The 144,179-nt window shown below is 39.8% G+C and overlaps 1 protein-coding gene and 1 long non-coding RNA gene across 4 annotated transcripts; one reads left to right on the top strand and one right to left on the bottom strand.

Moving 5' to 3' along the window:
- Positions 1 to 31,840: 31,840 nt before the first annotated feature.
- Positions 31,841 to 33,825, bottom strand: LOC126334977 (uncharacterized). The gene is made up of 3 exons (XR_007564794.1): positions 33,417 to 33,825; positions 33,173 to 33,341; positions 31,841 to 32,612 (listed from the first exon to the last, which is right to left on the bottom strand). It is a non-coding gene; the product is annotated as an uncharacterized LOC126334977 (long non-coding RNA).
- Positions 33,826 to 33,888: 63 nt separating this feature from the next.
- Positions 33,889 to 100,656, top strand: LOC126334974 (transcription factor E2F6-like). Of its 3 annotated transcripts, XM_049997765.1 has the most exons (10): positions 34,594 to 35,190; positions 36,059 to 36,208; positions 39,975 to 40,070; positions 40,259 to 40,404; positions 42,839 to 42,971; positions 46,695 to 46,908; positions 66,564 to 66,676; positions 89,687 to 89,835; positions 89,934 to 90,204; positions 99,050 to 100,656. In XM_049997765.1, the coding sequence occupies exons 3-10, from the start codon at positions 39,995 to 39,997 to the stop codon at positions 99,193 to 99,195; spliced, it is 1,248 nt and encodes a 415-aa protein (XP_049853722.1). In that variant the 5' UTR covers positions 34,594 to 35,190; positions 36,059 to 36,208; positions 39,975 to 39,994; the 3' UTR covers positions 99,196 to 100,656. The 3 variants fall into 3 exon arrangements, with proteins under 3 accessions (XP_049853720.1, XP_049853721.1, XP_049853722.1); XM_049997763.1 differs by lacking the exons at positions 34,594 to 35,190; positions 36,059 to 36,208 and adding an exon at positions 33,889 to 34,468; XM_049997764.1 differs by lacking the exon at positions 36,059 to 36,208 and having other exon boundaries at positions 34,556 to 35,190.
- The last annotated feature ends 43,523 nt before the right edge of the window (positions 100,657 to 144,179 follow it).

Here is a 144,179-nt window from a genome sequence, read left to right as displayed (position 1 = left end):
AGGTTTGCCGATGACATTGTAATTCTGTCAGAGACGGCAAAGGACTTGGAAGAGCAGTTGAACGGAATGGACAGTGTCTTGAAAGGAGGATATAAGATGAACATTAACAAAAGCAAAACGAGGATAATGGAATGTAGTCAAATTAAATCGGGTGATGCTGAGGGAATTAGATTAGGAAAACTCTTAAGCTTTTCAAATAAAACAAACTTTATTAACATTCTACACACACATATTCATGTCTACATATTTAATTTTCAACATAGTCACCCTGATGTCAAACGCAATATCTCCCAATAAGAGACCGGCTGTTTAGAATATTTGATTTTTTTTTTTGACAGAGCCACAACTAAAGGTGTTCTTTGTTTTGAAAGAGATGAAAATTGGGTGGGGGCCAAATTGGGACTTTAAAGCGTCAGGAGTAACTGAGTCCAGTTCAGACAGAAGGGATCGCACGCGAACCGCAATCGTTAGCCCTGACCTGGGCTGCTGATGTAGGAGAAGAACTACCGCAGGTGGAAAAAGGAGGCGGTAATTCGGATGATCAGGAGAACCATGAATGTGTGCAACTTAACTGGTGAGTAGTTGTGCAACGGCCTCCACCAGGACGCTGGTGACAGGATTCATTCTAAAAGCTCCCGTTGCCAGGTGAATGCCATAGTGGTGCACTGGGTCGGGTACACACAATGCTGAGGGTGCACTGAACCATAAACCAGACCCCCATAGTCAAAGCGGGATTGAACAAGGGCTTTGTACAGCTGCAGCTGAGCAGAGCGATCTGCACCCCAGTTGGTGTTGCTCAGGGCAGAGGAGGACATTGAGGTGCTGCGAGCACTTCCGCTTAAGCAGATGAGGGTGAGATAGCCAAGTCAATCAGGTGTCGAAAACCAGTCCTAAGAACCTTAAGTCTCCACTACAGTGAGTGGATCGTCATGATAAATTGTACAACGCCGACACAAGTGCATGATACACAACTTAGCAGCCAAAAACTGGAAGCTGTGGGCTAGAGCCCATGATTGAACCTTGTGGATGGCTCCCTGTAGTTGCCGCTCAGCAACACCAGTACTGGTGGAGCAGTATGAAATGCAGTCATCACCAATTGGACACTGACAGTGCGGAGTAACAGGAAATTCTGGATACAAATCAGGAGCAGGCCTGTGAGACCCCACGTGTATGTGGCAGGGATATGATGTCGGCAGATGGTGACATACGCTTTTTGTAGATTAAAAAGAGACAGCAACAAGGTGTTGGGGTCTGGAAAAGGCTGTTCGGATAGCAGACTCCAGGGACCCAAGATTATCAGTGGTAGAGCGACCTAGGCAGCAGCAGCCCCAACACGGAGCCAGCAGGCCATGTCTCCAGGACCCAACCACACCATACGTTTCAGCAACTTACAAGCAATGTTGGGCTAATGGGCCAATAGCTATCCACATCAAAGAAAGGTTTTTATTGGGTTTGAGCACTGAAACGATGGTGCTCTCCTGCCATTGCAATGGAAAGACGCAATCACACCAGATCGAGTTGAAGATGGTGATGAGATGGCGCTTTTAGTCAGACGAAGGATGTTTTATCATCTGACTATGTATCCAATTGGGCCGGAGCTGTGTTGGGGCAATGTCCAAGTGCACTGAGGAGCTCCCACTCTGTAAATGGGGCGTTATAGGGTTCACTGTGGTGTGTAGTGAATGAGAGGACTTTCCTTTCCTTTCGCCGTTTGAGGGTGCAAAAGGCTGGGGGGTAGTTCTCCGATGCAGAGGCTCGAGCATAATGCTCAGCAAAGTTCTCGCCAATCGTGTTTGCGTTGGTACATAGTATGCCATTTATGTTAACACCGGGAACACCTGTGGGGGGCCTGGTACCCAAAAGCACATTTGATCTTTGTCCAGAGTAGGAAAGGTGGTGTATGGCACCCAATGATCGAGACTTAGAAACTCTCCCAACACTGCTTTTTCTATCTTTTAATAAGCTGGTGAACACAGGAATGGAGCCATTTAAAGGCTATGATGTGCTCCAGGGAAGGGTGTCGCTGTAGAGGTCGCCGACGCTCTTTAATTGCGACTTCTGGCGACCACTAGGGGACTGTCTTTTGTCGGAAAGAGGGGGGGGGGGGGGGCACTCTACAGAGCGAGGGATCTCGTTTTCTGCCACAGAAAAGATTGTGGTAGTCACCTGCTCAACCATCACATCGATGTTACCATGTGGGGGAGAGTCAACGGTGACATCACAGGTGAAAGTTTCCCAGTCCGCCTTGTTTAAAGCCTATCTAGGCAGGTGTCTGTGGCAGTGACAGGAAGATGGGGGCAGTGACAGGAAGATGGGGAAGTGGTCACTATCACACAGGTCATCATGTGGATTGATGGGAGAAGTACTGGGCTGCAAATTGATAAATCAGTGGCCGAGTAACTACCTCGAGCCACACTGAAATGTGTGGTGGCCCCAGAATTTAAGAGGCAGCGGTCGAACTGAGACAGTAAACCCCAAAAGGGGTTATGGGCATTAAAATCTCCCAAAAGTAGAAAAGGTTTAGGGAGTTGATCAATCAGTGCAGCTCATGCATTCAGGGGTACTGCACACCATCTGGCAGAAGATAAACATTGCAGACAGTTATTTTCTGCATCGTCTGTATTCTGACAGCCACAGCTTCAAGAGGGTTTGAATGGGCACAGTGTCACTACAGACGAGTTTAGGATATAAACGCAAACACTATTATATTTTCTACGGTTCCTATAATATCCCTTATAGCTGCACAGGGCAATGCAAAAAGGTGTAAAGCTTAACAGTTGCCATAGCTCAGCCAGACGGTGGAAAAAACCGCTGCAATTGCACTGGAGGATGACGTCATCATGAGACTGGGAAGGGAGGGAACATTCAATGAGGCAGTTTACACCTCAGAGTCACCTGCTGCCACTGACTTATTGCCTGAGCAGCCTGTATTCATTGTGTGAGGGTCCGGCAAGATCTAGGTCTTCAGCAGATGCCAGAATCTTCACTCCATCCTCAGACAGAGCTTGTAGGTAGCCGTGGTGTGGGCGCCACCGCAAGTTCCTTGTTCTTATGCGTCTTATTTTTCGATTTCTCGTGCTGTTCCTTGGCTGGGAGGGCTTCACTGATTCAGTCTCAGGGGCTGAGGAGGACTGTAAAGCCCTATGACCGGCTGCTTTTGTGCTCTTCAGCCATGGCAGGTGTCATCTTTCCCACTAGGCAGAAATCTGGGAAGGGAGTGACCCAAGGGACCCCTTCCTAGTGAGAGGAGCCGAAAAAGCCTTACACTTCTCTGACTCAGAAGTGGGGACTGAAATCCCATGGTTGGGGGGCTGTTGGTCCCAAAGTAGGTGGTGCGGAAGCAACAGGGAGGGAAGGGCCCCCCACAATTAAGGGGGCAGATGTAGTCTCCCAATTCTGAGAGGCGACAAATTGGAAGAACTGATGGGGGCGACAATTGTTCTCTTAGTGGCGGCTTATGAAGAGGTCATAGCTACCAGATGCTCAAATTTACTCTTAGCCTCAGTGTAGGTCAGTTGGTCCAGGATCTTACATTCCACGATTTTTCTCTCCTTTTGTAAAATCCTGCAGTCTGGCGAGTAAGGTGAATGATGCTCTCCGGTTGACACAGATGGGAGGCGGGGCACATGGACGTCCACTATCTCGACAGGTGGAGCTGGAAGTACAGCGGGAAGACGTATGGCCGAACTTCCAGCACTTAAAGCACCGCATCATGGGGGGGGGGGGGGGGGGGGGAGATATGGTTTGATGTCACCGTAGTTGACCATCAGCTTGACCTTCTCAGGCAATGTGTCACCCTCAAAGGCCAAGATGAAGGCACTGGTAGCAACCTGGTTATCCCTCGGACCTCGATGGGCACACCGGATGAAATGAACACCTCGCCCCTGCGTGCAGCAGCTGGTCATCAGACTGCAAAAGAATTTCCCTGTAGAATATAATACCCTGCACCATATTTAAGCTCTTATGAGGCGTGATGGTTACAGAAACATCCCGAAATTTGCCACATGAATGCTTAGGAAGGGTACTGAGACGCTCACCACACTGTTGTGTTAATAACGTACACAATTATTGAAATGAAGTTGTGTGTGAGAGAAATACTCATAGCAAGCCTTCTCACAGGTAAAGCGGGATGGGAAGGATTTTGTGTAAAGTGTTCCAGGGCATGATGATAGACAATCAAAGCCCTGATGAAAGATGTGGTTCAGTTGCTCCAGTTTGTGATGGTACTGTTTTGTAATTGGTTCGTGGAGGTTGTGGGAAGTTTGGCATGTATATATGAGGGGAGGCCGCCCAACACTGTACCTGGAAGCCATGTCCTCCCACATTGACTGCACGCTCCACTAGACAGTGCTGACTCCTCCCTACACATCTGTATCTGCTATCCCTTCCCATTCCCATCCCTACTTGATGCAATACTGTTGCATTCTTGCTGAGGAAATGGAGATAGTGGTCACCAGAATGCGAGGTATGTGTGTTTTTCTTTTCCTTTCTGAAGAAGGCTTTGGCTGAAAGCTCAGTGTGTAACATTATTTTTGTTATGCCTGTCTGCAATTCTGAATTGCTCTCCTCTGGAGTTTGGTGCTCTAACGAGAGCTTCAGCTCTGTAGACAAATAACAGCATCTGCGGCATTGAAATATTGATATCTTTTGCAAATGAATATTGACTCCCACACACAATAACAGTGTACGACTCGTGACCATACTATGCTTTTAGTGTGAGTAATGCATGTAATGTAAAGCATGGGAAAGTTAGTAGTTGAATACAGTTGTAGTAGTAGTTGTGGTCTTCAGTCCAGAGACTGGTTTGATGCAGCTCTCCATGCTACTCTAGCCTGTTCCATCTCCCAGTACCTACTGCAACCTACATCATTCTGCATCTGTTTAGTGTATTCATCTCTTTGTCTCCCTCTGCGATTTTTACCCTCCACGCTGCCCTCCCATACTAAATTTGTAATCCCTTGATGCCTCAGAATATGCCCTACCAACCGATCCCTCTTCTAGTCAAGTTGTGCCACAAACTCCTCTTCTCCCAATTCTATTCCATACCTCCTCATTAGTTACATGATCTACCCATCTAATCTTCAGCATTATTCTGTAGGCATCGCCCGACTTTATTCGACTACATTCCATTATCCTCATTTTGCTTTTGTTGATGTTCATCTTATATCCTCCTTTCAAGACACTGTCTATTCCATTCAACTGCTCTTCCAAGTCCTTTGGTGTCTCAGACAGAATTACAATGTCATCGGCAAACCTCAACATTTTTATTTCTTCTCCATGGATTTTAATACCTACTCTAAATTTTTCTTTTGTTTCCTTTACTGCTTGCTCAATATACAGACTGAATAACATCGGGGAGAGGCTACAACCCTGTCACTCCCTTCCCAAACCACTGCTTCCCTTTCATGTCCCTCGACTCTTATAACTGACATATGGTTTCTGTACAAATTGTAAATAGCCTTTCGCTCCCTATATTTTACCCCTGCCACCTTCAGATTTGGAAAGAGTATTCCAGTCAACATTGTCAAAAGCGTTCTCCAAGTCTACAAGTGCTAGATACGTAGGTTTTCCTTTCCTTAATCTGTTTTCAAAGATAAGTCATAGAGTCAGTATTGCCTCATGCGTTCCAACATTTCTACGGAATCCAAACTGATCTTCCCCGAGGTTGGCTTCTACCAGTTTTTCCATTCGCCTGTAAAGAATTCGTGTTAGTTATTTTGCAGCTGTGACTTATTAAACTGATAGTTCGGTAATTTTCACATCTGTCAACACCTGCTTTCTTTGGGATTTGAATCATCATATTGGAATTATTATATCCTTCTTGAAGTCTGAGGGTATTTTGCCTGCGTCATACATCTTGCTCACTAGCTGGTAGAGTTTTGCCAGGGCTCACTCTCCCAAGGCTATCAGTAGTTCTAATGGAATGTTGTCTACTCCCGGGCCTTGTTTCACTTAGGACTTTCAGTACTCTGTCAAACTCTTCACGCAGTATCATATCTCCCATTTCAACTTCATCTACATTCTCTTCCATTTCTATAATATTGTCCTCAAGTACATCACCCTTGTATAGACCCTCTATGTACTCCTTCCACCTTTCTGCTTTCCCTTCTTTGGTTAGAACTGGGTATCCATCTGAGCTCTTGATATTCAGACAAGTGGTTCTCTTTTCTCCAAAGGTCTCTTTAATTTGCCTGTAGGCAGTATCTATCTGTCCCCTAGTGAGATAAACCTCTACATCCTTACATTGGTCCTCTAGCCATACCTGCTTAGCCATTTTGCACTTCCTCTCGCTCTCATTTTTTAGATGTTTGTATTCCTTTCTGCCTGCTTCATGTACTGCATTTTTATATTTTCTCCTTTCATCAATTAAATTCAATATCTCGCCTGTTACCCAAGGATTTCTATTAGCCCTTGTCTCTTTACCTACTTGATCCTCTGCTACCTTCACTATTTCGTCTCTCAAAGCTACCCATTCCTCTTCTACTCTATTTCTTTCCACCATTCTTGTCAATTGTTCCCTAAAGCTCTCTACAACTTATGTTTCTTTGAGTTTATCCAGGTCCCATCTCCTCAAATTCCCACATTTTTGCAGTTTCTTCAGTTTTAATCTACAGTTCATAACCAATAGATCATGTCAGAGTCCACGTCTGCCGTTGGAAATGTCTTACAAATTAAAACTTGGTTCCTGAATCTCTTCCATGTATATAACCTTTTTTTACGATTCTTGAACCAAGTGCTAGCTATGATTAAGTTGTGCTCTGTGCAAAATTCTACTAGGCGGCTTCCTCTTTCATTTCTTTGACCCAGTCCATATTCACCTACTAGGTTTCCTTCTCTCCCTTTTCCTACTACCGAATTCCTGTCACCCATGACTATTAAATTTTCGTCTAGCTTCACTATCAGAATAATTTCTTTTATCTCATCATACATTTCATCAATCTCTTCGTTATCTGCAGAGCTAGTTGGCATATAAACTTTTACTACTGTGGTAGGCGTGGGCTTCGTATCTATCTTGGCTACAATAATGCGTTCACTATGTTGTTTGTAGTAGCTTACCCGCATTCCTATTCATTATTAAACCTACTCCTGCATTACCCCTATTTGATTTTTTGTTTTAACCCTGTAGTCATCTGACCAAAAGTCTTGTTCCTCCTGCCACCGAACTTCACTAATTCCCACTATATCTAACTTTAACCTATCCATTTCCCTTTTTAAATTATTTAACCTACCTGCCCAATTAAGCGATCTGACATTCCACACTCCGATCGGGAGAACGCCAATTTTCTTTCTTCTGAAAACAACATCCTCCTTTGCAGTCCCTGCCCGGAGATCCGAATGGGGGACTATTTTACCCAAGAGGACGCCATCATCATTTAACCATACAGTAAAGCTGCATGCCCTTGGGAAAAAATTACAGTTGTAGTTTCCCCTTGCTTTCAGCTGTTCGCAGTACCAGCACGCAAGGCCATGTCAGTCAATCATCCAGACTGTTGCCCCTGCAACTACTGAAAAGGCTGCTGCTGCCCCTCTTCAGGAACCACGTGTTTGTCTCGCCTCACAACAGATACCCCTCCGTTGTGGTTGCAGTTACGGTACGGCTGTCTGTATCGCTGAGGCATGCAAGCCTCCCCACCACCGGCAAGGTCCATGGGTCATGGGGGTGGCTGAATACAGTATTATGCACAAAAATAAGCAGGTGGAATGTACTGGAAATAGTTGTCTGCACAAGCAGTGAAGGAGATGAAGGAGAAATTTGGGACGAGAATGGAAATCCAGCAAGAAAAAAATACAAGCTTCGAGGGTTGCCGATGAAACTGTAATTCTGTCCAAGCTGGCAGAAGAACTAGACAATCTGTTGAATGTAATTGATAGGTCTTGTAATGAGTTTGTAAGATGAACTTTGAGAAAACAAGTGTAATGGAATGTAGTCAAATCAGGTAATACCGATGGTATTAAAGTAGGAAATGAGAACATTGAAAGTAGTTGATTCTAATGGTATTTGGGCAGAAAAATAAGTGATGATGGTAAAAGTAGGGAGGACATAAAATGCTGACCCACTGCAAGAAGAGGTTTGCTGAATGTGAGATGTGGTAACATACAAATTTAAGTATTGGGAAATATCTTCTGTAAGTGGTGTAGATTCGAATGAAAATGAATGTGGGTTATGAACAGTATCGACAACAAATAAATAGCTTTTCAAATGGCTATAACAAACTTCTGCTGTCATGACCTAATAGGATCAATACAGCAATTGCCTATGGTGCCATCGTGAAGTGCTCACATCAATGCGATATCTCAGGGGATTTTCCAATAACATCTTGGCTAAAGGAATGATGTGGAAATTAGTCGTCTACTGGAATGTAATGTATAGTGTGCAGCACACTGTCAATGAAATTTAAGCTGTACATTTCTGCACAAACGTCTGTCACACCTAATTTGGCCCTTACCAAGCAAGTTGATGTATTAAGGCCCTGTGTTCATATTTGGTGTAAGTGGTTCAATTTACAATTTCTTAAATCACATATGGTGAGGTGATCCCTCAAAAAGGAATATTTTCCTGCTCTATTATTTCATATTCTGAGCTTGTGTTTTGTCTTAAATGGCCTTGCCATCAATAGGGTGCTAACCCCCTAATCCCCAGCTTGTCCCCAGTGTTTAAAATTTTCTATTATAAGACAAAATAAATAAGTACATACTTAACTTGAAAAGTAAGTTTTCAATTACAATTCATATTGTTAGAAACCTTTGTGCACATCTCCTTTCAGAAGAAATTTAGGTGTGTTTGACTGAACTCCACAGGGTTGTGTGTGACAAATTCAGTGCAGTTTTCAGCTAATGTAACTGTACCCACCACTGGAATCTTTCTTTGCAATTGACTCTAGGCGTAACAAATGCAATCCGGACACTGAACAAGCCGTAAGGGAAACCAATGAAAAATTTGAACAAATTACAGCTCAGAGATGAAATAAAATAAGGTTTTGATGATTACATACTTCTGTCAGAGACAGCAAAAGAGTTGGAAGGGCTGTTGAAAAAAATGGACATTGTCTTGAGAAGAGGATACAAGATGAACGTCAATAAAATAACACAACTGCAATGGGAATGTAGTTGAATTAAATTAAGCAACACCGAGGGAGTTACATTAGGAATTGAAACTCATCTAATACTTTGAGATTTGCTATGGGCCAGTAAAATAACTGATGATGGTCGAAGTAGAGAGGATGTAGAACACAAACTGGCTATACCAGTGAAAGCATTTCTAAAAGAGGACTTTGTTAAGTTTGTTAGGAAGTCTCTTCTGAAGGTATTTGTCTGGAATGCATCCTTGTACGGAAGTGAAATGTGGCTGATAGGCAATTCAGACAAGGGCATTGAAGCCTTTGAAATGGGGTGCTACAGAAGAATGCTGAAGACGAGGTGGGAAGATCGCTAACTGAATAGAATTGTGAAGAAAAAAAAATTGTGACACACCTTGATACGACAAATTAAGACATTGTGTGTCGGGGAGGGGGGGCTGCAAGATCTCTTTGCTACTATTGTATTGTTAATCCTTTGGAGAAGGGTTTTTAAATGCACCGAACCCAAATTTGTTTCTGTTCTTCCAAGGCGGGATTAGCAGTTATCGCAGGTTCTTAGGGGAGTTTATCTGGCATACAAGCAGCTTTGGGATTGACTGAAGTGTTGCCCAGTGTTCTTTAGCTGAAGGGAATTAAGAAGCCAGTCCAGTAGACTTCAAACAGTTATCACATTGTTAACATGTTAGTGTCTAAAATGCATGCCATTTTGTCATTTAACAAGTCTAATGATTGAGCACACAAAAATACCTCCAGAACATCACCACCATGCACAGAATAATTCCATTGCAAAATACTCAGGTCTTCCTACACAAGAGTGCTAGTTACTCCTTGAAACCTTCCATTACTCCCCTAATCTCATAAAGTCATTCAGTTTCATACGAACAGAAACAAGAGGACCATCATATCTTGATTGGTGGTTCTGTTAGCAGCCTATGTAACTATGCTGCAAAGGAAATCTCCAGTTGTAGCTGGTTAAGGCTGTCTGATAACTAGTTTATAAAGCAAGCTCTCAATTTTATTGGCCAGTCTTAATTTTGTTGGTTTGCCAAAGCACTGTTTGGCTTTCCCTTTAACAGTATTTTCCAGTTAACAATATCACCATTAACAAAGAACCTGGAGACATATAATACCTGTAAAATATAACGAAATGGATTCATACAATATTGCCCTATACACACTCATCTAGTCCTCTCCTGCCAGAAAGAACATCTATGCAGTTGCTGCATTGACTATTATATGTACTGAATATGTCAACATCACATTTACTACCAGAAAAAAAGAAGGCAAAAAATGGGGAATGGCAGGTACCATCAGAAAAATTTCCAGCAATCTCTGAATGACAACTGAATGACAGTTGCATATCGTCATCTTGGATCAATTTACTGTACAACTTCTTAATAAATCTATCTACAACACATCAGAAACAGACATTCACTACCACCACAATGTAAGTAAAACTCTTAAAAATGACATAGTTCACTGACAAGAAGTGATGATAAATACGTCTTAGTTACAACCTATTTGTCTTAAAGACATTTGAATTAGTTCATAGAGGCATCCACACACAATGTTAGAACAAGACAATATCTTTAAAGTGGTGTCTGTGTGGTAGGTAGCTTCCTGTTTCAAATCATCTCTGTTCAGATACGAAACTTCGTGGCAGATTAAAACTGTGTACCCGACTGAGACTCGAACTCGGGACCTTTGCCTTTCACGGGCAAGTGCTCTACCATCTGAGCTACCGAAGCACGACTCACGCCCGGTCCTCACAGCTTTACTTCTGCCAGTATCTTGTCTCCTACCTTCCAAACTTTACAGCTCTTCTGCAAACCCTGCAGAACTAGTGGCTTGGCCACAGCCTGGGGGATGTTTACAGAATGAGATTTTCACTCTGCAGCGGAGTGTGTGCTGATATGAAACTTCCTGGCAGATTAAACCTGTGTGCTCGACCGAGACTCGAACTCGGGACCTTTGCCTTTCGTGGGCAAGTGCTCTACCATCAGGTCCCGAGTTCGAGTCTCGGTCAGGCACACAGTTTTAACCTGCCAGGAAGTTTCATATCAGCGCACACTCTGCTGCAGAGTGAAAATCTCAGTCCATCTCTGTTCAGTTTACATCATGCCACTGAGGATGTTAGAACACAGCATGTATGTAGAGAGTTATTTTGAGAAGAGTGGAACATTGGAAATTGTGGTTCAGCAGGTAGTACAGCACAGATTTACTATACATATTTTGACAAGTAACATCATCCACACTAATTAACAACCAAAAAGGTAATAAAAGAAGTACCCTCATCCACAATGAACTATTTGTACAGAAAATGCCACACAGTATAAAGAAAAAGAAATGTTGACTAATTGATTAAAATTCATCTAGATGACTGTAATAACAAATATATGTTAGTACTGGCAAGCTGACTATGCCTTCTCACCGTCATTCGTTTCCTTGAAATTTAAGGTATGGGCAGGGATTGGTTAGAAATGAAAGTGACAGAATTGGGAAATTCAGGTGACATTTAGAGAAAACAGGATTTTTGGAGCAGTTCAGGAAAGATGAGCCATTTATGTTAACCAGTCTCCAGGTAGTACTTGGTGCAGTGGAAGGAATTTAAAATTGGAATCCAAGGGTAATGGGATTGAATCCCCATGTGGAAAGTTTTTATTTCACTTACACTGCAAATAAACAAAAATAATGCTCAATATATTGTATTTACTTTTATTTTCACAAGAGGCATGAAAAGAAAGGGCAAAGGAAAATTTCCAACAAAGGATTGTACATACGGCATTCACAAGGTCCTGCAGATAACTTTCCAGGAAGTAATTGTAATTATAGTGTACATGGCATCTTATTCCATTAGTTTTATTCTGTACTTGACTAGCTCTCGAAAGCTGCATATGAACAGTAGGTTTCCAACGCAAGTAAAATCGGCCCATTGACTGTTGGGGGACAACGTTAGCACTTGTTTTTCTAAACATTTGGCCATCTGGAGCTCACTGTTCTGTCACTTTCATTTCTAGTCAAACCCTGCATGTACCACAAATTGTAACAAAATTGGCGATGACATCATGTGTTGTCCCCATCTAAGTTAAATTCAACAAGGGGCTCTCGTAGTTGGTTTCCCAATAGGGCTATTTGGAAATATATCTCGCTCTCCCCTCATTTATTGAGTCTACATAGACTGTACATACAGTTTTTCTCATGGGGGTACTAAAAATTTTGCTCTATTTGAACTTTAGGCACCATGAATGCCATAAACGTGTGGAAGTGTGTCAGGGCATACCACAGCATACACTTTTGTATTACATAAAAAATTAGCAATTTAGTCTTATTAATGTGTCTTGCTCAATAAGAAAAGTCTGTTACTTTTCAAAATACTCTATGAGCACTTACAAAATTTTCCATCCTTTGAAACCACTTTGAAAATGTCTATCCACACACCTTCAGGGATGAAATTCAGACAATTAGCTGCTTTCAGGCATTGATAAATATCAACAGCGACAGTTGAAAATGTGTGCCCTGACCGGGACTGGAAACCGGAATCTCCTGCTTACATGGCACACACACTATCCGACTGAGCCACCGACGACACAGTGGATAGTGCGAGTGCAGGCACTTATCTCTGGCACGCTCCCCATTGAGACCCACACATCGAGCTTATTGTCCACACACTGCATTTGTAGTGCCACTGCCCACCATACTCATTCCTCGCAGCTGTCAATCTACTGATTCCTGAAGAAGATCATTGGCTGATAAGCCTTGTCTATATGAAGATGGTATCTTTTCTTTCGGACATGTCCCGGTCGGGGCACATATTTTCAACTGTCCTCATTGATATTTATCAACGCCTGTAAGCAGCTATTGGTCAGAATTTCATTGCAATTTCATCCTTCAAGAGCTGCACGATCACCAATAGTATCTGTTTTTTCGGACATGCCCGAAAGAACGGATACCATCTTCATACACATCTTTAGGGAAGTCACTTGAAAACAATGTTCCATGCTACAATAGCCTCTTCATCAGGTGAAAAATGTTGCCCCTATATTTTCTCCGTCATCATTGGAAACAGGAACCAGTCACATGGATCTAATCCAGTGAACAGGTTGGGTGCAGTAACACTTGCACGTTTTCCTTCTCCAAGAAGTCCACTATTAAGACAGCCGTGTGTGCTGAGGCATTGGCTTGACGCAGAAGGTGCCCAATCTTCAACTTTGGGTGCTGTGACCTCCATGTGGCGATGACTTTTGACAAACATTGTCACATACCACTTAGTATTGGCTGTACAATGTGTGTCCAAGGTCGCTGAGGTGAGATGACCCAGCCTGGTGAAGAAAGTGGTCACCATCTTCCATCCAGAACTCTTACATCTCTGAAATTTTGTGGGTGGTTCATCACCTGGGACAGCACCACATTGAAGACTGCCTCTTCATTTCAGAATTATAATGGCACATATAATAAGGTCTTTAGACTGCCGCTTGTCGAATTTTTTAGGCTTCTGTCAGTGAATGTGGCACCCAACAGGAACATCTCTTAGGCATATATTATTAAGTTGCAGCTGCAAAATTGCACTGCAGCTTATCCAATATTTAGGGCCCCTTCAATGTTTTCTTGGGTCACTGTCAATGTTGCTGTGCAACTGGGACAAGCTTTATCTTTAAGAGACTTCCACCCCTCAAAAATTCATGTAACTGATTTCCAAAAGTGGCCCTAGGATGATAAAACTCACCAAAAACATGCACCAGAGAATAGCAGCATTTTTCTGCACTTAACTTCCTTTGGCAGTCATATATCATAGCATGACAGATCCCTCTCCCTCTTGCACTGTCTGACTTAGCACTGCTAAAAACTTCTGGCACAGCTGTCACGTTACATTCCTAAATCTTTTGAATATGAACACAATGAACATTGATATGCTGTAATCACTTTTTCAGGCAGAATTAATCAAGTGATATTTGCAGATTACAAAATGAGGCAGGTAGACAGGACACCTGAACGATATCCAGAATGAGTAAATGTATTGATGCAATTTTTGCTACAGTATAGTGCCTTATGTAGTGAAGTGATTTCTAACATTCATAATAGTGGCATCACGAGCCCCTGTCCCGTCAAGAGAAAAAGTCCCATACACATCTGCCATTCTTTACCAAATGTACTGAAACTCTTAACTCTGGTATAGTTTGTGTGATTGAAATACATATGGCTGTGCTTTGCTTCGGTAATGTGATGAGGCAATTTGCTCCTGAAGCTAGTTACATTTCACAGTGTCTACAACAGTTGAAAACATTGATATGGTTTTCCTTCATGTGTCAGCACACGCGCACATGGCCGCCCCTCCCCCCCCACACACACACCGGGTCACTCGGGGTGGCGTGTATTTTAAAAAAAAAGAAACACTGGCTGAAGACACGAAATGCCAAATTACATGGGCCTGTACTGTGATATGTCCAAATCAAAGTCAATGTGCAGTACTGTGTAGAATCATTTTACAGTGTATATCAAAATAATAATAATAATAATAATAATAATAATAATACAAACCATAGCCGAGTTGTGTGTTTGCTCATAAATGTTCCAGTAGGGCAGACATTTGTGGGGCCTCTTCTCCTGATGGACAGAGTATGATTTGCAGTGCTGTTATATTGTTACTATATTGGGGGGGGGGGGGGGGGTGCAAAAACTGTATTTCACTATTTTTACACAGTTTCGATATATTTGGGGTGGACTGTCTTACCTGTGCCACCCTGTAATTGCACAATTTTACATTAAAAATGAGACTGTCATTACAAATTTCATTTTTGTCAACAAATGTGGAATGAAAAACAGAAACAAGAAATTATCTTTACACATAAAAATGGTAATAGTGTAACTCACACAATGAAAACTCTGCAGTAACTAAAATAGATACCAACTCAAATGTTAGTACTCACAAAAAAACAGTTAACACAACACTATGCGTACAATACAGCATTTAATGGCATTTGCGGATGATGGCAAATACTACTTGAACAAAATGTTGAGTTCTACTGAGTGATGACTGTGGACTTAAGGGTCAAAGTAAACATCTGATTAAAAGAGCATTACAATATATTTTTTTCTTTCCTTTTTATCTCTGCTAAGTTTAATTTGTTACCAGTAGAAGCATTACTACAGCCACAGATCAAAGCTAGCTACACTACTTGGCTCTATCCTTGTGTACATAACCATAACAGCATAACTGAAAAGAAGAAGAAGAAGATCTGGGTTGGTGGGAATAAACAAAATAATGGAACCAAGTTAACACTTCAACACACACACACACAGAGAGAGAGAGAGAGAGAGATATTTTGAAATTCTCTTTACAAAGTAAAAAGCGATTCTCTTCAGCGTTCAGTAAAACGGATCACTATCATACCGATGGAAATAGTTAATGGAGAGAATGGCTTTCTTAGAATGATCTTCCAAAGCATTCTTGCAATCATACTTTGATTTTTACACTACACAAACATTTTCCACAGAAAGGTTACATATAAGGCTCACTACAACAACAAACACTTGTTGATTCTATAAGCCTTTCTCCCTGAAATGGAGATATTATAGTAGAAATTGTTTAACAGGTAAACAACGTATCAATAATGGGATTGGAGTTACATAAGCTGATTACTATGAAACAATTGCTGTAAATGGTAGGATATCCAAGAGCAAAGCAAAACAAGATTGCTTTTCTTATAAAAAAAATCACAGCTGAACTCAAGGAGAAAATAACCCACAAAAACGAAAGTACTATTCCTTATTTGACCAAAATCTCTTTGAAGTAAAATATAAGCGTTAGCTGCTACATCACAAGTATGACTTCAAATCACACCTGAAACATACATTACAAAAGACCCTTCCCACAACAGCCATACACAAACTCTTCATAAATGTGTTGAATGACCAAGATAAGGTTCTCAATAATAGTGAATGACTGAAGTTCGCAGTATGCAATGACATCAATCAACAATTCTGCAGTGGCCTACCTTCAACAATAGGAAATCCAAGACGGAATGTAACAATGTTGAAAAGGATAATTGCTACTCACCATATATTGCAGATGCTGAGTTGCAGATATGCACAACAAAAAGACTGTCAGAAAATGAGCTTTTGGCCAACAAAGCCTTCATGGGCGATAGAACACACACGCATGCACCCGTGCACATGTCTAAGCAGCGTGCGCTCTTGATTTGTGTTTTCTATCTCCAAATAAGGCCTTGTTAGCCAAAAGCTCATTTTCTGACAGTCTTGTTATTGAGCCTAACTGCTACTAAGCATCTCTGCTATATGGTGAGTGGCAACTACCTTTTTCAATGTAGTTACAACAGTACCATCGCCACACATGTAATCTGAAACAATGTTTAATTTGAATCCCACTCTCAAAACTAGTGCTGCTTCTTTTTGGCACTGGCCCTTCAACTGTACTGGGCTAACTACCAGCTACTTTGTCTTAATTTATACTAATGCTTTTTATTTCACTCAAGTTTTCTTTCATCACTTTAATTCCATTTTAACTCACTTATTTGACCTTCGATTAATAGTATTCTGGAACGTATCTCTATTATAAGTCCACTGCCATTTCACTCACTCTCTCTACCTCATACTCCGGCCATCCTGATTTAGGTTTTCCGTGATTTCCCTAAATCCCTTCAGGCAAATGCCGGGATGGTTCCTTTTAAAGGGCATGGCCAATTTCCTTCCCCACCTTCCCTCACCCGAGCTTGTGCTTCGTCTATACTGACCTCGTTGTCGACGGGATGTTAAACACTAATCTCCTCCTTCTCTACCTCATACCTCTTCCAATTTCCAGCTCCTGTGCGCCCCTGCTCTTATTCTCTATCTTCCCCCTTCTTTTGATAAATTATTATTTCAAGAATATGATTTTTTTATTCGTTGGTGCAGTACGAACTGCACTGGATACACTTAAGTCTTCCAAGATGACCAACAGACCTGTTAAACACGGTTTTTGTTTATGCTTGGGTATGTGGCAGAGGGACCTCTCCTGGGTGCCTGGCTAACACCCTTTCATGCGACTCCCCGTTTCCGAGACGAGCGATGTTCAAATGTTATGCTTATCTCCTATACCGTCACATAAGCAATATTTCGGCAAAGCGAGCATAGCACAGTGGCTACAGTCCATGGCTACCATTATGGGTATAAATCGTGATCCTCAATTTTTTTTCTTTGGTTTTTAGTCAAGGAAATATTTCATAAAAGTACATTCTTTAATTCTGCACCAATTTAGCTCACCTGATTCCATAAGAATCATAAAATATGCAGGGGTCACCTCAACGTTGATGAAAGACAGAATAATCTTTTTGAATTGAATCAAAATATTTTTTTCCAATATTGCTTCTGAAATATCTGTTTGCTTGCAAGGCAGTAGCTTTCACTAAATGTGTATTGCATTCTACAAATTTGTGTTTCAGTTCCTTCTATGGTAGATACCACTGAGAATTCTGTTTTAGCCCAGCAAGTGATAGTAAGGTGAACATGTAATCTGTTCTGCAACAATGGAATATGCATTTGAAGAAAGTTTCTTCTAATGCTCGATACATCAATGAATCTACTATAGAGAAAATTTTGATTGACATATACTAATTTAATGATATTCTATACAATGACACTGTACAAAAGAATAAATAAATACATGGGCAGGATTTGAACCCGCACTATGCTCTCTCGGATGAAATGTGCCTAACACTACAAGTGTAAGTTGAATGGTCACAATTTCAATACTGATTTTCTCCGAACCAGGTGCTGTTGCAGGAAAAGCTGCTGGTACTCAGGACAGGTCCTTCCTCATCAAACATGTCTAATGGTCCCATTGCTTAGACTCTTGGGGAAAAACTGGTGGTAAATTGCTTTGCCTGATCTGTGTACATTTTACACACCAGCTCAATTCTTTGTTTTCTACACAACATATTATCCTCACAACACACTTCCATAAAACAAATATTTTTTTTACATCTGCGACGATTATGATGCCATAACAACATTAGTGAATGAATCTAGGAAAAGTAAGTCAACTTTTGACATTTTCATCTCCAAAAGCTGACATTCAAATCATGTAAAACTACACATCTCAGATTTTTAAGAACTGTAGTGCAATTTTTCAGCTCAAGTTATCGACATAAATACCCAAAAAATTTAAAATATTGTTTCATCTATTGATTTAACCTCATACACTATTTCTAATGTTGTGGTAAGGTCATGTTCAGTAGTGAATTTGCATGCACTGGGTTTTATCAAAATTCCATGACAGTCCAGTAGCAGAAAGCAGATTATTAATTTTCAAGGAAATATATTATTTATAGTTTCATATCTTCATTACAGTACTTGCATCATTAATGTAGTGGTCTATTTCTCCTTCTTGGATACACGGACTGAAAAATAACCATTTCGTAAAGAGAAACTTCTGAAATCCACAGCGAGACTGACTAAATTTTACCTTAAGACAAGTTATAGTTCTTGCATAACTTTTTTCCCCAATACCTTCAAGGAGGAGGTAAGTAGCAAGACTGGTCAGTAATTATCAATATCTCTCTTACTTTCTTGAATATTGTTTTGGCACTAATAATATTTCCGTATGGATATTATATGCAACATCATTATCATATGATGATGTTGCATATGCGAAGAACAGGTTTTTTAGTAGTTTACACGAGGCACTGTCAACTCTTACAGAGTTTTTGGTAATGAGGAAATTAATCACACACATAATTTCTTTGGCAGAGCATAGAGTAACTTTAATTTGCCAGAATGTCTGAGGCATTACTTTTGGCATATATCCTATTACTTTAGCTCTTCAACAGTTCATGCCAATGTTCTGATCTATTTCAAGGATCATTAATCATATTGGTTATGTGACTGATGTCATTTATAATTTGTTACTAAAGAAAACAGCCGAAGTCCTCGCATTTCTTAACTGATTTCTCAGTTTCTATTATAACTGTTGGTCATATACACTTAATTTTACCGTCTGAAGGACTGATTTCAGACACTATACACAGAGATTGCTATAAATCAAATAAGGCCATGATCCAAAGCATAATTCTCTACCTAATGTTTTGTCTTCTGCCGGAGACTTCATCAGAGGCTTTAAAGATTCAGAAAGTTGTTAGAGACTCAAATGAGTGCTGCAAGCTGAACTGTTTAATGTAGCCATGCAATGGTCAGTTTGTGACATCAACAGACTGCCACCTAAGATTGCAAAATTGTGCTGATGTGTGCTATGGAGTTACCTTTATAAAGATAACTGCTTACAGCTGTCATATATTTGAAGCAAAGCATCTCGAGCCTTCAGCTGTACATATGGAGCTATATTTCTCAACCAGCTTCACTTAATATAAGCATTAGGCCTACCACTGGAAAAGAAGTTGCACAGTGAAAAATCAAAACAACTAGGCCAATATAAATATATGTCATGATGAAATGCCTGCAAACAATAAAACTGACTTCAGTGCAATCCATATATGTAGTGGCAATGAAACTAATTGTATGAATCACAATGAAATCAGTTTTATTGTTTGTATGCACTTCACCAAGACATTTATTTATACAGGATGTTCAGAAATTCCCATTACAAACTTATAGGACCTGTAGAGTCGAGTGTATACATAATATTTTTTAATAATGTCCAGAAACATCATCCAATGATGCTACAGACCATGAGTAGGCACCAGCACCTGTCAATGTATGTATGTTACAGCATGATGATGTGACAAACTTTCAAGAATAATGGAGGTGGTTAAGTGGAATATGTACCAGTACCGTTTTTGCTAAGAATGTAGGCTAAGTAACTTTCAGATGTGGTAGTATGGACCAAAACAAGAAGAAGAAAAAAAATATTTACCTCACATTTTTTTCTTGTTTTGGTCCATACTATCACCTCTGAAAGTTGTGTACTCTATTTTTTAGCAACAAATATTACCAGTACATATATTCGGCTGTCGTATTAGAATGATTTTCGATTCATTTCACTTCTAAAGCAGGGACCATTACCTCATGGGTTCCTATTCAAAATATTATGTACTCAATCCCACAAATCCTAAAAGTTTGTAATGGCAATTTCTGAACACCTCGTATAGAACATAAGATCACACCCTATTTGATGTTAATGTTATTTTGAATTTTCACTACACAGCTTTTTGTCCAGTGATGATTGTTGTAATAAGTGAAACCTGTTGAGAAAGTTGCGCACGGACAGCTGAAGGCTCAAAATGTCATTATTTCAGAGTATGCCAAGGAGCTTGTAGTGAGGAAGAGTTGGTGCCATTTGTTTTATTTAACATAAGGGCCCACAGCTCGTCTAATTTCAGCCCTTCTTCTGCTGCTTCTGTCAAAATTTTGTGCTTTTGAATTTCTGTGGCCGCTCTGTACATCCTAGCATAGCAATTATTAGATCTCGCTAAATCTGCAGTTTCAGAGAAACAAATTTGTTGGTTCCCTGGTCCTAGTGTGTGATCTGTTATTACTGATTTATCCATATTGCCCTGGGGACAAGATAAGATGACAGCTTTCTGTGATTTAAATACTGATAAAGACATTCTAATTTTTTGCTAGATAAAAGCAATGCTACAGTGGTAATGAGGAAAGAAGACCACAGTAAAATGTGGGCTTGATTAGAACCAGGAAGATACAGAGAAGTTAGGAGAGATCCAACAACTTCTGTTCTCCGAATAACAAATAAGCTACTAAAGGCAGCTTCGATTTCTCCTACTGATAAGAAAGGTATCATCAAATCAGAAGCATGGCTACCAAGACTGTATGGTTTACCAAATGTTCACAAGCGGGGAATTTCATTGGACTGACTGTTAGTGCTATTGGTTGTCTGACATGTGGGATCGCAAAACACTTAGTAACTCTCCTACAGCCCTTTTATAGGAAAAACTGAGATACATTAACTACGTCCTGAAAGGGGTAGACTTTAGTAGAAAAAAACTCAGGAAAAGTTTTTCTTCTGTTTGTAAAAACTATCACAGATCCCATCAACAGAAAAAACAAGTACTCAGAAAATAAAGTATTTGTACAGTATTTAAACTAAGAAGAAAGGTGCATGACTATTTCAACACTACAATGGACCTACACCTGCCATCTGCCACATCCAGTGTATATAAAACCCATGCACTTGCTATGAAATGTACATAGAAACTACAAAAAGAAGCCATAACACCTGCCTCAAAAAACACAGGCAATTACCACCTGGGCAAGATGGTTAATTCGGCAGTAGCAACCATGGACTAGGACCTGGAAACCAGCATATTTGTTTCTCTTAGACTGTGGTTTTAGCAAGATCTGATAATTACTAAGCTAGAATGTACAGAGAAGCCATACAAATTCAGAAGCACAGAAACAATTTCAACACAAAGGAGGATTGAAATTAGACAAGTTGTGGACCTTAGTGCTAAATAAAACAAGCAGTACAAACTCATCTTCATCTATACTCTGCAAACCACCTTTAGGTGTTTGGCAGAGGGTGCATCCTATTGTGTTATTTGGGTTTCCTCTTGTTCCATACAAGCATGGAGTGTGGGAAGATGCCCCTACGTGTGCAGTGATTATTCTAATCTTATCTTCAAGATCACTACGTCAGTGATACATAGGGGATTATAGTATATTCCTAGAGTAATCATTTAAAGCCTGTTCTAACTTTGTTAATAGCCTTTTTCGGGATAGCTTACGTGTATCTTCAAAAGTCTTTCAGTTCAGTTCCTTCAGTATCTCTGTGACACTCTCCTTCGGATTAAACAAATCTGTTAGTCCTATTTGGTAGGGTCCCACACACTTGAGTGATTTTTAAGCACTCTCCTCTGCAGACTGATTGCACTCTCCAGTATTCTACCTATAAACCAAAGTCTAAAAACTGCTTTACCCCCCAGCTCAACCTACATGATCATTCCATTTCATATCCCTACAGTGTTACACCCAGGTGTGTGAGTTGGCCGATTCAGGACTCATTGCTATTATAGCCATAGGACACTGTTTTTTCGTTTTGTAAAGTGCAGAATTTTTCATTTAAATCAAATTGCCACTCTCTGCACCATGTTGAAATTTTATCAAGATCTGACTGAATATTTGTGCAGCTTCTTTAAGATAGCATTTCATTATAAATAACAGCATCATCTGCAAAAAGCCTGATTTTACTATTAATATTGTCTGCAAGGTCATTAATATATAACACAACAGCAGGGATCCCAAGACACTTGCCTGAGGCATACCCAAAGTTACTTCTACATCTGACAATGACTGTCCAACCAATATTATACTCTGCATCATCCCTTAAAAAAAAAGTCCTCAATCCAGACACAAACTCCACTTCCAACCTCTTATGATCATACTTCTGACAATAAGCATAGGCTTGGTACTGAGTCAAATGCTTTTCTGAAATCAAGAAATACTGCATCCACCCGATTGCCTTGATCCAAAGCTTTCAGTATGTAACATGAGAAAAGTGCAAGTTGGGTTTCACACACGTTTTTGGAATCCATGCTTATTAGCATTGTGGAGGTCATTCTGTTCAAGATACCTCATTATGTTCAAGCTTAGAATACATTATAAGATTCTGCAACAAATCAGTGTCAAGGATATTGGACAGTGTTTTGTGGATCACTTCTATTAACCTTCTTGTAGATGGGTGTGACCTGAGCCTTTTTCCAGGAACTGAGCATGGCAGTTTTCCCCAAACAATTTCACATGTAGCATCCCCACTTCAAACTCCATAGCACATTTTGACAAGGCTCCACGATCTTAGGCAACGATCTGATGATGTCACGAACCGAGCCTTGCGTGGTTACATCCAAACTGTTTGGCTTGCTGAGTTTGTCAGAGTCTCTAACAGCTCTCTAAGTCATTAAAGCCTCTGATGATACCTCTAGCAGTGGAAGATGAAACATCAGGTACAGAATTATGCCTTAGACCATGGCCTAATGCCCGTAAATAAAATATTGGAAATATTGCAAATACTGGCCATGAAAACCTGCACTGTACGATTGTACATAATGTTTTCAATCTCTTTCCTTAAGACAGCACAGTATTTCTTGTAATACGTAATCAGTTCTACTTCTTTGTTTTCCTAACAATTTAAAACAATTTCCATGGTATTTTGGTTCCAATAATAATCAGGGGCTTTTTTGTCTTATGAGTACCATATTTTACTGTTTACTTGGGAAAGCATAGCTATTTTTTTAAAAATATTTAAAGTTAATTTCTTTCCATCTGAATCTTTTAGAAAATTATATTAAAATCTCCATATATTATCATTGCTTTCTTTAGTGTACAAGGTGACAATGACTCAAATTTTTATAATAATATTTGAAAGTTTCCCATTGGGGAGCCATTTACTGTAAAGATTACAAATAACTCTTACAGTAGCAACAATTTACATGCACAGACTTCTAGTTCTTAATGTAATCACGAACTACTAGTCATTAGATTTGAATTCCCCCCCCCCCCCCCCCCCAATAGATGACAGTGCCTAAGCTTCTCTTGGCCACACCAAGCAAATTCCTGACACTGCTGGAACTGATACCTGCACAAACAACAGCAACCAATTCATTCAGCTCAGATGTGTTCCATAACAACTTAAATTACCTGGACAGTCTGCTTTTCACTCTTCAGCTCGCAGGCCCACAATCTCAAGTTGTGGATATGGAGAGCACTGATGTTTTTGCCAACTGTGTTCAAATGAGAGATTATTTATCCGGAGAAACGGGAAGTTAGGTTCAACTGCTGGTGCTGCAGACAGTCTTAATCTACCACCAAAATTCATTTATTTGAAATTCCAAATCCTACTGATTGAAGCAAGTCGGTTCTCATACAACTTTTCCTGTTTCAAGTTAACAAATGGCACTCTTTTCATCTTGAGGGAAGTACTGTATAATAGAATTATGTCTGTCAAACTATTTGGAAACTATTTACTGTGAGAATTACTGCACCAGATTGTCAAGCATATATTACTGATGACATATTAATCCCTTACGCCTACATTCCTGCAAAAACTATATACGCCTCGTGATGGGTACACACAAATTCATGGACAAGAGAAGAAATTCCATGTACATCAAGATGTTAGTTAACAGGAAGACAGATCTTATCAATTCAAGAGACCTAGCTGTCATCAAGAACTGATATGCTGTCAGGAAAGTAAAACTTATGTACAATAAAAACAGTTTGATAATACACATTCTGAGACATCAAGGGATCATCATTTTAATATGAGAGAGAGAGAGAGAGAGAGAGAGAGAGAGAGAGAGAGAGAGAGAGAGAGAGAGAGAGAGAGAGAGGGGGGGGGGGTTGTAGAGGGAGACCAAGAGAAGAATACAGTAAGCATATTTAGAGAGATGTAAGTTGCAATAGTTATTCAGAGATGAAGAGGCTCGCACAGGATAGAGTAGCATGGAGAGCCACACCAAACCAACCTTAGGACTGGAGATCACAATAATAAAGTAGTTGAAGATGAAATATCTCTTAGCATAAAACAGCTTTTATAAAGTAAATGGTGGTGTGTCCATTGTAGAAGACTACCATTTGAAGTTAATCTAAGCATCTTACTACCTAAAGTAATGCAAACACCCTTTATTCACAAAACATAAGCAGATTATCTCATATTTTCTTGTTATTCACAGACAGCATAGCACAATTATTATTATTATTATTTTGTTTTTAACTGCTGCTAATTTCTACCACCATATAAACACTTGTTCCACATCCTTGCTGGTTCCTCCTCCTGATGACACAAAGTGTAAATTACTCATTGCTATTCTCATCTGTCTCTCTTGCAGTTAATTACAAACCATTTCTATATGAGATGAGAATAGAAATGTGACATTTACACTTTGTATCATCAGGAAAAGAAACCAGCAAGAGTGTGGAAAAAGTGTTTATATGCTAGTAGAAAGTAGCAACAATTAAAAACAATGTCATTGGTTAGTCTGGTGTTGTAACTGAATACAGCTGACAGAAATACCAAATTCTGCATTAAAACTTTTACAGACGTTGATGCTACCATACCAGTGTGTGACTGACAGACTCCTAAATGAGATACACATCTCACTTAAAAACAATTAACAATATTCCAAGTGAAGCTTCATGCCCCAAATGAAATCTAGTTAAGATTTTAAATTGAATAAGCTAAGTAATTAGGTCCTTTCCCAAATCATACCCATTAGGAATCTTAGTTGAATATATCCATACATCTAGAAAGGGTGCAACTCATTGCTTTGCATAAAAAAGGCAAAAGAAAATAGGCAGAGAGTTACAGACCAACACTGCTCATCATCCTCTGTCTCTCTCTCTCTCTCTCTCTCTCTCTCTCTCTCTCTCCCTCCCTTCTTCTTCAGCCACAAATAATATTCCTGCAGGAACACACAGTTCTCTCAGGTAATCAGGACAGATTCACGAAAAACCATTCATGCGAAACGCAGCTTGCTTCATTCATGTTTTATATCTTGCAAATAGTACATCCAATCTTAGATTTCCAAAATTCATTCAAGAATGTAGCAGAGTATCTTTGTTGCAGACATGTGATTGGCTCGGCATCAGCAGGGCAATCAGATTGCTCTCTGACAGTGCTGTTGTATACATGGAAGTACCTTTGTTGGACAATCACAAGAAAATGCAGCGAAAGTTTGACAAAATTTTTCCTTGGTATAATGGATGGGAGCTCTCTTTCAAGAGGAATCAGTGCAAGATAATACCTACAACAAAGAATCTGGTTACTTGTTTAGTAGTGAACATCTCGAACACATGTTGTTGTTGCTGTTGTCGTTGTCGTCGTCAGTCCAGAGACTGATTTGATGCAGCTTTCCATGCTACTCTACTCCGTCCAAGCGTCTTCATCTTCGAATAACTACTGCAATCTCCATCCTTCTGGAACTACTTAGTGTATTCATCTCTTTGTCTCTCTCTCTCTCTCTCTCTCTCTCTCTCTCTACAATTTTTACCCTCCACCTTTCCATCCAATACAAAACTGGTGAACCCTTGATGCCTCTGAACATGTCCTATCAACCAATCCCCTCTTTTAGTCAGTTTGTGCCACAAATTCCTCTTCACCCCCATTCTATTCAGTACATTCTCATTAGTTATGTAATCTTATCTTCAGCATTCTTCTGTAGCATCACATTTTGAAAGCTTCACTGATGTAACAATTTTTTTTTTTTTTAAAAAAAAAGGTCCTTTCCAAGAACTTTTTAAACCATCGTCTTATCTTCTCTTCACGTTCCTTATGTGAAATATACGTTTACGGCTGTAAAATCGTTCTGCAGGCAAATGTAAACAGTGGTTCTCTAAATGTTCTCAGTAGTTTTTCGTTAAAAGAACGTCTTCTTCCTTCCAGTGATTCCCATTGCAGCTCATGAAGCACCTTCATAATACTGCCAAGTTGATCAAACCCGCCGGTATAAGAAATCTAAGACCACAACTTTGAACTGCTTCAATGCCTGCCATCAACCCGACATATACGATCTCCTTTACAAAGAACCACAGTTTCTTAATTTTTTTCAATAAACCACGGTTAATCATTCACCTTCCCTGCTACCAGTTTCATATCGCTTTACAGGGTTATCCCTCCATATTTAATCACCATGAATGTGTTAAGCAGCACACCGTCAATACTGTGTTCAAACATTATAGGGTTGTTCTTCCTACTGATCTGTGTTAACTTATAATTTCCTGTATTTAAAGCAAATTCGCTGTCATACTTCCCTGGGACATTTCTGACAATACCCATGTCTCTGAAGAACACTCTTTGCCCAGTACAACATACTGGGTTCTATCACTAAAGAATTCAAGCTACTCAATATCTGATACCTACTGTGGAGATCTACGAATATGGAATCTGCCTGTTGCCCTTCATTCATGGTTCACAGGGTATTGTTTGACGAAAATGGCAAGCCGAGTTTCATGAGTGCAATGCTTTCGAAATCTGTGCTGATATGCGGATAGAAGCTTTTCCTGTCTCAAGGAATTCTAGAGCAGTATTTGTAGTTCATATCTACCCATAGGGCTATACTTCTGCCTTAGTGATGTAAGGGAGCCTTCAGAAAACGTGTCAAGTCAATTCTCCCTTTCTTTCTATTCACAATCTGATCAATTCTTTCTGATTCACAATCTGATTAATTAAATTGCCATCAAATGTGTACGTAATATCTTACACTACATGACCACAGAAGCATGAGAGCCAAGTGACTGATAATGCCTCTACATTGCCCTTTTTATACCTTGCTCTTGGACAACAAAGTGAGGAATGAGGTAGTGTTGCTGGGTCAGCATTGGCCATGGGATGCAGGTTGCTAGCATCAACATATGTGCATAGGGCAGTTTATGGTAAGTGGCCTAATGTCCTATTACCATACACACGTGCCCTGAGTGAACATACGTAATGTTTCACTTTCACCAATTTAATCCTTGCAGAGAGAGAGAGAGAGAAGAGAGAGAGAGAGAGAGAGAGAGAGAGAGAGAGAGAGAGAGAGAGAGAAATTTGTTGACCACATAATGCAGCTTTCGACAGTGTAGTTCTGAGTTTTTGGCAACTTTGAGACATAATATCTCTGGCAGTATTTTCTTGGAAGAAACAAAACTACGCCATCTTGTAGAACTTCTTGTACTATCTTAAGTGAAATAATAAAGGATTTCATGAGCAAGATTCATATAGATAATCTGAAGCAAAGTCGGTCAAAAGAAAATAGCTACTTGAAGTTTAGCCTTTTTATTTCTTCGAAAGTAATAGCAGGATAAATCTGAAACTTGGCAAGTAATAACTTACCAACACAACCAATATACAATTTCAATCTCCTACCATTTTCCAATAGTTTACAAATTGAGAGCAAAGTTGACAATTTGTAAAACACCAAAAATAGTTATTTTTGGCCACTTAATACAAAATATTTTCTGTAAACATCTTTTAAACCATTTTCATTAGCTACCCCCATGTTCCAAACCATCTACAAAAAAAAAGCTAGACTTTATTTTGCAATGATCGGTGGAGGGCACAATGAAAATACGCTCATATTCCATTAGAACTCAAATCTGACAATTTTTGTTTTAGAATTGTCCTACTGGTGTTTGAGGATAGTAAAATTAGAAGTCTTATTGAATTGGAAGTGAGATACGAGTCATAAGACATCTAAAAACTACAAAAATGTATCTAAATCCTCTCCAAAGTGTCTGACTTTCATAAATACTTTTTATAAAAAAAAAGGCATAAAATCCAGCAAAAAAAGACAGTTTTATATTTATTGTTTTTCTCACAATCTGAGGTAATCTTATGTGAAAAATTTAATTTTTTTGGATTCTGCCCTATCAAACATTTTCCCTACACCCATCAGCCTATGTCTTGAACTGTGCATTAAGTAATACAAATGTTCATGATCAATACTAGAACACATTTGACACTCTACAAAATGCGTACCTTATGATTTATGTAAAATTAGTCTATTAAATAGCTATGTCTGCACTTCACTACTTTTAAACTAATATACTAATCTTAACTATTTAACTAACTTATTTCACATGGAAAATATCACAAGACACACATTTATTACGGAATATGTCGAAATTACTTTAATAATTGGCTATACTTAGTTTACTTCATTCTTATGTAGCTTTGCTAAAACTATCTGCTTTTTACTGTTGGTCTGCAGTATCGTGAGTGGGTTCTCTTGGCTGAGTATAGTCCATATGAGCTTCATATAGCCAAACAAGCTTTATAATCTGACCTTTGTTTGTAATTATACTTGTTTTGATTGTGACAATATTACGAGAAGGAAAGTTGCACTTAAAGCTTTCGGCTGATGGCCTTTGTCAACAATAGGTGCGCGTGCACGCCTCCCCCCCCCCCCCCCCCCCCACACACACACACAAAATTGCAGTCTCAGGCAACTGAGACCACACTGCGAGCAGCAGCACCCAGCACCAGCACCAGCGAATGATGGGAGTGGAGACTGGGTGGGGTAAGGTCCATCCTTACACAACCTCTGCCCTCAATCCCTTACCTCATGGCTCATACCCCTGTAATAAAACTAGATGCAAGGCCTTTCCCATATATCCCCCACTCCAGTCCTGTCACTAACATCACCTATCCCATCAAAGGCAGGGCTACCTGTGAAACCAGTCGTGGTTACAAGCTAAGTTGCAACCACTGTGCTGCATTCTATGAAGACATGACAACCAACAAGTTGTCTGTCTGCATGAATGGCCACCTACAAACTGTGGCCAAGAAACAACTGGACCAACCTGTTGCTGAAAACGCTGCCAAACATGATATCCTTAATTTCAATGACTGCTTCACAGCCTGTGCCATACGGATCCTTCCCAACAACACCAGCTTTTCTGAATGGCGCAGGTAGGAAGTTTCCCTGCAGTACATCCTGTTCCTGTAAACCTCCTGGCGTAAACCTTCGTTAGTCATTGTACTCACCTATCCAGCCCCTTCCCTGCTGTCATCCCCGCACTACACAGCCGTCATTCCACCACCACACCCAATCTTTTTATTTTTATTTATTTCTCTCCTTTCTCCTCCCCCTAACCACCCCCCTCTGCCTAACCTACAGCACTTCACTATCCACCATCCCCACCATACTATCCCTCCCCTCCCCTCCCCGCCCACCACTCCGTTGCCACTCCCATCAAGCACTGCTGCTGCTGCTGCTGCTGCTGCTCAGTGTGGTTTCAGTTGCCTGAGACTGCAGTTGTGTGTGAGTTGCGTTTGCATGAATATGTGTGGGTGGGTGGGGTGTTGATGATGGCCTTTAGCCAAAAGCTTTAAATGTGAAAGTCTTTTTGTTATGCCTATCTGTGATTCATCATCATATCCACTATATGGAGACTAGCAACTTTACTTCTCATAATACTATTACTTTCCATCCTGGATTTTCCATTGTTTGTTTCGATTGTGAATTAGTTACATTTTTGTTGTTAGACGTTTTATTCTAGTGTTATACAAAGTGACTAATTTCATCCAATTGCAATCTGAACCAACTTTGGTGTTTTACAAGTTATCCTTCTCTGACTGAGTACAAATGGACAGAGACCGGAGTAGCTATCTCCCTGTTAAACTGGGCAAGGAGGTAGAGCATCAAAGTGCTATGTAATTTTATATGCAAGAAAAGCTACTTTGACATTATTTATGGATTTTAATGGCTGTCAACAAGAGTTACTAATCCAACACACTGAATCAAAGCTGGATGATACATCCCAAGTTTGTCTGCACCACGAAACTCCGTTGCTAACTCAACATGAGAGGCTCAAAGATACATAAATAAATTAACTAAAAAATGTTGTAATCTCTTTGGCGAAAACAATCATAATGGAAAGACAGGAATTTGGATACCCGATACAGAAACAGGAGATAAGGTTTGTGCTCTAGTGCAGAAGCACCCTGTTCGTAACATCAGGTCAGTAAATTTACCATCTTGCAAGACTGCAGTAAATAAGTATCTGGAAGCAGTTTTCTTAGCCTTATTTCCAGTCTGATGAGACTTGGCACCAAATGAAGGGCTACACACTAACTTACCATTATCATCAATTGGTATTTCATCACTGAAACTGACAGTTTGCATCAAAGACAAGCCTCAGTGTGTGAAGCAGAAAACAAATTGCAAATTGGCAAACAAAACAAGCCAGTAAAAGTAAGTAATGTTTGAAACCATGCTGACTATGCACATTTGCTGACAGAACTGAAGAGCAAGATGCAGGATTTATAAAGAACAGATGCAAATTTTAACAACTTAACCTACAAGTTCAGCAGTCAATGAAACAGTAATATGTTTTGGAATGTCAGAAAGGCTGGATAAGCATGCTCAAAAACTTACGGCACAGGAAGCTGTTCCAGCACTCTTTGCATATTTTCATTCAATAATGTCATATGTAATAATGTTCTGGGGTAATTCATCTAAGAAAGAAAGTCTCCATAGCTTAAAATGTGCTCCAAGAATAATTTATGGTGCTCACCCACAATCACCTCACAGACGTGTTTAAGGAGAGGCATTGTAACTATTGCTTCACAGTATATTTATTCCCTCATGAAATTTCAATGCAGTTTAAGAGGAATATTGATGCACAGAACCACAACACTAAAAGAAAAAAAATGACATTCGTTATTCCACATGATGGTCAGCTTTAGCACAAAAAAAGGTGCAGAATGCTGCAACCCAATCTTCTGACCACTTACCCAGTGGTATAAAATATCAGACAGACAGACAAGTAAAATTTTAAAACAAACTGAATAAGTTACTCCTTGACAAATTTTTCTATTCCATAAAGGATTTCTCATAATGCGTAAAAGGTGCTGTGTAGGTACTACCAACTCGCGTCTGTATGTTTAGAAACATTGTGAGTTGTCAGCAGGGAGCTAAATTTACAGATTAATCCGTGAAGTGAATGTAAAATGACTAGTTCCAGAAAATTACAACTTTCATGCAAATGATCCATAGAACATGAAACTAACATGAAAATGGAAAAGGAACACAATTACTGTCAGAAGTCCCTAGCAGAGTGCTAAATGAGGTCACAATAAGTGGGGGGGGGGGGGGGGGGGGGGGTCCTGACTCGAGTTTATTTCCTACTTGTCAGAACTTGGGTACTTAGCAATTGTAAAATAAAATAAAAGAGGTTACATTTAATTTCAATATCAGCTATATGTGCGCATTTTCATTATGCCTCCAATTTTTTTTGCCTTTTCTTAGGGCCATATACTATACCTTTTGTCACTTAACAGAGTGAAAAATGCTGTACAAAATGGCCTAATTTTGCTTTTTCAGAAAAAAAAAAATAATAATATTGCCAGAGGTATTATATATCAAAGTTGTTGTAAACTCAAGTCACACAAAAGTTGCTTTATGATGTCAAATGACTATATTGTGCAAGTATGTAATATGTGGTCTTATGGTCTTAAATATTTAACAATGTTTGCTGGGAACATACATTTTCTCAAAGTTTCATCACAATTCTTTATCGTCACACAGGAACCACTAAATCACTAGATGGGAATGATCTCATTAGGCCTACTGTGAATACAGTCTCGTGCTCTCAATTGATGAACTGTTCCCAAGTTAACTTCGGTATACCTTTGCCTGCCTTTGGTGCGAATTTGCTGCGAACTAGTCTGTTCGGTGGTGATGGGGGATGTACAATTTAATGTGGACTGTAAACCATTATGCACCTTGGCATTTTTCTCATTAACAAATGTGGAACAAGTAGAAAGTTACAAATAAATTTAGGACTGACTGGTCCTCTGAATTTGTAATGGCACTTATCCAGCTGACAGCAGGGCAAAATAAAAATAATAGCTGATGACCACTTAGTTATTTTGAAACAGATATAGAACAGAACATTCCTAATTATCAAACACTAAAAACAGTACGGTACAATTTTCGAGCAAAGCTACTTGCCTCATGGCTCTTAGGAGTTGACAGAAACGAATGTAGTAGTTTATTCTTCATAAAGTGTAGGATAACTGGCTAAAGGTACCTGAGTAACTTATAGTTTTCTTGCATAACAGTGTTTATTTTGCATAGCTTGTTTTTTTCTGCACTGTAAAAACAGAAAACAAAAGTTTTTAATGAATTCAGTCATAATATTGTTACATGCTAAGTAGGCCTACCTAATATTAACTTTAACACAGTTGTGCCCAGCAGGTCCTACTTCACGACTCCCAACAAAATGCTGAATTAGAAATGTCAATGTATTACAAATATCTGACCATAGACAACCAGGAACAGCTTATAGACTGCTATAACATAGCAGCATAAGAGAAATATATAGTAAAAAATAAAACAACTGCACACACACAGTAGCAAAGAGACGAAGACCCCATAAAATTTACTGTATTGCTGCACCATCTACACCTGAGTACTCTGTTCAATATATGTACTACCAGTCTACAGCTGTCCATCTGCAATTTACTGCCCACATTAAAACAGGAAAACACCGAGTGATTTATATTCATTGTATGATTAATTTGCATGCCATGTATATAACATACGTTAGTTAAAAGGTTTGTACATTGGTGGTGTTGAGATATTTACCATTATATATTGCAGGGCTTGTGACAATCTCATGCAGACCTAATAAGAGCTTTGGTCTATGCTTACCTTATGAAACAAGGCATGCGGGTGCAACAGTAAATTTCGCTCTTTGCAACAACGATCACATTTCAGTAGTTTCTAAAGAAATTTGCCGAATGTATACATGTGCAATTTTTACACAGCACAATTGATCGTAGGCGCCATTCCGAGATAAAATTGACTCTTCGTTCATCATCTGCAAGTAGTAACAACGTTGAAATTGTCACGTAAGCCTCAATAATTACATACGTATGTGAAAATAACTATTTACAGCATGAACAAAACTGTTCCTTGCACCCGAATTTCAGTCAGAGCCAGAAGTGGAGTGCGTGGGCATACGTAATGGAGAAATCGATAAAAATACTGACGATAAATTACACATATTGCGCCGTTGTATATATAATAATGAAGAACTGGCGGTTGACCGTCATACACTTTAAATTCTATTTCCTCTAATGGTTCACAATCTGGCACTAAAATCCGTATTCGTAATTGTTTACTATGCACTCTCTTCCCGCTATCAATCGTTTCTCAACTTGACACCTTGGATGTAATTAATTAATGCAATAATACTAATTCTTTATCGAGCAAATAATTCTGGTATATATTAGGCGACACACAAAGCAGCTTTAAACATCAGACTAAATCATCTGCTACCACATGTAAAGTTCCGCCATGTTGCTCCCCTGCTGTCACCTGGCGAGCAACTTTTCAAAACTTTGGCCGAGCATAACGACCAATTTTTGTGTAAGATGTGCTACTGCTGAGTACTCGGTCTTTATAAATTAGAAAATATGACTTAGGATTTAACGTATATTGTCTATGCGATATTCCGAGCTCCAAACCGGTGTGATTCTGAAGTTAATACAGTGGATCGTACCTACGTTCTGGGCCCCGATTCCAGGGCCGAGACCGAATGTACGTTATTTGCGGGAAATACAAGTTCGCGCCACATTCATTGTTGCTACTGGCTGTTTGCAGCAGATGGCTGGATGTGAGGGAGGTTGTGTGGTTGAAATATGTGGAAATTTGGAGCCTGTTGATCGTATTACTTGTTAATAAGCACGTGCCGTGTATGATTTTTGAGTTGGTTTTAGTGTGGGCATTAAATCGAGTGTATTGAAGAAAGTAAATGAACGTAAATTTGTAATTATGGCACGGTGACTGCGGCTAACCAAGCCAATCACAAAACAAAAGACTACACCTTCAAATGCTCGGCATCATTGCATCCTTTTTTTGTGATCATGTAACATTTTAAAATTTTAGTGAAGAGTTGCAGTTATACTTCATGCTGTGGCTGGATGTTTTTGCTTTTCATTAATAGTAAGTATAACGAGTTGCAGTTTTTGCTAAGGCAGTGTGGGTCGTAACTGAACTCGTAAGTTTGAGTTTGGTAACACGATCGGCCTTTCTCAAGCAAAGAAGCGTCCTGTGTGTAATGCGAAAATTGAAAATGTTAACCGTTAACATTCAATAGTGTGGGTAGTTCATATAGCATGAGAAACGAAGTAACGTGAAATGTTAAGACCGGATGATGCATCGTCTAGCTTCGTGATAGATATTCGGATAACACGTTTAGTTTCATGCTATATTTTGGAATAACGATCAGCGTCGAGTGGAAAGAAAGAAATAACGATATTTGTAAGATGCTAATTACTGAACCACGTGTCGTGTTGATAGTTGCTGGGAAAAAGCAGTCGTTGTATTAGATGTTAAAATATTGACGTGAAGTAAAACGCGTGCCACAGTTTCTTGATTGGAGAGTTGTTATATACAGACGTGTGCAATTTTTGGGAATCATTTGAACTGCTATTCTTGTCTTGGAAGTCTATGCAGGCACTTCAGTGCGTCACACGTGTTCGATTTTGTTGCATATAGATTTCTGTTCCTGCAATTGTTCAGTGTACTTGTTTATGGTTATATTTTGCATTCATCTGTGATACTTGTAACTTGGAAAGTATGTGTGTTTTTACGTATACCTTAAATATCTTCGAACGTGCAGCAACAAAATTGGGTAGCATATTGTAATGGAAGCTTGTTTTTAGGTACATTAACTATGCAGAATTTGTTTATAAAACTTGATTAATTTGTTAGAAAACGAAGATGACTTCTGTCTGTCTGTGTGTGTGTGTGTGTGTGTGTGTGTGTGTGTGTGTGCACGAACTTTTTTCTGAAAATGCTTGGCATTATTGTCTGAGTTTCAAAAGATGTACTTTTGCGGACAGCCTTCTTTACAGTAACAGTAATCACATTGTTCAGAAGATGTCTTTTTGAAGTTGTAGACTGGAACACAAATTTACATACTAACCCATGTTTCTCTAAATTTCCATCAAAACATAAGTTTTGCTAAACTGTAAATTGCAATTTAAAATTTTTATTTTGCATATAATCTTTTGAAATGGCAGTGTAGTGTGGGATAATAATTCTCTAATATGAAAACTGGGGATAGTTAATTGACAGCCTCATCACACCTGCAGGAATCAAAGTTTCTGTTAAACATTGATTTGGTATTGCCTAAGTCTTTCTCAAGCAGTTATTTGTGTTTCAAGTTAAATTATTAATAGTATTATCTTACTGTAATGTAAGTTCAGGAAACAGCAAAAAAAAATTTGTGCTAGACTTTTTGTTTTATCACTTAAAATTTAGGTACCAGAGCATAAAATTTAATTTTCCATGGTACCAGAGCATCAACAATAGCTCAATTTTCACCAGAGTTACCAGTAATATTCAAGCCGGACATGAAATTCCTGTATAATTGTGTGGCAGAGAATTGAATTAAAGGGGGGGGGGGGAGACTGGTGTGTGTGTGTGTGTGTGTGTGTGTGTGTGTGTGTGTGTGTGTGTGTATTTGTTAGGGTATTTTCCGGCAGCATATTGTTAGTGGTCCTAACAAATAAATTTGATTTGTTTCAGGCAAAAAAATTGTCAGTTGTAAAAATGCCACTCTTACACAAAAATTGGAAAATCTTACCCAGAGGACTAACTGCTAACAGTTACTACTGAAGTGAATGAAAATTCCTGTGCATTGGAAATAATTATCAGGATTTCCTTCCAGCAGGCCTGGTAGGAACTTAGTGAACAATATGCATCCATTGGTTTCTGTCCTGATATAGCTTTTCCCTCTCCACTACATCCCATGTTGCTCCTCTCCTCTTGAGATCGTCCTTAACCTGGTCTGTCCATCTCTTTCTAGGCTACCCAATTGGTCTTCTTCCTGGTACCTTCATCTCCGAATACTGGTGTGCAGTTTATCAGGTGCATTCACTTCACATGACCGAACCACTTCAGTCTCAAAGCATTCATTCTCTCCTCTGTAGTCAATGTCACCTGCAGGTCTCTCCTTACATAATCATTTCTGACAGTCTCTCTTAGTTTTTTTGTAGAGCTGATATAAGGAACTTCATTTCACATGCTTGTATTTGACTCTCTTCTCTCTTATTTATGACACACACCTCTGGACTATACATCATGATTGGCAGGAGATAAATTTTATACTTGGTCTGTTTGATTCTTTTAGGGAATTCCTTGTTCCAGATTAGATTTTGTACTTGGTGGAAGAAGCTACTGCCCATTGCATCATGTTAGTCACACATCATAAAGTTCACTTATGCCAGTGCAGTGGCAAATAATAGTTATGCCATAATTTAATACGTGATATTTTAAATATTTGGTATCAGTGTGTTCTGTTGTGTTAAAAAGTCTCTGGGAAGTACCTGAATGCTCTTGCAGTCAAAACTAAGCCCTGTTCAAGAACAATATTTGATACCAGTTGTTGACTTGGATCAGTGACATGATGATAATGACTGTTGTGGCACCACCTTTTGGTTTGTATGTCCACTGTTTGGTTGTTAGCTGACAAAGCCAACAAATGTGGAAGCACAAAACTTGGTTGTCATGACAAATTGATCTCTAGCTTAGCCTGAGTTCTAGTTTAGGTTGGAGGGCGACAGGTTTGGTTGTGGGTTGGAAAAGCAAATAAGCGTGATCTGTAGCATAGTCACTTAGTTCGAAAAAATTGCCACCAATGTCACATAATAGTCACCACATTGTTTACAATGTTTGTTGCACTTTTCCTACATCGCTGGTCAAAGCTGACAAGAAGTATTGATATTCCTCATTATCCAGAGATTTACACAATTCGCTGTGGTGAACTCCAGATGGCTTTTTACATTTTAATTTGTGATTTGTTGGAGATAAAGGAAATTTTATCCATATAATTGGTGAGAAATCACACAGAGTATTACAAAATAGAAACCCAATTTATAGCAAAGGTTACATTTATGTCTGAAAATTGCTGCAGGGCATCCTACACATAGCTTACAGAAGAATCTAGATTCTAACATTGGCCAATGATGGTTGAAAAATTTTGTATATGGACCAGCTTTTTACTTGTGAAATTAAGTGATGGTTAAATACCTCTCAGGTATGTGACTTCGAAGGCTTTCCTGACACAATAATTTATAATAATCCTCTCGGGTGTGCAGCAGGGTCATAATGTCTTCGTGACACAATATTTCCGCGGTCCAACTGGCCGCCATCTTCAGGTGAGAGTGCTGGTGCACGATCTCGCCAGAACTGACGTCCCTGCACAAGCAGTGGCCCCTATATAGGCCGCAGAAGGCCTACAACGCATGCGCGGGAAGGTGCCGTTTTGCCAGTGGTGGAAACAGGCGAAATCGAGATATTGCTATCAAAAATTTAATAATTTTATTCCGACGATTGAAACACAGACCGTTGTTTTTTAATGTCTGATAATACCGGGTCCCAAGTCTTACTTAAAAGATAACCCTTGTCTCGTTAATAAGATTATGAGGTAAACGGATCTCTATGGATTCTTTTAAACACAGTTCCAATAGCGAGATGCAGATTTCTCAGGTTGGAGCAACCGTGTGTGCTGCTGGTGCTCAACACATTGGAGCCTGAATGGTTAGGATTGTCTGACCAATATAAGCCTTCCCACAGTGGCAAGGGATCTTGTACATACCAGGCATCCTCAAACCCAAGTCATCCTTAACACAGCCAAGAAGTGCTCTAATCTTGGCTGGCGGACAAAAAATACTTTTGATATATCTTTTCAGAATTCTTCCTATCTTTGAGGAAATGCTCCCAGCAAAAGGCAGAAAAGCCACCGATTTGCAGGCATTTTCTGGTGGTTCAGGTGAAGGTCCAAACTAGAAAGCACGACAGATCTGTTTATCGGTATAGCCATTCTGCTTGAACACAACCTTAATATGGTCCAGTTCTTGTGTCAATGTTTCTCCATCTGAAGTGGCATAAGCTCTTCTCGCCAACGTCCACAGGCCCCCCGTACGTTGGAATGATGGATGACAGCTAGAAGCATACAGGTAATGGTCCGTGTGCATAGGCTTTCGATAAGTGTGTCCCATCATCCTTTCTGTACACCAGAACATCCAGAAACGGAAGCTTTCCATCACTTTCCACCTCCATGGTAAACGTGATGCTAGGATGCAGGGAATTAAAATGATCTAGGAGGCGGTCAAGAGCTTCTCTCCCATGAGGCCACACCATAAACGCATCGTCAATGTACCTCCATAAACAGATTGGTTTTAAGGACGCCGTCTTCAGCGCCATATCATCAAAATCTTCCATAAAAAGATTGGCAACTATTGGGGAAAATTGGCACCCCATAGCCACTCTGTCCGTCTGTTCAAATATTTGTCATTGAATAAAAAGTACGTATTTAGCATCTGTTCATATCAAAAGTATTTTTTGTCCACCAGCCAAGATTAGAGCGCCTCTTGGCTCTGTTAAGGATGACTTGGGTTTGAGGATGCCTGGTGTCTACAAGATCCCTTGCCACTGTGACAAGGCTTATATTAGTCAGACTACCCTGACCATTCAGGACCCAATGTGTTGAGCACCAGCGGCACACACGGTTGCTCCAACCTGAGAAATCTGCAGTGGCAGAGTACTGTCTCACTGAGGGACACAGAATGCTGTATGACGAGACACAAATGGTTGCTCCTGCATCTCGCTATTGGGACTGTGTTTTAAAAGAATCCAGAGAGATTCGTTTATCTCATAATCTTATTAATGAGACAAGGGTTATCTTTTAAGTAAGACTTGGGACCCGGTGTTATCAGACATTAAAAAACAATGGTCTGTGTTTCAATCATCGGAATAAAATTTTTAAATTTTTGTTAGCGATATCTCGATTTTGCCTGTTTTCACTACTGGCAAAATGGCACCTTCTCACGCACGCGTTGTAGGAAGTCAGTTCCGGCGAGGTCGTGCACTAGCACTCTCACATGAAGATGGCGGCCAGTTGGACTGCAGAAATATTGTCACAAAGACGTTATGATTTGGCTGCACACCCAAGATGAATATTATCACCCCCTATGGTATGTATATGTACAGTGTCACTTGGCACTCTTATGTGGAGGGTGTGAGAATTCCACAATAGGTGGAATCTGTTACAGTTGCTGTGACCAGCTCACACTTGGAATGCAAAGTTATATTATACTTGTATTACGTGCATGATTATGTATGTGCTGTGCTGTTGATAAAATTTCGTGGCTTCCCGACAAAGATCATATTGCCAACAGCCGAGATAGGAATTTGGTGTACTGGTGTATAATCACAAACAGTTCCCAATTTTAATGTCTTGCTATTAATATATTTGCCAAGAGGCTGTATTGCGTTACTAAATTTTCATTCAGTGTTGTACGTTTACTTCTCCAACCTTGGTACTGTCTACTTAGAGGAACTTAAAATGATTGTTCCATGTATCATATGTTTTGTCCCCTGCCACCTTGCTTCTCAAATCCGTAGTTTCAGTTATTGATAAAAATTGTTCTGGAATTTTCAGGATAGTGTGCCACTAGCGGCATGCCTCGTGGGAGAAGGCCTGCTGCATTGACTAATAATGGGACCCGAAATATCAGCACACCAGAAGCGAAACTGGGTATGATAAGCTCTGAACAACACTCATCTCTGTAAATTATTTATTTTCGAGTGATGGTAGTGGTTTTGTGTGGGTCCTGGTGTGTGTGGGGAAAGTGGCGAGGGGTTCTACTACTTGCTGACTTTGCATGTACCAAATTAATGTGCTGTTTATTTTTGATACATTTTAACTTTGCTTCCAATACACAGGTGAGCAGCATTATGTTGATATCACAACTGCAGAAGAGGTGACAGTTGTTACACCAACTTCATATCATCTGCTTGATCATGAATATGGTCAGACGCCACAGAACCAGATAATAAGGTGCCCTGCAGTTCCACCACCAAGGAGTGAGGTGAGTTTGAGCCTGAATAGACATTAGGATGCAGGCTCGTTTAAAACATTTATCATTTTGAAGGGAGTTTGTGTACAGTAAACAGGAAGCTGATGATTTAGCTATTGTCGTGGTTCGTTCTCTCTCTCTCTCTCTCTCTCTCTCTCTCTCTCTCTCTCTCTCTCTCTCTCTCTCTCTCTCTCTGTCTGTCTGTCTGTCTGTCTGTCTGTCTGTCTGTCTGTCTGTCTGTGTGGGGGGGGGGGGGGGGGCTGGGGGGGTTGGAGAGGGCAGGCACTTCAGTTACTAAGAGATTGGTGATAAATTGCTTGGTGACAGCACTAGTTGGGTTTCGACATAATGTTTGATCTTACTAATAAGAGTTGTATAGCAGTCTTTTCCATCCTTCAAATTGTGCTGCTAGTATACCCATTTTCTGAGGTGATAACCATATTAAAGAACATGTGAACATATCGGACCCACATAATTTAAGATTTGAGTGGAGCTGTTTACAGTTTAAATTTGTTTCTAAATCAAAATGCAAACCTTTGGCTCTATTTTCCAATGCTTGTACCCCGCCACATGAAAGTTCCTGTCAATTTGATTCAGTTATTCAGTAGTAGTTGAAGGAAGTTGAGCATTATTCAGCTTGCTCAATTTGAAAAGGCTGTGGGAATCAATATTACACACAATTTTGTTGGTAAAATTGTTTGTTTCTTGTAACATATCTAAGCCAGAAGTGTTACTTATTTCGCCTCATTGGCCACAGTTTGAAAGAAAGAGAGTGTAAAAAAGGTAATTTAATTTGTGTTGTAATAACGTATGGCTACTGGCCACTTGGCCAACTATATTCGGTTTTTATTATAACCTTTCTCACCATTAATTATTAGCATGATGTAATGGAGTGTTCCATAGCAAGCATTTATGAGAGTGATACGTCTTGATTTCAGTAGTGGATACTCATCGGGAATATTCGCTTGAAATGGTACTCCAGAGCTATTTTCAGTTTTTGAAATTACAAGTAATGTCCTTACTGTAGAAAGAATCTTTAACTCTGTACTGGAGAGTTTTTATTGTGAAACTTCCTTACAACAGAAACTGACAGATGAAGAGTCACACAGAGACTGCTATAATCGTGCTTCCCAAACATTACTCATGATCCTCTTTCCCAGCTTCAATTCCACTAGTGCCTCCCCCTTACTTTCCAGCAACTCCTGTGTAATTTTCTGGGCTAGTGGTTTTGGGAGAAAGAAAATTGTGGAAAAAATAGCGAAGTTTTATGTTAAAATCTTGAATTGATGCTCTTCTCAAATTGTTCTTTCCTTTTAGGAGTGTCCCTTACTAATTCTGGGGATTTGCTCCCAATTTTGTTTCCAAAAATGATTGCTGATAACAAAATTGTGTGCTACCAAATATTGTTTTCTTTGTCTCACTGCAGTTCATGTGCTCTTTTCTTCCTGTACAAGAACATGGAAGTTTGTTTATAGCAATATATGACAATAGAAAACTAATTTAATGTTGACAAAGACGTCACCATCTGTAATTCTCTCCTCATTTGAAGAAAAACTGAAAATTTGTCTGGAGTGTAACCTTGTATGGAACTGGAACATTGATGATAAACAGTCCAGACAAGAAGAGAAGCTTTTCAAATGTGGTGTTATAGAAGAAAGCTGCTGATTATATAAGTAGATGTGGTATCTAATGCGGAGGTAGTAAATCAGCTGTGGGGAAAAAAATTACAGCATAGCTTGACGAAAAATAGGTATGTTAATAGGAATATTCCTGCAGCATGAAGGAATTGTTAGTTTGATAATGACAGGTAAATACAGCAGAGGGAGACGAAGGATTGAATGCATAAAGCAGGTTCAACTACAAGCAGGTTGTAGTAGTTAACCGAGATAGTGAATGTGAGGATAGACTAATGCATTTAGTTGCATCAAATCAATCTTCGGAATAAGGACAGCAACAATTTTGCCAAACTCAAAACAATTTTTGGTTTTCACTATTGAGAACTAGGCACTTGTCCACTGTGCACTATGGTGTGAACTCCTCTGAAAGTTCCATTTTTGGTAAGCTTCTAGCAAAAGTGTTATATTATTTCTGACGAGCCCTGTATTTTCAGGTATGTGATGAAGGCTTTCTTGTTGCACACATTATTTATTCTATGTATGTGTGTGTTACAGTTGTTAATTTCTTTCACCATAAACTGTTTCTTAATGGATTTAATATCGCAAGTCTTTTCTTTCCGCATTGCTTTTGATAAGGAACGTGTAATAACTTATACCTTGACTGAGTAGTTTGGCTCTGATGGTCCCACAGGACCTAATGTACTGTTTTTCTTTCTTTTCAAGGCTAGGGTTTTGATCCAGAAAAATGATACGTAAGTAGTTGTGAATTTTTACTTCTTTGTTATGTATTTGTTTACCTAGGTCATTATGATGGATTATCTTATTTTCAGAATGTTAAACGGCGCTTAAATCTGGAAACATCACCAGCAAGTGATGCTGGTTTCAAGACTCCTCGCTCCAAAACTCGTTTGAGGACAGCATCCAGCTCAAGTTCTTGCTCATATGGAAGTCCAATACCAAAAGGTACATAATGAAGAATATAACTTAGTAAGAGGGAAATCGAACTGGATCTTCCATTTTGCAGTGACACTAATGGTAGTGGTTGGTAGGAGCTAAGAGTCAAACTGTAAGACACATTTGGATGGGAGTTACATATGTATTTGGATGATGCTGTAATAAGTGTTATACATATTTTACGACTCCAGTGAAATTGTATTTTATACTTTTCAGAGGACTTAAAGTTGTGGGGAAAATGTAAAAGTTGGGAAATTCCTTTTTAAGCACATATGCAAGTTTTACGTTTCATTGACCTGTTGGTTGTTTGTGCTTTTGAAAATAAATAAATAGAAATATTCTGTGTTGTGGTTTTCCAGTTTCTTCTTGCTAAAATGTTTTGTCTGGTTTTCTAGTTCGTTAATTCATCGGAAAGTTAAGATGTGTAAATAAAAAGTTTAACCAAGTTGAGAGACATATCCCAAAAGAAGTGCCAAAAGTGTGTGACCATTAAGATTGTATTTATGTCTGGGCTTCCTATTAGTTCCCGAAAAATGACACTTCAGAATTTGTTACTCTCTCTTGGAAAAACTGTATACCATACACCACTTGATAACGTCTCCCTGCAAACCAAAGTGAATGCCTTTCTAAATTGTTTCATATATTTTAACAAACTAATTATCAGCAGTTCCCATGTAGTTTGTACAGTTTTCAAAAAGGTCCCACATCTGTAACAATTGAAAGTAGTTCATGTGTATTATTCAGAAGATGCTCTACCATAGCTTGTTTGTTGTTGCCAACTGTGTTTCTGTTCAGACTAATACTGAACTATTTTTGCTCAGTCCAACATTTTATTCAATTATACAGCTACAAACCTCACTATATACAGTATAGTTACTTCTACAAACAGTGTTAGGTGACAAATCGCTAAAGTGCGCATCATTTATGTTGGCGGCAGAGTTTAGGTTCGTTCTGCACATCTGACATCATAAAACAGTCAGCCAATGAACAGAGAACGACGTTGCCAGATCTCGACTGCAGAGCAGAGCACGGACGAGTGTCTTCAGTTTTAGAAACGTTCAGTCATAAATAAAATAATAGAACAAAAGCAATGTCTTGATAGCAGACTTTCTTTTATGGAAAAGCATTCTTTATACCAATTGCTTCATATTCTATTAATTAAAACAAACAAGCAATAAGACTCCTAATTCAGGCGATAGCAAGAAAAGGTGTTGTATCAATCTCACGAACCGCTTTTTCGCAATAGAGAGCAGCGGTAATTGTTTATTTCCTACTGTACTTCGAAGTGTGAGTAATTCATAATCATACCAACAGTGTTTGTCAGTATTTTGCGTGACCTGTTAGTCCCCTCATTGAGTTACATTGTAAGATGAGTTGCGTTAGCGTAACGGTTAAGGCGTTGGGTTAGTAAGTGGAAGGTGATGAGTTCAAACCTTGTGCGGTGCTTAATATTTTCTTTATTTAAAAACAATATCGAAGTGTCTTACTTCATGAATTTTGTTCGTTTGAATGCAAATTTTTGAAATTTCTAGTGCTTTCTCTTTTCATTAACCCTTTTGCTGCTGCATTCACGTGCTCCCCGCATTCCGCGCTGTGCGCGATTTTGTCATCACTGCACTGCTCGCCTGTGCAGACACATGGTGTTCCCACTGCTTTGGCACACTTACCATTCGATTTCACAAAAACTATTTGGCCCAAAAATTAGATTTTTACACATCTTCTTGACTGATACCTCCCTTCCCCCCCACCCCCACCCCCCCACCCCCCGCCCCCATGAATGACTTAATTTTGTTTCGATGTTCAACCTAGTTATTGTGCAGCATTAAATGTTGTAAACCATTGCACGAAATTTTGAAGAGTTTGCGGAGGTAAAAGTCCATAGCGTATACTTTCCGTATGGTCGATTTTAGTTGCCACAAGGTTGAGAATGAAATGTGGACAATATACCTAAATTTCATATAAAATTTACTGTATAACAGTATCTCATTTAAGTACCACGTAGGTGTAGTATGTGATATTGAGAAATATTCCACCTTTTGCGACTGTAATAATTCCTTTTAGTTGCTGTTTTAACCTTGTGCCTCGCGGTGCATTCCTAACTTAGTCTGGGTGCTAATGATCATTGTAGTTGTGTACCCTAAAACCTAATAATAATAATAATAATTTTATTTACACCGGGCGTGTTTGGCATTATTTTAAAGCACTTCAATCAATGAAAGGCAAGGCACATACACAATGGTACTCGTGTTCTCTTTCTTGTTTTTGTTCCACAGTCACAGTTTTACTAATGGCATTGAAGTATATACCTCTTCTGCAACTGTAATTAGCGACTTATTTAGACAAGACGCGTTTCTCTCTTTTTAAGCATCTTCAGTGGACAGTATTTTGTCTCCTTCGTTGCCAAGTCACCTTTCATAGTTTTGTGCTGCTGTAACACAATATTCAATGTTTGTGTCGGCTGATCAGTGTTTTAGCAAATAAATGTTGTTCGTGTGCCACACAAAAATTATATTTGTCGTAGCTCAGAGCACTTCACTGATAGACGGTATATTCAAGTCCTAATGGTTTTGAAAGTCCACAGTTTTGTTTAATGTATTTTGTCTACTTCCTTTTGATTGATTGAAGTGCTTTAAAATAAAGCCAAACGTGGCCGGTGTAAATAAAACTTTTGTTACAGTTGCAAAAGATTGAATATTTCTCAATATTACATACGACACCTATGTGGTACTTAAATTAAATGAGATATTGTTACACAGTAAATTTTATATGAAATTTAGGTATATTGTCCACATTTCATTCTCAACATTGTAGCAACTAAAATCAACCATATGTAAAGTATTTGCCTCTGCAAACTCTTCAAAATTTCGTGCAATGGTTTACTATAATGAATGCTGCATAATAATTGCGTTGAACATCGAAACAAAATTAAGTCAGTTATGGGGGGAAGGTATCAGTCAAGAAGATGTGTAAAAATCTAATTTTTAGCCCAAATAGTTTTTGTGGAATCGAATGATTAGAGTGTCAAAGCAGACGGAACACCATGTGTCAGCACAGGCAAGCAGTGCAGTGACAAAATCGCGCACAGCGCGGAATGCGGGGAGCATGTCTCTGTAGCAGCAAAAGAGTTAATGCGGCCGTGGTGGCTTTACTTCATGAACTGCATGCTCCCTCCTAAACGTAAGTTTGCGAACTATGCTACACTATGGCGCTGCTTCTCTTGGTGCGTGCGTCGTGTGCAACTGGCAACGCAGCAATCACCCACGTCTGGGCGGGCATGCGCGAACCGCCAAGATAAAAGAATTTAACTATAGTAGCACGAGTTGTTCCCACTTTTGACTTTTACAAATTCAGAAGTAGGGAGAAGAGAGTTCAAGACTATTAATTGCACAGTGTTTGTGAACACTGCTTAAAAGCTTGATTATGTCCCCAGTGTGCTTCCATATTCAGTAGAATGAATGTAGTATATAACCTGTCAGATATCTAAAACCTTCAGCTGAGCATTCAACATCTTCTGCTGCAGCAGCCTCACAGCCATAATTTGTCTTGTATTTCTGCTTCTCCACCCAGCATCATAAATTTGTTTTGTTGTTTTAAGTCTGTTTTGTATTTTATTAATACTTGAAAGTTTTTAATTTACTGTGTAGTTTGGTTCCATCATGTAAATGCTGGCATACCAAGTGCCATTGATCAGATGCTTTAAAAATGAAAGAACTGCAATCTCTACTCTTTCAGGGAAAAATGTAGAACGAACGCGGTATGATACATCCCTTGGCCTACTAACAAAAAAATTCTTAAATTTACTCCAGTCTTCACCAAATGGTGTTGTTGATCTCAATAAAGCATCAGAATCTTTGGATGTCCAGAAGAGGAGGATATATGACATCACTAATGTGCTTGAAGGCATTGGAATTCTGGAAAAGAAGTCAAAAAACAACATACAATGGAGGTTTGTTTGAACAACCTATTTCTTCTTAAGATTATTCATTATATTGAGTTGGGGACAGGTGCAACAGAAAGATGTTTTAAATGCTGAACTTTCAGCTAAAGCATTCTTCAAAAAGGAAAAAACACACACCATGCACACGGCCACTATCTCTGTCCAGGATGTAACTGCGGTGTGTGTGTGTGTGTGTGTGTGTGTGTGTGTGTGTGTGTGTGTTTGTTTGTTTGTTTTCCTTTCTGAAAAAGACATTGGCCGAAAGCTGAATATGTAAAGTCTTTTTGTTGTACGTGTCTGAATCTCGGCATGTCATCTTTATGGTGAGTAGCAGTTGGTGTTTCTCATAATATTATTCATTACAATAGTTCCATAAGTATTCCTAGAAACGTTTTAAAACTAATAAATTACTGAAGCTTGAATGCACACAATACTGGTTTATATGTTTCCTGTACACCAAAGTGTATGACTAGTGCCACCATGTTGCCACTGGCCACTGTGTAATCCTTGGGACAGTATGTTCTGGTTCATGATTTTAAAAGGCCAATTGAAAAAAAGGAAAGGGAAGGTGGATTTGTAAGTGTTAAACATAATTCCCCCCTCGAATTCATATAGTGTAGCTGTGTTCTGGACGAAATCTGTGGTAAACAGAAACATTGGCATCAGCTTTATTCAGTATATTAATTCATGAAGTAGGTTGTGTGTGTGTGTGTGTGTGTGTGTGTGTGTGTGTTTGTGTGTGTAAACTTACTAATACTGTCATTTGTTTGAGCTGTCCTTGTATGTTCTGGTGATTCACGGAAGTGATCTGTTTCTCAGGTAAATGCCTTTTCTTTACTCTAAAACTATTCTTCTGTCTTTTGATGTCCAGTGTGAAAGAAGTTAGTCTTCAGTGACGCTTAGTGTTCTCTTAAATTTGCCCCTACTCAACTACTGTTTTGTAAAATTCATTTGTAATTTTACTATTGAAGTTCTTAGAGTTTGTGTCCAATATGATGAGTGGGTACTGTCTGCAAAAGAGGGGGGGGGGGGGGAGGAGGAGGAGGAGGAGAAGAAGAAGAAAGGAAAGGAAAGGAAAACAGGTCATCTATGAAATATTTTGCAGTGCGCTCTGATTAAAACTACTTAACATTAGTCATGTGGGTGTCGGCTGCACCTAAGCGAAGATTCCCATGAGAGGACCAGAATGTGGTTTTGCCTGCAGTAGTCAGTGTCATTTAAATGAGCTGCCAACAGTGCCAGATGGTGAATTACTTATGTACACAACTATGTGAAAACATTTTGCTGTGGCACACTGGCGGCAGCAACAAGCAATCTAAATATGATTTTCCGAGCACAGATGGAAAGAACTAAGTATGGCATGTGTTGGCTTAGTAAACAATGAAACAAGCTGATAGCTGTATGGCTCAATTCAGTCCTCCTGTTCCTCCTCTTTAGCAGAAAATCACAGGACACATGATATCATCCGGCCTAGCCCCACATTGCTTTGCAAAACTGTGTATTTCTTGAAGTGTACTTTACTTCAAGAAGTAAAAAAAAAAAAGATGCAGCACCACAAAGAAATTTGGGGGGGGGGGGAGTAGGTAACTTGGAATCAACTGTGCCAAACAAATCAGTACCTCATAAATGTGCATGCAGACGATGTTTCCTGGCATGAGTGAAAATCAGACTTAAACTACCTTATGTGAAATTAGTATATTTTACAACAAACTATTTTTTGTTCTAAAAAGCAAGCAAAAGGAAATGTTTGGTGACAAAATAGGCATTTTCTTGTAGTTGCAGAGGACGATTTGAAATACTAAGTACAACATATAGCCCCACAACTGAAGTTACTGTTTCAAGATTTATTTGCAAACAATATTGTAGAAAGGAAACCTATGACTTCACTAATTGTGCTTGGTGAGGAACCTAGTGGCACAGCTCACAGGCAGCAACGATATTTATTCTTACTTGTCGAAAATGTTTGGCTTATTTCCAATATGTCAAGATTTCTGTCAGTCATGTGTGGGGCCATTAAAGCTGCCAACTGTTCTGCGGTGCTATTGACTTTCAAGGTTGGCTAGTGTTAAAGTTGGACAGTTTCTGATGATTTACCTGTAGGAAGCAGCGAACACTGTTATTTTCATTCAGTATGCTTGTATTGTCTGCGTTGTAAGAACTGTAAATTGTAGATGCAAATTACAGCCATGACTCAGTTGAGAAACATGGATCTCAGTGTTCAGTTCCAAACTGGTTCTTGCAGACAACTCAAATCTTAATTTTAAGTTAATGGTGATTCGTGAAGCACAGTCATAGACAATATTTTTATTCATTCTTCATTACTAGACGGGCATTCTGTTAGTAAAAGGGTGAATGGCCTTTCAGACCATGATGCACAAATTTTAACTGTAGAAGGTTTTTGTACCCTAACCAATGTCGTATTTAATTACAAACTACGTAGGAAAGGTAATCCAACAGCAAATAGAGAGTTTTTCAAAACTTGTCAAGGAACAAGAGTGGCAAGATGTTTATAGTGCCGATAATATAGATGATAAAACAATGCTTCCCATAACACATTTCTCATGCTCTTTGAGAGTTGCTTTCCATTAGAACATTCTAAACAGGGTACTAGCAGTAATGGACAGCCCAATTGGCTGACTAGTGGGATAAGGATATCATGTAGAACAAAGCGGGAATTATATCAAAATGTTAGTAGTAGTCACAATAAAGCTACAGTAGCCTATTACAAACAGTATTGTAAGGTGCTTAAAAATGTTATTAGCAAGGCAAAAAGTATGTGTTGTGCAAATAGAATAGCTAATTCACAGCATAAAATTAAAGCCATATGCTCAGTTGTGAAGGAAGTGTCTGGTCAGCAGCACAAGGTTGACGATGTAAAGTCAGTTTGCAATAATAATATTTTTGTTACTGATAAATCGGATATGTGTACAGTATTTAACAACCATTTTCTGTGCATTGCTAGTGACTTAAATAAAAAATTTAGTTTCTACAGGAAATCGCATAACTTTCTTGGCAAAGGCCTTTCCGAGATTGACGTCTGAAATACTCCTCTGTGACACAGATAAGGGAGAGATTGAGTCAATAATTAAATCACTGAAGACTAAGGACTCTCATGGTTATGATGGAATGCCTAGCAGAATATTGAAGTACTGTGCTGCACAGGTTAGCCCCGTATTTAGCCATATTTGTAATTTTTCCTTTAGGAATGGTCAGTTTCCTGAGCGATTAAAGTACTCAGTAGTGAATCCGCTTTATAAAAAGGGAGAAAGGGATAATGTAGATAATTTTAGACCTATTCCTATGCCATCAGTGTTCGCAAAAGTTATTGAAAAGGCAGTGTATGTAAGGTTAATTGATTTAACTAAGGCATTTGACTGTGTTGATCTCACAATATTGCTCCAGAAGTTGGACCATTACGGAATAAGGGGAGTAGCTCACAATTGGTTCACCTCTTACTTTAGCAACAGGCAGCAAAAGGTCATTATTCACAATGTTGATAATGGCTGTGATGTGGGATTTGAGTGGGGTACTGTCAAGTGGAGGGTGCCCCAGGGATCAGTGTTGCGGCCGATCCTGTTCCTTATTTATATAAATGATATGCCCTCTAGTATTATGGGTAACTCTAAAATATTTATGTTTGCTGATGACACTAGCTTGGTAGTAAAGCATGTTGTGTGCAACATTGGCTCCGTTTCAAGTAGAGCAGTACATGACCTCAGTTCGTGGCTTGTAGAAAATAAACTAACGTTAAATCACAGTAAGACTCAGTTTTCCAGTTCCTAACACACAATTCAACAAAACTTGACGTTTTAATCTTACAGAACGGGCATATGATTAGTGAAACTGAACAGTTCAAATTTCTAGGTGTTCAGATAGACAGTAAGCTGTCGTGGAAAGCCCACGTTCAGGATCTTGTTCAAAGACTTAATACTGCCATTTTCACTATTCGAACGATATCGAAAGTGAGTGATATTTCGACACGTAAATTAGTCTACTTTGCTTATTTTCATTCACTTATGTCGTATGGTATTATTTTTTGGGGCAACTCATCTCATTCTAGAAGGATATTTTTGGCTCAGAAATGGGCGGTTTGGGCAATAAGTGGTGTGAGTTCACGAACCTCTTGTCGACCTCTGTTCACAAGTCTGGGTGTTTTGACATTGGCCTCTCAATATGTATATTCCTTATTGTCGTTTCTTGTTAATCCTCCCTGCGGGCTCTCGCAGGGACTCTGTCATCCTGTGTCGGCTCCGCATCAGCCATACCTACCTGACGCAATGATATCTTTTGCGTCAGGAGGATCCCCCTTGTGTCAGTGCGGGTCCTGGTTGACGGTCGCCCTCATTTTGTTGGAGTGCCCACCCTCCGGCAGTCTTTTAATCTCCCGGGCACGTTGCCTTTGGTTTTAAGCGACGATGCCTCCATGGCTGATGATGTTTTAAATTTTATCCATGGTAGTCCCCCCATTTAGGGGGGTCCTGCCCCTTTCCCTTTCTGTGTCTCTTGTCCTCAAGTCTCTCATTGGTTCCAGATTTTAGTATGTATTCGGATGGTTGACTATTTCCCTTTTTTTGTTCTCATGGTCAGTCAACCAGTCTCCGGCCCTCTTCTTTTCTTCCGTTTCTTTCTGTCCGGTGTTCGTGTGTCCTCTTCTTGTCTCTAGCGTTCGCTGCCACATTGGTGTTCTTTCAGTGACTGGGGGGAGGGGCGTCTCCTCCCCCCTTGGGGTTTTATCTGCTCCTTAAATTTTCGTCTCGCCTGTTTTTGGAATGGGAGACTGATGACCTTTGCTGTTTAGTCCCCCTTAAACATCCCAACAACCACCACCATCTTGTTACCAAGATTAGTTTATTTCCAAGAATAAGCAGCTTTCACTCGGTTAATACTCGGCAGAAATCAAACCTCCATTTGGATCAGACTTCCTTAACTCTTGTGCAAAAAGGTGTGCAGTACACTGCAGCATCCATTTTCAATAAGCTGCCACTCGAATTCAAAAATCTTAGCAGTAATCCACGCACTTTCAAAAGAAACTGAAGTGTTTCCTCATGGGTCACTCCTTCTATTCTGTCGAGGAGTTCCTTGAAAAATTATGATGATTCTCATTGTATTGCTGATAGTGTTTGCTTAAACTTATGGACTGATTTTCTTTCAGGTTCATGAATGTTTATTTTTATCTGTTACTGCTTTTTATGTTGTAAGTTCATGTACTGACACGTTCCATGACCTTGGAGATTTGCTCTTCAATTTGGTCCTACGGAACTTGACATTCAATTAAAATTAAATTACCAATATCCTTTTTCTTACAACATTTATATTGAAGTCGTCACATGTAATTAATTTCTGGTACTGCCTACAAAGTGAATCAAGAACCCTCTCTAGCTTGAGCCAAAATGCTCTGAAGTCAGAGTTAGGGGACCTATAAACAACAACAATTAGAAGTTTAGTTTCACTAAATTCAACTAATGCTGCACAACTTTCAAAGATCTGTTCAGTGCAGTTTCGTGATAAGTCTATGGACTCAATGAAATACTGTTTTTTAGGTACAGAGCCACTCCCCCACCCCGCAAGGAATTCCTTGAGAAAGAGCCAGCTAATCTGTAGCCTGGTAAAGGAAGCCTCGGAATTATCAAATTATTTAAGTGGCGCTCTGATATACCAATAATTTCAGAGTTAACATATATTATCAGTTCACTAACTTTATCTCTAATACCTCTTATATTTTGATGAAATACGATAATTCCTTCTCTACTTGGAAACATTACATCCTCCGGAGGTGAGCCCTTAGATAGAGGCACTTCCTTTAAGCATGTATCCCTATCAGCTGACTTCAATCTAAAAAAAGGTGCAGCTCTAACACCAACTACTACAGGAATTTTTCCATGAGTTACACCACCACCACCACCTCCCACTACACTGTCACCTATAAGCTTAGCCAGCCTTCCCTTCCACCCATTGAGGTGCAGGCCATGCCTAGTGAAACCCCCATGTACTGATAGACCCAACTGGCACCACTGAGATGTGATCCATACCCTCCACCGTCAGTGCCCTCCCCAGCCCCACATTAACACACCTAACAGTCGCATTAAGGTGAGGCCGATAATGACGCTGAAACAGTTGCACAAAATGCACGTTAGTGCCACCAGTTTGAGTAGCTATATTAACCAAGTCACCACTGACATCATATTCCCCGTCCCTATCAAGACTGTTCCCTGCTCCACCCACTATCACTACCTGATCCTCCTTCGTAAAATTCTTACATAATTCCCCTATGCTTTGTCACCTGATCCAACCCTGCACTAGGCTTCACAATACTGGTGACCTGGTACTCCCCAACACTTCCTGCAACGGTTGGCCCACACCTCAACTGTGGGAACTACCTAGCAGCAGAACCTTCTATCTGCTAGACTTTGTGACTAACCTAGGCCTCCTAATTGCTGAGGACTGCTGCAAGTTCCCTACATCTACATCTACAGCTACACGAGGCTCCTCTCCGCTCAACTCTGACAGTTGGTCGTATCTACTGCATGTATGCCAAGTATAACTGTTTGAACACCACCTCTTCCTAGCTACCTTCTTGCCAGCTGCCAGTTTCCGTTCCCCACCACCCTTCACCCTCCTCAACCTATCTAGTTCCTCCTTTACGCATTGTAACTGCACCTGAAGGGCACAGATCTTATGCTCCTGCTCCTCTATTAACTTGTTCCTACTACAGATTCTACATTCTCAGGAGAGGATCTCCCTAAAATGACCACTGGCTTCCCCACTGCATTCCCCCGAATGAAAGTACTTTGAACAAATCCCACACCGTAATCCACTACTCACAAACCTACAACAGAGCCTACACTTTACACTCATGGTAAAATTTTACAGTTACTGCGGGGGGAGGGGGGGGGGGGGAGGATGTACGTCTACGTTACCAAAGTTGAATTACATCAGTAGAACTATTTAAGAACTAACAATAATGGTCTCGAAATTCTCTGCCTACTAAAAAAGCAGCTACTTGGATTAATACCACTACAACACAGCCAATACCAGCAAAATTTCACAAAATTACTAGCTAAAACCAAAAAATTAAAACCACCACTGTAACACTAAGTGTAGTTAAAACACTGAATGAAAATTTTACTGAAATATTTTACTAGAAAGAATAAAAAACATCAGTTGAAAACTAAAGCCCGAAATTTACTAAACGACTTCAACACACTGAAAACACAGCGAGCGAACGATTACAAAAGTTTATTAAGTTGTTATTTTGCGAAAACAGACAAAATGTCTTATGGGACAACAGCAATCAGTGATTTTATAATGTTACTTGAAAAATGCCTTGATTGCAAATTTTTTTTTATTTATTCATATAACCGGTTTCGGTTCATTCAGAACCATCTTCAGATCTATAAAAATAATTATACTAATTTACTATTTCACGGAAGCAAATCTTTTTCATCCTATCTAATCAACATCAAATGTACCAGAGCGTACCTGATATTTCAGTTACAGGAGTAACCCGTCCAAATCCAGCAGTTTTCACATGCTAAGTCACATAAAATTGGTTGGCAGAGTGCACGTCATTTATATTAATTATAACACTATTACCGACAGGTGGCGTCTGGTACATTTGTTACATTCCATTTGCACATATTATATTCAGTAGATCTTTTTTTTTAGTGATTAAAAATACTTAATTAAAATATGTAGATGTCAAGGTTAAAATCTGTACTTGTCAGCATTAATAAATATCATTTTTATACGATCTAAGAAACATAGGGCGATTTATATATCTATGGTGATGGTGTGAACTTGTTTTCCTCTACGGTCTGCTTCCGTATTTCCCGCCATTTCGGTGTTGTGCCGCGGTCCGCTCAGTCGTCTGATGTCCATCGCCGCGGGCAAGAGGGCCGCAGAGGAGGGCCCCATCAACGACGCCAGGCACTGCACGCGTCTGCCGGCTTCTCCACCGCGCACCATCTCTCATCCCTCGGCCTGGATCTCCACACGCAACAGTTTTCATCTTAGTAGGTCGTCATCAATGCTAAAATAGGCGTTATGATTGAATTTGCTTTGCTCGTTGAGGATTAAATCCGGATCTTTATTTTTGTGGGTGTATATTTCAATTTCTTCCAAAATGTTAAGAAACCGTCCCTTATGGGCTCTATGCAGGATATGTAAATTGTGTTCAATGTTCGTGACTGAGTGCTTAGTCGCAGCCATATGCGCCCCAAAAGCTGTTTTGTTTTGAGAGTAGGTGTGCTCCCTGAATCTGGTTTCAAAGTTCCTACCAGTCTGCCCTATATATTGTTTACAGCAGTCATTACATTTGATCTTATATACACCTGAATCCTGAAATTTATTCCTACTATTACATATTCTATGCTGGAGCTTCAATTTTAACGTGTTATTTGTTCGGAACCCTATTTTAACGTTGGATTTACGAAAGCATCTTTCAATTTTATCTGTAATTCTTCCATTGTAAGTGAAAGCTACATATTTTTTCTTGTTGTTCCTCTTAACTGCTACTTCATTTCCTTTTATTTGTTCCATTTGCCTCTTCTTTATCTTCCTATAAATATTCATCACCTGGTTACACGTATATCCGTTCGCTACAGCCACTTGTTTTAAAACACTTAACTCCTTTTCTACTTCCTGTTGGCTTAGTGGCAATCGTAGTAATCTGTATACCATCGAAGTAAAATATGCCCATTTGTACTGTGGTGGGTGACAAGAGCTCTCATTGATAACGAGATCTGTACACGTAGGTTTTCTGAATATGCTAAATTCATGCTTGCCATCTTTCTTTATTAGTGTTAAATCTAAGTAATCTATACGGTCGTTTTCTTCAAATTCCACGGTGAATCTAATTTTCAGGTATATAGAGCTCATTTTTTGTGCTAAGTTTTCGATATCATTTTTATCTCCTTTGTATAATAAAATGGAGTCGTCAACATATCTCCTGTAATATACAATTTTCTCAGCGATATTAGGATTTTCATCAAAGAATTTGTTTTCTAAGTGATTTACAAATATGTCAGCCAGCGTCCCAGCTAAACTGTTCCCCATTGCCAGCCCGTCTTTCTGTTGATAAATTTTACCATTGAAAGTAAAGTAATTGAACGACAAGACTTGTTTCAACATTTCCACTAGTTCAATCACTTCCCCCAGTGCCAATTTACCATGAGTGAGGAGATTGTCCTTAATGATCTCAATTGTTTCTTTTACGAGAATGTTTGTGTACAGATTGGTGATATCCAATGAAGCTAATGACGCATTCTGAGGTATAAGTACGTCTTTTATTTGCTTGGCAAATTCGTAACTGTTGCTAATGTTGAAAGTCCGACGATATGTATATCCCGCCTTTAATCTGTTATTTAGCTCTTAATTTAATTTATAACTTGGGCTGCTGGTGTTATTAACAATTGGGCAAATCGATTTTTCAACTTTATGGAGCTTTGTGACCGCACTATGGTTATAATACATGATACAGACTATATAGAGAAAACTGAAAAGTTCTTTATGGAAAACGGAATAGTAGAAGTCAAGAAAGATCCAACCAAGTAATTTCAAACAGAAATAAGGAAGCAAATAGATAACTGTGTTTCTATTCACAGAGGAGGAAAAGTTTAAACTGAAAGTAATGAATCCCCAAATACCGCTGAGAAAATTGTATATTACAAGAGATATGTTGACGACTCCATTTTATTATACAAAGGAGATAAAAATGATATCGAAAACTTAGCACAAAAAATGAGCTCTCAACACCCGAAAATTAGATTTACCATGGAATTTGAAGAAAACGACCGTATAGATTACTTAGATTTAACACTAATAAAGAAAGATGGCAAGCATGAATTTAGCATATTCAGAAAACCTACATGTACAGATCTCGTTATCAATGAGAGCTCTTGTCACCCATCTCAGTACAAATGGGCATATTTCACTTCGATGGTATACAGACTACTAAGATTGCCACTAAGCCAACAGGAAGTAGAAAAGGAGTTAAGTGTTTTAAAACAAGTGGCTGTAGCGAACGGATATACGTGTAAGCAGGTGATGAATATTTATAGGAAGATAAAGAAGAGGCAAATGGAACAAATAAAAGGAAATGAAGTAGCAGTTAAGAGGAACAACAAGAAAAAATATGTAGCTTTCACTTACAATGGAAGAATTACAGATAAAATTGAAAGATGCTTTTGTAAATCCAACGTTAAAATAGGGTTCCGAACAAATAACACGTTAAAATTGAAGCTCCAGCATAGAATATGTAATAGTAGGAATAAATTTCAGGATTCAGGTGTATATAAGATCAAATGTAATGACTGCTGTAAACAATATATAGGGCAGACTTGTAGGAACTTTGAAACCAGATTCAGGGAGCACACCTACTCTCAAAACAAAACAGCTTTTGGGGCGCATATGGCTGCGACTAAGCACTCAGTCACGAACATTGAACACAATTTACATATCCTGCATAGAGCCCATAAGGGACGGTTTCTTAACATTTTGGAAGAAATTGAAATATACACCCACAAAAATAAAGATCCGGATTTAATCCTCAACGAGCAAAGCGAATTCAATCATAACGCCTATTTTAGCATTTATGACGACCTACTAAGATGAAAACTGTTGCGTGTGGAGATCCAGGCCGAGGGATGAGAGATGGTGCGCGGTGGAGAAGCCGGCAGACGCGTGCAGTGCCTGGCGTCGTTGACGGGGCCCTCCTCTGCGGCCCTCTTGCCCGCGGCGATGGACATCAGACGACTGAGCGGACTGCAGAACAACACCGAAATGGCGGGAAATACGGAAGCAGACTGTAGAGGAAAACAAGTTCACACCATCACCATAGATATATAAATCGCCCTATGTTTCTTAGATCATATAAAAATGATAATTTTACTGTTTTTTTATTAATGCTGAAAAGTACAGATTTTAACCTTGACATGTACATATTTTAATTAAGTATTTTTAATTAATAAAAAAAGATCTACTGAATATAGTATGTGCAAATGGAATGTAACAAATGTACCAGACGCCACCTGTCGGTAATAGTGTTATAATTAATATAAATGATGTGCACTCTGCCAACCAATTTTATGTGACGTAGCATGTGAAAACTGCTGGATTTGGACGGGTTACTCCTGTAACTGAAATATCAGGTAAGCTCTGGTACATTTGATGTTGATTAGATAGGATGAAAAAGATTTGCTTCCGTGAAATAGTAAATTAGTATAATTATTTTTACAGATCTGAAGATGGTTCTGAATGAACCGAAACTGGTTATATGAATTTAAAAAAAATTGCAATCAAGACAGTTATTAATTAACATTATAAGTTGTTATTTTGCCGTAAACAGCACACAACACCACCAAAATCTATTAAATTTAATAACTGTATTACAGAGCACAAATAAGTTAGTCAGTACTTAGCTTATAACCGCTACAGCTGCAGTGCACGCCGCAAAATGTAAAAACACTCACCAGTTCTACATGCTAAACTTGTAGCGGACTAAAGTGGGGAAAGTTTCTTGATTAGGAACAGCAGATTGCACAGTATGTACAAGAGAAATGCAATGAAGTCTTTCCAATTACTTAAGAAAATCGCTGATGGAAGGCACTGAAGAAAGAGTAATTTTCCAACAGCATGCATGATGCAATTCAAACCAAGTTCTGGCTGGTGCGTGAGGTTGACAAACAGGGCTTGCATTAAGATGTAGAACTATGCGAACTGAGAGACTTCCCATGGAGTAAGATGAAAAACTATTTGCTAGGTCATATGGGCAATACCAATCACACAGTTGTTTTGATATGCTGTCAAATGTTAAAGAGTGTTAAGGACTAAAGGTAGTGAAAAGGCCAGAATGATGATAATGCTGGCACACTAACACATCAAAGGAAGCTTCCCTATATGTGATTCTTCATAAGGAAAAGGTACTGAAAGAAAAATTACCTACAGAGGTTATTGTCAGATGCCAAGGAAAGGGGTGGATGACAAATAACCTGATAAGATATCAGTTGAAGGTTGTTTGTAAAAGAATAACAGAAGTTTCACTTAATAGAAGGAAAACGTTGTTGGATTCTCTCGGGGACACATTACCAGGAAGTTAAAGATCTGAAAACAAAGAGCAGCACAGACCTGGTAATAATTCCTGGTTTACTTGCGACTGTTTTGCAGCAAATGGCTCCTTCAAGGAGACAATGTCCTCACTCTAGGGGGTATTTATAGTATCCATTCTGGGCCAGTGGATCCGTACTGCCTGGGGCAAAGAATTCAAAAAGTGCCCCATATCCAGTGTTGGCTCAGAAGAGGACATACTATGGGTGGAAGACAGTGATAGTTATATCAGTGAGCAAGCATAAAGGAAGTGAAAATAAAAATAAGTGTAAACCATTTCTTTTTGGTTGTTTTATGTACCCTTTTTATTATCAAAATGGAGATAATCAGTAAATGCCATAAGTTTAGATTAGGTAGAATGTTAGCTTTCTACAGATACAGTGAAACCTCTATTTGATGTTCTCATGCAGTCCAGACTTAAAAAATGCTAAATTGAGGAAAACTTTAAAACCCTCAAAATACGAGCAAAAACATATGTTTTTGGCATGTATGAGTAAAAATCGTAATCCTCTCCAATACATTATATAAAATCTGTATAAGTGAAGGAAATTAAATGAACAATAAAATTATTATACAATAATGTGTGGTGATGAATTTCATCAGTTCTTAAAAAAATCACAGATGTGCAACAGCAAGTAAAAATCTTGCAAAAATTCAAACTGGTATCTGGGTACAAGGTAATAGAGCAATTTTCTGACATGCAATTACCACAAATTATGTTTAAAAACATGTGTTTTTGAGAGATCTTACCTTTATGCACACCAAAAAAAGCAGAAATTGATAAACATGGTGAGTTAAACCGAAAACTGTGAAGTAAGGTGAAAGGTATTGGAATCTAACATGTAGGGGTGTGTTTTTATGATCTACATCTACACAGATAACTCCGCAAGCCAACATACAATGTGTGGTGTTGGGTATACTGTACCATAACTTGTGATTTCCTATCCTGCTCTGCTCGCAAATACAGCGAGGGAAAAAAGACTGTCTGTATGCCTCTGTGTGAGCCATAATTTCTCATAACTTATCTTCATGGTCCTTATGCACAATGTATGTTGGCAGCAGCAGAATTGCTAAGCTGTCAGCTTCAAACGTCAGTTCTCTAAATTTTGTCAAAAGTGTTTCTCGAAGAGAACATCGGCTTCCCTCCAGAAATTTGCATTAGAGTTCTCGAAGCATCTCTGCAACACTAGTGTGTTGTCAGAACCTACCAGTAACAAATCTAGCAGCCCGCCTCGGAATGCTTTGATATCTTCCTTCAATCTGATCTGGCGTGGAACCTAAACACAGTACTAAACAATAGGTTGCACCAGCATCCTACATGCAGTCTCGTTTACAGGTGAACCACCCTTTCCTAAAGTTCTCTCAGTTAACTGAAGTTGACCATTTGCCTTCCGTACAACAGTTCTCACATGTTGTTCCACATCATATTGCTTTGCAGCATTATGCCCAGATATTCAAAAGATTTGACTGTGTCAAGCTGGAGACTAGTAATACTATATTTGAAAATTAGTTCTGTTCTTCATACTCATTTACATTAACTTAAATTTTTCCACATTTAGGACTAACTGCCACTCATCACACCAATTAGAAATTTTGTCTAAGCTGTATTGTATCCTCCTACAGCCACTCAACTTCAACACCTGGCCGTACACCACAGCATCATCAGCAAACAACTGCAGATTGCTGTCCACCCTGTCTGCAAAATCTTTTATGTATATGGAGAACAAAAATGGTCCTATCACTCTTCTCTGGGACACTCTTGATGATACCCTTGTCTCTGATGAACACTTGACGTCGAGGACAACATACTGGGTCCTATTACTTAAAAAGTCTTCAAGTGACTCTCATACCTGTGAACCCTTTCCATGTGCTTGTACCTTCATTAACACCTGCAATGGGGCACCGTGTCAAATGCTTTCCAAAACTCTAGAAATATGGAATCTGCCTGTTGCCCTTCATCCATGGTTCCCACTGTATCTGAGAAAACAGCAAGTTTAGTTTTGCACAAGCGATGCTTTCTAAAACCGTGCTGATTCATGGACATAAACTTCTTATTCTCAAGAAAGTTTATTGTATTTGAACAGAGAATTTGTTCAAGGATTCTGCAGCAAACAGAAGTTAGGGATATTGATCTGTAATTTTGCGAGTCCTTTCTTTTAGCCTTCTTGTATACTGGAGTCACCTACGCTATTTTCCCGTCGCTAGATTAGGTGCCAATGTCATAGGTATTCTTTGTAAAATTGAACTGGGCTTATGTCCGGACACGATGATTGATTTTCTTTCAGACGTTTCGCTACTCCAGGTATACTTATTACTGTGTTATCCATAGGGGAGTCTGTCCGATGGTCAAATGATGGCATGTTTGGACAATTGTCATGTGTGATTGATTTCTTGAACGTGATGTGTGAAACTTTAACTTTCCTTTTCCTATCTTCAACTGCAGCACTAGACTCTGCAATAAAGGACTGGAAGGAAGCCTTAGACCCTTCTGTAGCCGGTGGCAGTGCAGCACACACTGGGGATGCGAATGCAGTGACTTCTAGAATATTGCTTGTAAACTTTTTCTTGTTCATTGTGCTGACTGGTCGAACTGGAGCATTCTGCAGTACTGTCAACACGTGCCATTTGCACTTCAAACTGCTTGCTTGTTGCAGTGCAAACATAGCAGGTTTCATGGAAGGATGTATATGCACCGAAGATTTGCTTCACATGTGTTATTTATTTATACCAGCGAATATGAAATAACACTTAGCCTGTGTTTCTCTGGCCCAACAATCCATTATGTTTATAACAATTTGTCTCCCATCACGAGATATTAAAACCCCATTGAGGACTGCAACAAAGATAACAAGCCATTTCACAACTGTTCACCGAATTTGACCTGTTAATAACGTTGCCACAAGGAGCAAATGGAGTAGCCTATAATGGGTTAGTCAGTAGAGGCACAATGTGTTGCAGATTCTATCTAGAGGCTCCGAACACAACTGTTAAGAGTAAAATTAACGCACGGTAGTGAAAGGTGCACGAGATATAAATTAAATCAAAGTGGAAGCTGCGGTCACTCCATTTGCTGTACATCTGTCACATCAGCCATACTTTGGAACAAGCCACCTAGTAAGCTTGCTGTTAATCACTCTGTATGCAAGAAATCACTGCAATAGTATGACGTCACTATGCTATCCAGCTATTGGCTACAGCTAGGAAGCAAACATACAAGATGCTATAATCCATCAGTTTTCTTCTTATTTCACCAATTGCACCATATAGGCTATAAATTTTTGCTATTTTTGAGGTGAACATGAAAGAGCCCTCAAAACGGCGTCTTTTAACGTTTAATTTCTGGTAATAGTGTGTTGGGAAAGGCTGAATTACATCGTACATCATTAGCAAAAGTGGTATTCTTTTTAATGATGTACCCTACAGAATTACTAGTTGCAGTACTCTCTTCTTTCTTAATAGATCTATTACTAACAAAGAGATAGAGGGGCTGCCAGTACTTACCTCAGCTCAGTACAGCCGATAGATACACAAACAGAACAGAAAATTTACATTCCTAGCTTTCGGAACTTTGTTCCTTCATCAGGGAAGTGGGGGGGGGGGGGGGGGGGGGGGAAGGAAAGTGGATTCAGTTACTCACAACCCAGGTTATGAAGCAACAGGGAGGGTAGCAAGGATGGAGGCATGATTGTCAGAGGGAAGCCAAAGATATTTTACTGTTAAGTACTGTGGCAGCTTCAAACCAAAGAGAATGCATGCAGAAGTAAAGAGGTATATAGTATAAAGATAAACACAACTATGTAGGATGAAAAGATGTGTGAATGGCTAAAGAGGAGAGGGGGGAAAAGGACAAAACTGAAGATTAAATGGGAGTGAGGTTGGTTAATGTAGGTTCAGGCCAGGGGTATGGTGGGATGAAAGGATGTGTTGGAGTGCAAGTTCTCATCTCCGCAGTTCAGAGGGATTGGTGTTGGGTGGGAGAAGCCACATGGCACGTATGTTGTAGCAGGTTCTTAGGTCCCTAGAATTATGCTGGAGGGCATGCTCTGCTACTGGGTATTGGACATCTCCTACAACGTACATGCCATTTGGCTTCTCCCACCCAACACCAGTCCCTCGTAACTGTGGAGATGGGAACTTGCACTCAAACACATCCTTTCATCCTGCCATTCCCCTGGACTAAACCTACATTAACCAACCTCACTCCCATTTAATCTTCAGTTTTGTCCTTTTCCCCCCTCTCCTCTTTAGCCATTCACACATCTTTTCATCCTACATAGTTGTGTTTATACTATATACCTCTTTACTTCTGCATGCATTCTCTTTGGTTTGAAGCTGCCACAGTACTTAACAGTAGAATATCTTTGGCTTCACTCTGACAATCATGCCTCCATCCTTGCTACCCTCCCTGTTGTTTCATAAACTGGGTTGTAACTGAATCCACCTCCCCCCCCCCCCCCCCTCTCTCACTTCCTGATGAAGGAACAAAGTTCCAAAAGCTAGGAATGTAAATTTTCTGTTCTGTTTTGTGTATCGGCTGTACTGAGCTGAGGTAAGTACTGGCCAGCCCCTCTATATCTTTGTTAGTAGTTGTCATCTTTATATGAGATTTTTCTTTAATAGATCTATTATATGGCATAAAATTTTGAAGTTTCTTTCTTGATTGTGTAAGGATTTGCAATTTGGTTATGTTCAGTTGACTTTAATAGTGTTAGTAAAATTGCTGCTTAAGAGGAGGAGAATGAAATTCTCGCTCTAGTTTTGGTTTATAGCAACTGTGCCTTTTAATACTGTATAATCCAGTTTTTATGGAATCCCAAATGTTTCATAGGCTAAGGCCTGTAAAGAAGTGGGTTTGGTTGGTACAGGGTGGTGATAGTAGTGATAAGCACAGAGAGGAGGTGAAAAGAGTCTTGTGCAGGGCTAAATGCATATTTCTTATGCAGAACAGCTCATGTACAAGGTCTGTTTAAAAAATTCTGCAACATTCATAATTTTGCATCAGTAGTTTGGTTTTTTCGATGAATGGTTCACACGTTTAAAAGGCCAGGCAGAAGTTAAAAATAACCCTCGTTCAGGATGCCATTCGCCGTCTGCTGATGAAGCTGATGTCAGGAATGCCAACAAAATTGTGCACGCCAATTGAAGACTGTCCAAGAGATTGCCGAAGAATGTAACATTTTGTTTGCCTCGTGTCATGAAATCCTTACATGCCATCTTGGAATGCATCATGTTGCCAAGTTTGTCCCATGAGTCAAGACCAGAAATACCTTCACCTTGCAATCTGTGTAGAGCTTTTGAACAGAGCAAATGAGAAAGAGATTTTCCTTTAGAGATTGGTAACTGATGATGAAATTTCGGTCTACGGTTATGATGTTGAGACCAAAGTTCAGTCTTCACAATGGGTCAGGATAGGTTCTCTAAGACCAAACAAATTTTTGTCAAGTCAGGTCAAATGTCAAAGCCATGCTGATAGTTTTCTTTTGATTTTGATGGATTGGTTCATCATGAATTCATGCCACAGGGACAGACTGTTGATCAATGGTACTATTGGCTTATGTTGTGACACCTGCTAGAAAATGTGAGAAGGAAACGGCCAGAAGTGTGGTGAGACAATTCATGTCTCTTGCGTCACAGTAATGCACTCGCACATTCATTCTTGTTGGTGTGCGACTATTGCACAAAAAAGAAATCACTGTGCTGCCTCATCCTCCGCTCTCTCCAGACCTGCCTCCTGTGATATTATGCTTATTTCCAAAGTAGAAAACCCTGTTGAGAGGAGGAATATCTGCAATGATAGAAAAGATAAAACAAAATTTGTAGATGGCGCTTCACATGATCCAGAAGGAGTGGTAGTAAGGCTGCTTCCAGAAGTGGAAATAGCTTTGGGATTGGTGTATCAGTTGTAAATGACAGTATTTTGAATGAGACCACGCACAATAAGTAAACGGTAAGTGTAGAAAAACTTTGTAGACAAACTTCCAGATTTTTTTTTTTTACAGACCTCATACACTGTTCTGCCAAAGACTGTAAATTACACAAAATGTGAGCACTCGGAGATTATAATTGCGCAGTGAAGCTAAAAATTGCAACGTTGTGTTGCCAATAGCAGTTGTGGATTGTCAGCATCTCCTCCCACATATCTCCCCCATCTGCAATGGCCTAAAATATTCCCTTAACTTCACCACCACGTGCACTGCAAGCCCTCTGTCTTTTGTGTCACTTATAATTCACTCTGTCATAGCGAATGTCAATAGGGAGAAAATGGGATGAACTCAGAAGTGAGATGTTGAATAAGAATGTAGACTCAAGTTAAACCTTACTGGGAAGAAACATAGAACCGGGAATTCTTAGCGTTGATCTTAAGACTTTTCTCAGGGGGCTACAAATTTGTGTAGAATCGTGAAAAATGTGAAAACGGTAAATGTAAAATCAAAGTTCCACTGTATAGAGCAATAAAACAATTTGTAATATAGATTGCCAGATTGAAACTAAATTTTTCCCAAGGATCATCTTATAAAAAGGTTGCCTCATATTCAGTGTGTTCTTGTACTTAGATAAATACGGTAATTTTAAAAAGACAACTTTCTAATAGTGAAACATATACTAGCAGTTGCATCCACATTACAACTGAAAACAGCTTTTCTTTGTATGTCACTGTTTTTATGCCATGTTCTGCTAAGTAATTTGGTTTTAGTATGCATTGTATCATTGTAATATTTTTACATTTTGTACCCATTTTATATTCCACCAAAATCAATATTGGAGAAGTAATGTTTATAGCTGTGGATGTTTTCTTACCAAAGATTTTCGGCAGTTATTTATATTACAGTTCTTAGATTTTGTCTTTTTCTTTAAATATTAGTAATCTGTACCCTTATCCTTCCAGGCAGTTTTGTTATATGGAGATAGAAACCAGATGTCAGATATGATTCATTTATTGTTAGATACAATCTTGAGACTGAGCATCTTCAGATATTTGTTCCTGATGGCAACACATTAACGTAGGCAATGGGTGTGTTTAATATTTTCACCATATTCCCGCTGTTGATTGTGGAAATTACTTATTCTTGTAATGGTTGACTGCTTTCTGGTGCCGATATAGACTGAAAACTGCATTTTGGTTATGTTATTCCAACAGGAATCTGGGCAATAACCACATTTTGACTCTCTCTCTCAATACCAGTTTAAGATGAATGTCATAATATTGTGTGGCAAAATGGAACTGATGCAAAGAGACTCTCAGAATGTACTGTTCCTTTTGCCATTCATGCTGGGAGAGCCACCATATATGCAAATTATTGTCGCAGATGTTCATTAGATTGCTATTTGTGACTTCTTAGTATTAAAATCACTCTATTTGTATCATAGTATGAATTGAAAATTAATTTTTGATATGATTATGGGGCATGTAACAATATGAATAATTCCCAGATTTGGCCTATATCCCTGCGACATGATTGTATTAAAATATTAGAAGAAAGTGTAATTTATTGACAGCCCTGTTAATGAATGGTAGATGTATAGTGAAAGTTTCTAATGCAAATTTCTTTTTCATTATGAAGAGGTGGCAGTATGGTTGGCAGTTCGGGGCTGTCATCTGCAAGTAAACTGCAGTGTGATATAGAAGACTTGGAAGCCAAAGAAAATGATCTTGATGCACTAATACAAAATGCTGGTAAGTGTATCATGTTAAGATGATGCAAGAATTGCAAAAGTATGTATTTAGTGCTTACTGTCAACATAATAAGTTAAACAGTGAAACACTATTTTTACAAATGAAAGACCTTAATCGTTGCATATTACACGTAACAAAAGTAATTGTATGCTTTTTAATTTTTGTTTCTGCCTTTTTAATACCACAGTTTTTAACTGTGCCACTGAAACATGTTTGACAGCCCACTTGTAGTTGACTATACTGTGATGGAGAGTTCACAGTAGTTGCCACTCCACAATGCAACGGATTGTCACTTGGTGAATGATGTCATTTTGGTGACATTAGTAGTAAACAAAAACTGGGGTCGAAGCTATACAAAAGCAGGCGGTTGTGCACTGACAGCACATTGTTTACATAGAAGCTGGCATCGTGATGACATCAATGCTGGAGCCTGCTTCTATTGCTGTGCTGTAATTTGTTCAAAAGACACAGAACCTAATGTTATTTGTTCATCAGTTGGCTTGAGGGCTTGTTGAGTGATGCAAATCACACTTAACGTGCCTGGCAGATGATTCATCGAACCACCTTAATAATAATTCTGCTATTCTAATCTCAAACAGCATTGGGGGGGGGGGGCTATATCTTTCTAATTTTCCTTATTTCATTATGATGATCGTTTGTCCCTATGTAAGTTGGCATCAACAGATACTGTCATATTCGAAGGAGAAAGTTGCTGATCGAAATTTCGTGAGAAGATTCTGCCATAACAAATGCTTCTGTTTTAATGATGTCCGTCTCAAATCCTGTATCCGGTCTATGACACTCCTTCCCCTGTTTCACAATAATACAAAACATACTGCCCTTCTTTGAACTTTCTCGATGTACTCTGTTAATTTTATATGGTAAGGAACCCATATCGTGCAGCAGTACTGTAAAAGAGGATGGATAAGCAAGTATCTTGCCACTAAGATGCAACATTTTGTTTGTTTTTCTTTACAATTTAATTTGTTCGTAATTGTATTTCTTAGGCATTTAGCTGAGTTTATGGCCTTCGGATTTGACTGATTTATCATGTAACCGAAGTTTAACGGATTCCTTTTATCACTCACGTGGATGACCCTACACTTTATTATTTAGGGTCAGTTTTTGTGCCTTACAGATATCTTTCCTAAATCATTTTGCAATTTGTTTTGATTGCTGATGACTTTACTAGACGATGATACTGTAGTTTATGTGCAAACAGGCTGACGGCTGCTCAGATCGTCTAATCATTTATATAGATAAGGAACAGCAGAGGTCCTATAACACTACCTTGGGGAATGCCAGAAGTGAGTTCTGTTTTACTCAATGACTTTCCGTCAGTTACTACTAACTGTGACATCTCTGACAGGAAGTCATGAATCCAGTCACATAATGAGACAATATTCCAAAAGCATTAAATTTCACAAGAAGCTGCTTGTGTGATAGTGACAAAAGCCTTCTGGAAATCCAGAAATAAGGAATCAATTTGAAATCCCTTGTCAATAACACTCTCAACACTTCGCGTGTGAAGAGCTAGTTTTGTTTAACAAGAATAGTGTTTTCTGCATCTGTGTTCACTGTGTCAATAGACTCTTCTCTTAGAGGTAATTCATAGTGTTTGAACACACTATATTTTCCACAATCCTATTGCATATCAATGTTAATGGTATGGTCCTGTAATTCTGAGGATTACTCTTACTACCTCTCTTGTATATTGGTGTGACCTGTGCATCTTTTCCGTTTTTGGGCACAGATCTCTCGCTGAGTGAACGGTTGTACTTATAGTTAAGCAAGGATTTATTGCATCAGCATATTCTGAATGAACCTAATTGGTTTACCAGTCTGGACTGGAATACCTGCTTTTATTGAGTGATTTAAGTTGCTTCACTTCTCCGAGGATACCTACTACTAAGTTACTCATGTTGCCAGCTGTTCTTGATTTGAATTCTGGAATATTTACTTTGATGTCTTTGATGAAGGAATTTTGGGAGGCTGTGTTTAGTAACTGTGCTTTGGCAGCACTGTCATCAATAGTATTTCCATTGCTATTGCACAGAGAAGGCATTTATTTTGTTTTGCTGCTAGTGTACTTTACGTATGACCAGAATCACTGAATTTTCTGCCAAGTTTCAAGACAGTTTTGTTGTGGAAACTATTATAGGAATCTCACATTGATGTCTGTGCTAAATTTTAAGCTTCTGTAAAACGTCGCCAGTCTTAGAGAGTTTGCATTCGTTTTAATTAGGCATGCGCTCTCTCTCTCTCTCTCTCTCTCTCTCTCTCTCTCTCTCTCTCTCTCTCTCTCTCTCTCTCTTCTCCCCCCCCCCCCCTCTTGCTTCTCTCCCCCTCGTTGTTTCTGTAACAGTGTTCTAACCCGTTTTGTGTACCATAGAGGATCAACTCTGTCGTTTGTTAATTTATTTGGTATATATCTCTCAATTTTTGTTGATACTATGTCAGTGGCCTGGGTATACAGAACTGTTAAACAGTGTGTGATGATTTTTTTTGTGTTTGAATTTTGAAGAAGTATATGTGTGCTACCATGTTTCTCAACTTGAAGCATTATTTGTATGTCACAGGACTCTGTTAAACATGTTCCCGATGGAGATGCAATACACATGGCTACCTTTGACCTAACATACCTTGTCAGTCGTAAAGGGAGTAAGAGTTGAGCATACTCTGTGCCACATGATGTAACTGAGTATTTCTCACATTAATATGAAAAGTAAATTACATTTACATCCATACTGTGCAAACCACCACAAGAGCAGAACAGAGGTAGCAGAGGGTATGTCCCATTGTACCAGGTATTAGGATTTCTTTTTATTTTATTCACATATGCAGCGTAATAAGAATGAGTATTTAAATGCCCTCTCCCTCCCCCCTCTCCCTTCCCCCCCTCCCCTCTCCCTTCCCCCCCTCCCCTCTCCCTTCCCCCCCTCCCCTCTCCCTTCCCCCCTCCCCTCTCCCTTCCCCCCCTCCCCTCTCCCTTCCCCCCCCCCTCTCCCTCCCCCCCCCCTCCCCTCTCCCTTCCCCCCTCCCCTCTCCCTTCCCCCCTCCCCTCTCCCTTCCCCCCTCCCCTCTCCCTTCCCCCCTCCCCTCTCCCTTCCCCCCTCCCCTCTCCCTTCCCCCCTCCCCTCTCCCTTCCCCCCTCCCCTCTCCCTTCCCCCCTCCCCTCTCCCTTCCCCCCTCCCCCTCTCCCTTCCCCCCTCCCCTCTCCCTTCCCCCCTCCCCTCTCCCTTCCCCCCTCCCCTCTCCCTTCCCCCCTCCCCTCTCCCTTCCCCCCTCCCCTCTCCCCTCTCCCTTCCCCCCTCCCCTCTCCCCTCTCCCTTCCCCCCTCCCTCCCTCTCTCCCTTCCCCCCTCCCTCCCTCTCTCCCTTCCCCCCTCCCTCCCTCTCTCCCTTCCCCCCTCCCTCCCTCTCTCCCTTCCCCCCTCCCTCCCTCTCTCCCTTCCCCCCTCCCTCCCCCCTCTCCCTTCCCCCCTCCCTCCCCCCTCTCCCTTCCCCCCTCCCTCCCCCCTCTCCCTTACCCCCTCCCTTACCCCCTCCCTCCCCCCTCTCCCTTACCCCCTCCCTCTCCCTTACCCCCTCCCTCCCCCTCTCCCTTACCCCCTCCCTCCCCCTCTCCCTTACCCCCTCCCTCCCCCTCTCCCTTCCCCCCTCCCTCCCCCTGTGTGTGTGTGTGTGTGTGTGTGTGTGTGTGTGTGTGTGTGTGTGGTAATTATTCTAATCTTATCCTCAAGATCCCTATGTGAGAGATACATAAGGGGGTTATAGAATATTTCTAGAATCATCATTTAAAGTAGACTTTCTCGGGATAGTTTATGTATATCTTCAGAGTCTTCCAGTTCAGTATGTCTGTGAAAGTCTCTTAAGTGTCAAAGTGACCATTCATGCTGCCGTTACTGCATGTGTTAGTCCTATTGGGGTCTCACACATCAGCAGTATTCTAGAACTGGTCACATGAGTGATTTGTAAGCAGTCTGCTTTGTAGATTGTTGACTGATTTGCACTTCCCCAGTATTTTGCCAATAAACCGAAGTCTACCCTATGTGATCATTCCATTTCATATCCCTACAAAGTGTTAATCAGGTATTTGTAGGTGTTGAGCGATTCATTGATATTATAGTCATAGGATGCAATGTTCATTTGTTTTGTTTCTCATTCTATGAAGTGCACGATTTTACATTTTTAATGATTTAAAACAAGTTTCCAGTCTTTGCACCACTTTGAAATATTTATGCAGCTTCTTTCAGCCAGTACTTAATCATCTGCAGAGGTTACTATTAATGTTGTGTGCAAGGTCATTGATATACAGCATGGATAGCAAGGGTTCCAACATTTCCCTACATCTGACGGTGACCCCCCTCCAAGATAACATCCTTTGTCGTCCCTACCAAAAAGCCCTCAATCCATTCACAAATTTCACTTGATACCCTATATGGTCACTTTTGACAATAAGTGTAGCCATAGTACTGGGTGTCTCTACCTCATTGCATTGATCCAAAGCTTCCAGTATCTCATATGGGGAAAAGTGGTAGTTGTTTCATATAAATATTATTTTCGGAATCCACGGTGGTTGGTATTGAGAATGTAGTTCTGTTTGAGATACTTCGTTATGTTTGAGCAGGGAATATATATTATAAGGTACTGCAACAAATCGATATCTAGGACATCAAGTGGTATTTTCTGTGGATCACTTCTACTACCCTTCTTATAGATGGGTGTGACCTGTGCTTTTTGCAAATATTGGGCACGGTTTTTTATTTTAGGGATTTAAGATAGATTATAGTTAGAAGAGGGGCCAATTCAGTATAAAACCTGGTAGGGATTCGAACAGGCTCTGGAGCTTTGGTTAAATCTGATAATCAGTTAATGCAGAACAGGGAATCAGTGATCATAACGCGGTTACTGCAGCCGTAAATAGAAATATTAAAGGTAGGAAGATTTTTCTCTTTAGCAAAAGTGACAAAAAGCAGATTACAGAGTTCCTGACAGCTCAACACAAGTTTTGTCTCAAGTGCAGATAGTGTTGAGGATCAGTGGACAAAGTTCAAAACCATGGTACAATATGCGTTAGATGAGTATGTGCCAAGCAAGATCGTGAGAGATAGGAAAGAGCCACCGTGGTACAACAACCGAGTTAGAAAACTGCTGCGGAAGCAAAGGGAACTTCATAGCAAACATAAACATAGCCAAAGCCTTGCAGACAAACAAAAATTACGCGAAGCGAAATGCAGTGTGAGGAGGGCTATGCGAGAGGCTTTCAATGAATTCGAAAGTAAAGTTCTATGTACTGACTTGGCAGAAAATCCTAAGAAATTTTGGTCCTATGTCAAAGCGGTAGGTGGATCAAAACAAAATGTCCAGACACTCTGTGACCAAAATGGTGCTGAAACAGAGGATGACAGACTAAAGGCCAAAATACTAAATGTCTTCTTCCAAAGCTGTTTCACGGAGGAAGACTGCACTGTGCTTCCTTCTCTAGATTGTCGCACAGTTGACAAAATGGTAGATATCGAAGTAGACGACAGAGGGATAGAGAAACAATTAAAATCGCTCAAAAGAGGAAAGGCCGCTGGTCCTGATGGGATACCAGTTCGATTTTACACAGAGTACGCGAAGGAACTTGCCCACCTTCTTGCAGCGGTGTACCGTAGGTCTCTAGAAGAGCGAAGCGTTCCAAAGGATTGGAAAAGGGCACAGGTCATCCCCGTTTTCAAGAAGGGACGTCGAACAGATGTACAGAACTATAGACCTATATCTCTAACGTCGATCAGTTGTAGAATTTTGGAACACGTATTATGTTCGAGTATAATGTCTTTTCTGGAGACTAGAAATCTACTCTGTAGGAATCAGCATGGGTTTCGAAAAAGACGGTCGTGTGAAACCCAGCTCGCGCTATTCGTCCACGAGACTCAGAGGGCCTTAAACACGGGTTTACAGGTAGATGCCGTGTTTCTTGACTTCCGCAAGGCGTTTGACACAGTTCCCCACAGTCGTTTAATGAACAAAGTAAGAGCATACGGACTATCAGATCAATTGTGTGATTGGATTGAGGAGCATGTCATTCTCAATGGAGAGAAGTCTTCCGAAGTAAGAGTGATTTCAGGTGTGCCGCAGGGGAGTGTCATAGGACCGTTGCTATTCACAATATACATAAATGACCTGGTGGATGACATCGGAAGTTCCTGAGGCTTTTTGCAGATTATGCTGTGGTGTATCGAGAGGTTGCAACAATGGAAAATTGTACTGAAATGCAGGAGGATCTGCAGCGAATTGACGCATGGTGCACGGAATGGCAATTGAATCTCAATGTAGACAAGTGTAATGTGATGCGAATACATAGAAAGATAGGTCCCTTATCATTTAGCTACAAAATAGCAGGTCAGCAACTGGAAGCAGTTAATTCCATAAATTATCTGGGAGTACGCATTAGGAGTGATTTAAAATGGAATGATCATATAAAGTTGATCGTCGATAAAGCAGATGACAGACTGAGATTCATTGGAAGAATCCTAAGGAAATGCAATCCGACAACAAAGGAAGTAGGTTACAGTACACTTGTTCGCCCACTGCTTGACTACTGCTCAGCAGTGTGGGATCCGCACCAGATAGGGTTGATAGAAGAGATAGAAAAGATCCAACGGAGAGCAGCGCGCTTCGTTACAGGATCATTTAGTAATTGCGAAAGCGTTACGGAGATGATAGATAAGCTCCAGTGGAAGACTCTGCAGGAGAGACGCTCAGTAGCTCGGTACGGGCTTTTGTTAAAGCTCCGAGAACATACCTTCACCGAAGAGTCAAGCAGTATATTGCTCCCTCCTACGTATATCTCGCGAAGAGACCATGAGGATAAAATCAGAGAGATTAGAGCCCACACAGAAGCATACCGACAATCCTTCTTTCCACGTACAATACGAGACTGGAATAGAAGGGAGAACCGAAAGAGGTACTCAGGGTACCCTCCGCCACACACCGTCAGGTGGCTTGTGGAGTATAGATGTAGATGTAGAGGTTTCTCCACATCAGTGACATTAATACTTACTCCATCTTTCCAGTGATACGAAAATTAAATTTGGGGCAATGCTCGTGTGTTTTCCTTTGTAAAGGAACATTTGAAAACAGAGTTAAGCATTTGAGCTTTTGCTTTGCTATACTGAGTTTCAGCTCCTGTCTCATTCTATAGGGACTGCACACTAGCTTTGGTGTTGCTAACACCCTTTTTATATGACGAGAATGTCTTTGGATTCTGTGAAAGGTCACTTGATGATATTCTGCTATGGTAGTTATTGAAGGCATTAAGCATTACTCTTTTGGCAGCCAAAAGTGTTTCATTCATCATGTGTCTGTCTATAACCTTATGCTTTGTTTTACGCTTCTTATGCAGTAATCTGTGTTTCTTTCAAAGTTTCTCTACAGTGACTGTATATGCGGGTACATACCTACCCAGTGCATGGTCAACTATTCTTTTAAACTTGAGCCAGAGTTCGAATATGTGCTTTTGCCTTGTACTGATAGTTTCAAGTTCCTCATTGAGACATGACACAGCTGATTTTTTATCTAGTTTACGGAAGTCTTTCTGCTTGTTTCAGTGGTCCTTTCTACTTTGATAATCATTGTTGCCACAACTGCATCATGGTCATTGATACGTTTCAGTGTGGACATCCTCAAATAAGTCAGGTCTCTTTGTTGCCATTAGGCCCAGTGTATTTTCTCCACAAGTGGGGTTCCTAACCATCTGTTCTAGGTAGTTTTTAGAGAAGGCATTTGTTTTGGAGTGTTTCTCACGATGTCTTAGTATGTCCACCACTAACGAAACTATTTTCCCAATTGATTGTTGTATGATTAAAGTTTCCACCAATGGTAACAGTATGATTGGGCAACTTATGTACAAGTGAACTGAAGTCTCTCTAAAGTTTTTGGTTGCATCAGAAGATTAGTGGTGGGCGATAGGATTCAATTATTTTATGCCCACCTGTCATTTCCCAAACAATCTTTGTGCAGCATCAGTTTGTCTCGGTGGATTAGAGTTTCTTCTCTACTGTGACAAATACCCCACTTCCATTTCCCTTTTGCTTATCCTTTCAATAAAAACTCGGATACTCTTCAAAAATTCATCAATTGCAGGTTTCAACCAGCTTTCTGTTTCTAGTATTGGGAGAGTTTGTTTTTCAGTAGTGCTTCAAATGCTGGCACGTAGTTTTAAATGCTTGAGCAGTTAACAACTAGGATTTTAATACTCTCACCTGTGGACTGTGGAAGGCCTTTCTTTTGATCTTGCACTGATACTTCTGGCTTTCGTCCAGCTGTCGTGCACCTGACCCATTTAGGGGCTGCGCACAGTTCTCAACATTATAGGACAACTCCAGGAAATCACAATCTCAATTGTTACAGAACCTTCAAAGTCTCTGTTTCAGTTTTTCCTCTTGATTTGGAACCAAGGGGCCAGGATCAGTTCTGATGACAAATTGTGAGCCTCGCTGAAACTCTATGCACAAGGCTGGTTTTCTCTGCCAGTCACTGGGATGACCCAAGTATTACCTTCGAGTCCAGACAACAGGCATCATTTGTTCCAACGTGTGCCACAATCTACGATTGGTTGCACCCTATTCCCTCAGTGGCTGTCAGAATAGCCTTTTTAGCATTTTGAATGGGGCCCCCATGCGTACACACTGTGTGCATCTGGTGTCCTTTTCTGCCATTTCTCAGAGGGGTACTTTCATTCATCATACATTTGAACGGACTATGATTAATGGCCCCCCTATGCCGGACAGAACAGATTTCCCCAAAACAGGTAAAGTGGGTCCCACTGGCTCAGTTTCAGTGAAGGGCAGCACCTGAAATTTTTTGTCTAGGTGAATCAGTACAACACCATGAGTCATCCCTGATCCCTGTAGGTCTACCGTTGATATGCCCCTTGCAGACAAATGGATGAGTAATGACCGATCCTGCTGATATATGATTCTGTAGAGAAACAGTTCTATATATCATCACACACAGAAGTTCTCTCCGTCCCCTCTATAAAAATGGGCGCCACATAAGATTAGAAGGCTGAAGAAATTGACATTTTAACCAAGTCATCCATCACAGGTTGCCCAATTCACGTCTGTGACATGTCCTTATTAATACTTCAGTGTGTGAATCTTGTATCTTACTGGAAAATTGATCAGTCAAAAGTCATCTAAATAGTTGTGCAAATAGCTGTGCCTGCAACATGCAGAACTAAGATGTAGTTGTCATAGTCTCGTCAGCTGCAGGAAAAACCATTAACATTCCTCTCCCATGAATTTTATCTCCTGGCACTTGGACAGTTTTCTCCTCCACCACCTCCTCCTCCTCCTGTGCCCTTGTTTCACACTGGTGTAGGGCTGGCATTTATTAACGAATCTTGCATGGTTAATTGAAAGGAGTCATCAGGCACTGACCTGTTGCCACCCTGCTACATCCCGCGATGGAATGTGTTTGCCGAAACTGTCAGTGGGTTGTGTAAATGAGATGGGACGTTTCAGGTAACAACCCAGTATTTATGTAACTGGATGTGAGAAAGTGTAAAAAAACATCCAGACTTGCCAATACACACGGAACCTGGTCATTAATCCGTTGCGCTGATTTGTTCTGGAGCGGCACACCTCCCCATCCTGGAAGTGGCACTTTAACACACATAGCTAACTCCTCAGTTCTTACAACAGTTTCGTCAGCAACATTAGTCGTAGTTAAATCTTTTGCTTCAAATGCTTCCTGCACTAATTGATTGTTCATTCCTCCCCTCTTCCTCCCCCTCTTAAACCCTCTTCCACATTTCGTAGTGGCCAAGTCATAATTGTAGCATCATAAATCCTTTAACTTAAATTAATGATGATGTAAATAAAATAGAAAGAAACTTCCACATAGGAAAAATATATTAAAAACAAAGATTCCAAGACTTACCAAGCGGGAAAGTGCCGGCAGACAGGCACAATGAAGAAAACACACACACAGAATTACTAGCTTTCGCAATCGGTGGTTGCTTCTTCAGGAAAGAGGGAAGGAGAGGGAAAGACGAAAGGATGGGGGTTTTAAGGGAGAGGGTAAGGAGTCATTCCAATCCCGGGAGCGGAAAGACTTCCCTTAGGGAGAAAAAAGGACAGGTGTACACACACACACACACACACACACACACACACACACACACACACACACACACACACACACACACACCCATCCTCACATACAGACATATATGACTGCTTGTGTGTGTGTGTGTGTGTGTGTGTGTGTGTGTGTGTGTGTGTGTGTGTGTGTGTTTTTTAAGTTCAAAAGGAACTGATTACGAGTATATCTATGTGCTTACCAAATGCTTTCTGAAACTTCACACAGATTGTAGTTAATATTGAGAATTTCTTTACGGATTTTGAACTAATTTTAATACATTTAAAATTAGGCACGATTCATACATTCCTGAACATTTGCAGCTATTTATTCTTGTTAAACACCTCTGACTTGTCCTTGCTTCTGTGCCTCGCAAGTACCCATCAAGTTTATCTTTCCTGGCTGCAACATTTAGTCCTCTAGCATGTCCGCCTGTAGCGCTTTCTTCTTCATGCGTGTATCTTAAACTACAGTTAGCAAATGTTCCATTACATTTAGCATAAACTACAGTTAGCAAATGTTCCATTACATTTAGCATGAAGCTCAATTCCTATACATTTTCAGTGCCACTGATGTATCATCAGTGAACAAATAAATATCATGGTGACAGTGAACTTACCTTCCATCTTTGTTGAATTTGACTTCTATTATGAATTTCATTGCAGACAATTATAATTTTCTTTGAAGAAAGGGTGGATTTCCATCTCCTTGTGTGAAAAAAGGAAAAACATTGTTTTATCGCACAGTGTAAACATGTTTCCGTTTTTAGAGTGCCGCAATAAGCTCAGAGACGTGTCGTTTGAATTTTTAATGTGCTTCTCCACTCCATATACAAAACACAGAATGGTTTCACTGTGTGTTTTGTACATGCCAGCCACATTTTTACTCTGATCAAATCTAAGGTGGTAGATTTGATCAAATAAATTTGACAAAAGGTGCGTATAACACTACATCAAATACATTTGACAAAGCAACTTTGCCAAAGAAATATGATATTGTAGTAAGGAGTAATGGTATAACAGAAACTAAATAAAAGTATTGAACATACAGATATAGCCAGGAGATGCAACAGTAGTAACAAAATTGGTTTTATTTACCGACAATAAAAGAATCTCCAAGTCCATCGTGCATAAAATTGGTAAGCAACCTTACAGCAGCTGTTCAGATTTTCATTGTCATTGTGGATGACAATGAAAAGAGTGTTTAATGAAATTTTAGCACTATATAAATGTTTCCCAGCTCCTTGTATCTGTGACTGAACGCAGGTATAAATGGCTGCAGCAATGCATTCCTTTTTGTTCTGAAGAGTATTCCCAAGACTTTGTCATTCTCAGTACAAAGTAGTGATTGGAAACTAATGTTCATCAGTTAAACCAATAAGGTTGGTGTCACTTCAAACTATATTGAATTGACTTAGCGCACAAAGATATTAGGTCTCCTGTTCCTTGAAATTTTGTTTAAATATTTAACTTACTTAAACACTGCATGTAGGTGGTAACCATACCTTTTATATTGTATGTTATCTATAGGTCAAAACCTATTATCCAGTTACTTATGACAGCAAATATGTTACTGGTAATATGTTGTCACATGAAGCAGTGGTTTGTAACTGTGCTATGGGGATTGTTTTGCTAGAAAAACCTGCCAGTACATATTATGTTTCATTGATAGGCAACCATTCATAATACATTCCTAAATCAAGTTGTAACTCTCACAGCTTGTCTTATTGTGTTAAAAAGATCTTAATGGCAACTTGGAGCAATATTGATTAACTTTTGAAATACGGAAAGCAAGGGATTGTGTGACATTTAAGGTGTGTGAGGTATTCACAGTATCAGTAGTAGTGTCGAGACCTATCCCTGGAGGAGGTCATTGTGGAAGATGGAGTTGGTTGCAGCTGGAGATGGGTAATTTGTTTCCCCATACTTCGTCTGTTTTGTGATTTTCCACTCCTGTTTGGTGTATTTTTGCAAACTTTTTTTGAGTGTGTTTCTAAGTTAATTAAGAGTTTTCATCCTCCACCATGAATCCTTGTTCCTTTCATGTGGGTCACTACAGAAAAGTTTCCTTATCCCTAACCAGAACAAAATCCCATATACTTTTCCTGCATTGTTGTTTGGCTGATGGAATCCTGCCAAATGGCCTTACCATAAAATTTTCCATCTCTGACTGCAACCCCTCTTTCCACAATGACCTTCAACTGTTCAGATTCTGCCAGTCCTTAAGCCTCACCAACACAGTCCCACAAAAACATGTCAATCAGGCCCAAATATCCTTGCTGTACCTCCTCTCCATAAGTAAAATTTTCCTGCTGTAAAATTCCAAATTCCTGGATTCCATATCACACAGTGAAACTCATGCCCTCCACGAGCTAGAGCAGCATGCACAATGCTGCCTTAAAAAACATACTACTGTGTTCACTTCCTACTCCTGCCTTGGACTACCACTATCCATCACCTCTACAACCACTTTCAAACATCCACTCACTGCTGACAAATGCTGCCTTGCAGAGCTGCTACATTTACCCAACCCTCAAAAATTCCCTGCTGCTACCACCACACAGAATCCAGGGCCTAGAGATGAAACATTTGTGAACCCTTTCACAAAAAGCTTTAGCCTCACAAAAGTATCCACCCTTTCCAGAGGCCTTGCCTTTTACCCCTCTCGCAAATTCAATTATGCAGGACTTAGTAAAGACCTTCTCTCCTTGTCCTGGTCTGTACAGTGGAAACACTTTTTGCCACCAGCCCTATGAGTGTGTCCTTTTCATAATATTGTCATTATTTGATCTTCGGTTTTCCAAAGGACACAACACATTTAGGGAAACTCAACAAAAGGTATTTACATTCTCAGAGAGAGAGAGAGAGAGAGAGAGAGAGAGAGAGAGAGAGAGAGAGAAGGCAGGCTGCTCAGATTTCTGAGGAACTGCTTGTGGCATATTAACTGCATAGATTTATTGATCTTGCTGTACAACATACACTGACTGTGGGGGTGGGGGTGATCATAACACCAAGGAGGTGTTTTGCCACAAAAACAGAAGTTGGTAGGTGTGTTTTTACATGTGGAAGATGTCTCTTCAGATTTCACACCAGTTGCAGAAAAGTGGTGCTAGTAGTGCCACTACAAGGATGCAATTTAGGTGTGCATTAAATACTCTACGTAACGGTCATGAGTCTTATCTTTGAGGTTAGATGTGGTGTGTTGATAGTCAAGAATGCCTTTAAGATGACAAGAATGTATGGTTGCACAAAGACCAGGCTTCAGACAACCACTTGGCAGTACTGAGAGGCTAGACCATCATGTTTGGCAGATGGATCTGGCCCATTGTACTGCATTTGCAGCAACAATTTGAGCAGCAGCTTGCACCACAGTAACACAACAAACTCACAAATTTGTTACCTCAAGGACAGCTCCAAGCCAGTTGCTCTGTAGCACGCTCTTCACTGGCCCCAAACCACTTTCATTTGCTAATTCAGTGGTATCGAGCGAGAGCTCACTGGAGGGCAGGGTGGATGTCTGTCGTGTTTTCTGATGAAAGCTGATTCTGCTTTGGTGCCAGTGATGCCCTTGTCTTGGCTAGGAGGAGGCCAGTTGAGGACCTCCAACCAAACTTAGTGTGTGCTAGACACACTGGAGGTATGGTCTGCGGTGTGATTTCGTATGACAGCAGGTGCACTCTTGTGGTTATCCCACACATCCTGACAATTGTACGTCAGCCTAGTGATTTGACCTGTTATGCTGCCATTCATGAACAGCATTACAGGCGATGTTTTCCAACAATATAACACTGACCCACATACTGCTGTTGTAACCCACCATGCTCTACAGTGTGCCAACATGTTTCCTTGGCCTGCTCGATCAGCAGATCAGTCTCCAGTTAAGCACATATTTGAAATCAGCTGATGACAACTCCAGTGTCGTCCACAAATAGCATGAACTGTTCCTGTATGTCTGACCAAGTGCAAGAGGCATGGAACCTCATCCCACAAACTTGACGTCTGGCTTCTGTACAACACAATGAATGCATGTTTGCATGCTTGCATTTAAAATGCTGGTGGTTACATCAGTTATTAATGAACCAGCATTTCACATTTGCAATCACTTTTCTCGCCCTTACATTAACTGTAATCTTCCAATGTTAATCACTCAAATATATTACCTGGACAACTGAATTTGCGGAATTTCATTACTGTACATTAATTATTCTTTGGTGTTGGTGGTGATTGTTTTATCTCCCTCAGTGTAGTCTCATTGATTTCTTGTCAGGTCTTACACACATTAATTTCTAGGGAAGCACAAGAACATGGCTGTAGAGAATTACCCATCCAGTGCCACGAAGTCTATTAGTTTTTATGCAATATAACAGTGAATGCATACAGATAATGATCAAAAATTGGTGTCCCAATAACCTAGAGTTACTTAATAATCTGTACAGTCCTATGTGGAATCTCTCTCTCTCTCTCTCTCTCTCTCTCTCTCTCTCTCTCTCTCTCTCTCTCTCTCTCTCTCTCTCTAGAAATTGGACAAACATCTGCTTTTCTGCACAATACATTGGATTGTTGGATTATGTCTCTAACAAGCAGAGGCCACGACGTTGGATCAGAACTTTGGTTCAAACTTCATTCACCTTTAGTAGGCCATTAAAACAACATAATGTGCAAGTAGCAAGGTGCACTACTCCGGCAATTTTGAGAAAATAGCAAGAGTAGTTCTGTGTGTCTGTTACGTAATTGATTTATCTATGCATATGTGCCAGCTGATGTTAAGAGTTTTTGGTGGTAAAGTGCTTAACCTTCGATCTGATGTGACTTACCAAATGAAAGCGCTGGCAGGTTGATAAGACACACAAACATACACACAAAATTCAAGCTTTCGCAACCAACGGTTGCTTCATCAGGAAAAAAGGGAAGGAGAGGAAAAGACGAAAGGATGTGGGTTTTTTTTTTTTTTTTAGGGAGAGGGTAAGGAGTCATTCCAATCCCGGGAGTGGAAAGACTTACCTTAGGAGGAAAAAGGACAGGTACACACACACACACACACACACAAGCGCACGGGCACATGGACACAAGCATATATATATAAACTTCCACATGGGAAAAATATATTAAAAACAAAGATTCCAAGACTTACCAAGCGGGAAAGCACCGTTAGACAGGCACAATACAATAACACACAAACAAAATTTCGAGCATTCGCAACAGGCGGTTGCTTCGTCAGGAAAGAGGGAAGGAGAAGGAAAGATGAAAGGATGTGGGTTTTAAGGGAGAGGGTAAGGAGTCATTCCAATCCCGTTAGCAGAAAGACTTAACGTAGGGGGAAAATCCCACATCCATCCATCCATACATATACAGACACAAGCAGACATATTTCTGCTTTTCTGTCTCAATGAAATTCATTGTATTAAAATTTATATTGTAATATATTGAAGATTACTGCAGCAACCTAGTGTCGCTCCAGTTCTTGGTGGAGCCGAGTCACAAGGGGATGCCCTTTTGTGGTCTGTGATTTTGCTGATCCTTTCTTTTGCCCCTTTTTATATGCATGAGTTAACAGTGATTTTCTTCAATCGTTGGGGATTTTTCACCTGGGTGAGAATTCACAATGAGTGTAAGCTAAGTAAAGGGACCAATACCGTAAAATATTTTCTATAAAACTGAATTGGAATTCCATATGGACCTGATGACTTATTTTTTCAACTCTTTCCCTTGCTTCTCTAAGGCAGGATTGCTTATTACCATTCCTCCATATGGGAATTTGTCAGTCAGACAACAGTATGTCTTTATGAACCTCTTGTGCCAATGGTTTCTTAAAAGTAAAATGTAAAACTTCAGCTTTCCTTTCGCTGCCTTTAATGCCATGCCAGACTAGTCAATGAGTGACTGCATAGAAGCCTTCAACACATCTAATGATTTTATGTGCAACTGCAATTTTTTGTTTTTGTTGGCAAGATCTTTCGTAGAGATATGACATTGAAGTTGGATGCTTTGCACATTGAATTTCTATTAACTTTTGCCTGTAGCACTATACTATAATTTTCTGAAAAATCACATATGACGACAAATTCAGGCTCCATAAGCTTTTCTCTTGTGAAGTTAAGGAATATTCGTTGTTGCTTGGCAATGAAGTCATGCCGAATCAGTCGACATCTTACTACAAAATAAATCTATTAATTCTTCCGAAGTTTTCTGAACAATTTCCAGATTACATTGGTCAACTGACATCCACTGTCGGAACTGAACTTGTTCAATTAAGTTTTCATGAAAAGAGTCTTTTAAAATTTTACACATGACAGTTTCTCCTGGGCAGTATTCACTTTCCCATGTTGCAATCAACTGATGATGGGTCAGTTTGGTCAAACTAGGGCCGTTAGTGAAAAACAAGAGTCTAGAATAATTTTTTTAAACAATGAACCCATCATCATCCCACATTTATATTTTGCCATGTGATTTACAACAGTATGAAGTTATGGAAATATTTTGAAAATTTTCAATTATGTACTTTTTGTAAAAAAAATTAAATCAAAATATCAATTACCATTTTGAAAAAGGTTATTAATTAGATGCTATGTTTCTTTGTCTATCACTGGAAAGAGCAAGAAAAATGCTGCAAAATGACACCTTTTCCAGTTCTCTAGCTCAATTAGGGCAGTTCCTAGGGCAATTTAAAAAAGGTCCGTTCACACATTTTTGGCTGCTTTTTGAAAAGTTTACGTAGCCATATTTCAGGAATGGTTTGAGATAAAAAATTGGAATTTGGTATTTTTCTTAGTCTCAGTGCCCACTATAAGTATACCAACTTTCAGCAAAATCTAAGAGGGCGAGGTAAGATAGGTGTGTTGATTTGACATGGAATGACTCTTCTGTTCTTGATACACTTATTCTGGCCATACTTCTTCAGAGCATGATTTTCAATTTTAACTTCACCCACAATTCCTATGTTGTTGTTGTCTTCAGTCCTGAGACTGGTTTGATGCAGCTCTCCATGCTTCATCTCCCAGTACCTACTGCAACCTACATCCTTCTGAATCTGCTTAGTGTACCCATCTCTCGGTCTCCCTCTATGATTTTTACCCTCCACGCTGCCCTCCAACGCTAAATTTGTGATCCCTTGATGCCTCAAAACATGTCCTACCAACCGATCCCTTCTTCTAGTCAAGTTGTGCCACAAACTTCTCCCCAATCCTATTCAATACCTCCTCATTAGTTACGTGATCTATCCACCTTATCTTCAGCATTCTTCTGTAGCACCACATTTCGAAAGCTTCTATTCTCTTATTGTCCAAACAAGTTATCGTCCATGTTTCACTTCCATACATGGCTACACTCCAAACAAATACTTTCAGAAATGACTTCCTGATACATAAATCTATATTCGATGTTAACAAATTTCTCTTCTTCAGAAATGCTTTCCTTGCCATTGCCAGTCTACATTTTATATCCTCTCTACTTCGACCATCATCAGTTATTTTACTTCCTAAATAGCAAAACTCCTTTACTACTTGAAGTGTCTCATTTCCTAATCTAATTCCCTCAGCATCACCCGATTTAATTTGACTACATGCCATTATCCTCGTTTTGCTTTTGTTGATGTTCATCTTATATCCTCCTTTCAAGACACTGTCCATTCCGTTCAACTGCTCTTCCAAGTCCTTTGCCGTCTCTGACAGAATTACAATGTCATCGGCGAACCTCAAAGTTTTTACTTCGTCTCCATGAATTTTAATACCTACTCCAAATTTTTCTTTTGTTTCCTTTACTGCTTGCTCAATATACAGATTGAATAACATCGGGGAGAGGCTACAACCCTGTCTCACTCCTTTCCCAACCACTGCTTCCCTTTCATGCCCCTCGACTTTTATGACTGCCATCTGGTGTCTGTACAAATTGTAAATAGCCTTTCGCTCCCTGTATTTTACCCCTGCCACCTTTAGAATTTGAAAAAGAGTATTCCAGTCAACATTGTCAAAAGCTTTCTCTAAGTCTACAAATGCTAGAAACGTAGGTTTGCCTTTCCTTAATCTATCTTCTAAGATAATTTGTAGGGTCAGTATTGTCTCACGTGTTCCAATGTTTCTACAGAATCCAAACTGATCTTCCCCGAGGTCGGCTTCTACCAATTTTTCCATTCGTCTGTAAAGAATTCGTGTTAGTATTTTGCATTCATGACTTATTAAACTAATAGTTCAGTAATTTTCACATCTGTCAACACCTGCTTTATTTGGGATTGGAATTATTATATTCTTCTTGAAGTCTGAGGGTATTTCGCCTCTCAAATGCATCTTGCTCACCAGATGCTAGAGTTTTGTCAGGACTGGCTCTCCTAAGGCTGTCGGTAGTTCTAAAGGAATGTTGTTTACTCCTGGAGCCTTGTTTCAACTCAGGTCTTTCAGTGCTCTGTCAAACTCTTCACGCAGTATTGTATCTCCCATTTCATCTTCATCTACATCCTCTTCCATTTCCATAATATTGTCCTCAAGTACATCACCATTGTATAGACCCTCTATATATTCTGTCCACCTTTCTGCTTTCCCTTCTTTGCTTACAACTGCATTTCCATCTGAGCTCTTGATATTCATACAAGTGGTTCTCTTTTCTCCAAAGGTCTCTTTAATTTTCCTGTAGGAAGTATCTATCTTACCCCTAGTGAGATAAGCCTCTACATCCTTACATTTGTCCTCTAGTCATGCCTGCTTAGCCATTTTGCACTTCCTGTCAATCTCATTTTTGAGACATTTGTATTCCTTTTTGCCTGCTTCACTTACTGCATTTTTGTATCTTCTCCTTTCATCAATTAAATTCAGTATTTCTTCTGTTACTAAAGGATTTCTAGCAGCCCTTGTCTTTTTGCCTACTTTATCTTCTGCTGCCTTCACTACTTCATCCCTCAGAGCTACCCATTCTTCTTCTACTGTATTTCTTTCCCCTATTCCTGTCAATTGTCCCCTTATGCTCTCCCTGAAACTCTGTACAACCTCTGGTTCTTTCAGTTTATCCAGGTCCCATCTCCTTAATTTCCCACATTTTTGCAGTTTCTTCAGTTTTAATCTACAGGTCATAACCAATAGATTGTGGTCCGAGTCCACATCTGCCCCTGGAAATGTCTTACAACTTAAAACCTGGTTCCTAAATCTCTGTCTTACCATTATATAATCTATTTGATACTTTTTAGTATCTCCAGGGTTCTTCCACGTATACAACCTTCTTTCATGGTTCTTAAACCAAGTGTTAGCTATGATTAAGTTGTGCTCTGTGCAAAATTCTACTAGGCGGCTTCCTCTTTCATTTCTTAGCCCCAATCCATATTCACCTACTATGTTTCCTTCTCTCCCTTTTCCTACACTCGAATTCCAGTCACCCATTACTATTAAATTTTCGTCTCCCTTCACTATCTGAACAATTTCTTTTATTTCATCGTACATTTCTTCAATTTCTTCATCATCTGCAGAGCTAGTTGGCATATAAACTTGTACTACTGTAGTAGGTGTTGGCTTCGTATCTATCTTGGCCACAATAATGTGTTCACTATGCTGTTTGTAGTAGCTTACCCGCATTCCTATTTTCCTATTCATTATTAAACCTACTCCTGCTTTACCCCTATTTGATTTTGTGTTTATAACCCTGTAGTCACCTGACCAGAAGTCTTGTTCCTCCTGCCACCGAACTTCACTAATTCCCACTATATGTCCATAATATTGGAACTAAATGATGTCCATTCATTGTCTAAGTAGGATGTAGTAACTTAAGTAACCATTGTCATTATATCATGATCACTTCTCCTTGTTCTGAGCGAGATGCACACTGTTTAGCAAACTGAACTTCTACGACAGTTCAAACCCGTGTCTGCAGATTTTGATTTTCTGCGATTTCCCTAAATCGCTCAAGGCAAGTGCTGGGATGGTTCCTTTGAAAGAAAAAGGCCAATTTTCTTCTCCATCCATTCTTAATCCGAGCTTGTGCTCGGTCTCTAGCGACCTTTTTGTTGACTGGATGTTAAAAAGACTAATCTTCTCCTCCAATAATCCTTGTCTCCATACTGACACTGTTGGTGAGGTCAAGCTTGTTAGTGCATGCCTGTGAACAACATTGGAAACTAATTGTGAAACTTTTGTATCTAGCTTTCGTAATTGCCAGTGAAGAGTTTGCTTGATGCAGTATTTATTTCAAGTTAAGGAAATATTCTTAAAACATTCTATACCATTCCTTTCAGCTCCCTCCCTGTCTTTACTCTTCTCTGTATCCTGTTCCTGGTCCTCTTTCCTTTTGTCCTTTCTGTTCCTTCCAGCAATCCCATGCCCTAACCAGGTCCTGCAAACAGTTGTTGCCCCAGTCTGAATGTAATGGTAGCAGAGAATAGTGTGTATTCGAAAGTGTGACACATTAGAGGTATCTTTGCACACCACGGAAATGGGCAATACTATTGGCAATTTGTAAAAAAAAAAAAAAAAAAAAAAAACTGTATTTATAAGAGGCTTGTCAGTCAACTTGGAAGATAAAATTGAGTGTTCAAGGAAGCACTTAGGAAAGTAGTTCTGGCAGTGTGTAGTAGTCGGGGGGAGAGGGGGGGGGGTCGGAAGAGAGATGAAAACACAGAGATAATTGTATGAAGGAATTTCAGTATAAAATACATGCAAAAGTGATAAGGAATAGTAACAACTACATCTACATGGCTACTCTGCAATTTACACTTAAGTGCCTGGCAGGGGGTTCATTCAATCATTTTCATACTAGTATTCTACCATTCCACTCTCGAATGTCACATGGGAAATCTTTCCATTTGAGCTCTGATTTCTTTTACTTTATTATGATGATCACACCTACGTCGATGGGTGTCAACAAAATATTTTCGCATTCAGAAGAGAAAGTTAGTGATCGAAATTTCATAAATATATCTCGCCGCAAAGAAAGCCGTCTTTGTTTCAGTGACTGCCACCCCAACTCGTGTATCATATCAGGGACACTCTCAACCCTGTTGTGCAATAACATGAAGCAAGCTGCCCGTCTTTGCTCTTTTTCAATGTACTCCGTCAATCCTACCTGGTAAGGATCCCGTACTTCACAGCAATATTCCAGCAGAGGATGGACAAGTGTAATGTAGACTGTCTCTTTAGTGAACCCATCTTCTAAGTGTTCTGCCGACAAAGTGCAGTTTTTGTTTCACCTTCCCCACAATATTATCTGTGTGGTCTGTCCAATTTAAGTTGCTTGTAGTTGTAATTCCTAAGTATTTAGTTGAATTGACAGCGCTTAGATTTGTGCGATTTATTGTATACCCAAAAGTTATCTGATTTCTTTTAGTACCCATGTGGATGATCTTGCACTTTTCTTTGATTAGTGCTAATTGCCACTTTGCACCATACAGAAATTCTATCTAGATCATTTTGTAATTGGAATTGATCCTCTGATGATTTTATTAGACGGTAAACTACAGCATCATCTGCAAACAATCTAAGGGGGCTGTTCAGATTATGACCTAGATCATTTATATAAATCAGGAACAGCAGAGGGCTTATGACACTACCATTGTGGAATGCCAGATGTCACTTCTGTTCTACTCTATGATTTACCGTCTGTCACTACAAACTGCGACCTCTCTGAGAGGAAATCACGAATCCAGTCACACAACTGAGACGATACTCCATATGCACGCAATTTGATTAATAGCCGCTTGTGAGAAATAGTATCAGAAGCCTTCTGGAAATCTAGGAGTATAGAATCAATCTGAGATCCCTTATCGACAGCACTCATTACTACGTGGGAATAAAGAGCTAGCTGTGTTGCACAAGAATGATATTTTCTGAATCCATGTTGATTATGTATCAGTAAGTCATTTTCTTCAAAGTGATTCATAATGTTAAGAGTACAGTACATGCTCCAAAATCCTACTGCAAATTGAGATCAGTGATACGGGTCTGTAATTTAATGGGTTACCCCTATTTCCTTTATTGAATATTGTGTGACCTGTGCTATTTTCCAGTCTTTAGGAACAGACCTTTCGTTAAGTGAGTGGTTGTATATGATTGCTAAGAAAGGCGCTATTGTGTCTGCATTCTCTGAAAGGAACTTTATTGGTATTTCCTCTGGACTGGAAGACATGCCTTTTTTAAGTGATTTGAGTTATTTCACAACACCTGAGACATCTACTTTTATTTATGTCACTCATGCTAACAGCTGTCCTCATTCCGAATTCTGGAATATTTACTTTGTCTTATTTCGTGAAGGAATTATGGAAAATCGTATTTAGTAACTCCACTTTAGTGGCACCATCATCGGTAACATTTCCATCCCTGTGACGCAGTGACAGTATTGACTGTTTTTTGCCACTGGTGTACTTTACATATGACCAGAACAGTAGAAGGAAAGTAGAATTAAGCCACAAAGTACAACTTATCATTGTAAAGGGCATGGTAAAACAAAAAAGAATAGTGGTGAAACTGTGTGAACGGAAATTGTGTAGGAACTGCTGATGCCCAAAGACACTGTTTCTGCTGTTAGAAGTATTGATAACCCAAAATTTGAAATAGTCTCTTCTTACTAACAAGCAAACATAACTGTGCAGTTAATAAACCACATTTAGATATTTTGTGTAGCAATAAAAACAGACTATCCTCGGTTTTACAAGAATATCAGTTTTGTCAACTTTCATTCTACTAATTGTAAAGTATCCAGCAGAAAAATCATTGTGAAACAACAGATTGTTTAGGATATTGCATAAGACCCTCACAATTATATATCCTAAATTATTGTCTGCTGGTATTACAGAATTAATATAGTGATGTTAAACAACAAAGTATCTTGTATGATAATGATCTCAGTGAGGCAAATTTCTTTTGAGAGTGCAGAATGTTTTGTTTCTATCTGCATCATTACAACTTTCTTCACAGAGGCCAATCTTCGCCAAATGAGTGAAAATAAACGTTACGCTTACATCACATACCAAGATTTAAGGAGCATTGCAGAATACCGCCAACAAATGGTGATGGCTATCAAAGCTCCGCCAGAAGCAAAACTTGAAGTACCATCGGCAAGTGAGGTTAGTATGCCGTAAATTTCAGGTTTTAGCCACTTAATGTATTTACATGACTAATAATTTTCATCTACCATTTTTCTCTCTTATTTTTTTTCATGTAGGGCTTGACAATGCATATGAAGAGCCAGCATGGTGAAATTGAGGTTTTCCTTTGTCCAGAAGAACCAGCACCTCAACCCACTCCTGAGCCTGTAGCCTCATGTAGTGCTGGGGAATTTGGTCTTGGTCTTGACAGTCTGGAACTGTCAGAAGATTTTGTAATTAAGGAAGAAGATCCAATAGGAAGGGAATGTGACGAAGACATATTACCAGGTCCCAGCAGCCTTGGTCCTCTTATGGGAGGCAAGCAGTCAGATCCACATCTTCCTACAGGTAACCAATCAAAAATTAATTTACACCATTTTTATTGTAGAATATATTTTTTCTTTGTGTATATGTGTGTGCATGCGCAATAAACATGTATTCAATCACGATACGAACATACCTTGTGTGTCTTGTACAAAAATGCCTTCAATCACTTTATTTCTGGAGTTATATTGTCATTCGTTAAATAATCAGACTAAGCGCTGTTGATGTAACACAACAACAATAATAATAGTGTGTGATAAATTGAACACCCATAAACTAAGAGTGTTCAGCAAATATATCATTACGTAGTAAATGCTTGGAAGAAAATAGCGTAAAGTGACTGTAGTTAAGTTTTTCCCAAAAACTGGGCATGAAAAAGTCATCAGAGTACTGGTATCCCTGGAGAGATACACAATATTATGACAGGATATTACTCGATGTTGGGAACCTCTGTAATCTACATTTTGTAATAAATGCTAATATAGATACAAATTTTATCTCAAAATACAAAAAAACACACAATTATCTAGCAGCTGCTGTTTCATTGTGAACTGTATCCAAGTGGACTATTTTTCAGAGATGGTTTTAAATAAAAATATCGAAAATGTAACTAATTTTTGGTTGCTGCTGTTGCACGTCATCTGGCTAAGCCCAGTTTGAAAAGATCGTGTGCATAAGAATGTATGTGCAAAATATAAGGTGCACGAATGCTATGACTTACCATTGTGCTTTAGGCGTAAGTTTCTCCCGTATCTCAAGTGCAAATATAGGTATAAAAAGTAGACGTTTAATGTGGCTCTTTCAGGCAGCAGGTGTTGTGCACTGTGGTTGTCAAATTCCAGTAGAGGATGGGCCTCAGCTACCTTGTTGACAGCATAGCCAGTATTTGTGTGGTAGCTGTTACCAGATGATTTGTGTTTTGCCTCCATTGTTTTCTTTTCTTATTTTGAAATCCTGGTCCATCGTGAAATTCCGTTATGGCCCTGACGACATTAGAAGAGATCAGCAATCCCTGTAACCATGTGTCAGTTCTGCGGGGGATTGTAGACCACTGGTTTAGGCTGCTGCCCTGCGAGGGGATGTGGGGTTTGTTTCACCACTCTGCTCCTTGCCCCTCCAGCAGTCGTCGTCGTTTGTTGACACCCACGGCTGACTGCCAGTTTACAATGTCCACACTATACAGTATAGTGACTGAAAAACAAAACCTTGAAATGTTTTTGACTGTATGGAAATAAGAGTTATTTTTTATTGTACTTCAACACTAAATGCCATGTCAGTTCTATCTGTAATGTTGTCTAGTGTGGTGCGCATTGCTGTGAATGCCCATGAAAGATTGAAGTATGTTCTGCAGTTTTTGCAGTTATAGAGTTATGGGATTGGGTGGGTGGGGGGGGGGGGGGGGAATGATCTCCAGAAATACTGTAAATCAGATAAGTTAACCGGTGTGAAAGTGTTGTTGCTTCTCAACAGAAACAATCATCTGTTGAAAGAAATAGAGCAAGAAGGAGTAAAAGTACAAAGACCATTTTGGAAAGGGGGGAAAACACTTGAAGTTTCTGCTAAACCATCATTAAAGTATAAAAGCTCCCCCATCACCAGAAAATTATTTCAAAGCATTAATGCATAATCTTCAGTCCATAGCATGATGACAACCTTTTAAATTTGTACGTCTCATATTTACACACAGACAATATTATGAAAAGGACAGGCTGCTACTCCCTGTATAGTGGAGATGTTAAGCAGCAGAGAGGCACAATAAAAGGTTGCTAAACAAGTAATCTTCCATCTAAAAGGCCTTTCACACACACACACACACACACACACACACACACACACACACACACGTTCATATTAATGCAAATGCAGTTCACTCACTTGACCCCTGTCTCTGGTTGCAGAGGCCACACAAAAACTACATCCAAATTTCTCCAAAAATAGCTGCTACATTTTCAGGTCCTACTCATTGTAAACAGTGTAAGTCAGCACAGGGTCTGTTTTGAGTGACTCTCAGTATTGTTTTTTCTAAATGTTAATGTTACAAAACTGCTGTTTGCTCTGCTATAAGGTGACCTCATTTTTGCTCTCAGGGAAATAATCTTAAAATCAGTAATTTTGCTACTGCTGCTGTCCCACTTATGCTGTCGGTTGCAATGTCTTTCAGTGGGAAAATATTTTTATGCAGGTGACTGTAGTTGTGGCAAATTATCACACATTTGAAGAACTGCAGTTTTCCTCTTTCTTTTTCCTGTACTACAGTTGAGCTGGAGGAAGAAAGCTGTTACTTCTCTAAGTGCACTTTTCTTCATAGAACTGCTTTAAGTTTACAATACATTGAATGAGATTGGTATGTATCCCTGGGCTTATGTGTATTGTTCATATTAATGCAGATAAGAAATACACAGCATTGCCATATTTATTTCAGGATAGTTAAATCTGCACATTCTTTTTAAGTGTGCTGAATGCTGATGTTAACTTTGTCATCTCCCAATAATAACCACTTCTTTCTGACTGTTCATTGAAAGAAAACAGTGAGGTAATATATAGTTACATGTACACTTGAATCAACATTTATAATAGAAGGCAAAATTGTGTTAATGATGCAGGTTGTTTTGTTTCTTCTTTGGTGCATTCCATTTGTTTTTTACTAATAGTAGAGTTAATTATCTAAATTCAAAGAAATGACTTTTGACTGTAAAATTCTATTAAGGACACATTTTTTTTACAGGACATGGAAAAAATTACATTCTTAAAGTTCGAAATTCTTGTTTCCGTAGAGAAATAATTCTATTTCCAAGTTATTGCATTCATATGATAAACATTTGACATTGAATGTCTCTTGGCAGCTGCTGCTGTAAAGCTCTTAAATGGAGGTGGTTCTTTGAATTTTGACATCGTAAATGATATGCCGGATTGTTACTTTGTGTGAACATATGTTCTCTCTCCCTTTCACATTGTAGTTCTTCCTCATCATCTGATATTACTCTCTATACTGCTTTGTTTTCCAAGCTGAGTTCTTTCTCAATGCACTAAACATCCAGAGTCCTTGGTTTGCATGACATTGCTTTTCGTTCTGTTGCCAGCCTTCTTTCCTTCCTACTCCTGTGTCCATTGTTATATTTGTGTGCATACTGCTTTATACAGCCAGTTTTTGAGAAAAAATTGTAGACTTGAAAATAAAAATTTATTGATTAATTGTTGCTTGTTGATAGGCAAGTGCCTAACTGTTAATGGATATATCAAATTTAAGTTCTGTTGAAACTGTGTTCAAATGTTGGATTAAAATAATGGCCTGCTATAATCACTAACTGCACTTTCTGGAGGAAAACTACTGTACTGATGTGGTAGTGCCAGATCTCTGCCTGTGACTTTGTGTTGTCCTTCATAACCACATCACAGACAGAGTTCTAGTTACTACGAGATCAAAACCTATTGCTGGAATTTTGTACATACCTCTTTCCAGCCTGCAAACTTTTAATTATTTACATGGTTTGTAGAAGAATCTTGGTGTTTTGCTCATAACTTTCTTCTTACAGTTAGGACAGTCTATATTTCAAAGAAATTGTATAATAAATGTATTATTTGTGTTGTGATCTGTAATGCACATTGTTAAAATTCCTTAAAAAGCCTTTGGAAGAGATGAATCAGTGTGATTGACTTCATAGTTTTTGTTCTTAAAACAGAAAAGATGAAAAAAGAAATAGGTGCCAATACTGACAACATACTAAGAAAAACCTCTTAAATATGAAATCAGAAAGGGAAACAAGGTCTAATATAGAGACAATACTTATGAAGATGTTAAAGAAGACAATGGGAACTCAAAAGGTGGTACAGCTAATAAAACAAAGAGTTGGGTTAATGAAAGTTTTGGTCATGCCCTATTTTGAGTGTATGGAAGGTAAAAATACTTAGTCAAGAAACAAATGCCAAGGCCCTTTTTATCTTCTATGCCATGCCAAGCAATAAGAGATTGGATGTTGTTGGTATATAAAATTTGTTTGTTTGGGACTGATTTTGATTTAAGTATGGTTGGTACAAAATATTGTTCAAAGTTACCTTTACATTAGTTTTATAACTGTCATGTTTGCGTGTGGTAAAGAGCCATATTTTGTGTTTATATGCTGTACTGTGGTCAGTCATATCAGTAATCCTAAATTCTGAAATTCATTCTCAGCGAGTCTAATAAATCTTAATAGGAGTCTGTGCTTTGTCACCCATGGATTTATGTTACCAGGAGTAAATAATACTCTGCCAACTACTTTTAAAATTAAAAAAAAAATAGCTGATAGAGTTTTAGAACAACCTCTTGTGATTGTGCGATAATATTAGTGAATGTTGAAACACAGATTCAAATTGGTACTATTAGCTTAAAGGTTTATGTACTGTAAGAGCAGTTTAATATTGTAAGAAGAGCAAACACCAATTGTGATTGCACTAGTTACCATGCCTGATTTGCAAATTATAAATGGAGAAATGGAGAGAGTATATTAATATAAAACTGAGGAATATCATCATCTTATAGATGCAGTATAGTATGGTAACGAATGGAGGCATAATTCTTCACAATAACTAGCCTGAGGAAAGAAATAACAGAAACTTAATTTCTATTTTGAACAACTGTAGCAGGCACCCCTTTTCAAAATTAACCAAATAAGATGATTACTTCAAAAAGGCTAGGGTAAACCCTATTGCCAACATTTTTAGTAATCTGGTGAAACCCTGTGTGACACTGTCCAGGTAGAGATTTAAATTGAGTTTACAACTTGATAAAAATTAACATTGGTGTAAAATTAAAGAATAAAAAAGGGGAATCTTTGAGAATGTGAAATCTTAATACACTAAGGAAATTTAATGTTTCAGTTATCACTACCTCCAGTACAAACCTTGATGGTAGTTCCTATAAAGGAGGGGGGGGGGGGGGGGAAGGTTGCCAACTCCAGCCCCATACTGTCGTTGCCTCAGGTTCGATTGTCATGGTGTCTCAGATCGCATCATTTTCAGTCCAGATATGTTAAATCACATTAGAGGCTTAACAAAGATATTGACAAGTGTCATGTTCAAAGAGACACGTAAACACACAAACTGGCCAGTGTGTGTGATGCAACTAAACACATTCTTTAGGACCCCTTCCCCAACCCCTCCATCCCACCCCATGCAATAATTGATTGTTGAAGTGTTTACTCTCAAAAAAAAAAAGATACCCTAGCATAACATTAGGAGTCGATGGCTGAGTGAATATTAAGCTAACAAATAGGGAAATTTTCAGCATGTAGATTGTCTGTCAAAAAGGTAGATTGGTCCTCGTAATGGAGTGTTAATAGTGGGTAAAAGAAATAATAGTTAAACCAGCAGCCAAGTTACCAACTGATAAGCAGTCCTCATTGGGATTTGGTTGCAGATTATAGGCGATAGGTTCCAAACAAAGAAAGAGTAATAGCAAGAAAGATAAGAGCAAATAAAAAAATTACCTTTAAACCGGTTAATTGAATGCAAATAGTAATCAAAATCTTTTGATTAGGTTTAGAAATAAAAACAATTGTTGCATTTGACAAGACTCAAACCTATGACCTTTTGCATGTGAGATTTGTACACTATCCACTTTGCTATGACATCACACTCTAGAATCCTATGTACATTTATGTCTCTGGTGGCCTAATCGAAATGAGTTGTAGCCTTTAAAAATTAGGCTTTTTGCAGTGATGTGTGAAGTTTACCTAACGTAACCTGATTTCTGAAGTGGTTTTGAATCTCATCTTGTACAGAAGTATCCAATATTGTTTGGTTCGGGCCGTGCATGAAATGTGTGTTGTAAGCATCTTTTGGGGGGGGGGGGGGGGGGGTTATGTGTGATGGAATGAAATGGGCAGATCCAGGATTTGGATCCAAACACATCAAGAAAAGGTGTCTGACAAGGAATTGGAAGTGAACTGATCAATTGTTACGGCAGTTCGGCAACAGTGAGCAGTTCGGGCATGAAAGTGTGTGTTCTCTGATTGGAGGAAACCAGCTCTAATGTGTGAAGTGTCAGCTATCAGATAATTTTAATTGAAGTATGGAAACTTACGTGACTGAACTTTTGTAGACTCAAATAACTGACGTAGACAGACTTGTACAAGTGTCTTATATCCCTAACATTGAACCGAGCATGGTGGTGCAGTGGTTAGCATACTGGACTCACATTCAGGGCGACTACAGTTCAAATCCACGTCCGGCCATCCAGGTCCCCCCTCCAAGTCACTTATGGTAAATGCAGGGTGGTTCCTTTCAAAGGGCACGACCCATTTTCTTCCCCATCCTTCCCTAATACAAGCTTGTGCTCGGTCTCTAATGACTTTGTTATCAAAGGGATGTTAAACACTGATTTCCTCCTCATCCCTAACATTTATTATTTGTGGCATCCTGAAGCATATTCTGTACTCAAACATGATAATTGTCAAGAAGTTGTGCCTTCTCTCCTTAAATAGCAAAATTTGGGAAACACTATTTTATTGGAAAACAGATCCCTCTTTTAACACAGGATGTAGAATAGCCAGCACTCGAGATATTCACGTGGTGGTGGTGGTGGTGGTGGTGGTGGTGGTGGTGGTGGTGGTGGACTGAGGGTATTTCCATTTCATTTAATGAAGTTAATCTCATTAAAGGGGATAAACATAACAAAATCTTGATAGATAAAAAAATCACTCTTGATGTAAGAGCTTATTGGATTATTTCAGTATGTAGGTGCACTCATCAGAAATATGAAAAGATGCAAACCTCTATTCAAGATTGATGAAGGTAAATGGAAGATTTAGGTATGTTGAGAGAATTTTAGGAGAAAGGTCAGTCTCCCTCTTAGAAAACCACAAAAAATACTTTTGACAACATTTTTGTTATTGGATTACATTTCCATCGTTCAGGCCCTTACTAAGGTGACATTGACGAAGACAAAGGTTTCATAAGTGATTCTATGGCAAGGGGAACTTATAGATGGTCAAGAAATTTAAACAGGAATCATGAGAAAAAACACTGTTCTTGCATACCACTGCTATAATTAACACAATATTTCCTTAGTTTGCCAAATTTTTGGGGGGGGGGGGGGGTTATGTGTGATGGAATGAAATGGGCAGATCCAGGATTTGGATCCAAACACATCAAGAAAAGGTGTCTGACAAGGAATTGGAAGTGAACTGATCAATTGTTACGGCAGTTCGGCAACAGTGAGCAGTTCGGGCATGAAAGTGTGTGTTCTCTGATTGGAGGAAACCAGCTCTAATGTGTGAAGTGTCAGCTATCAGATAATTTTAATTGAAGTATGGAAACTTACGTGACTGAACTTTTGTAGACTCAAATAACTGACGTAGACAGACTTGTACAAGTGTCTTATATCCCTAACATTGAACCGAGCATGGTGGTGCAGTGGTTAGCATACTGGACTCACATTCAGGGCGACTACAGTTCAAATCCACGTCCGGCCATCCAGGTCCCCCCTCCAAGTCACTTATGGTAAATGCAGGGTGGTTCCTTTCAAAGGGCACGACCCATTTTCTTCCCCATCCTTCCCTAATACAAGCTTGTGCTCGGTCTCTAATGACTTTGTTATCAAAGGGATGTTAAACACTGATTTCCTCCTCATCCCTAACATTTATTATTTGTGGCATCCTGAAGCATATTCTGTACTCAAACATGATAATTGTCAAGAAGTTGTGCCTTCTCTCCTTAAATAGCAAAATTTGGGAAACACTATTTTATTGGAAAACAGATCCCTCTTTTAACACAGGATGTAGAATAGCCAGCACTCGAGATATTCACGTGGTGGTGGTGGTGGTGGTGGTGGTGGTGGTGGTGGACTGAGGGTATTTCCATTTCATTTAATGAAGTTAATCTCATTAAAGGGGATAAACATAACAAAATCTTGATAGATAAAAAAATCACTCTTGATGTAAGAGCTTATTGGATTATTTCAGTATGTAGGTGCACTCATCAGAAATATGAAAAGATGCAAACCTCTATTCAAGATTGATGAAGGTAAATGGAAGATTTAGGTATGTTGAGAGAATTTTAGGAGAAAGGTCAGTCTCCCTCTTAGAAAACCACAAAAAATACTTTTGACAACATTTTTGTTATTGGATTACATTTCCATCGTTCAGGCCCTTACTAAGGTGACATTGACGAAGACAAAGGTTTCATAAGTGATTCTATGGCAAGGGGAACTTATAGATGGTCAAGAAATTTAAACAGGAATCATGAGAAAAAACACTGTTCTTGCATACCACTGCTATAATTAACACAATATTTCCTTAGTTTGCCAAATTTTTTGAACCTATTCCTTATGTCATATCTGAAAATTTACATTATAGTGAACTGGTTTCTGGAGGAGCTAATGGAAGTGCATTATCCTCACAAATAATAAAATATACTAAACCAGCAAGAGATTTTAGAAGCATGTTAATGCACTTGTTTATTGTGTTGTCCTGTAACAGTTATGCATTTGTGATATTTTAAGGTGCCTACTGAGAAGGGCCTGTGTCTATTAATGAAAAATATAAATAGACACATGTGGTGCCCTTTGCTTTGCTCTGTGCCCTGAGCTTAGTTGGAGCCTGTGTATGCTACGTATATTATTACCGTAGCACCATGGGATTCAGCTGAGTTCGGGATTGCTTAGACTGCCGTGTTACTGACACAACTGCTTGCTTTGGGAGCTCATTTACTTTCTGCTGCATGGCATCTTGTCTTTTGTTAAAGCTTGTAATGCTTGCATGTATGGGTACGTATGTATGTTAAATCTAACATTCAGATGACAGTGAAATAAAATTACTGGAGTAGCAGAGACGATTAATATTTAGTTGCAAGATTGATATGCTTTTGTGATCTGATGTCATAATTTTCTCAGCTGCAGAACCAGATACCATGCTGGACATGGGATTTTCGTCATATTGCGAGCCTTTCCTGTCGCTGGAGCCTCCACTGTCTGATGCAGACTATAACTTCAGTTTGGATGTGGATGAGGGCCTTATGGATCTCTTTGATTTTTCTTAAAACCAGAAGTGCCCTTCTTTGTGAGATGCTGTGTTACTTACATATATGGGTATCATTCCTGTACATAAATTGTATTGTCTAATGCATTCTGTGAATCATACTATATTCAAAGTGCTGTAGATGTAACAAATCATGTAACTGTAACGTTGCACTGGCATGCTGAAACACTATTTTTGCACGACCAGTCTTGCCCATTTCTAGCAGTTAAAAGGAGAGATCTTTCATACAGAAGTGATTGTTTAATCTGGGAAACACCAAAGAAATTCTTAATTTTACCAGTGTACAAAAGAAAGGAGATTACTCCATAATTTCCCTTTATTGCAATGAACTTCATTGTAAAATTACTGCGATTTTTTATTATTATTATTTCCTTGGCCCTCTAAAGGGTAATCTGTGCATCAGTGTTGTGGATTTGTGGATAACAATATCAGTCTCACAGAAAGTACTGTTATTTATGTGACATGAGGTTGTTGTGCTTATTGTTGAATGTTTTTTCTGGAACATTACATGTGTGCTGTTCTGATGGGAGAAATGTTGGCATTGAAACATTTATTTTTTACATAATTGCAGTGTTAATAATGTAACTTTTAATCTTACCTGTGCCATTATTTTTTAAAGAAAAAAAAAGTGAGTAACCTTTGTGGTCAGGGATAAATTATAATACGTTTTGTAAATTATGTACCGTAATACTAAATATTTAGGTTTAATTTATAAGCATAGTTAATTTATTTTGCACAGAAAAATTCAAATCTATCTCATGAGTCTTCTATATAAAGTTAAAGCATCATTTTTAATATCGGGAAGTGGATCAAGTACAGTAAATACTACTACTACTATAAATTTGACTATTCTTAATTACTTGTTTTTCACTATGAACTTTGCTGTTCCAGTTGAAATGAAATACTCCAAGTACATAATGAATTGGAGGTTCTTTATTTGATGTTATGATTTTAAAAAGTGTGTTACTGTGGAAGGTGAAGCGATCAGAACAATTTATTGGCAGTTGTTCTGTCATCTAGGCTGTGCAAAATGTATCCATTGTGTTGCACCAAATGTCTTTAAATGCCATGATTGTAGTTGACCTGGAATGAAATATTTTTATGTTATTTATGAGTGTGCATCCTGTATTATAGCTTAACAAACTGCACTGTACATCAGCTAATAATAGGCTGTTTTTTGTATGTAACTATTTTTTATTTTCCCCCTGTCATTTGCCTTTTATCAGCATTCCTTCTCCTTGGTCCTATCATGTTGCACATTTCATTGTATTTTGTAATTGCCTCAAGTTTATCTGGAGATTCAGCCCACATGATGTTGCACTTATTTGTGTGATTTGAACTATTATATATGTTTGTTATAGTGTGATTTTATTTTCTATTGTTCGTGATATAATATCCAATAATATTCTTATACAAAAAGATCTTTTACTTTTGAAAATAAAAGAACTTATATTTCTATTTACGTGTGTCTTTTATTTAGAAGTGTCTCATTGAGTGATACAGGTATGTGTGTATTGAGGTGACAGAGTGCCGTTATGTCCACTACATAAACATTTTGTTAAGAGTCTCTGCTTGTAGATTGGTATGAGGATCAGAAACCATACCTTTCCGATCTTCATCCATTAACCACAATTCAGTATTTAAAGGATATGAGATGGTGATACTATTTCTCCTTGTCTGAACCTCTGAGAGCAGTGAATTTGGATTAGACATTATGAAATACTACACAATGCAAATCCATTGTTCATTAAATAAATCATCTTTAAATTATTGTCATTTATAAATATTCTGTTGGTATCTGAATTTCCTGCTGAGGCCTTCAAAAGATGACTCCACCTCCTCGTTCTCCAAAACCAGACCTACTATGTCTTGGTTGTCAAAAACCTACTGTTGAGTCATCAAAGTTCACGGTACTGTTTTGTGCTCCTCCCCCCCCTTCTCCACCTCACTCACCATTAATTTATCAGAAACTTCTGATGACAGTCTTCTCCTCCACAGCTAGAATTCTCAGGGACTCCCACTGCTGCTGCCCCCTTCCCCCCTGCACACTCACACACTCCACTGCCTTCCAGTCAAATCCCATCACTGGCAATGCCATGTTGCGTCCATCTGCAGGTGCCAACTATCTTATACTCAAATGTTTTTGATATGTCTCAACCTGTTGATGATATTGTAAGTAACACTTGTGATTTTAATATTAATCGACAAAGGTACAATCTGCCTAATGTTGTTAACTATTCTATTACTGTGTATCTTGAAGTTTTTTCTGGCAGATAGAATATTCCACAATCTATCATTGTGTCAAGTGCTTTCAATTTGACATTGAGCCGCTTTGAAGACGGCAAAATTGTTAACAGCTGAAATATTGGACGAAAAATATTGCTACTTTTCCACATGCAGTTGTGGTTGTTCTTACTGCGCGCATATGGTTCATTTCACAGTGGAAGCAACATTAAATTTTCTTGATATAATTTCATTTGAGAAATTGGATATCACTTCAAGAAATAGGGCTAATGCACCTCAGTACTTATTCCTTTGAAAACACATTTCTATAGCTCACAGGAATGCAGGTGGATGAACTTGTCAACTCCCAGTCATTTTGAGCAGCAGCCTATATGTGAGGGCTGGTATCAAGGCAGTGGCCCTCTATTACTGTAAGCTTGTGTGACACTTATTTTCCACGCAGTGGTCGAGATAGTATTATTGATGTATACGAAACTGCAGTTGGAAGGGAACTGACACACCTGCCTTTCGTATACACAAATCTCCTTTTGTAGGCAGTGCGATGGCGGTGGTTCCACCACCATCCTGATTTCCAAATCAGTTACTGTCTGTTGCTCGCTATACCTGATCTGGTGGAAAGTACGCTTTAAGTGAGTCAGTTAAACAGGCAGTTGTTTAGTCTGTGATTGCTTGGACACTGTGCATTAATATACAAAGTATCCCTTCATGATGGGCAAGATGGTGTAAACGCTCAATGAGGTACAAACCAGCATACTGCAATGTCCTATCATGCTACCTCCTGACTCTCACTGAGTGAAGACAGACAGTATCTTTCTGTATCTCCATCATAAAGTGGATTTTCTGGTGGATGGAGTTAGGATGTGGAAAGCTTTGCTTGCTGTTAGTTTATATTGCAGAGCACCTGCAGATTAGGTTGCAGTTGCTCTCTTGCTGGCAGAGGCTACCTGTCAAAATATCGGGTGCTTTTGAAAAGTTTTGCCGGAGCTACTTTCTGCAAATTGTTACTAATATATCAGCTGATTATTCTTTGGTCTTTATTGGAACTTTCAATTTACATTGTCTTTTGACATTTCTTATTCACTAGTTTTCTTCTTACTGAATGTAACAGGCTGTTTTTTGATATTTTTTTCTGCAAGTTTTCCTTCCAAATTGTTCCTTTGTTGTTATTACAATAGTGGGACGTGGGGTGAGCCATAGATGCAGGAAACAATGTGCTGTATGTCACTCCACCCAGTGTCATTCTTCAGTATCTGTAGTGTGCGTATTGGGTTGTACAGAGAACATTTAGCTTTAATTTTCATATAAGTTTGCATTTGTTGAGCAAATGTAACCACTGCAGTGTCAACTGAAGGACACTTTGGTATGTTTTCTTTTAATAACCCAAACTGTGGCCACCAGCAAAAATGTATCCCAGTACAAAATACAACTAAATTAAATTTCCTAAGAGAAGATAGTGCTTATTTTTTCTGTGGGACTAACAGTTCGCATGTAACGAGTAATGGAATATGAAAATGTTGTGTATGGTTTATGATGGCCAGCTATAACATTGTGTAGCTTAGGACGACAGTGTTGGGGGAGCTGACTCGCACTCTATTTGTGTAGAGGAAACATCTTTAAATGGTCTTGACATTTGAAGTCAAGGGTGGTCTGTTGATAGTGACCGGGCCAAATATCTCCGGAAATAAGCATCAAACGAAAAAGCTACAAAGAACGAAACTTGTCTAGGGTGAAGGGGGAAACCAGATGGCGCTATGGTTGGCCCGCTAGATGGCACTGCCATAGGTCAAACGAATATCAACTGGTTTTATTAAATAGGAACCCCATTTTTTATTACATTCGTGTAGTATGTAAAGAAATATGAATGTTTTAGTTGGGCCACTTTTTTCGCTTTTGTGATAGATGGTGCTGATGAGAGGATATAAAGCGTAGACTGGCAATGGCAAGGAAAGCGTTTCTGAAGAAGAGAAATTTATTAACATCGAGTATAGATTTAAGTGTCAGGAAGTTGTTTCTGAAAGTATTTGTATGGAGTGTAGCCATGTATGGCAGTGAAACATGGACGATAAATAGTTTGAACAAGAAGAGAATAGAAGCTTTTGAAATTTGGTGCTACAGAAGAATGCTGAAGATTAGATGGGTAGATCACATAACTAATGAGGAAGTATTGAATAGGATTGGGGAGGGGAGAAGTTTGTGGCACAACTTGACCAGAAGAAGGGATCGGTTGGTAGGACATGTTCTGAGGCATCAAGGGATCACCAATTTAGTATTGGAGGGCAGTGTGGAGGGTAAAAATCGTAGAGGGAGACCAAGAGATGACTACACTAAGCAGATTCAGAAGGATGTAGGTTGCAGTAGGTACTGGGAGATGAAGAAGCTTGCACAGGATAGAGTAGTATGGAGAGTTGGATCAAACCAGTCTCAGGTCTGAAGACGACAACAACAACAACAACGGTGCTGTAATAGTCACAAACATATAAGTACGTGGTATCACGTAACATTCCACCAATGCGGACAGTTTTTGCTTCGTGGTACAGTACCCATGTTAAAATGGACCATTTACCAATTGCGGAAAAGGTCAATAACCTGTTGATGTATGGCTATTGTGATCAAAATGCCCAACGGGCATGTGCCATGTATACTGCTCGGTATCCTGGATGAAATCACCCAAGTGTCTGGACCGTTTGCCTGAAACGGGAAGTGTTAAGCCACGTGTGAAGCTTCAACCACGACCTGCAACAAATGATAATGCCTAAGGTGGTGTTTTAGCTGCTGTCGCGGCTAATCCGCACATCAGTAGCAGACAAATTGCACGAGAATCTGGAATCTCAAAAACGTCGGTGTTGAGGATGGTACATCAACATCGATTGCACCCATACCATATTTCTATACACCAGGAATTGCATGGCGATGACTGAATGTCGTGTACAGTTCTGCCACTGGGCACAAGAGAAATTACGGGACATAGACAGATTTTTTGCATGTGTTCTATTTAGCGACGAGGTGTCATACAGTGGTAACGTAAACTGGCATAATATGCACTGTTGGGCAACGAAAAATCCGCAGTGGTTGCGACAAGTTGAGCATCAGCGACCCCGGGTTAATGTATGGGGTGGCATTATGGGAGGAAGGGTAATTGGCCCCCATTTTATCAGTGGCAATCTAAATGGTGTAATGTATGCTGATTTCGTGCATAATGGTCTACCGATGTTACTACAAGATGTTTCACTGCATGACAGACTGGCGATGTACTTCCAACATGATGGATGTCCAGCACATAGCTAGTGTGCAGTTGAAGTGGTATTGAATAGCATATTTCATGGCAGATGGATTGGTCGTCGAAGCACCATACCGTGGCTTGCAGGTTCACCGCATCTGACGTCACCCGATTTCTTTCTGTGGGGCAAGTCGAAGGATATTTGCCATCGTGATCCACCGACAACGTGCATCAGAGCATTGTCAATGCATGTGCGAACATTAAGGAAGGTGAACTACTCGCTGTTGAGAGGAATGTCGTTACACATATTGCCAAATGCATTGCGGTTGATGGACATAATTTTGAGCATTTATTGCATTAATATGATATTTACAGGTAGTCACGCTGTAACAGCATGCGTTCTGAGAATTGATAAATTCACAAAGGTGCAGGTATCACATTGGAACAACCAAAATAAAATGTTCAAATGCACCTACGTTCTGTATTTTAATTTAAAAAACCTATCGGTTACCAACTGTTGGTCTAAAATTATAAGCCTTATGTTTGTGACTATTATAGCGCCATCTATCAAAAAGTGAAAAATGGTCCAACTAAAACATTCATATTTCTTTACGTATTACACGAATATGTAATAAAAAATTGGGATTCCTATTTTAAAAAACGCAGTTGATATCCATTTGACCTATGGCAACGCTATCTAGCAGGCCAACCATAGCGCTATTTGGTTTCCCCTTCCAAGCTAGACAAGTTTCGTTCTTTGTAGTTTTTTCGTTATATTTGATTTACATTGGAAAAAATGTTAGTTCCAATTTTGGCCACTAGGTGCAAATCTGCTAGTGTGAATGCAAGAAAACCATATAGACATTTCCATATGTAAAGTATTAGGAACAGGATGTGGCCAGAAAGGGTTAAACAAATGAGAAAGGTGTAATGTTGATTTTATGATTAACCACTGCTTACACAATTTGTTCAGTGCGAGCATCAGGGATGTCAATGGGATGTTGGATGTGTGACATGACAAGATCGACATTTGCCTGCAGCAGTTCGGTGGAATACTAACAACATGTTCCTGTGTACTAACTGGCCTTTAGATCAGATAGAGAATGAATTAGTCCCTGAAATGCATTTGTGGATGGTTGCATCAAGCAGATCTGTCACTGGGCAAGAGACATGACGTGTTGCCAATCTTGCATGAAGAAGATGGTTTCCACTTAGCTGCACTCTTTCAAACCAGGAATCACAGGCTGTAGAAGGCTGTCTTGATAATACGCAGATGACTGGCCCTCTGGGTGTGTGTTCTTCAAAGAAAAATGGACCATGAATAAAGGTGCTTGTGAATCCACACCAGAGTCGACGTAGTGTGAGTGTAGTGGATCTTTGTGGCCAACAGGTGGTTTAACGGTGCCCAAAATTCAGCAGTTCTGTGTATTTACTGCATCCTACAATACAAAATGTGCCTCATCACTCCATAGAATATTGTCCAGCCACGTCATCAACTTCAGTCCGCGTCAGAAATCGAAGAGCAGATTCAGACTGTTGCTACACTGTCCCCTGCATCTTGCATACTTACCAATTTAAAGTAGACCACAAAACTTTCTATACTGTTGCCCATGACATGGACAATACTCGTGACATTGCATGAGCACTACCCCAAGACATCTGCTGCATGATTAGTTACAACCACCTCATCAGTAACTCCCATTGGGATAGTTGCTCTGCTATGAAAATGTGTGGTTTTGTTTTCTTTCTCCTACTCAGTTTTTAGCTGTGATAGCAGGCCATTTAATTTCCTCCATAGATCTTCCTTCTTATTTATAAATTTTAGTCAAATTTTGAACTCTCAACTAAGTTGCTTTTTTGTTTTATTCATCATAGTCAGTTTTAAAAGAAAATTGTATAATTAGTTTATCACCTTATTATTAGAGTACTACTTCGGAATCCGTATTGTGCAAAACTATAATCCTACCCATCTGGAGATTAAAGTTATGTGAAATACTGTCATTGAAGCTGCTACCCACACTTTAATACAGCAACAGAAGATAAATCTCGTGCCCCATATACCAATGACTCCAACTGATTTATTTTAAGTGAATTCAGTTCCCAGTCAATTTTTCGTTGGCTGTAACAGTACAAGGGTGAAGGTCAGTGAGAGGGGGCCATGATGGAAAGAGAAGTTGGAGGAGACTGACGGGGTGGGTAGGAGATGAGGATATTTGTGCAATTCCTTTACATGATTAACAATTGCAAAGCATTGTCAGGTTTTCCTGTAGATTGTATACATGAACATTCCTTGTGGAACATGTATTTACTACCCTATAGTAGTTCATGAGATTAGCCTTCGCATAGACAGAAAAACATGGTAGAAGGTATAGACAGGAAAATCAAATTGTGCTGACTAAGCAGCAACAACAAAAACTAATTTTGGGAAGTAGTGGTTCCTTAAGCTGGTAAGGGAAAGGAAACAAAAATAATTGGATTCATATTAAATGTTCATGCAGATCCCTGAATCAAGGGCTATAGCTGGATAGTGCAAGATGGAAACTAGTGAGGGTTATTGTAAGATCTAATGATTCAAGAGCTCATGAACCAATAAGCTTCGTTCAGTTGTCTGATACGGTTTACTTCATGTTCTAAATGTGCACACATCACTGAGATTACAGGGTTAAAAAAGTGCTTTTGTGAGGAAACAAGTGCCCATTCTATATTAATACTTTGAAACAATCTGTGTTAAACCTGGAAATTGTTTCGGGAAAGAATGGGGTAATTACTGTCCGATACAGTCTCAGGATGTGTAGAGGAACTGAGCAGATAATAATTTGACGAGAGACCCATGTTTGGAGGAGGGCAGTTTTTATGCTGTGGAACAAACACACAAAACAGTGAATTCAACTCTCCAAATTATGCTGTGTGTAAAAGCAACAGTAATTTACTGTAATTCTGCAAATTAATAACTTGGTTACAAGTTTTCGGTGTGATAACAATAAACATGGTGGTTTGCATTCTGTATGTTCACATTTGTGAGTCTCATTGTGAAAGACGTAGAATTTTATAATGGAAATTTTCTCCCTGTTTGTCACTTTCTGTACTATAATTTTTAGGGAGAAGGTCACACTGAGCATGTTAGTTGTGAAATACTTAATACATGTTACATCTCAGATTTCCGTATTGCTCCAAAAGATTTTTTTCCCCCCTGGGCATTGCAGTTATCCACATTTGTACTGCAGGAAACTTCAACAAAGAAATTGCATACTAACTGCTCATTACAAGATAATGTTATTAAGGCATGTATCTTAGGACAGTATGTGCAAGAGGGGAGGGGACAGTCCATCCTTTATTTTGGCTTCAGAAACGTTTTCCTAGGACAGTTCATAATGTAAATTGTCTCAATTTCACTATTATCTCAATTTTGTTTATATGAATTTTTAAATTAATTGCTTGTGTTTCATTACAGTGGAACACTTTTTATCATAAAGATTTTTGTGAATGGATTATCAACCACTGAAATTCATCCAAAGTTAGTGAAAGTCTTCAAGGAGTCTACTCATTTATTTTCAACAGTTAGGTAATGACACATTGGATTAAGACATGCCATAATCCTTGTGAAGATTATCTATGAGAAAGATGTTCAAAAGCAGCAACCATTGATGAAAGTGATGAGAAAATTTGCAGTATGGTATTGCACAATTGGAAATTAAAGGGCACTGAACTAGCTGATGCATAGGCACATTAAAAGAAATTGTGTGATATATTTTTGTCAAACAGTTACTATTTAATAACTGGTAACAGCTAAGAAAATGCAAAAAAAGTGTCGGCAATATCAGGTGTTTTGAAGGTAAACTGATTAGTTACTGTGAATGAGACATGTCTCCTCCACATCATGCCAAAACTGAAACAGCAGTCAAAGCAGTAAGTGAAAGATGGTGGCTCTTAACCAAAACTGGTGAAATCAGTGTGATCTGGTGGTAATTAAGTGCTTTCTGCAAGTCGAAACTTCTGATTGATTACCTTTGTCAGTGTGAGACAGTAACTGACAATTAATACACAAACGTTTAAACCAAGTGGCTGGAAAAGTGTATGAGAAGGGGCATGTGTTAGGAAATCTATAATAGCCTCCAGTTTGCAGATTTTTGCTCACTCATGCATGCTGCACTTCAGCGTGGCTTGTTCGAGTATGAATCCTGGGAGTGGGGTGAGCTATGGGGCAGAGGCCACCCAGCTTGGTACGCTCGCCTCTGACATGGCCATTATAGCAGCTCTGTTTGTCTGTAGGCTGGTGTTTCTTCTGATATTCTCCCACTAACTGAACTACACTCATGTCAATTTAGCTATGCCGTACACACATATTTCTGCATAGTAGCACCTAACTTACGCAGCAAAGAAAATTTGGAAATAGTTAAGCCTCGTGGAGCATGTCAGTCAATCTGTGAAACGGCCACGTCAGGTCATTGTCCCAAGCAGTTGTACCTGACATAAACTATTTCAGCCATCTTAAAACTTTTGCAGGTATGTAAGTAGTTATGTAAGGACAGTTTCGGCACAAAGTGTGCCACCTCTGACGTCAAAGAGCACGGTGGTGATTCTTCAGGAAAATCTGGAATTATTAGGAAACTACTTTTACTTGGAAAATCGAGGGAATTCACAAAATCTAATGGATTTCTGCATTTGTAACCTATCATTGAAATTGAATTTTATTTAGTTTTATAAATAACAAATTTTAAAATACTTAATATCTCAAACTGTAGTAATTATGTGAATACTATTCCATATAAATCATCGGTGTTTAAAAACTTTTGCTAAGCCACTGTTCATGGCTGGTATAAAGCTCACTGGGAAAAGAAGTCATTACTGTGGTCTGCTGTTCGCCTCCCCTGCTCACCATTAATTTATTAGGGACCTTTTGACACCATCTTCCTTCTCACACCTGGATTTAGAAGGGAATTTTTTTTCCAACATTGAGTATCCACTGTGTTGAGTCGTGGGATTTCCTCATCTGACAAAGGTCAATTGCCCTATGTATATAAAATGGCGGGGAAGTAGGGGTGTTTTAAGTATAAATTAAAAAATCTGAGATGGCTGACCAAGAATACTGGTGCACGCCCTATCATGTAATAATTCAATCCCAGGAATACTAGCACTGGTTCTGACATCAGAATCCAGGTTCTAGAATACTGGCACTGCAGGTCTAGCCAGGCCTGTCAGCTGAACAAAGGATTTCCTACTTGAAGTCTTTTTCCCCAAGCAGCTTTTCATACAGAGGTGTACGGTCACTGTACAGTGCTTCTCTTAAGATGGATCTCTGCACTTGTGTCTTAATTGAACAAATACCAGAGGAAGGGAAAGGGTCTTCTGGACACATCACTGTGCTGTCATCCTGATCTATTTCCCTCAGTTACAGTTCAAACTGTATGCTGTGTAGCAGGAACACTTGAGTGTTTATTTAGACAAGTAACTTGCCAAAGTGATCTCCCTATTCCATGGTCGAAAAGTTCATAATCAGAAAATGGGTCAACAAGTTCGCCACCGCCCTGTTTGCGGTACCCTGCTAAGAGCCAAGTCAAAGTGCACTGCTGTTGCTCCCAGAAGGTTGGTCAGGGCAGAACCATCAGTCGTTGTTGCCATACTGCATAAAATGTATGAGTCTCACTTGCCCTGTAGTCGCACAACTGTACACCGGGGACAGCTCCGTGCATACACACACCACACGCATACTGCTTATCCAATAACCTCATGTGAAATGGAGTGTAGAAGTTACAATTCCCAACACTAGTGTGCTGTTGTGATGGCAACACAGCCACAGCCTTCATGACTTGAGTTAAAATTACGGGGAAACTACAAAAAGCTCCTGATGATCAAAAATTTCGGTGTAGAATTTTATTTTCGTCCTTGCACTATGCCACTCCCCAGTGAAATCCTAGGAGCTGATTGAGCTTTATGCAGTGGGACTCCTCTGTTTTTAGTAATGTTATTCTCTCCTAAAAAGAGATTTCGACTCTCCAATGTCAATCTGCTTGCTGTCTTAGCGAGGTGATTATTTTTTACTGAAAGCACAAGATCCATGAGCGTCTCTCACTTTGCTGCCCGAAGCCAAGGAGACTACTGTGGCGAATTGTTCCATTATGCCGACATAGAACATAGGTTGCAGGATTTTCGATTATGCTCATCTTGCAAAATTTTCTCTCCTTGTTTCCATAGTTATTGGGTGGTATAAACGAATGATTGACACTCAGGAACCATGTTTCACTGGTTGCTACTTATACTGCAGCTTCATACAGGAACCAGTACATCATTGTCCCAATCATTGTCATATTCTTATTTTCCCCACCCCCGTACATCCACAAAGGTGTATTTTTTGGTGGCAGCATCCAAATGGACATGAAGCTGAAGCAGTCTAGTTTGACCCCTTTGCAAACTCATTCTCCACCCAAATATAAGTCACATTTTTCCTTCATCTGAATGCTTGTAGAGGAACCACGGCAAACTGTGAAATTATACATCTGTCTTGAATAACACAGGTCTGCAGAAAAAAATTTATATCAACTACATGAGATATTTTTACTGAATTATATGTTTTAGAATGTGCTGATTTCAGAAATGATTTTTCTATCACACAAACACAAAAAAATTGTAAAAGCACTCGTTTATTCAAAATTATCAAACACAATTTCTTTTTTACAACCAATGAAACATCAATTTGAGGCATATGGTAACAATATTATACTTATTCATGTTTTTTTTATGAAACTTTTTCTTCTTTTCCTTGATACTTCACTGAGTCCTTTTCTGATTTCCATCTTTAGTTTCCCGCTTAAGCATCCAATGTAGTCAGCAAGCATAGTGACATCCCATCTTCCTTGGTGCTGTGTCTCAATATCATGGACATCCTGGTGAAACCGCTCCCCCTGTTCTTCACTGTAAGCTCCCGGGTTTTCAGGAAAACTGTCTATGTGGGAGTGTAAAAAAATGGACCTTCAAGCTCATCTTGCAGCCTTGAGCTTCGTATGCTGCTAGCATCCGTTGAACAATGGTTTTGTAGTCCCAAAAACTTTTGCACTACATCCTTGAACGATACCCAAGCTTCTTTTTCCTTTTCATTCATACTTTCCACAAAGAGGGTGTTGGTTAAAAGTTTTCTTATGTCAGGGCCAGTGAAAACTCTCTCTTTCAACTTTGCTTCTGACATCTTCAAGAAATTTGTACATAGATATTTAAAGCAGTCCTTATCCTTTTGCAGCGATTTTACAAATTGTTTCATCAACCCCAATTTGTTTCTCAGTGTGGCCAATCAATTTTAGTCCAGTGCTGTTCTCTGGCTCTAGTATTCCACAAGCATAAGAAGCATGGGTATTTAGTATAGCCTGCCTGCTGACCCAAAAGCATCATGGGTATTTTGAAGTTCCCACAAACCATCCATTGATGGTCCTAATGTTAGATTTTTTCCAGGATAATGGCCAAATCGTTATAATTTTCGTCCATATGCACAGAATGTCCCATTGGAAGCGATGCAAATTTATTTCCATTGTGCAATAATAGTACTTTAAGATTAGTTTTGGATGAATCAATGAAAAGGCGCCATTCAGATGAGTCGTACTGCATATCAAAGCAATGCGTGAGACCCACATCATTGCAAAATCTAAATTTCCTTCTTTTGAGAAAAACTGGGTAAATTCTTTTTCTCAGTGTCTGTACCGTGAAAGTGAGGTGCCAGATGATGGAAGGTTTTTATTTTTTAATCTGGAACCTAATAGTTTGGCTGCATCTTTTAGATGACCTAAATCTCTTACTAGAGCATTGAGCTCACTTTGAGAAAATAGTTGAGGCCTTCATTTGAAGAAAAATCTGAGTTTGATTCACCCTGAGGAGGTAATGTAACTTCGTCCTCCAACTCACTCGGGTATTCATCCAAACTGGAAGTTGGCTGTAGGGTAGGTATTTCAGAGCTATGGGGCACTGGACGTATAGCTGAGTCAAGGTTAGGATAACTTATGCTTCTTTTGTTTTTTGAATTGAATCCCTTTATGTCAACTGAACAGAAGTAGCAATCAGTGGTATGGTTTTTCTGTGCACACCATATCATAGGAATTCCAAATCGAAATGCATTTTTCTTAACCTTAAACTACAAATTAAGATCTTCTTCACATCTTCTACACACATTATGGGGGGCCCATGGTTCATCTTGATAACGAAATTTTAATGTAAAGTAAGCAAAATAAACTTTCCTCGCAATATCAGTTATATTTCTCCGTTGACTTTTAATAGTGTATTCACCACAGATATAACATGACATGACATGACTAGACAGAAACAACAGCACAGTTCACTTGAATAGCAATATGTCTACTGAGAGTTTATCTTCATTTCATGCGAAATACAAATCATCATTTGACTTGTCGCAACACGATAAAACTGAACAATAAGATTGTTTACATTTGCTTCTGGTGCCAAGGAGTTCACAGTAAAACCTGCAAGTGGTAGCAAAGAATAGTTAACACTGTAAATTTTTTAAATGTATTTTACCAATTTATCATTGGTATAATTTTCAATAATTATTAAATTTAAAAAACATAGGTTTATCACTAATGAACATAAATACTGCAATATACATAAAAACTTATGTGATAGAATTTTTTGAATATTTTTCCTGTTTTTGGGAGGTCCGAATCGATAAGAAAATGTTAAAAAATCCTATGCCGTTTTTTAGCCACAGACCTGTGTAATAGGTAGCCTGATCTGGGACTTTTGCAAGGGCTAAATTCTTTTGGCAGTCATAACTTAAAATGAGCTGACATCAATGTCTTCCATCAGTGTCTGAAAACATTGCTTCAAATTTTGTGATCTGTGAGTTAATGTTCCATTTTTTTCCTTTTCAGTTGTTTATTTTCCAAGAAAATGCTACTTTGTAATGACAAGCATTTGTGAACATAAGGTGCTCCAAAGGTAATATAAAAATATTGCAAATGCTGTCCAGTCATAGTCATACTTTACGTCCAGATTGGGATGTTTCCCATAGAAAATTTCCCACATACTTTCATGTTCAACTCACTGCTCAACATTGGCGATGAGGCGCTTTTACTTTAGAATAGTGACTTTCGATAGGCATGAATTGTGCAGTGTGTCTGACAATATCATTGTACAACAACGTTCGTTTGTTACCTTCCCTTCTTTCACCAGTTACAGGTGAGGAATCGTTCATCATACAATAGCAGATTTTGTTGAGTCTTTTCCTTTTTCCTGAAAAAATTTTAATGGATCTGCTGTATGTCTTGCATAATGAGTTCCTTGGGTTTCAGTTTTCCAGCGGGATGTTTACAGCTTGGCCTCTGCAGAAACCCTTTCAGTTGCTACCTAAAGATAAGCGAAAATAAAATTAATTGAAACCCAACAGATACTACAGTCTGCTCACCTAGAGCTGGGATGAATCAGAAACAGTCTCACATGACTGACCTCCACCTGTTCCAGCAAAAGCAGGGGTGTCGAAAATTCATAGAGCACACCTGGCTGATGTCACAATGAAGAATGCTTCTCTCATGAGAAACACTTTATTACAAACTTGGGCACAGTGAAATGAAAAAAGAGTAAAAAAACCGACAGGTGGCATAGCAGATTCAGACACAGCCGATTTTAGTAACAATACCAGTTAGACTAGCATTAAAGGAACAATAAAACTGAGTTCATTCTGTAAAACTTGAATTGCTTTCATATAGGTTTATAACAAAACGCTTTTCTCTCCCTTCTCTAATGCAGTCTAATTTCCATATTGGAGTTTCACTCTTTTCCACCACATAGAGGACACATTGTTCCTCTCTTCTGCTTGTTCTAAAGGTTCTTTAACTTCCAACATTGTATATGTACTTTTTTTGTTGCAACAGAGCCTTTGATTCTGTCCCAAACCAGCTGGATGGTGTTTAATTCGCAATGATATAGACAAATTCAAAAAACACCTTTCCCTGTTTGGCATCAACAAGTTCAAACAACATATCTCCGTCAACACAAGAACTTTGACACTGTAACATAACGACCCATGCCACCTTGCTTGTTCAGTTCGCTGTATGATTTGTTGTAATGTGGACGTCTGTATGAAATACATCGAGTATTACAGAAATGAGTGTGTTTCCTTGTACTACATTTCAACCGAAATCTCACAGTGGTGACCCCAATTAAGTATTCGCGCACCGTTTCCTCGTAGTGCAAGTATTTTCGCGTCTAACGCACAGGCTTTGTATACGCTTTCATCCGTTCTGCTTGGCCATGTGTCCTGCCACTTAGCGCGTGGATACCGACGCTCCTGCACCTACAACAGGACATTTCGTCGCTTTACCACCACCTGGATTCTACAACACGTTTCCTCCAGTTTCTTCAACACTGTCGCCATCTGACAGTGCAACATGTGACTGAAGACTCAGGCCTTACCTCTCCAGTGAGTGTGTATCGACATATGCATTTCGAAAACGATAACAAGGATAGCAAAGTTCTTGCATTTCATCATGGTGACGTGGATTCTCCATTTCATGCACAAGCTATGTATTAGACACTGGCCACCCGACGACCATTATGGCAGTGCAGTGTGCAACCTTGCCTTTGGTAGGACAAACCTTGCCTTTGGTAGGACACCACGTGTACCGATTGCACTCTCACGATGTCCGAGTACTTTACTACTTTATTGGTTTACAAAGTGGACAAGGCCCAGTGTATATCATGAACATTTCCAGGCCAGTTTTCGCCCCCAAGTGACTGTTCAGCTCCTCTGTGGCACGTGTACCGATTGCACTCTCACGATGTCCGAGTACTTTACTACTTTTTTGGTTTACAAAGTGGACAAGGCCCAGTGTATATCATGAACATTTCCAGGCCAGTTTTCGCCCCCAAGTGACTGTTCAGCTCCTCTGTGAACTTTACAGGCTCTCACCAGTTGTGGACAATGTGCCACATAGTGATAGTGATGGGGTTCTACCCCTCCAAACATGCCCCGGCTCGTCATGTCAACAGTGCAATGGGAACATTTTACTGTGCTGCTCTGCTCTGCTCTGCAGACTCTTCCAGCCTCCGGCCACCAAAAGTAAACTTGCAGGAGGTTTTGGCTGCAGCCGTTCACCCGCTCGCTTTTGACATGGCACCGGCCATCCCTTCCACATTGGATATCCATGCCACAAACATTGCATCAGACAGTTCTAGAGCACTATTTCATAGTGCTTCAGTGCCATTCTCATTCGCTCCAGCAGACTGCTGACTTGCACCCTACGCAGTGCTGTCTGTTTCGACTGTGCTGGCCCAGCATCCACATCATATGAGTGACATGAGAGACTCAGGTACAGAACTAGTTGTGCCTTAGTCAACAGCACCAGGCCACTTACCGACCCTTCCCCCGCTATCCGAGGACAACACAGCAACATTGTTTGCACTGGTGGAGAACTTCTTCGAATTGTACAGCATTACCAATGACAATTCAAAATTCCTGTGCCTTATGACTCAACTGCACAGGCACACAGAAGTGATCTGCAACCTACTTCTGATGACGATTTTACAAAACAGACTGTCATCGATCTCTTCTCTCATTCTCCACAAGAGATTATTCTGCGAGTACTGTACGAGGAACATCTCAGTGACCACATCTCATTCCAGCTTTGGCGCCGGCTACACCTCCTGGTCAGTGAGCAGATCATGCCACACGAAACTCTGTGGTCAGTGTGGTTATTAAAACTGCGTACAGACCTCCAGGTTCATCTCCTCCCCCATGCCCTGAAATCCATTGGTTTGTGTCTGTGGATGGCTGACCGGGTTTATTTGCTCACACACCAGTGCCACCAGCACGAGCTCATGCAACAGGTTGGCACTCTTGCTCCAGTAGATCTCTCTGCCGCAGGCAGGGGCAGGCCGCTCTTCGCCCCCCCCCCCCCCCCCCCCCCGACTGCTGCGCCACCTGGCACCCAGCATGCACACATTCTGCCCACGCAACCGTTTCTTATCACGTCTGCGCCGCCCACGTCTGTGTACAAACACATAGAGGAAGATTGGCTGCATCGTCTCCCGACGTACACTCACTGTTGGTACCGCACCATAATTGGCGTTGACACAAAAAAGTGCCATCCCCCGTGCAAGCATCCGAAAAGCCAATCATCTGTTGTTGGTGTGGTCTTCAGTCCTGAGACTGGTTATATGCAGTTCTCCATGCTACTCTATCCTGTGCAAGCTTCTTCATCTCCCAGTACCTACTGCAACCTACATCCTTCTGAATCTGCTTAGTGTATTCATCTCTTGGTCTCCCTCTACGATTTATACCCTCCACGCTGCACTCCGATACTAAATTGGTGATCCCTTGATGCCTCATAACATGTCCTACCAACCGATCCCTTCTTCTGGTCAAGTTGTGCCACGAACTTCTCCCCTCCCCAATCCTATTCAATACTTCCTCATTAGTTCTAATCTTCAGCATTCTTCTGTAGCACCACCTTTAGAAAGCTTCTATTCTCTTCTTGTCCAAACTATTTATTGTCCATGTTTCACTTCCATACATGGCTACACTCCATAAAAATACTTTCAGAAATGACTTCCTGACATTTAAATCTATACTTGATGTTAACAAATTTCTCTTCTTCAGAAACGCTTTCCTTCCCATTGCCAGTCTACATTTTATATCCTCTCTAATTCGACCCTCACCAGTTATTTTACTCCCCAAACTTACTACTTTAATTGTCTCATTTCCTAATCTAATTCCCTCAGCATCACCCGATTTAATTCGACTACATTCCATTATCCTCGTTTTGCTTTTGTTGATGTTCATCTTATATCCTCCTTTCAAGACACTGTCCATTCCATTCAACTGCTCTTCTAAGTCCTTTGCTGTCTCTGACAGAATTACAATGCCATCGGCGAACCTCAAAGTTTTTATTTCTTCTCCATGGATTTTAATACCTACTCGGAATTTTTCTTTTGTTTCCTTTACTGCTTGCTCAATATACAGATTGAATAACATCGGGGAGAGGCTACAACCCTGTCTTACTCCCTTCCCAACCACTGCTTCCCTTTCATGTCCCTTGACTCTTATAACTGCCATCTGGTTTCTGTACAAATTGTAAACAGCCTTTCGCTCCCTGTTTTTTATCTCTGCCACCTTTAGATTTTGAAACAGAGTATTCCAGTCCACATTGTCAAAAGCTTTCTCCAAGTCTACAAATGCTATAAACATAGGTTTGCCTTTCCTTAATCTTTCTTCTAAGATAAGTGGTGAGGTCAGTATTGCCTCACGTGTTCCAGTATTCCAGTATTTCTACGGAATCCAAACTGATCTTCCCCGAGGTCGGCTTCTACTAGTTTTTCCATTCGTCTGTAAAGAATTCGTGTTAGTATTTTGCAGCTGTGGCTTATTAAACTGATTGTTCGGTAATTTTCACATCTGTCAACACCTGCTTTCTTTGGGATTGGAATTATTATATTCTTCTTGAAGTCTGAGGGTATTTCGCCTGTTTCATACATCTTGCTCACCAGATGGTAGAGTTTTGTCAGGACTGGCTCTCCCAAGGCCGTAAGTATTTCCAATGGAATGTTGTCTACTCCGGGGGCCTTGTTTTGACTCATGTCTTTCACTGCTCTGTCAATCTATTCACGCAGTATCGTATCTCCCATTTCATTTTCATCTACATCCTCTTCCATTTTCATGATACTGTGCTCAAGTACATTGCCCTTGTATATACCCTCTATATACTCGTTCCACCTTTCTGCTTTCCCTTCTTTGCTTAGAACTGGGTTTCCATCTGAGCTCTTGATGTTCATACAAGTGGTTCTCTTAACTCCAAAGGTCTCTTTAATTTGCCTGTAGGCAGTTTCTATCTTACCCCTAGTGAGATAAGCCTCTACATCCTTACATTGGTCCTCTAGCCATCCCTGCTTAGCCATTTTGCACTTCCTCTTGCTCTCATTTTTTAGATGTTTGTATTCCTTTCTGCCTGCTTCATTTAGTGCATTTTTATATTTTCTCCTTTCATCAATTAAATTCAATATCTCGCCTGTTACCCAAGGATTTCTATTAGCCCTTGTCTTTTTACCTACTTGACCCTCTGCTACCTTCACTATTTCGTCTCTCAAAGCTACCCATTCCTCTTCTACTGTATTTCTTTCCCCCATTTCCTGTCAATTGTTCCCTTATGCTCTCCCTGAAACTATGTACAACCTCTGGTTCTTTAAGTTTATCCAGGTCCCCACTCCTTAAATTCCCACCTTTTTGCAGTTTCTTCAGTTTTAATCTACAAGTCATAAGCAATAGATTCTGGTCAGAGTCCACATCTGCCCCTGGAAATGTCTTACAATTTAAAACCTGGTTCCTAAATCTCTGTCTTCAAAAAATGGCTCTGAGCACTTTGGGACTTAATATATATGGTCATCAGTCCCCTAGAACTTAGAACTACTTAAATCTAACTAACCTAAGGACATTACACAACACCCAGTCATCACGAGGCAGAGAAAATCCCTGATCCCGCCGGGAATCGAAGCCGGGACCCCCTGCTCAGGAAGCGAGAATGCTACCACGAAATCTCTGTCTTACCATTATATAATCTATCTGATACCTTTTAGTATCTACAGGGTTCTTCCATGTATACAACGCTTTTTCATGATTCTTAAACCTAGTGTTAGCTATATTAAGTTGTGCTCTGTGCAAAATTCTACCAGGCGGCTTCCTCTTTCATTTCTTAGCCCCAATCCATATTCACCAACTACGTTTCCTTCTCTCCCTTTTCCTACAGTCCAGTCACCCATGACTATTAAATTTTCGTCTCCCTTCATTGTCTGAATAATTTCTTTTATTTCATCATACATTTCTTCAATTTTTTCGTCATCTGCAGAGCTAGTTGGCACATAAACTTGTACTACTGTAGTAGGTGTGGGCTTCGTATCTATCTTGGCCACAATAATGCGTTTACTATGCTGTTTGTAGCAGCTTACCCGCATTCCTATTTTTCTATTCATTATTAAACCTACCCCTGCATTACCCATATTTGATTTTGTGTTTATAACCCTGTAGTCACCTGACCAGAAGTCTTGTTCCTCCTGCCACCGAACTTCACTAATTCCCACTATATCTAACTTTAATCTATCCATTTCCCTTTATAAATTTTCTAACCTACCTGCCTGGTTAAGGGATCTGACATTCCACGCTCCGATCCGTAGAACGGCAATTTTCTTTCTCCTGATAATGACATTCTCCTGAGTAGTCCCCGCCCGGAGATCCGAATGGGGGACTATTTTACCTCCGGAATATTTTACCCAATAGGACGCCATCATCATTTAATCATACAGTAAAGCTGCATGCCCTCGGGAAAAATTATGGCCGCAGTTTCCCTTTGCTTTGAGCTGTTGGCACTACGAGCACAACAATGTCGTTTTGGTTATTGTTACAAGGCCAGACAAGTCAATCATCCAGACTGTTGCCCTTGCAACTACTGAAAAGGCTGCTGCCCCTCTTCAGGAACCACACATTTGTTTGGCTTCTCAACAAATGCCCCTCCTTTGTGGTTGTACCTACGGTACGGCTATCTGTATCGCTGAGGCATGCAAGCCTACCCACCAACAGAAAGGTCCATGGTTCATGGGGGGCCAATCATCTGATAGTCGCCAATCCACGCTTCATTCCTCCCATGCCTCTGTCCTGTCGAACGGGTGCCTTTACATCAGTGACTATTCTTCAAATTGCAGCTTCCTTGCAGACAACAGCGCTGACATCTCAATCGTACCTAAATCGATGGTCACACATAGTCTCTCTCTCTCTCTCTCTCTCTCTCTCTCTCTCTCTCTCTCTCTCCCTCTCTCTCTCTCTCTCTCTCTCCCTCTCTCTCTCTCTCACACACACACACTCCTACAAGCTGTGAACTCATCTACACTCCAGACCTGCGGCTCTGTCGGGCTTCAACTCTGCGTCTTTAACAGCCTCTCCCTCGCCTGGATCTTCCATGTGGCGGACATCGTGGAACCAATCCTGGGAATTGACTTTTTATCACACCACCACCGGCCTCCAAATGACGTTTGAGGTTCTCTGTTTCACCATACGTCTAACTCACATCGTTTCTGACCGTGCTCCACCACCTGCTCCAAGTGTAAACGCTGTTTTAACTGTTTAGTGCATCTGTGCGTGGCTCTCGTGAGCAGGGCTTGTACAACCGTGAATCTCATCCTGGCGGAAAGTGTCAAGACATGCACTCTTCACTGTGAGAACGCTGTTTTGAAATATCGCATTGCATGCGTCGAGGACGAGCTTGCCACATTCTTCATCCCACCCGCATCAATTCACACCGCTCGGCAGACCCATCACCCGAGCCTTCTTCTGCCGCACTTGACAGCTCTGTCAAGAACAGCAAACAGTTTAGCAACACCATACCTGTCTCGTGTGACTCCAGTCTCAACCACACAGTGTTACTCCCGCCCCCATCAAGTGTGTTCGCTCAACATCTCTTTCACCTGCCGGCCGCGGTGGTCTCGCGGTTCTCGGCGCTCAGTCTGGAACCGCGTGACTGCTACGGTCGCAGGTTTGAATCATGCCTTGGGCATGGATGTTGAGTCGCGTAGTGCTCAGAGCCATTTGAATCATTTTTTTTTTCTTTCACCTGTTTCACAAATTGACACTCACTTGCCTCCGACCACGCTTACTGCCATCACACGCGCGCCCGCCATATCTGCTGATACACATAACTCCCCCCCCCCCTCTCCAATCTCGCGCCTCCTCACACAGCTCGCTCCATATCTCCAGCAGCGCCGCCACCGCCAAACGCGGCTGTCTTGCGCACTACAGACAATAGACAGCCTCTATGCGCACCGCTCACGCTCGGCACTCACAAATTGCCATCTGTGCCAGTGTAAACGTAACAAAAATGTGACTTTTTCACTGCCATCCCCCTCTCGAATAGAAAACTACGCTGCTTTTAAGCCATGCTGCCCTAATAAATCAACTGACACAACGTCCCGCCTATGCACAGTCATCGAACATTCGGTTTCCACTGTCATGAACAAAACTGTTCATCACAACATCACGTCCAATGTCCAACCTATTCACCACAAGGCTCGCCACCCTAACCCACTCCAGTTACGCTCGGCTCATCAGCAAATACAGAAACGTCTTGAGGCGGAAATTTTACACCTCGCTCCCAAACAAGACGGCTCCTTTCATATGCGTAGTGATTAAAGATGCTTGAACTCTGGAACTGTGATGGACAATTATCCTATACCGAACATTTCTGACTTCACTTACCTTCTTGTGGGTGCTACAATTTTCACTGTGCTGGATGGCAAGCGCGGTTATCACCAAATCCCAGTCGCACCCAACGACATTCCGAAAACGGCTATTGTCAGGCCTGTTGGGTTGTACCATTTCATGCCATTCGGGTTAAAAAACGCTGCCCAGACGTAGCAACACTTTATTGACTCTCTCTTGCTCCAGTTTAACTTATGTTTCGTATATCTCGACGACTTCCTGATCTTCAGCAAATCCGTGTAAGATCAAGAACACCACATCACAATAGTGAAGGACGCTCTCTCATAAAATAGATTCGAGATCAACATCGACAAACTGCAAGTGCGCCAACAATTTGTTCAATTCCTGGTGTACACAGTCTCGGCTGCCTGTGTACACACCCCTGAATCAAAGGTGCAATCAGTCTTATCCATGCAACTCCCTACTACATACGAAGAGCTTCATCGGTTCCTGGGAACAATAAACTACTAACACGTCACTTGCCTGCACCAGCTGACACCCAGGCTGCCCGCACTAATACCCTGATGGCAAGCCATCTTCAGGGATCTACGCACGCAGCCTTCCAGGCTCTGAAAGACACTCTTGCATGAGCCGTCACCCTTGCTCATCCAGTCTCAGATGCCAAATTCTTCAACATCACAGATGCCACTTCAGTTCTTTTTGAAGAAACTTTCATGTGCCCAACAAAAATACTGAGCCTTCGACATTGAACTTTTAGCAGTTTATGAGGTGATGAAACACTTCTGCCCTGATGTCGAGGGCTGACCTTTCCACATCCTGACCGACCATATCAAAGTTGCCGACAACATCATACAGATTTCCTTTCCTGCATTAGCACCATCTCAATGGTCGTCGACCTTTCTGACCTTGTGTCCCTACAGAACCAGGATGGGAATACACAGTAAATTCTCAACAGCACCTCCACTTTGCTGTGTTTCACCAAAGCAAAATTCACCAGTGTTAGAGAGGAAGTCTGGTACAACTCCATCAGCACACCCCATAATTATGTCATCGACACGCCTCATGTCCGAATGATTCGTGTGGCGAGACATGAAAGCATGATTGTCATACCTGGGCCCAAAACTGCATCACCTGCCAGCACAATGAAGTCACCAGGCAGTCTGTTCCACCTCTCCACAAATTCGACATCCCCTCTGGCAGCTTTCACCATGTATACCTGGACTTTATCGACCCCTGCCCCCCCCCTCCCCCTCAGAGGACTTCTGGTATGATCTTCATTGCAGCGATCATTTATCTCATTGGGTAGAGGCCATACCTCTCACCAACATAACCGACGAAACCGTGGCTAAGGCTTTTTTGTTTCTTCCACTATTTCTTGCTTTGGTTACCCCACAACCATCACCACCGACCAGGGCTGGCAGTTTGAATCAGCACTCTTCACCCAACTCTGCTAGCTGTGTTGCATCAACAAATGTCGCATGACTGCCTACCACCCTCAGGCAAACGGACTGGTAGCATGGTGGCATCACACTTTCAAGACACCACTGCGGTGTCATGACAGTCTTTGGATCAAGGCCCTCCTGTGGATGCTCCTTGGCCTGCAGTCGTTGTACAAACCAGATATTGAGGGCGCCACAAGTGAGTTTGTCTGTGGTGAAAACCCTGCCCTCCTTGGGGATCTGTTGCAACCTACCTCCCCTGACAATCCTACCGCCCTTCCCGACTTTGTAAGCCAGATCTGAATGCATTTTGCAAATGTTTCCCTGAGCCCCCATCTAGCCATACCCCCTCCCCAACTCCTACATGCCCTCTGATCTCCTTTCATGCAAGTTTGTTTTTCTCTGTGATGACACCATCCAGGCCCCACCATATTCAGGTCCATATGCCATAAACTGCACTGCTAACACTACGGACATCTGGGTTAAAGGTTCACCACTCACTATTTCTCTCCACCATGTGAAACCAGCACACCCGATGATGTTATGCAGCCTCCCAGCATGGAGGACACACGCTCAAGCTATGACCCCTCAGAGATGCCGCCACAGCCCTCACCCAAACATGCATTTGTGTCACCACCAATGCCATTCCTCGGATTCTCATCCTCTCTCTCTACCTCCTCCCCCGTACCGCCACTAGTGGTTCTGCAAACCAATGTCCCGTTTGAACTTGTGGAGGATGTCACCATCCTCATCAGCGACAACCACACCTTCATCCTGCTTCGAGACAACTCGCCTAACCCAATCGTGGTCCGGTTTGGCAGTTGGTTGCTGGCTCCTGACCACTTCCACTTGGGATCGATAACACGTTCCTCTGGTTACAGTCTGAATGCTGCCAAACAGTCATGTGGGGGATACAGTCCCTCCCCACACCTCTGTGTCCTCAGTGTGGTCCCTGCCACAACAACTTCTGAAGATGGACATCCCTATCACATCACTGCCGTCTCCCTCACTGCTGCCTTCCACTGTGCTCCAAATTGAATTGCGGGGGGGGGGGGGGGGGGGCTGTGTGGCGTTGACAGGTATGAACGACATATTTCCGCCATCGCAGATTCTTCGACTCTGTAACATAAGGGCAAGCCATTTTGCTTGTTCAGTTTGCTGTATGATTTGTTGTAATGTGGACGTCTGTATGAAATATACCAAGTATTACAGAAATGAGTGTGTTTCCTTGGACTACAGCCGAACCGAAATACCACAACTGCATTCTTAGCCATTTTATCTAATGTGTATTCATTGTGCACTACTCTGTGGGTTTTTTCTTACGATTTCCAGTATTTCTTTCTTCAACATACCGTTTCCAAACGCTATATTTTTAGATTTTAGCCATTATGATATCTTGTGCTTATTGGAATTTGCATTAGGAACTTTTTCTTTTCGAGGAGAATGGTACAGCGCGTTGTGAAGAACAATAATTGCGTTTTTTCTGAAGCTGAAAAAGAACACCTTGAAACCACTTCTCGAATGTATCGGCGCCTATCTCATCATAGTGGTTTCCACTGTTCTTGGACTCAAAAACCCACAAACAGCCATCCCGGCTGAAGTGGCCGAGCGGTTCTAGGCGCTACAGTCTGGAATCGCGCGATCGCTACGGCCGCAGGTTCGAATCCTACCTCGGGCATGGATGTGTGTGATGTCCTTATGTTAGTTAGGTTTAAGTAGTTCTAAGTTCTAGGGGACTGATGACCTCAGAAGTTAAGTCCCATAGTGCTCAGAGACATTTGAACCAAACACCCGTCGACGAAACCTGCTTCATTCCCAGTGTGTGTGATAGTCAGGCATTTTCCTTTATATGGTGGCCCTTTGTTTCCGTTGGATAATCCGAATATAAACGCATGCTTCGAGTATTTATGACGTTATGTATGCAGCCATTACTTCAGATATATCCTGTGTTTATCCATTTTCCTCCAAGTAGAAAATGGTCTTCCTCCATCTCTCAACAATTTAATGGTTCACAGATAACGCTACCTCCATAAAATGATGTCATCCCTGCCTGTTATTATGTTACTGCATTCATGCTGAATATATTTAAAATTTATTCCTTTTATTAATTTATAAAATGTATTTCTTCGTTCATGGCAGCAAGCACATTGACAATTATTAGCAGTTCCTTACGAAAAAGATTCATGTACTTCCTTTCGTACTGTGTTACTATGTAAGTCACCAACACTTTCTAAAGCTTTTGTCGTGATTCCTTTCCTCTGCGAAGTGTGTGTGGCCTTGTACTCACCTATCGCACAATACACTGAAGAACGAATTGTTTTCAAAACATGAGTCATTGACTGCTAGGTATACAAAAACTCTGTCTTACACACACGAAGAACCATGTGTTTTTCTGCAAAACTTAATGATTTCTTCTTTATTCGCTTCCTGGGTGGTCTCAAAACTAACATATTGACCTCGATCCCTGAATTCGTGTAGGGTTACATAACAAGTTTACTCGTACGTCTTACGAATGGGAAAAAAGAATAGTTAGAGCAACAATGACTGCTGGCTGTGATTATAAACATTGATACTTAACGTTAATAATCAAAAACCGGTCTTGCAAAGGTGATGAACTTTATAATCAGATTCTAAGAACACTGCTATAAAACAAGACACACTGATGACTTATATCAGGATAGAAAGCGATCATATGGAGCGAGTAGCCCCTGCCTTATACACCCCTTGGCGGCAGCGCTATGGTTATGCGTCTTCAGGTGTTTACAGGCCATATCTCGTTTCGGTTGGTTGGTTGGTTGTTTGGGGGAAGAGACCAAACTGCGAGGTCATCGGTCTCATCGGATTAGGGAAGGATGGGGAAGGAAGTCGGCCATGCCCTTTCAAAGGAATCGTCCCGGCATTTGCCTCGAGTGATTTTAGGGAAAACACGGAAAACCTAAATCAGGATGGCCGGACGCGGGATTGAACCACCGTCCTCCCGAATGCGAGTCCAGTGTGCTAACCACTGCGCCACCTCGCTCGGTCTCGTTTCGGTGAATGGAGTATAGTTGTATGTCAAAACAATCTAAAGTTCATTGTTTATATTTTCAGGTACACTGTGTTACCAAGTAATGTGTGAGAAGAGAGAATCATATTTTAGATTTGCAGAAGTTACCCAGCAATGAAGAGGTTAAGAACAGGATTAGTTATGTGGGTAGGTCATTAATTCTAACAATATTACCGAGTGGGGTACCACTGCAGATAGCACAGTGGACTCGCATTTGCGAGGACGACGGTTCAAACCTGAGTGCTCCCATCCTGATTTAGGTTTTCCGTGATTTCCCAAAATCGCTTAAGGCAAATGCCTAGATGGTTCCTTTGAAAGGGTACAGCTACTTTCCTTCACCATTCTTCCCTAGTGAGAGCTTGTGCTCTGTTAATGACTTCATTGTCGTCGGGAAGTTAAACATTAATCCCCACCTCCTCCAACAGTGTTAAACACGTAACTTATAAATATTTGGATATTACTATAAGAAATGGTTTTCCTTACTACTTCTTTTTCTCAACATTTTGCTTCCATTGCTCTGTATTCCTTCGTCTCCTCCTGGAACTACAGTTTCTCGTAGTGTCTTCCCTGTCATCACTAATGCCACTCAGCATTATTTTTGTTAGGCTCGTTGACTTCTTCAATGGTAGAAGTTTCCTCTTCATTATCCTCGTCCATTACGGACTGTCCTACAATAAAACTGACCACAAAGTTGTTCTAAAATCAACAATGGCGTAAACATGCCAGCTGGTCAGTTTATCATTAAAATAATCTACTCGTATTTTCCTTCTTATGAGGGAGCAATAGAAGCAAAACATATAAGATTATCCCTAGTTCTGTCAACGTAAACATTTTAGTCACAGGTTACTCAAGACTGCAACGATTCTCACCAATACTGCCAACTTAAACATTTTAGTCACAGGTTGCACAAAAATTCAAACTTTATGAAGTGGCAAGGTGCTGTATGGCAGGGCGACATGTATGATTCTGCACCCACACAATTTGTCGGCGGCACCTTAACACTATACCTCTTTTGCAACCAATTAGGATTTGATCGGTTTTGCAACCCAGTGCACTGAAGACATGGCCGCCTTTCCACTGCGTGCAATTTTCGCACCTCATTTTAAACGTCAGAATAATTTTTGCAGCCTGATCGATACAGCATTAGATAGCCAGTGAAAAACGGTGCAAGAGGGCGGCGCTAACACAATTTTTGTTTTTTGCTCACATAGCTGCGTTTGCATCTTGGGTGTTCACTTGTACTTTAACCCAAACGGTGGAGCCAAAATTTATGTAAATAGAAAATAACCCATACATACATATTGCATGGAAATTGAAAAATCTAAAGATGCACATTCTTCCTCCTGGCAGTGGACACTTGTATGGTGGCTCTGAAGCCAAAACATTAGGTTCAGGTTTTGTGCTTGTAAAATTCATCATAAAAATTTCTATGTGGATTTGATGGTGCCTGTTTCATCAGCAATAACATAACCAACAGCCACAGAGCCGTCCAACAAATGAACTAATGTGTGCCAGGCATATAACAGCAATTTTTGATGATGGGAGATGCGTATGTATGAGTCGAATCATAGCAATAAAAAATTTGGCAAATGGAAATAATGGGAATGTATTATATTTTCTACGAGGATAGTAGTTGGTAACATATTTACTTTTGTGAGTAAACTTTTGTGTATGCAAAAGAACATGTAATTGATGTTTTGATTGAAGACCAAAGAGTCCATATGCCAATACTTATACTATCTGTAGAAATAAGTAGGGGTGTGGCCTTCAGTTTTTCTTAGGGCAGCTAGGAGATACCTGGCTGTTCGTTTTTGTCTTTCATCATCCCGATCTTATTATGTAAGCGTTGTTCTCTGTAGCCTTGAATAATTTGTAATATAGTGAACTAACTTTTCCCAAAATGTGTTAAAATACTTTATTACGATACCAGTCCACATTTTTATGTTATAATCATTGTGCTGCTAGTTCCATTTTTCAGCTTTTTGTGGGAGAGACACCTTTCGATGTGGCAGGGATCCGCCATTGGCGTGCCCTTGTTACTAATTGCCCGCATCTCGTGGTCGTGCGGTAGCGTTCTCGCTCCCCGCGCCCGGGTTCGATTCCCGGTGGGCTCAAGGATTTTCTCTGCCTCGTGATGGCTGGGTGTTGTGCGTTGTCCTTAGGTTAGTTAGGTTTAAGTAGTTCTAAGTTCTAGGGGACTGATGACCGTATATGTTAAGTCCCATAGTGCTCAGAGCCATTTGAACCATTTTTTTGTTACTAACTTTTACTTTCTTGTTTGCTCTTATTGTACAACCTGAATCTGCAGTCACTGGAAGAAGTTTGAGAATTTAGACTAATTGCACAGCATAGGGCGGTTATCATATCATGATATTCAATTTGCATTTTCAAAAATTCCATTGGTCCACATCTTTTATTGCACTGTTCCCAACACCAATCTGGGATAATTATAGTATGCATTACTTCACTGTTTCAGTACTTATTTACTGAGAGGAGGTGGAAACCAATTCACCTGCGACAATGACAGGATTGGTTTGGAGCCAAGTGGAGGGTCTTAACCAAAGTATTTGTTGACTGTTACGCTCTTGGCTGCAGGTTTCTAGACCTGCGTTATCAGTTGGGTATTTGTAGGAGTGCCCATGTGATACGTCAAGGGTGCACTACACAAAGGAAGCAGCTTGTCGGGTAGCAGAGTACCTGTGGAGTGCACATGAGGGTTTTTTAGGCTAGGCAGTAATTTGAGGTATTCTGATGAATATTCTCCATTCAATAAGCATGCGGGGAAGTCAGACTGTGTTCAGAGTAAAGACAGTTCGACTGTCAAAATTTTATCAGTACATTTTAGAATTATTCGTAACAAACTGCCCTCCAGGAAAGTTCTCGCGCTCAAATTATTCTCGGGACCGAGAGCTGGCTGAAATCCACAGTAGAAGGCTCTTAGATATTTAGTGAACCATGGGTTATATATCGGAAAGACAAAATAGAGGCCATAGGCGGTGGAGTGTTCATTGTAGATAACGAAAATACTGTCTTCATTGACATCGAAGTTGAGTGTGATAGTGAAACCAAGTCAAGGTGAAACCAAGTTAATTGTTGGATTTTTTTATCACCCACCCAATTCTACTGTGACAGTTTTAAAATCATTCAAAGAAAGGCTACAGTCAGTAGGTCGTAAATACCCAGACCAAGCAATACTAGTTGGAGGCGACTTTAGGCTACTGAATATAGACTGGGATGTCTATAGATTCATGGCAATGGACAAAAATGGTTCAAATGGCTCTGAGCACTATGGGACTTAACATCTGAGGTCATCACACACACCTCTGAGTACTATGGGACTTAACATCTAAGGTCATCACACACACCCATGCCTGAGGGAGGATTCGAACCTGCGACTGTAGCGGTCACGCGGTTCCAGACTGAAGCACCTAGAACCGTTCGCCCACACCGGCCGGCCGCAATGAGCACAGAGGGACTGAGATGTGAAGTACTTTGGAATACATTTTCTGAAAACTTTCTTGAGAAGCTAGATCGGCAGCCTGCAACCAACAGAAATATCTTAGACCTAGCAGCTACAAGTAGGTCGGACCTTATCAACAATGCCAGTATAGAAACTGGGCGTAGCAATCATGATGTCATTATAGCAATTACGGTTACGAAAGTTAACAAATCAGTTAAGAAGGTTGAGAGTGTTTCTGCTTGAAATAGCGCGTAAGATGTTGTTAGCATCTCACGTAGACAGTGAATTGACATCATTTAGTTCCAGTAAATTGGACTTGGTGGAATTATGTGCAAAGTTAAAGCAGATTGTAACCCGTGCCCTGGAGAATTATATGCCTTGTAAGTGGATCAAGGCAGGAAAAGATCAAGTATGGTTTAATAACGAGATTCGGAAAATACTGAGGAATCAGAGGCTGATGATCTCTCAGTTTAGATGAGAGCACGCAAATTATGACAAGCAAAAGTTATTAGAGATTTATGCGTCTGTGGAAATATCAATGCGTGAAGCGTACAACTACTACTACCGTCATACATTAGCAAAAGATCGGCCAGAGAACTCGAGAAAATTCTGGTCCTATGTAAAATCACTAAGTGGATCTAAGGCTTCGAGCCAGTTACTAGTTGACCAGTCTGGTGTGGCAGTTGAAGATAGCAAAACGAAAGCAGAAGTTTTAAATTTCACATTCAAGAAATCGTTCATGCCGGCGAACTGTACAAACATACTTTCGTTTGACCATCAGACAGACTCTGTATCGACAACATAGTAACAAGCGTCCCTGGCGCAGACAAACAACTGAAAGAGTTAAAAACAAAAAAGTCTAATTTTTAGTTTCTCTGCAGAACCATGCCTTTCTTTCAGTGGTGTGCGAAAAAGTGTACTGTGTGAAACGTAAGAGATGCATAGTTCTGCAGAAAAACTAAAAATTAAACTAGAGGTATTAGTGTCTAATGAAGAAAAACACCGAAGATGTGCTACACACAGCATTTCCCGATGTTGGCGAGAAACCAAGCGGAAATCACCACCACTGATGACGCTTTACCTCAATAAAGCGAAACTCATCTGGTGAAAAAAGCACGCATTTTCTTGTAGTTGCAACGACAGAACGAAAATACTCTCAGGAATTGTAAAGCAACTACAGACAACATAGCCATACAAATGAAGAAAGGAAATGTTTATGTGCAGCTGCTTGGAAACCATTTGCAGCCATTTGTGGACTTCATATTCCTAAACAGTTAAAAAAAATAGAACTACTTAAACCTAACTAACCTAAGGACATCACACACATCCATGCCCGAGTCAGGATATTTAGCCTGCGACCGTAGCGGTCACACGGTTCCTGACTGTAGTGCCTAGAACCGCTCGTCCACCTCGGCCAGCTCCTAAACAGTGATAGAATTTTTATGGATGATAATGCGCCATGTCACAGGGTCAGAAGAATTCGCGATTCGTTTGAAGAACATGCTGGAAAATTCGTGCGAATTATTTGGCCACCCAGGTCGCCTGACAGTAATGCCATCAAGCGGTCAGTTCGTTCACAGAATCCTGTACCGGCAATTACGGACAGCTGTAAAGGAAGCATGGTTCAATAATTCTGCAGGGAACTTCTAATGACTTATTAAGTCTGTGCCACGTCGAGTTGCTGCAATATGCCAAGCAAAAGAAGGTGTGATACAATATTAGGAGGAATCCCATGACTTTTGCAACCTCATTGTAGAACTGACATACAAACGAATTGTGAACTAAAACTGAATGTAAAAACTAAGAAATAAAATAGACAAAGAAATATATAAATGAGAAATTAAGAAGCTGATGTGGAATGAAGATATTTAAGGTAAGAGATAATTCATTATTGTGTTGTACTGTTTGAAGCAGTGAGTGCTAAGCTGTGATCTTATGATTTTTTATTTAAATACCTCAGCAGTACATTACTTTTCTATCTTAGTTAGCCACAACCATTCATACAGTATAATGCAGTTAACAGTAACAGAAGTAACAATACGCAGTTTTGTTGGTCCAAGATGGACAATCTCGTTTTATCTCACACATAATGGCACATTTCAGTATTGAAGTAACTGCAGTCTGTATCGTGGTCATTTTAGCAACAGTGTTAATATTTTCCTTTAACAAGTGATGTTATTTATTTCAAAGAAGAGCTTGATTGCGATTTATTAATCTTCCAAATTATGGTCAAAATTGGAAAGGAACAAAAAAATGGCACAAACAAATTCTGGTAACATATCTTGAGAAGAAGAAACTAATGCCAGTGTGTGAGAAACCAACACACTCGCAAAGTGACACATTTCAATCAGATGTTTAATCAACTACAAGTTACATACAGACCACGAATGCAACAGTTCGACCTTTAGCTGACCTTGTTTTTTCGCCTGTGCAAGCTTCTAATGAACCTGATGTACAGAAAATGTTCCAAAAGATGTTAGTTAATATTACCACTAAAGATGAAATACTACACTGGTGTCCAAAATTAGAGCAACAAACCGAAATTCTGCAATGTTGCGTTTATTTTGTCACAGAACAGTATAAATAGGTGATAGGAAAGTAGAAACTGTAAAGAACAGAGAAAGTAAACAACTGAAACATGCACAAGAGCAGACAAAAAAGTTTAGACTTAATAACACACATTCTGCCAACTTGTTAATGTGCTCACTACGGTGTTTGACAACATCTGCCAGCAATAGAGGCCTGATAACGACGGAGCATGGTGTGAACAACGTCATCAATGTCATGTTGAGGCAGTAACGCCTATTGTTCCTGTGGAACTGCTTAGAAGTCTTGAGTGGTTGGTGGATGATGATGTGATGCAACCCATCTCCCTAGGGCATCCAAGACATGCTCTATGGGATTCAAATAGGGAGAGCGAGCAGGCCGCTCCATGTGTGCTGTGTCGCCCATTACCAAGAAAACATCAACCACTTGTGCTCTGTGAGGTCGAGCAATATCGTCCATCAGTATGACGTCCGTGTGCGAACCTCGTAACAATTGTACATGAGGTCCCAAGACATCGTCACGTTACCTGACAGCAGTTAAACCTTTCTGATTCACCTATTCACTTTCATGACGAGGTGTTCGAGTGGTCAACACAATCACTGCCCACATCATTAGCAATCCTGCTGGATATCGGTCTCTTTCCACAATGTTCGGGTCTCGAAATCGTGTTCCACATTGCCTTCAGACGCGAATCCGTCGAGAATCACTCTCGAGACCACTTTGGGATGGATCTGTGAAAAGAACATTGGGTCACTGTTTTACTGTTCAAGTGGCATGTTGTTGACTCCATTGTAGATGTTCCCTTCAGAGAAGACACATCAGAGCCACACATACAGCAGATCTCCAATAGTAAATGTCACTCTGTCGAAGCCTTCTCTACACCCTTTGCCTCAATAAAACATTTCCAGTGGATGCTGCAAGGTCAGATGGCAGTCGCTGCGCAGTACTAAGGCAGTACCAATGTGCCCTTACAGCCAAATAACGGTCTTCTCTTTCTGATATTACTCGTGGTCGGTTGTACCATGGTGTTCGGAATACAGTTTAGGTCTCTATCAACTGTCTCCACATCCGAGATACAACAGAATGAGTTACATTAAGTCATCAAACCACATAAGTTTGCGACTCTCCTGCTTCCATTCTTCCTATGGCCCTCCCCCACAGAGTGTCTGTTAGATGTGTTCTCTGTGTCATACTGCAACGTCTGTGACTTTGTACACAGCGATTGTGGATGTTGCACTACCCGGCAAACACTACTTCGTTTGGTAAGTGCCCTGACGTCCTCGTTGGCGTGGTTTTCCGTTGACAGAAATCCCATCTTCCGTGCAGAACACGATCGTATGGACATTTCTTAATGCGGCATTATTATATTACGAATTAGACACAAGGTGGGGAAATAGCGGTTTGTTGCTCTAATTTTGGACACCACTGTATTTTTAAAAAAGAAACTGCTACAATTATATCAGACGAAATGACTCAAAGTTCGAAGAAACAACGAAGAATATCACAACACAAGGTTCAGAGCTTTCATCGACTGTATCTGATTTGCAGTCACAGTTTAGTATCCTTTCCCTGCATATGGGGCAAATATCCCAACTGAATAAAAGTAGTGTTTGTCATTCTGTGCCTGCTAATATAGGAAGCACACTGACGAAAATACCATTCTCTGTAACTCTTAACATACACTTCAATCTCAAATAGCACATTTCACTACTGAATGGGCAAAAGATTTAATGTTGTAATTCGATGACCAGATATATATGTTAAGCAGTAGTTATTCCAAATGGATGGATGACAAAGATAAGCACATTGATAAATGTATTACTGAAGAGTTACTGCAAGTGCTGCAATGGTTGGTGAATTAATACTTTGCAAATAATGAGATTTCAAAACCTTAACAGAGTCATGAATTTAAACAGTTCAAACAAACAATTGAGAAAGATCTGCCTGTTCGGCAACAAAATCTGTCTTCACAGTTGTCTGATTTGCAAAAATAACTAAAAACAAGTACAGGACAGTGTAACATACCCACAGTTGCACCCATACCTGAAAGTTTCAGTCACATGCAAACTGCACGAAATTTTGGCAACGAAAATGTCTATGGTGCACAGCTCCCCACTAAAGTCGTGTTGTATAGTAGGGGCAAATGATGAAATGGTCTCGTATTTTGATGTTCCACAATGTTTTGTTCAAACACAAACAGATCTGAAACGATGTTCAAAGAATTTTATTGCTAGTTGATCTTGCAGTCGTATAGGAACTAACTCATTGTCTATATGGCTATAAGAAAAGAAAGAAATTAAGCTGGTATCAGCCAGACTTCCACTTGCATCACGACAACTTACCCAAGTTTTAGGTAATGTATAAACAAAAAACAACAGCCAACTTAATTTGTTGACTATATAGTGCTGGCTAATCAGTTGTCAAATACGAATTTGACCCCTCAGAGCTATGGGCAGAATGCGCCTAATAAGAAAGAATGGAAGCCGTTTCCATGCAGGATGCAATAGTAGTCATAGCAGACATAGCTACTGGAATAGAAACAAAAATGACAATGGGAACCACAACAGCAGTAAACAATAATAATAATGATAACAGTGACAACCAGCATAGTTCACAAGTAGCACGCTAAGTTGTATGGTCCAAGGTGACTGGTGGACACAGATTCCTCATGTTAACGCAATAAAGCTAGCGAATTAGCCTCAACCTTCAAATGACGGCCCATCAAATTAGATCCGGTCTCACCTAAACCCCAGATGATGAATAGGATCATATTGTAGGCAACAACCTGTTACAAGCTAATAACAAGAACCAGAATAAACAAAATAGTAGTCAGACAGATCCTGTATTCCTGTTGAGGGGTAACAAAGACATAGATCTTCACAATGAGTTAACCAAAGAAAATATGAAATGCTGTGGCACACAAAATGAAATAATACAGACCACAGCACATCAGGATGGTGTACCGATCAGATTTGTTATAGATACAGAGGTCGCAATATATGCTGTATCATATAATTTTGCGTACGAATATAAGAGAATTAGACTCCATTCCATATTTTCCTGTTCAGAAATGCTGAATCGCGAGTGCAGAAGACGTTAAGTCACATGGGGCTAGAATGCAGATTTTTATGATAATTGAGCTGGGAAAGGGGGTGATGGAACACCTGTTTCCTAGTAACTGATCATTTAGTTACTGATTACTTGATAATCGGTAGATTTCCTGAGAGAGAAAGACATAATAATCGACATCTCCAAAGGAAAATGTTTCTCGACACACAATGGCGAAAAGGATGAAGTAATTCTGAACAAACACAAGTTAAGTCGTGACAAACACTTCCAGATCAATCATTTACAATTCTGGAGCAACGGTTTACTTATTTATTTATTTACAGGTCAAGTTCCATAGGACCAAATTGAGGAGCAAGTCTCCAAGGTCATGGAACTTCTCAGTACATGAAATTACAACATAAAAGTAATAACAGTGAAAAATGAAATGTTTATGAACTCGAAAAAAGTCAATCCATAAATTTCATTAAACACAATCAACAATACAAGAAGAATCAGCTTAATTTTTCAAGGAACTCCTCGTCAGAATAGAAGGAGTGACCCATGAGGAAACTCTTCAGTTTCGATTTGAAAGCGCGGGGAGTACTGCTAAGATTTTTGAATTCGAGTGGTACCTTATACAACATAAAAAAAAATATGAAAAGAAGTCTGGATATATGGAATTCAGGAGATTAATTTTTCGTCACTCGGACAAGCACAATACGCTGTGTTATGCCTGTAAATGGATTAATATTAGTTCTGCATGAACGAAATATTCTTTTTCTTGCCATGGATTTGTGCTTACTAATTAATAACACTACTTCCGATCGCCGTATCCATCTACAAAATCTTGACTGTGTCCATGTTGTGTTAATCTGATCTTTGTTAATACTCCTCAGTTCTTCTTATTGCAGTACTATTTGGAATAATGACTCATACAATCTTTCAGTTAGTAAATAATTCTATATGCTTTTCTTTGATGCACATAAAAAATACAGATTTTTCACTTATTCATGTAACTAAAATTGCTACCCCTGATTAAGCTCTAAAATAACGTGCATCTACCATTAGCAGAGAGTGAGTCCTTTCTCTTACCCAGGAACAGGAAAAATATTTTACGCTTTTTTAACATTTGAAAATAAAGAATACATGACATAGGCGCAGGCTCTACACTGGGCTACCGCTTCACGTTTTCTCTTTGCCTTTAAAGAAAACGAAAACATAAAAGCAAGAAATGCAAAAGGTACATCACAATTGCCCCCTATTGTATACTGTCGGAAATAAGTCTCTTTATTTAGAGAGACAGTATACAGTAGCCTTATTTACAGTGGGGTTCACAGTTTGGTCACTTAGTGTAGTACGTCAGTGGAGTTTTAATACCCTTATGCTGTTACAAGTGTATCTACAAAGCTTCATTTCTTTGTCTATTGCCTATTCATACATATAAAAACATTCACATATGTTTCTATTACATAATTGCACGTCTATGTTGTACTAACGTCTTAGCCTGTTATTCATCCTAACATTTGTTAAGCTGTACGGTGTGTACAGGAGAAACATTTTAAATTTCTTAAATCGTCCTTCCATCCTATTCTTAAAAATTGTTTTTCTCGCTTGCTTTCGGCTCATTGGCAATTCTGAGGAGGTGTCCTTTCGGCATATGCTATCTAATTCTTCACTGCCAGCAGCAGCTCATTGTTTAACGCGCCTGCCGCAGTGACGTTGCTCCAGGCCTATGAAGTCAGTGTTGTATATGCCCTCCAGTCTGGCGACTGGATACGACAGATTCAGCTCCAACGCTCAACCCGAAGAACACCAATACCAATACCTGGATGAGGTTTTCAGCCAGTGGAATTGAAGGTGTCTGCCCCTGGTAGCTGTGTGGTCAGCGCAACAGAATGTCATACCTAGCGGTCCGTGTTTGGGTCCTCGCTGAGTCAGAGATTTTCTTCGCTCAGGGGCTGGGTGTTGTGTTGTCCTTATCATTTCATCCCCATCGGCACGCAAGTCGCCAACCTGGCGTCAACTCGAAAGACTTGTACCAGGCGAACCATCTACCCGACGGGAGGCCCTTGCCACACAGAATTTCCATTTCCATTCAAGGTATGGGCAACAATGCAGAACTCGTCATTATCTTCCACTGTGCATTGCAGTTCGGCGATCTTCACATATAAACTAGTGGTTATATGGATTTCTTCTGATTTCTCTGTCGCACAAGCATCACACTCACTGTATTCACTTCGATTTACTGTAGCATTTACTCTTATCACAGCTCAGCCTTTATTGTCACTATTATCAAGCCTTACTATTTTTATATCACTTCCCATGTGCCAGTATTTTACTCGTCCGATCTCGTTCCACTTCACATACATCCATAAATGGTTCTTCTTCAAGAATAAAATTTTACATAAAATTCACTATAGTACACTCATTTACATAGACGCAGACATTGACAATAATAAAGCTGATAAATAAATGTCCAATTCACATTCATATTTCATATATAGACTCCATGACGTGCATCATCTTACATATTAATATGTAAATCAGAAGGAATCTTGCATTTTTTCTGAAAATTTTCATTTTCATTTCTTGTCTTGCAGGACAGACCTCCTGCGCGTTTTTACCTTCACAGCTACACATTGAAATTAATACATACATTTTACGTAGTCATAGACATCGACAATATTAAAGTTCACAAATAAATGTCCATTTCACATTCACATTTCATATATAGGCTCCATGTTAGGCACCATTTTATACACTAATAAGTAAATTAGAAGGAATCTTGCATTTATTCTGAATTTTTGCAGTTTCTTTTCTTGTTGTGCAGGACCAACCTTCTGCGCATTTTTACCTTCATAGCTACACGTAGAAAATACGTTCCAGCACTACTCACTAATGGAAAAAATGGGATTTGCTAGGGTCTGCTTCAGAGATCAAGCCACTTCTAGAATCGATACTTGTAGTGCACCGTTAGTGTATTTATTCTTTCCTTGGCATATGATAAACCTTCTTACTATGTACAATACTGACAAGTGCTCGTTTGTCAGCGAGTATGGGGGATGTTTTATCCATTGACAATCCTGACTTCATCACTTCTGGTGAATCGTCGTAATAATTCACATTCATGTACATGTATTTCAAGCTACATTTCCGCCTTATTGGTGCTACGGCATACACTTGTTTACCTTTGTAACGTGTGACCGGTAATTTTACTGTATTTTTGTCATGTGTAATTCCACTCATAATTAATTCCCACTAAGGAAGAAGATGCTTAAGCTTCTCCATGTGTCAAGAGCTCAGTGTAGAAAATATTTTTTCACTGCATTTTGTGTTCATCCCTCCTACGAATTGCATATCATATTTTCATTTACATTCACCTTATAATTGTTCTAGCTGTAACGGTCTCTAAGGAAATATTTTTCATAGTAATTTGTTTTACATTCTGATGTATGCAAAGCAAATGACTATGCTGTGGTGTATGTTAAATGTGCCGTGTACCTTTGTTACTATTCACTTCACTGTTACTTCTTTACTCTTCTCTGCTTCTTCGAGATCTTCGATTTCACAGTTACTTACCGTACACATATCGTCATACTTCACTTTCCACACTCATACAATCATTCATTCTAAGACTTAAAACTATATAATCTATTCTTTCTTACATCGCCTTCATGGCCCTTTCCTAGTATCTCTGTAATATTAATCTTCATATTCATCGCCATATACCCACATAATTATTCATTAAAAATCTTCCACATAAATCTACATTTATACCCATATCTTACCTGGGGCGTTCTCACACTAGCATTACTACCCTATTTATTTCTTCCCACAAGTATAAATAAACTCAGATTACTCTAGTACACTTTCATTCTCTACCTAATTTCACTCTGTGTATGGTATGTCACCACAAATGTAGATTAACTAATTAATTCCTCCAGTTGAATCTAAAATCTCTCACACTCCCTCTATTTCCTAGTATTATCCAGCAGTGAATTTCATTTAATCCTCCATACTGCTTTTTAAATATACAGTACTTACCACAGTTATTTTATTTAAGTTCATGTAATTACATTGTGTGGTTTGGTTGGTTTTCGTATTTAGTTAGCTTATCTTTCGCGTGTTGTTTGGTTCATGTTCACAATTTTATTTTGCTGCTTAGGCTTTTCCTATAAGGTACCATGTAATTAATAGCAACTAACATAAATGAGCTCTGTAACAGCAGATTTGTGTGTATGTATTCTCCATGTACATTAAGCTCGCTACTTTCTAATGTTGTCTGTAAAGGAATGTAGTTCTATAAGTGCACAGCTGCTCCTCTTGCTAAATCTTGTGTGATATTTTATTTTATAGTTTACGTCTCAGTCACATGCATTTTTCTGTGTGTGTATATTCCATTCTACATTTCTCATCGTCACTTACTTACATGTTGTATGCAGGTCGCTTGGTTCTTACATTCTGTGCTTAACGCATTCTATTAAGTGTACATATTGTCAGTCAGGCACTTCGCATATAGTTGTTAATGTACACTCCGCTTTAAGCACGGCTGCACATCTCAGTACACTTCCCCACTCATGACTCTCACTTAAAGCTCATGCGCTGTGGATTCCTTTCTTTTCCATAACTCTTTTTAAAGTTTTTTTCGCCTGATGTAGTATAACTACGACATCTAATTATTTTCACTCGTTCAGTATTGTGTGTAGTTGTTTTAGTTCTTGTTGTATATTCCGTGATTCCGTAAGGAATATAGAAAGATTTTCTTTGCTTCTGCAGATGTTTAAACCTTAAGAAAGTACAATATCAAAATACAAGGAAAATTTCTATTCACTAGGTTGTACGTCATTCTATGCATGCTAGATAGTAGAAGAAAATTTAACATTCCTTATTGGCTAGACAGGATAGTAGGAGAGGGAGAGGGTACCGGAAAAATGAGTGCTGTACCGCCTAGCTGGAGAGGGACTGAGAGCCAGTCAGTTTATTTGTCAAAGGGCGACAAACCTCTTACCTTCATGTGTTTCAATGATATAACAGATAATGAAAGAACGAGACTTGAATTTTCATTTAATAAATTTCCGCAAATCTTTATGTGGATTCATTCCTTTTGCTTTACCATTTTTTATATTTCTTGTCAAGTAGCACCCAGGATGTGGCGCGCCAACAATGATATATGGACCAACATATAACAATATAACAATTGCCATTTTTTATTAATTGCTTTTAACCTCGATTATTTTGAATGACTTCTTAGTAGTACCTCCTGTCCAATCTGGAATTCTGTAACGTTTTTCAGTTTCCTTTCGTAAATTTCTTTCCTTATATGAGCTTGCCCTTCCAGTGTTATTAGCGCTCATTATACTTCCTCATCTAAGACTACGTCTTTGTGCCCTAATGGAGGTATCAGCTTTGCCCATTCATCTAGTTCCACCTTTTCAAACATAAGTTCGGCCAGTGTGTACCCTGTTGAGGTGTGCATTAGGAGATATACTATATGCCGAAATGGACCCAGGTATTCTATTCATTTCTTTTGATTCTTTGGTATATATGTCCAGATAAACCTATTAAATTCACGAAAGCACCGTTCGACAGCGCTTGCTTCCGAGTGGAACTTGGATAATAAAATATGATGAATGTTTTGTGATTTCAAAAATGATTTCCATTGGTCACCTGTATAATTTGATGCTTTATCAGTTAGTACTGCGCGAGGTTTCCCAACACATGGTACATAGTCTTCTACAATCCGCCTTATAATTGGTCCAGACCTAATTGTTTTGGCTGTGTATAGCTTGAGATACTTACTAAAAACGTCGTACAGGGCTACAATGTATTTTACCCCGCCGTGGGCTCAGAGATAAGGTCCTGCAGCGTCAATAGATACAAGATCCCTTGGTTCTTTTGGTATTATTGGGTGTAGTACGTTAAGACATGCCCTTTACTGAGGCTTGACTTTTTGACAAGCCGCACAGCGTCTGATAACTTGCTCTCGCGTCATAATAGGGAAATACAATACGCAGAAATTTTGGCAGCACGCTTTAGCACTCCTTAGTGTCCCCATGTGCGGTGCATGTGTTGAATTAAGTTGTCCACATATTCATGAGGTATTAACACACACCACTTATCCATTAGTCGATCTCTTCTATGAAAAAGAACGCCATTATGTATAATGTAATACTGCTCTAAATGTTCGTGTGTTCTAGACGAAATTTTTTATTACCTTGCTCCATCTCGGATCTTCTTCCTGCAAGTTTAGCATGTTTAAAAGTTCCATCATTTATTAAAAGTACCTAGAAATCTGATGTTTGTTCCCCTAACCCGTGGAAATCGGCGAGGCTTTGGGGTAATCATGTTAGTGCATCTGCCAAAACATTCTGTTCCCCTATTCTGTTTCAAAATCAAACTACATACATGCATGCACCACCTCGCTGTACTCTTATGTAGCAACTTACATGTGAGAAGAAAGGACAAAGCTTGATGATCACAGTAATCTTTAGTATGTTTTCCCCAAAGGTAATATTGAAATTTACGAAACACCCAAACTACCAATGTAATTTCTAAGACTTTCCCGGCGATTTGTTGACATCTCGTAAAATCGGGTGTACTGCCGGTGGTCCGCGTCTTCCCAACACGATATTTCGACGTCGTAACTCGGCGTCTTCATCAGGTGTTCTCAGGGAACACCTGATGAAGACGCCGAGTTACGACGTCGAAATATCGTGTTGGGAAGACGCGGACCAGCGGCAGTACACCCGATTTTACGAGATGTCACCCAAACTACCGCTAACGCTTCTATCTCAGTTACAGAATAAGATCTTTCACATTCTGTGAGGCTTCTACTAACAAAACTGATTATATTGACTTCTTCTTTACCATCTTTGTTATTATTTGAAACAGACACGCACCGTGCCCCTGATAATAAGCAATGGTGCTTAAACAAAACTCCTACTCCATACCTGGGTGTTTAAGGATAGATGCGTTAATCAGCGCCTGCTTCATCTGCTGAAAATCATTTTAGCATTCTTTAGTCCACAGCAAACTGTGTTTTTTACGCAGTTAAGTTTAATAGTGAACTACTGTTCAACAATTGTTGTGGTAGAAATTTCCTGAAAAACAAAGCCAGTCCCAGGAAACCTTTCAATTGTTTCTTTGTGTAGGGTGTTGGGAAATCGCATATTGCATGTAGTTTACTAGGGTCAGGTAGAATTCCTACTGTTGAAATGATATGTCCTAAGACTTTTATTTTGTCTTTTCCGAATTCAAACTTTTTAAAGTTAACTGTGACATCTTATTCATCAAAGTTTTGAAAAACCTTTTCCAAAATACTTACTAGTTTACCCCATATCTGAGTCGCAATTAATAGATCATCAATGTAGAGTGTAACCTGGATAAGCAATTCTGGTCCAAGTACTCTGTCTAATGCTTCAATAAATACACCAGCGCTAACGTTTAATCCGAAAGGTAGCACCCTAAACAAGTAGCTCCTCCCGGCATTTATGAAAGCTGTATACTTTCTACTCTCTTCATGTAACAAAATTTGCCAGGAAGAAGTCTTCAAATCGAGGGATGTTAAGTGCCTAACACCATGAAACTTTAATAACTGCTCTTCTAAGTTCCTTGAACTTGTTCTTATAGGAACGATGATTTGGTTTTTCATCTAACACCAACCGCACCGTTCCGTCAGTTTTACCAACTGTGAGAATCGGACTGCAGTAAGGCGAGTGCGATGTTTCAATAACCTTCCATCTAATCAACCTCTCTGTTTCTTGTCTTACTGCCTCTTTCTTTGCCCAAGGAGTGCCATATGACGTTCTACAGTAGATTTCATGTGGGTACACTTCGATTTTGTATTCATACCCCTTAATAACACTGGGTTGTTTACGAAAAATGCTATGATATTTAAAGAGTAATTTTGTCAATCCACTTCACTGTTCATTGTTAAGACAAGTGGATTTACGTATTTTACTGTCTACTGTTTGCTCATTGAGGATCTCCCCGCCAGCATCATCAAGTTCCATTTTATTTGCCATTAAGATTTGAGGCTAGATGAGTTCAGCATTAATGTCAGGTATCTGCCTAGTCTGATTTGTCATTGTAGTTATTATTAAGTCCACTGTCAGTGTTATTATTATTATGTCCACTGTTAGTGTGTGCTCTCCTACGTGAAATTGACATTCTCCACTGCCGATGTCTATTTTGACCCCATATCTTCTGAACACCTCCATACCAAGTATACAGTTCACTATAAGTTTGTCTACCAACAAGAAAGTACACTGAAAAATTACACCACATACGCTAATGCGTATGTTGGACTGTAATTTTATAACTTTAGATTTACTTCCCATCGCCATTACAACCTTACAGTTCTCTATGGGTAGTGTGGGTATATTTACTTCCTGCATTATCTCTTTAAACAATCTGGTTGTCATCAGGTTTGTTGACGTGCCCGTATCCAAAACAACTGGTACATCTATGTTTCCTACCTTTATCTTTATTGTTGCTTGAATAATTTGACTTTCCAGTGCTCAAATCTTCTTTCATTTCTGCTTCCTTATCATACCTTAAAAATATATTATGGATATGCTGTACATGTAAGTTTGTTTCAGTGTCCACTTCCACCTTTCTATTTCTGCTCGTGTTAGTGTCTATGTCGCTAATATTGTTACTGTGGCACACTGGCAATTCATTACCTTCTTCCTATATTCCTGCTCGATTATTATTTCCTCAGGGGTAGTAAAGGTATTGTTTCATATTCTGCTGTCACTCCTACTATGCACACCATATGTTCACGTGCTTGCC

Source organism: Schistocerca gregaria, chromosome 2, assembly GCF_023897955.1.
Source record: "Schistocerca gregaria isolate iqSchGreg1 chromosome 2, iqSchGreg1.2, whole genome shotgun sequence".
Lineage (NCBI taxonomy): Eukaryota > Metazoa > Arthropoda > Insecta > Orthoptera > Acrididae > Schistocerca > Schistocerca gregaria.
The sequence above is the reverse complement of the archived record's forward strand: the minus strand, read 5'-3'. Positions and strand labels throughout refer to the sequence as shown.

Coding starts and splice junctions, on each gene's coding strand:
- LOC126334974 (XM_049997763.1), top strand. CDS start 39,995: ATGCCTCGTGGGAGAAGGCCTGCTGCATTGACTAATAATGGGACCCGA. Junction 42,972..46,694: donor TGGAAGTCCAATACCAAAAG/GTACATAATGAA, acceptor CTACTCTTTCAG/GGAAAAATGTAGAACGAACG. Junction 66,677..89,686: donor TGCACTAATACAAAATGCTG/GTAAGTGTATCA, acceptor CTTTCTTCACAG/AGGCCAATCTTCGCCAAATG.